The sequence below is a fragment of the Thamnophis elegans genome, chromosome 1 (assembly GCF_009769535.1).
Source record: "Thamnophis elegans isolate rThaEle1 chromosome 1, rThaEle1.pri, whole genome shotgun sequence".
Taxonomy (NCBI): domain Eukaryota; kingdom Metazoa; phylum Chordata; class Lepidosauria; order Squamata; family Colubridae; genus Thamnophis; species Thamnophis elegans.
Genome location: NC_045541.1, coordinates 172,907,682 through 173,038,755, shown reverse-complemented (window position 1 = coordinate 173,038,755; position 131,074 = coordinate 172,907,682). Strand labels below are relative to the sequence as shown.

Here is a 131,074-nt window from a genome sequence, read left to right as displayed (position 1 = left end):
TGCATTTAATTTTGTTGAACAGCTCATAGGACCACAGAGTTCTTAATCTTTAATTCAAGTCTTTATTGCAATTAGAAGCCATTAGTGTGGATTCTGTTTTCTAGAGCAGGAAAATGCAGGAACCCCCCCCCCCCCCTTGAGATTCTTCAACTATCTGAGGCCAACTTTAGCAAACTAAATATATTTAACTTACTATAACTTTGCTCACAGAATGTAATCACCACAATCTTTACCATCTTTTTAAACAGTGCTGTCCAGCCAGCTCAGGCACAGAACATTCAACAAGATGGGTGGTGAATAAATTTAATTAAATAAATACATTTACTCTAGCATCCTGACTGATTGGTGCTTCCAGGAAGCCAGAAAGAATAAGAACCCATCCATGCTGCTGATTTATAGATAATTTATTCAATACTAAGTTGCATCTGAAATATGGAAGAGGTACCTTTGCTAAGATAAAAAACACAAGCATTCTTCTGGATACTATCTCTACCCAACCATGGTAATTAAAGGGAAAAGACAAACCAGGACCAGACCAAGAAATGTTGCTGTTTGTTGTTTTACTGATTTCAGGTGTGGCTAGGTAGAAATAGTGTCCAGGTATTTGTCTCCACAAGCTTTACACATTTATTCAGCTGAATAAAGACGGCCCCTCAAAGCAAGAGGAAACCCTGAACACATTTTGATACTCATATTTACCATATTTTCAGACTATAAGATGCACTCCCCCCTCATGGTTGGAAATGTCTGTGCATCTTAAAGAGCAAATGTTGCTGAAGTCCCACCCACCTGCTGGCCCTACCCGCCGGCCTCTGCCTCCCAGCAATTTGCCTCCTTGCAGAAAACAGCAAACAGTCTAGTTAGCTTCAGCACAGTCTGAATTAGCACAAGCAGCTGATTGGCAGTTGGATCTGCCTCCCAGAATACCACTTATCAGCTGTTTTAGGCTGCGGGGATTGCCGCCGCCCATCGCCACTGCCATGTATTGCTGCCTCCACACACCCCATTTTTGGCCTTCACGCACTCCGTTTTCAGGCAGTGGGGATAGGTGGTGGCGGCTATCTTGTTTTCCTCCCCTAAAGATATGTGCGTCTTAGAGTCTAGAGTGTCTTAATAGTCCGAAAAATATGGTAAGTGTTTGCTACATTGTCCAGTTCTCCACCCAGAAGCACTGGCACACCCCACCCAGAAAAGCTGGCACACTCCAGATAAGATAAAGAAGTTCAGAAATAGTCATCCACCTCCCCTGGAGGTTTTCCAAGGACACTGAGTATCATCTCAGGGACATTGGGTGTTTCCATGACCTTGAAGGCCTGCAGAGGCAATGATGACATCGGATTTCTCCCTCAAGACTGTCAATAGAAACATTAGATTCCTGGTCAACATTGGTATGGCTATGGCTCACGCAGACATGCACATCTCTATAAACGAAAGCCAACTGGACTGGCAATTGCCTTTAAACAGGCACTAGGACATCATTCTCCAACTATCTGAGGGCAATTGTTAGGCCATTTGATCTGTTCTTTCAAAAACTTTTTTTTGCTTCTTATTCCACCTATTATGTCTGATGACTGAGGTGACCTGATTTTTCTTCATGATGATGTAGCCCTGGCCCAGCCATATTCAAAGGCAATATATCAAGCAACAGTTCGTGTTTTGTCTTGAACAAGAGTAACAGTTGCTTTTGTGGCTAGCTTGTAAGCTTTGCAGGATATCTGTTTATTGTTGGAAGATGTGTGAGATACCAGACAGATTGGGCAGTTTTTACAGGTGAAAATTAAATCAATGGCTATCATGATTATTTATAAAAAAGCTTGTCTATGGACAAGAGCAAGATAATGAGGATGCATAACACATATGGTAATTTCTTCCATAATTTGGTTAATGGCTTCACTACTAACTGGCTACTAAATGTTGGAGCACATCAGCTTTCCCCAATTTTTCTTAGGAAAGAATTAGGATGATGAAAGATCTTTCCTAGTGTGTAGGACAATTCCATTATTTTCAAACAGTCTTACTTAATTACTTAATTACTAGGCCTTATGGGAGCTAGTAATTTGGAGAGCACCAGATTGGGGAAGATTCTCTTTGTTTTCATTTCAGTGGATACACCACAATCTCAAGCAGGCTATCAGTGAGCTAAGCCTTGCCTTGCCTTCAAGGAACATGGATTACAGCAAGTCCTGAACCCAACCTTCTGTTCAAGTAACAACATCTCAAAGACTGTGAGTCACAAGTCTCAGTGAGAACTTCATGTGGAAACTTGTGAACAGCTGAGTAATTAGTGCTCCAAATAAACTGCCCCTTCACATTTCCAACTGCAAGTTTCAAGGATGCCCTTTAGATGAACAAGACATGATATCCAAAGTGATCCCACCAACATTCATCTCCTATTTCTGTTGACCTAATTAAAATAATCCGCCTTGCGCCAGATAATTAGTTTCTAAAAAAGGCTGTCAATATTAGATAGCCGATTGCTAGCAAGTTGAGGATGCTGTCTGCTCTACTTTTCCAAATGTCCTTTCAATACTTAAAACTTTAGCCTTCTATTACTAGTGATAATGAAACGACAGTGAAAGTGAAGGTAAAGCAAGGAAAGGTCGTGTCACTTTAGATCCAAGGTAAATCCAAGATGTCATGACACTCTCAGAATTTTTATCTGATCATACTTTTGAAAGCTGTAATACCTACAATTTCTCATTGTAGTTGCTAGAATGGCTAGTCTGCCAGAAGAACCAATGTTCAAAGATACTTTCTTCAAGAGATGCTCAGCAGCCTGCCTGCTGAATCTCTGCTTAAAGCATATCTTCTTTCCAATCTGCCTTTGCTTGGAGATGGTAGATGATTCTGCTCTATTTCTGCATTAGGTACCATTAGCTCCCTCAGTTATTCCCAAAACAGAATGTGCTTTCAGAGAAGAGTGCCTGATGCACTCCTGGAAAAATCACTGGTCTGAGTTACTCACTGCCAGTCACCAAATGGACAATTTTACTGCTTTTCAATATCTGGTTTAACTGGCTCAGTTCTTGGAACAAAATCACTACTTCAAAAAGAGATTATTTTTGCATATGTAAAGGCATCACTGTTTCTTCCATTTCAGAGGCTTGCTGCAAATCAGTGATTCATAAATAGCTATGAAAAGTGGCTTTTTCAAAGGGCGGATCATTCTTATACATTCTAAAATGAAATCTCAGTTGCAAGAACAGTTGCTAGTTTTAATTAGTCAAGAGTTCTAGAAAGCAATCATTACAATGGCAGAGTGTCCTGTGGACCAATGTAATTCTTGAAGTTTAGCAATAGAAATGGCTTATTTCTTTTCATTTATACAACAATGGAAAATACAGTCCCATCTTTAAAACAAATGGTTGGTCTAATGTGAACAGAAAATGTTGTTCACAAACATCCTGTAATCCATACGTAATACTTCTCAGTTTTGAATAGCTATACTAATTTTAAGAATTAGAAATGAGGTATTTATAATTTGCAAAATGGATGTGGCATTCTCCTACAGTGATATGAAAATATGGGAAACAATATGGAGGAAGAATGAGGCTTGATAAAAACTTTTTTTCAAAAGATTTATTTTTCAGAACATTCTGAAACTGGCAGGAAGAAAATGGTGATCCATGAAGAAATCGAACAACACTTAAAAGAAAAAAAGAGAGAGAAAAGGTATTTCTTTACCAACTAGTTTGTGGGATCAAAAAAGTGTTGAACTCCTTCTCTTGGAGCAATCTTGTATTTCATGGTCTTTATCAGGAATTTTGATTTCATCCATCACCAGACAATTTGAAGAATCACAGATTTTAGTGGAGTTAATGCTTGGCTTCATATTTATACTGCAATCTATTTTAGAGGAAGACATCAATGGGCTTGATTTGCCAGTGGAGATAGTAATTGTTTTTGAGGATGAGCTTGTCTGAGTAAGGTCTACTTGCTCCAGACTCATTTCTGGACTTGCTGATTCATCTGCTGATATTTTAGATATAGAGACCCAGGACAGAGAGATATGGCCTTTGTAAATATTCCAAGAAAGCAAAAGGAAGAAAAGAAGGGCAACGGTGGACCCCACAACTATTAGTATAAACAACAAACTTTGGATTCTTCTGGATGGCGGTTGCCTTGGGTTCTCTGTCTCTGGGCCTGCCAAAGGTTTGCTTTTTGGACCTGCTATTTCAGAACACATCAGGTTTGACAAGTCACACTTAGGGCCGTAGAAAGTTTTCTCTGGCTGGAGCTGAAGGAAATAGATATCTACTGTTACACGAAATGTTCGCCCATTGACTTTTTCAACAGACTGACATTCATAAAGCCCAGTATCAGCAACGGTTACATTAAAGACAACCAGTCCTTTTGTATGGATGAGATATTTAGCCTCTTCTTCCAGCAAGCGGCTCTTGTTAAACATCCAGAGGAGGTTGGCTGTGTTGGACAAAGGTTCACAGTTAAGATGAGGGCTGCTGCCAAGGGTGACAGGGTACCTTCTGATTTTCTTTTCTGAAAAGCAAGAAGGCTTGGTGGTCAGTTTATAGCTTCCTGCCTCATGCGAGGAACTATGTCAACCTTCTTCAATGTCTGTACTAAATGCTCATCATACAATCTGTATCGTCATTAATGAAGGGGACATAATATATTGATGTTTTAGATTAGATAATACAGTAAAAAGATACTGCTAAATTATGTTTATGATCCTGCAGAGAGGTATCCCATATGAAGCATCTCCTTACAAGTAAATGCATTTAATTTTATGTAGCACTTGTCAGAGAAAGAATAAAAGAAGTTCTAGCTACCATTTCCCTCTGTATTATGTGCTTTGAAAGCACTGTTTAAAATGTGTTGCATGGTGCTTTGGGTTTTTTAAAAAATTAATGTGTTTTCAGCTTTTTAATATTCGCAATCTGATACCAGCTTCTCTCGGTGACAACAGTACCAGGGATTTTGCTATAAGTCAATGTGCTGATTCTGCTGATGCTCACTCTCGTGTAGGAATTCCCTGGGTTCAGCCCAAGGTTAAAAATGAAGAAGCAGTACTTCAGAGAAAATGATTCCAAAAGGAAAAAGGAGCACGCTTGTCCCTATCTTCAATCGACCCCCCTTCCAAAGTAAATTTATATTCAAAAACAGTGTGCCTTTTTAATCAAATAATATTAAGCTTAGAGAAACAGCATTTTAAACCCACACACATACAAATTGCAAGACTTTCAGTGTGTATCTCTGGGAAAATTGCAGTCATCCTCTGCTGGATTCAAAAGGAGATGAAAGCACTTAGACATGCAGGCAACAACCCTCCCGAGCTTTTCAGTGAATTACTATCCTATATTCAGACCTACCATGGTTGTCTGTACTGCTGTTTTTAACAATGGATAAATGGTTTGATTAGAAGGACTTCCAGTTCCACTGTGTGCTATGAAATTATTGGGATAGGATGGCATAGTGCTCATGAGTGACAAGATAGAAAAATGTAGTTATGATCTTTAAGTTGGAAAGAATTCAGGTCCAATTAAACAGTTCCATGGGTCTGTAGAGAAACATTTATCCATATCTGCACAATAGGGAGAGGGCAAACAGGCCATTATTGTAGTTACTATGGAGAAATACCATATTTGGAGAAGAGAGATTTTGCTGTTACACACCCACCTCTGACATTACTGTTGCCAGGCAAAGTCAAATAGCAAGGTGATCCCAATGCATTAGCATAACTGCAGATCTGCTGTGGCTTGTGTGTGTGCCTGCACATATTCAAGTTATATGAGAATTGGAATGGATATAAACCTGTTGGTTGGGCCCAAAAACACCTTTGTGGATATCCACACTAGCAGCATATCGGCGAAGAGAAAAGGAGGCAAAGACATAGCAGGAATTATTGGGAAATCATCAAGAGAAATTTGAGATGAAATCAAGAGAGCAACTAATAGCAGAGGGATATAGTTTTGCCACTTATAGTTATCAGAAAGATTCACAATGAATAAAAAGGGTTAAGGTAGAGCAAAGTAACATGAAGTTTGAAGTACAATTGTGCACTTACATGATGCAATTACATGTGCATCATACACATGTAATTGCTAAAAAGTATAAATTTTTATTGGAATTTGAAACAGGAAGAACATATTAAAGACTGTATGATGAAGTTGGCTAAGAATTCTGGTTATAACATACAGATGGATCGATGGCAAAAGGGTTGAAATTTACATTATGCTATGACCTTAAAGAGAATATTTATAAATTAATATACTGTTGGTACATTACACTGACAAATTAACTAAGATGTATAAAGGTATTTCAAATGTATGTTGGAAATGTGAACAACAAAAAGAGACATTCTATCATTCTGGTGTTCATTTAAAAAACTAAAAAAATGATGCTTGTAATCATGGAAGATTATTTCAATATACGATTATTGCAGCGAGATTATTATATGAACAAAGATGAAAGATTCAACAATATTCACTATGGAGGAATGGTTTGTGAAATTGACAGATCTTGGATAAATGGATAAATTAACATCTTTAATTAGAGAAAAGACAATATCTACATTTATTGGTGACTGGACACACAATTATGGTGTAAAAATGAAAAAATGAATGTATGATTTTGAAGATTAGACGGGACATTAGAAAAAGAAGAGAATAATGATATAACTTTAGAAAGAGTTTAAAATACAATTATAACTGCTATGAAGAATATCAGAAGTTTGTATCCTTTTCTTTCTTTTTTCTTTTTATTTTATTTTAATGCATTTTTGGCTTTGGCTTTGATTTCTTCTTCTTTTCTTCCTTATTTTATATTGGTTTGCATTAATGTTTTTTTTAAATTTTTAATAAAAATTACAAATAAAAATATGCAAATGATTCCATCTCTTACGCCCTTAAATATATTCACAACACATTTGTTGCATCAGATCACAGTCTGAATACTTGCTTATATCAGAGGCTTTTTTTCTCTTTAAAGTCAGATAACTAGCTTTTCTGTTTCTCCTCTACATTTCATTATTTTAAATTTATATTATAAAAAATAATATAGGCTGTCCTCATTTATCAACCCCAATTGAGACTATCAACGTGGTTATTCAGCAAAGTGATTGCAAAGTGAAACCGCGACTATGCTTACGATCTTACAGCTTTTCATTTTTTTACAGAATTGAGAAGATTGTAGATGCAAGGATTGGACAAAATTACTTTACTCAGTTATTGTTATAACTGAAAGTTGCTAAATGAGGCAGTTGTTAAACAAGGACTACATGTAATTAAAAGTTTAATTCACCTAATGTTGTCTAAAGAACTTTTCTCTTGCCAATTAATGACATATGACAATCCTTTCTTTTAGTTGCACTCCCAATCTCTTTGTAAAATTTAGAATATTCTGTATTTTTTCTTCAAGCTCATTATATGGCATCCTGACAATGGTTGAATGTACACAGATATATTAAAAAATTGGATAGAGGGCATCTTGATAATATGCCATCTAATGCAAAAAGCATTAGATAGCTGAGTCTGAGAGTGATCAATTTAAATTTTTCACTGTATAATGATGTTACATTATAGACATCATTAAAAATTTAAATGGTAGCTTCCAGATCAGCATGGACTAGAGTACTAATAAAGTATTTTTTTAAGGGTAAGCAGGCATGGCATTTGTCAGCAGTGGATCCTATTTAGACACTAAAGGCCCAGAAACTGTCCAAGATTATGGAACTACTACCAATGTGTCCTTTAGCTTTGGGTAAAATTGGTTTAAAGAATGAAATTACCTATATTGCAAAAGAAAGAAATCTGCCTAAGCAATTGAATTTTGAGTAAATGAGGATGGATTATAGCACCTAAACTTGGAATACTAGTATAGTGCAATTTATCTTATTATATCAACAATTTTATAACTAAACAATAATTGCTGTTTAGAAAATATATGTTGCCTTATTTTTAAAAAAAATTCCCCTACCTACTTCAGGACACCTGTTGATATCACCATTCCTGATGCTCTGGATTAGATCTCTTGATAAAAGAAGAAAGAAAGACAACTACTTTATAAAGATATTCAAAAACATCCAAAGTAGACAGAAAACATCCCTTAAAAATCTACTTTCAGCCTTGAAATGCAGAGAAGGAAGTCTGAGAATAGCAGCAATCAGAAACTCTCCTACAAAGAGAAGCTAAGAAGAATTTGCTTCAATGGCATAAACTAGAAAAAAGATGCGATATACTACTTGCATCTGTGGACACTTCTCTGTTTCACCTTACACCTATCCTAGCTTTTCCGCTGAGCAACCAATGCCCATCCCATTTCCTTGGCATTTCCTTCTTTCTGCAACTGAAAAGCTACCTTACTGCCTCAAACTCACATACTGGGTTTCAATGTTGAAGCCTCATCATAAACACCAGGTAGGATAACGATTTTGATCCCTCCTCACTGGACAATTGGATAACGAGGGTGGTCACAGCTAGTGAATGCTTGCAATGGCTGCAACAGGGATAACCATGGATACCACCCATGCAACTTTGTCTAAAGGTGATTAATCACTCAACTCAATTATAATTGAGTGTTGATTTGGTGGTGACCAAGGCATAATTAACAGTGAATAAAACTTCCTGACTCAGGAAAACCTGTTCTATACCAGATGGATCTGTGCAAAGACTCTCCTAGCTAGAGCTTCTGTTTTTCTTAAGGATAAGCTGTGAATCTAGGAGAACTCAGATATTACAAACTAGCTCTACATAGGAAAGTATAAATTCAGATTTTTTTTGGGGGGGGGAGATGAAATATATCGGGTTTCCCTCTTCAGCATTCATTGTCATCTAAAAAAATAAACTTGTGGTTCTCCTATTCAACATTCTCTCCTACAATCAAACTTTAAAAGGCCTCTTCAGAGAAAAAAAATTGGGATTCAACAGAAACACTACTTCAACTGAAAAAGATGTTAGAATCCTCAGTAGTACAAAGGCTGGCTAAAGATTCATCTCCTCTCCATTGCAAGTAGCTCCTCAGTTATCAGCTAGGGAAAAATTACCTACAGGGAGCTATCTTCACTGCTTCCTGAAGGAACACGAACAAGTTCACCAAAAATAGAGGCAGCAAAAACAGACAATGCTGGGCAGTGTCTTTGATTTGTTTTATTCTGTTGCAAGCTGATTCAGACAAAGCTTCAAAGCAAACAAAAGATTAAAAATGTAGAGCAATAATGTACACACTTTAAAATCTGAATCAAGTCTCATTACTTGTTCCATTGATTATATTACTCACTGTGAATGTTCAAGGTGTTTAGCCAGGAGGATACAATTGTGAAGAGAGAGGGACCATGCACAGTAGGGATCCCTTGCCAAGATACAATCAAAGCATTGTTTATACCAGCTGCAAATTGCAACAGGGAGCTGTACTAGCTGGGAAGGAGAACTGGCATACAACAGGCCCTGGAAAGACAGCACTAAACAGTTAACTTTTTCCCTAAATGATATTAAAAACCATTCAAATAGATAAATCCAAAAGTAGACAATGGAATGAAACAGAAGGAAGGGGTGTCATGCTGAATAGACCAGGACAATGCTGTACCTTTAGAGAAGCTAGTTTGAGTATCTGCACAGGTTCTGCTGATGGGAACAGCTGTATTTCTTCCAAAATAATAATTTCTCCATGGTGATTGAGAGTTTTATGCAAATAACCCTTATCTATATAAAATAAAACATACAGTTAAACCTTACTTGTTTTATATTTTATAGATGTATTAGAAACACATAACCCAAATTGTATTTCTTTAATATCAGAGCTTAGTTATTTTGTCTGGCTAGTCAATAAATTGGGATAAATCAAACTGTGACAAACTTGTAATTACTGAAATAGCAAAATTCAAACATTCAGGTTTCTCAGATCCTCATAAGAGTATACATAGATGTTAACCCTGTAAGGTATAGTAGTCCAGACAACAAGCACAAAGGTCAGATTGACAAAATAATGTAAGACTGACATTTCCCCCATCCTTCCTTTTTTAGTCTCTGGAAAACTAGAGAGCAGCAGACTAGAACACCATCTCCATTTCCATGGGCTACCATTTACATGCTGGTTGTCTGTGGCTCTCCTTCCTGTCTCCCGAGGTCATTCCCACATACCATTACAAAAGAATCTACTGGAAAATATATTATGGGGAGCAAAAACTTGATCTATATTTTCTATAAGATATATGAGATCATACCCCTGTCGTGGTCAGACCACTGCCTACTGAGGCTTGACTTCCGGAGACGAAACCCCCACTGTAGGGAGGAGGAACCGACCAGGTGGTTCTGCCCCAGGCGACTTATGGACCCCTTGAGGTTCCAGACGGAGCTTGGGGTTATTCCTGACACTCTCGCCCACAGTCCGGTGGAGACTCTGGTTGCTGCCTGGCACTCGGCAGCATCGGAGTCCCTTGACCAGATTGCGCCACTACGGCCGCTCCGAGGTGGCGGATCCCGGAGGCCCCCTTGGTTTACCGAGGAGCTCTGGGAGAGGAAGCGCCGGAGGAGACGCCTAGAGCACCTATGGAGATCCGATAAATCTGAATCGAGCCGAGCACTCTTAACAACTTGCACCAAGGAGTACATCAGGGCACTTAGGACAGCAAAAAGATCGTATATTGCCACCTTGGTTGCGTCCGCTGAGTCTCGCCCAGCCGCCCTGTTTAGGATAACCCGTTCCCTCCTAAATAGGAGGGATACGGGGGACCCCTTACAGGGTAGGGCTGAAGACTATGTCCAGTTCTTGGCGGACAAAGTTGCTCGGTTTCGGTCGGATTTGGACTCCGATTTTGCAGATCCAGCCGAGGCACAAGGGGATAATCTGGTAGACCATCGCTGGGTTGAGTTTCAGGATGTTGCCCCCGGGGACGTGGACAAGGCCATGAGAGCTGTGAGTGCCTCCACTTGTGTACTGGACCCGTGTCCCTCCTGGCTGGTTGCCAACAGCAGGGAGGTGACATGGGGCTGGATCCAGGCGGTTGTTACCGCCTCCCTTCGGGAGGGGGTCTTCCCCCCCGCACTCAAAGCGGCGGTGGTGAGACCCCTCCTGAAGAAACCATCCTTGGATCCAGCCGTTCTTAACAATTACCGTCCAGTCTCCAACCTCCCCTTTGTGGGGAAGGTTGTTGAGAAGGTGGTGGCCTTTCAGCTCCAGCGGGCCTTGGAGGAAGCCAGCTATCTGGACCCATTCCAGTCCGGCTTCAGACCTGGTTACAGCACAGAAACCGCTTTGGTCGCATTGACCGATGATCTCTGGAGAGCCAGGGATGGAGGCCATACCTCCATCTTGGTTCTCCTTGACCTCTCGGCGGCTTTCGATACCATCGACCATGGTATCCTTCTGCGACGACTGCGGGAGGTGGGGGTGGGAGGCACTGTTTTGCAGTGGTTCTCCTACTACCTCTCGGACAGGTCGCAGTCGGTGTTGATTGGGGGGCAGAGATCGACCCCTAGGCCCCTAACATATGGGGTGCTGCAGGGGTCGGTCTTGTCCCCCCTACTATTTAACATCTACATGAAACCGCTGGGCGAGATCATTCGGAGGCACGGGATAAGATACCACCAATACGCGGACGATACCCAGTTGTATCTGTCCGCCCCGTGCCAACTCAATGAAGCAGTGGACGTGATGAACCGGGGTCTTGAAGCCGTTAGGGACTGGATGAGGGCTAACAAGCTTGTACTCAACCCGGAAAAGACCGAGTGGCTGTTGTGTTTCCCTCCCAATAATTTGGCTAGTGTTCCATCAATCAGGCTGGGGGGCCAAATATTATACCCCTCAGACAGGGTTCGCAACTTGGGAGTCCTCCTGGACCCACAGCTGACCTTTGATCCTCATCTGTCAGCTGTGACCAGGGGGGCATTTGCCCAGGTTCGCCTGGTGTGCCAGTTGCGACCCTACCTGAACCGGGAGGCTCTCACAACAGTCACTCGTGCCCTTGTGACCTCTAGGCTGGAATACTGCAACGTGCTCTACATGGGGCTGCCCTTAAAGAGCATCCGGCGACTTCAGCTAGTACAGAATGCGGCTGCGCGAGTGATTGTGGGTGCACCTCGGTTCGCCCACATAACACCTATCCTCCGCGAGCTGCGCTGGCTACCTGTTGATCTCCGGGTGCGCTTCAAGGTGCTACTTACCACCCACAAAGCCCTCCATGGTAGTGGATCTGGGTACTTGAGAGACTGCCTCCTGCCAATTACCTCCTCGCGACCTATCAGATCTCACAGATTGGGCCTCCTCCGAGTTCCATCTGCCAGTCAGTGTCGACTGGCAACTACGCGGAGGAGAGCCTTTTCAGTAGTAGCTCCGACCCTTTGGAACGATCTCCCCGTGGAGATTCGTACCCTCACCACCCTCCAGACCTTCCGCACAGCCCTCAAGATCTGGCTATCCCGTCAGGCCTGGGGTTAAAGATTATAATCCGTCCCCTCCCGAATGATGAATGAATGTTGCTTCTATTTTTAATTACGTATTGTCTTTATATGTCATTGTGTGTACTCCCTTCCCTATACTTTGTAAGCCGCCCTGAGTCCCCTCAGGGAAAAGGGCGGCCTATAAATAAATTTATCTACATCTACATATCACTAAAAAACCAAAAATATGTTATGAGTATGATGTGCTCGTATAGAGGTGGACTAGAGCTGTTATTTGCTTCTCCTTGCTTTAAAACACCCAAAAATGCACCTATCTTGAAAACTGACAAGACAGCATTTAAAACAAATATGTACTATGGAAGCAGCATAGTAAGTGCTTTACCTGTCCCTAGGAAAAAGATATCATATGTGACATTATCCAAGTCAGTGGCTTGGCTTATTATGAGTTGTGTGTACTTGGTACCCCTTTTCAGGAAGACAGGCTGAAGACCAACTGAGTTCACAATACTGTCCATCAAAGGGTGGTCTCGGGCAAACTGGAGGACTTTGTCTGGCAAGTCAAGTGAAGAGGTGTACCCCAAGTGTAGAGCAGAAACATCGGCACACTGTAAAATATTGAACAAGTGAGTTAATCAGCTATTACTATTTACCAAGAGGAGATATAGATAAGAAGTTATGTAAGAACTTGATAGCTTAACACATGGTACAGTCTGGGTTCATTTGAGTTAAATTCAATTATCCAATATAAATTGTAAATTCTTAAATATTTAAAACTGTTTTGTGCTATAATGTCATTCCTCTCAAAGAGTTTTACCCTATACATACTTTGTAAGATCTCTGCTATAGTTTTGATTAAGAAATGGCAGAGTCAAATAAAATGTACAATTAATCTTCTGACAGCAGCAGCTGTTACTTAAATATGTTAGCCTGCAGGGTGTGAAAAATATTTTGAATTTGAGTTCTAATTCAAAACTCCTTGTCTTGAGACCAAACCATATTCATACTCAACAAGGAAATGCCTATTCAACAGGAGAAATTGAGACTTACAGCCCCAGGGCGAGGAATTGGGACATCTCCCCTGTACATCACCCATTTCATATGAGAATTTTCCAAAGCAACAGGACCTTTGAAGCTTCCTTTCAGAAAATTATCTTGAATAGTCTCCATCTGGAATGCACAAACAGCTGAGATATCCAACTTTCCCCTTAAATAAAACACAAAATAGAATTCTGCAACGGACAGCTTTTTTGAAAGTGGGAAATAATATATTCTAATGCAAAAATGTGGCAAACATTTTCTGGCCCCAATGGAATAATGTGAACGTACTGAAGTTAAAACTGGCTTTTGGTTCCACTTGATATATATTGCCCCAAATGTATAAAAAATAACTGGTATTATCCTTACAGTTAGAAGTATTGCTGCATGTAGAAAAGTGTGGCTAAGCCTGATAACATAGATACTTCAATTTACCGAACTACGAGTAGCAGAGGTCAGTATCTATGGGCCTATCTGGTAAGAACTCATGAAAGATTGCCACTTGAATGTAAGAGGAATAAATGGTAAAGAACATAAAGGAATTGTGTGTTTTTGGTTTCTTAGCTTAAGAAAGCAAACAGTTTGCAAAATATTACCCAGATTGCTGTACATCTCTCCATTTTAAAAAATGGTAAATCACTTACTTGATGGCCATACTATTAATCAATCAAATGTTATGACAATATTTAATATGATCAAAGACCTATATCTGTGAACAGCCTGGTCCTTCAGATCTTCCAACCTATTGCTGTTGTAATTAAATCCATTATCTTGCTGCCTGGCCATTCTCCAGTCTGCAAGTATAAACTCAGTGTACACAGTGGTATATTTTGCTCATTCTCCCAGGACCATCCCATTCCTGCCATAGTAAGACAAATTAGCAGGATTTGTGGGAGAAATCATAGAGTGGTATGCTTATTTCTTGCTACTTTTGTAAGACCCACCCTCATTGAGGCTTAGTATAATGTATCAATCTGGGAACTATGACTTATTTAGTAAGCAAGAATTCAAAATATAACTTTGAACATGTATAACAATCTTGAGGTCACTAAAACTTGAATTAAATCATTTATCAATCAGTATTCCCTAACAATATTAGGAAATTAATGCCACAAAAATATTCTCAGCAGAACAATATGGTGGCCATAAGATGATAAAGCAGTTTTTTTTAAAGAAATTGGGACCATTGGACTGGTTTAGCTGCTGCAGTAAATTTCCCAGTTCAAGCCTCCTGAATGTTTTATAAGAGTTCAGAAGTCTGAGTAATTTTGACCTTTTATTCTTCATGCCAGAGTATAGTGCAAAAATAATTGAATCATTTACCATAACCTGAATCTGTATTTGCCAGTGATTATAGATCTCACCTTAAACTATGTGGTTACCAATATACTTTCAATATACCTGCCCTTTGTGGTTAATTTTAAGAGGAAGATTGATAATATATTGAGATATTATGGAGAAGAACTCTTACCATTGCTGGGTAAAAATCCCATAAATTATGGTTTTCCGCCAGTTTGAATTCTTGACTACGAAGACATCCTGAAGGATATTAAATTGAAATTGCAGTTCAGGAATAGAACAGAGAAGGGTAGATTTTAAAAATGAGGTCCATCTTTTTTTTAATGTTCGCTTTCCACCAAGATCACCCTAGAGAAGGGAAAAATCAAATCCTGTTACAAAACTACTTAGCAAAATGTTCCAAAATGCTATACTTGTATTATTTCATCACTTTATGAAAATAAATCAAGCAGCTTGATAAAAACCACTGAAAAATGTGTGTGTGATAGATCGAGAAGATGCACCAAAGGAACTATGGACAGAGAAAATAATAAACACAACAGAAAATATTCATAATTGATTTGGAACTGAAATGTCGATATTTAATTCACTAAATACTAAACCTGTACAAAGCTCACAAACCTCTACAAAGGACTTATTTAGTGGTGATACGGGCGGCAAAATCTGCTCATTTTTCCGCCCTTATTGCGTCCGCAGAATCTTGCCCGGCCGCTCTGTTTAGGATAACCCGCTCCCTCCTGAAGGAGAGGGATGCGAGTGAACCCTTACAGGGAAGAGCTGAGGAATTTGTTCAGTTTCTGTCGGACAAAGTCGCTCAGATTCGGACAAACATGGACTCCACTTGGACAGTGCCAGCAGAGATGCCGAGGTAGAGCCTTGATCAATCTTTGTGGAGTGAGTTCCAGCCTGCCACTCCTGAGGAAGTGGACAAGGCCATGGGAGTGATGAGTGCCACCACCTGTCTACTAGACCCGTGTCCCTCCTGGCTGGTTTCGACCAGCAGGGAGGTGACACAAGGCTGGATCCAGAGGATTGTAAACACCTCTCTTTGGGAGGGGTCTTTCCCGCAACCTTTGAAGGAAGCGGTGGTGAGACCCCTCCTCAAGAAGCCTGCTCTGGACCCAGCTGTTTTTAAAAACTACCGTCCAGTCTCCAACCTCCCATTTCTTGGGAAGGTTGTTGAGAAGGTGGTGGCCTCTCAACTCCAATGGACCTTGGATGAAGCGGATTATCTAGATCCCTTTCAGTCTGGTTTCAGGCCTGGTTACTGCACCGAAACCGCTTTGGTCGCACTGATCGATGATCTCTGGTGAGCCAGGGATAGAGGACATTCCTCTATCCTGGTGCTTCTTGACCTCTCAGCGGCCTTTGATACCATCGACCATGGTATCCTTCTGCGGCGGCTGGAAGAGGTGGGAGTGGGAGGCACCGTTTTACGGTGGTTCTCCTCTTACCTCTCTGGCAGGTTGCAGTCGGTGTTGGTTGGAGGACAGAGGTCGACCCCTAGGCCCCTTGAATATGGGGTGCCGCAGGTTCGGTCCTGTCCCCCCTCCTATTTAACATCTACATGAAGCCGCTGGGTGAGATCATTCGTCGGTACGGGGTTAAATACCATCAGTATGCGGACGATACCCAGTTGTATCTGTCTGCCCCGTACCAACTCAGTGAAGCGGTGGAAGTAATGTGCCAGTGCCTGGAAGCTGTCAGGGTCTGGATGGGAATGAACAAGCTGGCGCCTCAATGCTGACAAGACTGAGTGGCTTTGGATGTTGCCCCCCAAAGACAATCCAGATATTCCACCTTTAAACCTGGGGGGTGAAATCTTACACCCCTCAGAGAAGGACCGCAACTTGGGTGTTCTCCTGGATCCGCAGCTGACACTAGAACACCATTTGTCAGCTGTGACCAGGGGAGCTTTTGCCCAGGTTCGCCTGGTGCACCAGTTGCGGCTCTATCTGGACCGGGAGGCACTCCAAATGGTCACTCATGCCCTCGTCACCTCAAGACTCGACTACTGTAACGCGCTGTACATGGGGCTGCCCTTGAAAAATGTTCGGAGACTACAATTGGTCCAGAATGCAGCCGCGCAAGCAATACTGGGTGTACCTAGATACACCCATGTGACACCTATCCTCCGTGAGCTGCACTGGCTCCCTATTGGTCTCCGAACACACTTCAAGGTGCTGGTTATTACCTTTAAAGCCCTACATGGCCTAGGACCTGGATATCTCCGTGACCGCCTCCTGCAACATACCTCCCAGCGCCCAATAAGATCGCACAGGGTGGGCCTTCTCTGGATGCCGTCGACTACACAATGAAATCTGGTGGCTCCTCAGGGGAGAGCCTTCTCTGTAGCTGCCCCAGCCCTATGGAACGATCTACCCCCTGAGATCCGGACCCTCCCTACTCTCTCGGCCTTCTGAAAGTCTGTTAAGACCTGGCTGTTCCAGCAGGCCTAGGGCTGCTGATCTCTGATTGAGCTTCAGCCCCATTAACATCGAGTGTATGTTGTTTCCTTTTTTAATTCGCTGTTTTGTATTTTAACTTTTTTAGTATTTGTTTTTAAACTGTTTTTATGTAAGCCACCTGGAGTCCTCCGGGATTGGGCGGCATACAAATCTATTAAAACTAAACTAAACTAAACTAACTCACTTCACTTCAGAAAATGAAACTTCCCTTTCTTTAAACTCACTTCTAGGAGCTGGTACGCCATGTCAAAGTAGTAGCCTTCAGCAACCTTTTATGCATATCTGCATTTGCAGAGACAAATTGTTAGCCAAAGCAAAGAGGCTTCCCTGGTGCTTCATTTGGTGCAGGTTTTAGGAGTTTTCTCAATTCTGATCTCAATTCTGTATTGAGGCATTATTCCACCATTTTGAATTAAGCTTGGTGAAACAAAGGAACAACACTTCCACAGCCTTACTAAGCCTTTTTCAGGACTGGGACATCTTGAGTAGGGAAACATTATGCATATGTAAGATCTATAGAATTTTAAGTTCTCTTGATGGTTAACTATCTGAGAGCTAGCTGCCTGTCTTCCTTCTTCTTAATACAGTAGCAAAAAGGAAAAATTGTGTTCTCAAGACCAAGTCAAAATAAAGGTCTCTCTTCCTTAAAGAGATGAACTACAATTTCTTTCTCCTAATTCTGTTTTCTCAATGAAAATATGAACTATTTCCTATCATCCCAATAACTCCACTGATTCCATTTTTCACAGTCTAATAGAGAAGCAAATGAGGAATTCAAACACGCACTTTGCAGAGTTGAGCTACTCGTGATACCCGAAGTTTATCGTAGAACTCAAACTCAGTAGCAGTTTCCGTGAAGAACACATAAATTCTGTCAGTGTCAGAGACTGCTTCATTCTCCTGTATGAGTTCCATATGAATAAAAGTGGGTTCTGGAACACATAAAAATAAGCAAGACTGTAAAGAAAATCCAGCAGATTTTAGAATTTTTGTTGTTGTAATCTGTAGTTTTAGCTAAAGACGGAAGAATGCGAAGAAGCTGTTGCTGTTCCATTTTTCTCTTTAAAATAATCAAAATGTCCAGTAAAATATGGGTAGTAATGATTTTATGAATTCAAAAGTTGTAATTTAAGTCTTTAAAAAATATACCGTAATAGTCAAATACATCAAAGTTCAACAGCCTAACACCTAGCTCCTGCATTAGCCAAATATGGCTTTGATTTCCACTTTCCTAGAAATATTCTTTACATTTTTCCTTATAATGTATCAAATAGCACCCCATTTGGCCTGATTGCTTTTTCCTTCCCATCACTCACCTCTTTATGTACAGTTGGGTGTCTTTATTTAAATCAATACAGAATTTATCAGTAAAGTATAAATTTTCAGCAGATACTGAAACTTGCATGAGTTAAAATGAGGACATGAATTACCTCATGGTGATATTTTAAATCCTGTCCTTTGAGCATAGTTGCTTGAGTCTGTCCATTTTCCAATTTTACTTCTTAAAAATTAGGGCACAGCAAAAATTAACACAGATTAACATAAGGCATCCGGCTATAACATGAAAGATTAATCTTTTATAAGAAGGATAATGTGTTATTACCCAAATTAAATGAGAGCAATTTTGTCCTTTTTAAAATAAAAGAACTGTTTATAGAAACTAATTAAATCGCCTTGCATCTTGTTTCTGTTATTATGTCACAAAAAGAATATGGAATCCTGCTGGCAAGTAAAACTGGTGAAAAATAAGCCTGTCAGTGAATTAAAGAACTTTATTTATGGATTAATTATCTGATTTTGAAGCACTTAATTAAATGAAATAAGTTTACAAATTATAAACTATCAGTGATGGAATCCTTGGGAGAACCTTGATATCATGCTAGAAAGTTATAATTAAATTTAATAAACAAGTATGTCATTTTTCCTAAGAGTAAACGACAAAGACTTGGTGCTACTCTTTTGACAGTTTAGTTTAGGACAGTCAACAAAGCAATTTATATTTCAGATACTATGAAAGAAAATCAGATAGTTTTGATAGGATTTAAAATGCATTAGGGATAATTGAGAGGAGAACTGAGGAAGGAATTCGAGGCAAGGCAGAGAAGAAATGGTGTAAAGTCAGTCCTGGGCTAGAAAGAACTTGAAGGAAAGTCAGGTAGGAATTGAGAATTTAAGTACTATGGAACTAAGTTTAAAAAGGGCTAATAAGAAATGTCCCTGAAGAAATATTATTGTGCTAAAGATCTAGAGAACTATATGTTAGGGAAGATAATCAATATCAAAGATATAAGTAAAAGGTATATCTAAAGGAAACAGGCCAAACCTGGCAGTTTTCCAAAAAGCAAGAATCTAGCAAAGCAAAAAGTGATGGACAAATTATTTCACTAAACATGACAAGAATATTTATGGAAAAAGACTCAACAAAAAGAAACAGAATTACCTTGTAGGGGAGATGGGTGGCATAGAAATTTAATAAATAAATAATAAATTAAATAATAAATTAAATAAGTAAGTAAGTAAGTAAATAATAAAAACTTGCAAGCAGATAAGATCCCCATGTCTGGAAGTAACTCTTTCACTACTGAAGAAGAGCAAAAAACATCAACAAGTAGGTCTGAGCAGTAAAATGTAATTGTATTGAAGCCTTCCAGAGCAGAGGTGGCTTTCAGCAGATTCTGATCAGTTCTGGAGAACCGGTAGTGGGAATTTTGAGTAGTTCGGAGAATCATTAAATACCACCTCTGACTGGCCCCACTCCCATCTATTCTCTGCCTCCTGAGTCCCAGCTGATCTAGAGGAAATGGGGATTTGGCAGTAACTTTCCTCTGGAGTGGGGAGGGAATGGAGATTTTACAGTATCCCTCCCCTGCCAAACTCACAAAGTCACACCACAGCCACCAAGCCAGACACAGCTATTCTTTGAAGAGGAGCTGTTCAGATTTCCACTATATCTACTTCTGACCATTAGTCTTAATATTTCTACCTGCTCTCTCTCGACCTCCACGTTTTTCCCACCCAGTCCCTACCTTCTAGGCTGAGTCACTCAGACCTATACCCACATTTATTCACTTGTTCATCCATGGCACTCCGCAAGGTCCCAAAGTCTTTCTAGTCCCTCATGGGTCGCCATCACTCTGTCAGCTCCTTTTGCCTTAGAGCTCAGCAGCAACAGCTCATGACCTGAGGAAATCTTACAGTACTCAAGCCCCCCAACCTTCCCACAAGTGTGCAGAGGATTTAAAGTCCCAGAGCAGTACATCAATAGAAAATATCAGGCCGTAGTATAGATGAGGGACCTGTGAACTTGAAACTTGAACAAGAGTCAACAACATGGGCCACTCTCCCAGGCCCAAAAGCAATCAATTTTACTGCCCAAGCCACATGTCCAAGGAGGTGGCAAAGAGTACACACTGCCCCAGAATCTGAGACAGTATTGGGCCTTGCCTGATTACATTTTGTTACCTCGCCACCCCAGCACCTTGCTTTGCCAGTCTTGCTCATCTTGCCCCTGGTATTTGACCTATTTGAACATTACCCCTGGTATGTGACCCATGACAGCTTGTCTGTCAGCACTTCAAGCCTCAAACTTCTTTGCAGCCTTTCTGGTCCCTTGCAACCCTTTGCAATAGAATAGAATAGAATTATTTATTGGCCAAGTGTGATTGGACACACAAGGAATTTGTCTTTGGTGTCTAAGCTCTCAGTGTACATAAAAAGACAAGATACATTCATCAAGAATCATAGCTTCAAAACCTATGTCAAAACTCAGTTGGTTCTGTCCTACTCTGGACAACTGTATTTACAATATATATCCCATGGTACTACTGGCTCCACTGACTCCACTTGTGCTACCAATGTTGTTGAGTCCAGTGCACACAAGTCCAGAGATCCCAAATGCTCTTATAGCTCCTAATCAAAGTCTCAGATGCCTCCATCTCCAGTCTAGAGTTATAGGTATACTGGTTTCCGGCGAACTATTTTTTACTTTAAGAACCTCATATGGTTCCTGCAGCCCTGCCCATTAATTATTATTGTTGTTGTTGTTGTACAATTGTATCACAGCGGCCAGTTGTTTCGCCGGATTTGGCATTGGTTACTAGTCGGGCCCCACCCAGGGGCCTAGGACGTCGTAACGTATTTTCGTAATATGCGTGCAGATCCAAGCAGTGCGGCTTTTTGCATTTGACTGATGGTGATTTTGTCAATTTTTAACTGTTTTAAATGTAATTCCAGTGCTTTTGGAATAGCACCCAGTGTGCCAATTACCACTGGAATTACCACTGCTGGTTTGTGCCATAGTCATTGAATTTCGATTTTTAAGTCCTGGTATCTTGCGATTTTTTCATGTTCCTTCTCAGCTACCCTGCTATCACCTGGTATTGCGATGTCTATGATTGTGACCTTATTTTTCTCAACCAGTGTGATGTCTGGTGTATTATGCGCCAGTATTTTGTCGGTTTGTATACGGAAATCCCACAAGATCTTGACCATCTGATTTTCAGTGACTTTTTCAGGCTGATGTTCCCACCAGTTTGTTGCTGTTTTAATATAATAATTTTTGCACAAATTCCAATGGATCATTTGTGCTACTGAATTGTGCCGCAATTTATAATCAGTCTGCGCGATTATTTTACAGCAGCTGAGTATGTGATCAACAGTTTCATCAGCTTCTTTGCAAAGTCTGCATTTGGCATCATCAGAGGATTTTTCGATTTTGGCCTTAATGGCATTTGTGCGGATAGCTTGTTCTTGCGCAGCCAGGATTAGTGACTCTGTTTCTTTCTTTAATGTACCTGTTTTTAACCATAACCAAGTTTGTTCACTGTCCACTTTATCTTTTATTTTTTCCAGAAATTGACCATGCAGTGCTTTGTTCTGCCAACTCTCCATTCTTGATTTTATCACATCTTTTCTGTATTCTTGTTTTGTCTGTTGGGCCTTCAGTAGATTTTTGTTCTTTACTTCGATTAATAGATGTTCTTGAGGTCTTTTAAATAATCAGCCAGTGCATGTTTTTCTTCTTCAACTGTTTGCTTCACTTGTAATAATCCTCTGCCACCTGATTTTCGGGGCAGGTACAGTCTATCAGTATCACCACGTGGATGTAAACTGTAGTGCATTGTCATTAGTTTCCTGGTTTTTCGGTCCAAAAGGTCCAAATCAGCTTGTGTCCAGTTAACTATGCCAGCTGTGTATCTTATAACTGGTATTGCCCAGGTATTTATGGCCTTGATTGTATTTCCACCATTCAATTTAGATTTCAAAATTTTCCTAACTCTGTTGGTGTACTCTCGCCTGACAATAGTTTTTACTTCTCCATGCTTGATGTTATCCAACTGCAGAATGCCTAAGTATTTGTAGGCTTCATTTTCTTTGCATTTAATTAGTTGGCCATTGGGCATTTCAATTCCCTCAGATGCAGTGATTTTGCCCCTTTTTATGGATACAGTGGCGCATTTTTCCATGCCAAACTGCATTGAAATATCGGTGCTGAATACTCGGACTGTATTTGTCAATGATTGGATTTCTATTTCTGACTTTCCATAGAGTTTCAAATCATCCATATATAGTAAATGCGAAATTTTTTCAGCTTTTTTGGCTGTTTGGTAGCCTAATTTCATTTTTTTTAAGATTACTGATAGTGGGATCATTGCGATGATGAAGAGAAGAGGTGAAAGTGAATCACCCTGGAAAATTCCTCGCTTGATATTAACCATTCCGTAGCTCTCATTCCCTACTGCCAACTCAGTTCTCCATTGTTTCATTGCCTTTTCAGTAAAGGATGTAATATTTTTGCTAATGCCAGTTGTTTCTAAGCATTTTATGATCCAACTATGTGGCAGTGAGTCAAATGCCTTTTTGTAATCAATCCAGACCATATTCAAGTTCGTTTTTCTGTTCTTACAATTTTCTAATATCATTTTATCAATTAGAAGCTGATCTTTTGTGCCCCTGCTCCTTTGTTGCCTTTTTGCTCTACTGGCAAGATGTTGTTTGTTTCCAAATAATCCATCATGTTATCTGCAATAATGCCTGTGAGTAATTTGAAGGTTGTTGGTAAGCATGTTATTGGTCTATAGTTTTCAGGTGTTGTTCCTTTAGTTGGATCTTTCTGAATCAAGTATGTTTTTCCAGTTGTCAACCATTCATCAATTTGGCCCTTTTGTAAAATTTCATTCAGTTGCCTGGCCAATATTGCATGTAAACTGGTCAGATATTTGGGCCAGAAACCATGTAATTGGTCCTTTCCAGGTGATGTCCAATTCTTTACCTTTTTAACTCGATTTTTGATCATCTCAGTTGTTATTTCTAATACTTGCATTTGTTTGTTGCCAATGCTTTTCTCAAAGTCATGTATCCACTTTGCTTCCTTGTTGTAGTCCTTTGCATTTTCCCACAATTCTTTCCAGAATTCAACTGTGGCCTGCTTTTCTGGTTTTTCACTTTTGGTGTCACCATTCACATTAAGACTTTGATAAAAACGCCGTTGGTCTGATCGAAATTGCTGATTTTGTTTATATTGGATGATTCGTGCCTCATATCTTTCAATTTTTCTAGCTGTTGCTGTTATCTGCTGTTTTACAATCTCTACAGCTTCATTGATGTTTCTTGTATCCAATCTATATCTTCTGATTAGCCGATCTATGATTTTGTTGTTTTTAAGCCGTTGCTCATGCATGTTCTTTAAGTTACTAGCATCTGCCCTTAATTTTTTGATTTTTTGTTCTAGACGGATTTTCCACTTTGGCTTTGATGCTTTTTCTGTTGTGTGACTAGGTACTTTAATTTTAATGCCTAGTTCATTAGTGACTATTACAGCTGCGCTGTACATTAACTGGTTTGTTTCCAAGATGGATCCCGGTTCAATTGTTGAAAACACTGCATTAACCATTTTCATGATAGGGGCCAAAATTTTCTTAGGCACAGTTTTTAGTGATGGTAAACGTTGCCTTTCCTCATTAAGCAGAAAATGCTCCATGATCTTATCCTTCAATTCTTTTTGTTTTTGAGTTAGTTCATCAGTTGGTTCAGTGATAACTGGTTCTAGTGGTGGTGATATTATTTCCTCCCCGAGAGCTTCTTCTGGGAGTTCTACTATAGTGTCTTTAGTTGTGTCTTGAATATCAGTTATTTCCGCTTGTGATATTGTTTTTTGGGTTTTGCAATTTGCCTGAATTTCCTCATGTTCAACTTCACTAAACACTTTATTCCGTATAATAAATCGCCTTTGATCTGCTAGTCGTTGTTCACTAACAGTTGAATCTGGATATTGTTGTTTCCATAATTCATACATTCGCTTTAAATATCCTCTTTTTTCTGGCTCTGAGTTGTAGTAACAGGCCATTATGGCACGGTTTTCATCTGCACTATATTTTTGTCGTTTTGTTGGCTGGTCCACTTGTAGCCCACTTGTCGACGGATGTCCAGGGACCCCAACATCCGCCGCGGCCCTTGTTAACCCGCGCGACGACCGATGCGGTATGGAATTCTTATTCGTTTTTTTCACCATATTGTATGGGTTGGCGGGGTTTTTTTTACGGGACCAGATGCCAACCTGATCCCAACCTTCCTCCTTTCTCATCCGGGCTTGGGACCGGCAATGGCGGAGTTACCGGAGTTATTATTATTATTATTATTATTATGAGTCCCCTTAGGGAAAAGGGTGGCCTATAAATCCTAATAAATACAAATACAAATTATTATTATTATACAATTGTATCACAGCGGCCAGTTGTTTCGCCGGATTTGGCATTGGTTACTAGTCGGGCCCCACCCAGGGGCCTAGGACGTTGTAACGTATTTTCGTAATATGCGTGCAGATCCAAGCAGTGCGGCTTTTTGCATTTGACTGATGGTGATTTTGTCAATTTTTAACTGTTTTAAATGTAATTCCAGTGCTTTTGGAATAGCACCCAGTGTGCCAATTACCACTGGAATTACCACTGCTGGTTTGTGCCATAGTCGTTGAATTTCAATTTTTAAGTCCTGGTATTTTGCGATTTTTTCATGTTCCTTCTCAGCTAACCTGCTATCACCTGGTATTGCAATGTCTATGATTGTGACCTTATTTTTCTCAACCAATGTGATGTCTGGTGTATTATGCGCCAGTATTTTGTCTGTTTGTATGCAAAAATCCCACAAGATCTTGACCATCTGATTTTCGGTGACTTTTTCAGGCTGATGTTCCCACCAGTTTGTTGCTGTTTTAATATTATAATTTTTGCACAAATTCCAATGGATCATTTGTGCTACTGAATTGTGCCGCACTTTATAATCAGTCTGCGTGATTTTTTTTACAGCAGCTGAGGATGTGATCAACAGTTTCATCAGCTTCTTTGCAAAGTCTGTATTTGGCATCATCAGAGGATTTTTCGATTTTGGCCTTAATGGCATTTGTGCGGATAGCTTGTTCTTGCGCAGTCAGGATTAGTGACTCTGTTTCTTTCTTTAATGTACCTGTTGTTAACCATAACCAAGTTTGTTCACTGTCCACTTTATCTTTTATTTTTTCCAGAAATTGGCCATGCAGTGCTTTGCTCTGCCAACTCTCCATTCTTGATTTTATCACATCTTTTCTGTATTCTTGTTTTGTCTGTTGGGCCTTCAGTAGATTTTTGTTCTTTACTTCAATTAATAGATCTTCTTGACTTTCTTTTAAATAATCAGCCAGTGCATGTTTTTCTTCTTCAACTGTTTGCTTCACTTGTAATAATCCTCTGCCACCTGATTTTCGGGGCAGATATAGTCTATCAGTATCACCACGTGGATGTAAACTGTAGTGCATTGTCATTAGTTTCCTGGTTTTTCAGTCCAAAATGTCCAAATCAGCTTGTGTCCAGTTAACTATACTAGCTGTGTATCTTATAACTGGTATTGCCCAGGTATTTATGGCCTTGATTGTATTTCCACCATTCAATTTAGATTTCAAAATTTTCCTAACTCTGTTATTGTTGTTGTTGTTGTTGTTGTTGTTATTGCTGCTGCTGCTGCTGTTGTTGTTGTTGTTGTTGTTGTTGTTATTATTATTATTATTATTATTATTATTATTATTATTATTATGTTAATCTTTGGTGAGATTCACAGTCTTTGGGGCTGGTTGGTAGCTCAACAGCTCGAGTCCTAACCAAGGACCTAGGAACTGTTAAGGTAACGTCGGAGGATATAAGCTGCTCCAAGTAGGGTGGTTTTTTGAAGAGTCAGAATGTTCAAGTCAGGTAAATTTAGAATTTCCAAATAGCGAGGTAGCCCTTTAGGTATTGCTGCAAGGGCTCCAATTACAATTGGGACAATACATGATTATTTATTTTTATTTTTATTATTATTTTGAATAAATATTAAAAACATTGGACATAGAACGACCTTTCTGGTATTGTCATTTCCATGCATATTTTAACAGAACAACAAATACAGTTTCTACTTATTGTACATAGCTACATTAATCTTAACACATCCCTTATCCTCCTTTATATATTTATCTATGTATTATCCAGTTCCAATTTTACAATCCTCAAATATTCTGTTCTGACTCCTTTTCCTCATTTCCAACCATTGATACATTTAGTTCCAAATTTCATAATATTCTGTCTTGTCTCTATTTTTGATTTCCAGTGTCAGTCTGTCCATTTCTGCACAGATCAAAATTTTCTTTATTGTCTCTTTTTTGGTGGGGGCATCTCTGTTTTTCCAATTTTGTGCATATACCAATCTTGCTGCAGTTATCACAGCATTAAATATCTCACCCCTTTACTATATTTTTCTTTTAATATTCCTAATAGTTCTGGATTTAAATCAACCTTTTGATCTAATATCTCTTCCAACCATGTCCTTATCTGATGCCAAAAATTTTTGGCTTTTGTACATAACCTCCACATATGATAAAAAGATCCTAAACGCAAGTTACATTTCCAACACTGCGGAGATTGATTCTTATTCATTTTTGCTAACCTCGTGGGAGGAAGATGCCACCTATAAAACATTTTGTACAAATTTTCTTTATACAAAGTGGCTATTGTTAGTTTTCTATTTCTTTCCCATAGATCTTGCCATTTGTCCAGTTTGATGTTATAACCAAAGTTCTTGTCCCACGTTACCATAGTTTCCTTCACTTGTTCTTCTGCCCTTCTATATATATATAGAACAGGGACATGCAGTCAGGGGAGGCAAAGCCTCACCACTGTCATCATGAAAATAAAAAAAAATGTAAAAGGAAAAAGGCTGAGCTAGTTGCTGCCAGAGTCACAGTGGATGACTCTGCGTAGTGCTTAACTGTTTAAAAAAACGTCTAAAAAAAGTGCCCTCTATAGGAGGAGGCGGGAGAATGAGGTGCCTCTTCTAGTCTGACTTTATGATCACTGGAGCAGAGCTAAGCAAGGGTTAAAAGCTGAAAAATTCCTGATGTAATGAGGCACTGCCTCCTCCTGTAGAGGGCACTTTTTTAGAGGCTTTTTTAAACAGTTAAGCAGAGTCATTCACACGGTGACTCTGGCAGCAACTAGCTCAGCCTGATCTCAGCTCTTGCCTTTTTCCTTTTACATTTTTTTTCTTTTCATGATGGCAGGCAAGAGCAGAGTTGAAATCCTCTCTGAAACAGCTGGAAAAGGTATGTGTGTGGGTCAGAGGAAGGGGGAGAAATTCAAACTTCATCCTCAAGTGTAGATCCCTCCCCAAATGTAGTTTGATTGCATGCAGAGCTACGTTGCCTTTTCATACATGCACACACACACACACACAGACACACACACACCCCTGGATAAAAGTATATAAGCACAGCTTCACTGATTACAAGTTTGAAAAGGCAATGTGGCTCCACCTGCAATCAAAGGCTCGGATCGGAAGGCAGCAGGGGAATAGGGGGGGTGTATGGCAGAGGAGCTGCTTTCAAGCCATTGGAAAATATATCCAATCCAACTTCTGTGTTTGTTTGAGATTGAGTGAGTGAGAGAGGGATCCAACTTCTGTGTGTGTGTGTGTGTGTGTGTGTCTGTTTGAGAGAGGGGGAGGGTGGGATAGAGGGAGGAAGAAGGGGGAGGGAGAAGAAAAAGAATGAAAGAAAACTTTTTCGCAAAGGAGAAAAAAAATGTTGTCGCTTTAAATCGGAACTGAGCATGTGGAATTCTGGGAGTTAAAGTTCACAAGTCTAAAAAAATTTGAAACCCCTGTGTCAGTGCCTCACCAGCCATAAACCTCACCGCACGTCACTGATATAGAACTATATAGAGAACTACAAGATATTCTAGGGCAAACACTAATTGAGGTATTTAATGTAGTATTAAGAGAAGCAAAGACATCAGCTTCATGGGTGGAGGCAAACATCGCACCGATTCCAAATACTGATTTGACATTTATTAAAAATTACAGGCCCATATCATTGCTAAATTTGGACTATAAAATATTCATGGCAATAATGGCCAAAAGATTAAAGAGGTTTCTTAATGAATTTATTCACGTTGACCAAAATGGTTTCTTACCAAAAAGACAAATAAGAAATAATATGAGGACAATATTGGATGTATTGAATATTATGAAGTGCATAGTGAAGTACAAGTGGCATTGATATTTCTGAATGTGCAAAAGGCTTTTGATAATGTCAGTTGGGATTTTACATTAAATACCTCAATACCTCAATTAGTGTTTGTCCTAGAGTTTCTTGTAGTTCTCTGTATAGTTCTGATGGCCCATTGGGACCTGGCAATTTATTATTTTTCTGTTTTTACATTGCCTCTATTAATTCTGACATTCTTATTATCTTTGTTCAGCATGTATCTTTTGACACTTTGGATAATTCAGTTTTTATAAAACATTGTAGTACTTTTTCTTCAATATCACATTCATCATCCTTGAATAGTTTCTTGTAGAAATCATGAATTATATTTTTCTTCTCTACATTTTGAAAGAACACATTTCCCTCCTCATTTTGCAGTTCGTTACTCCACCTTCTTTCTTTCTGTTTTCTTAATTTGTATGATAGCCATCTCCCGTTTATTTGCGTTTTCGAAAAAGTTTTGGTTGCTTCATTTTATTTGTTGTGCTCAATCTTCCTTCTCGAGAATGTTCAATTTATGTTTAGTTAGGGCTGTTTGTTGGGATCCTTTTGTAATCCAACCTCTAATTTCTTGAGTCCTCTTCCAAACTGTTCTGTCATTGTTTCTTTTTTAAATTTTCTTTTGCCATGTAAGCAATCACGATGCCTCTCATATAGGTCTTTGCAGTGTCCCAAAGATTTTGTAAATCTGCGTCTTCTTTTTTATTTTCCTAGAAGAACAAGCACTTTTGTTCTTTTATCCTTGATATAAATTCTTCGTGTTTTATGATTGATCTTTTAAAAGTCCAACTCATCGCTTTCCTTTGTCCCCTTAATCTTATTTTAACTGGGTTATGGTCTGCTCAGAGGTTGGTATCTATTTCCACTTCTTCCACTTCTTTAGCTTTGTCGATATCCAAACCATATCAATTCTGGACCATAATTTGTGTCTGCTCGAATAATATGTGTACTGATTTTCCCCTTGGTTTCTCTCTCTCCAACTATCCTGAATATTCAACTCCTCTACCATTTTAAAAAACGTTTTAAGTAGTGTTCTTCTATTTCCTTTTCTTACTTTGCTACTTTTGTAATCTAACTCTCTATTGACTATTGCATTGAAGTCCTTCATAATACAAATATTACCTTCTATTTTCCCGATAATATTATGCAATTTCCTATAAAATTGTTCTTGTCTCTCATTTGGGATGTAAATTCCTACTAATACGACTCGCTTTTGATTTAATATTACTTCTACAATGAAGATTCTACCCTCATTATATTTATAGATTTGCTTAGCCGGGATCTTCTCATTGATATGTAACACTACCCCTCACTTTTTGTATTGTGTTAGCGATGCAAACATACTTCCCAATTTGGGGTAGGCTAATAATTGTTCATGTTTTTTTATGTGCATCTCCTGCACCACTATTATATCCAAATTCATTTTACTAAGTTTGTTGAATTTTTTTTTTCCTTTGGGGGGGGGAGTTCAATCTATTGATATTCAAGGATAGGATCTTAATTTCTTCCTGCATTTCTCTACCTGTATCTAGGTCTTATCGCCCTTGTAGATCTAGTTTCTCTTATTTCTTTTAAGTCTTCCCTCATCATTTCCCATTATTCCTCCTTTCCCACTTTCCATCTCTCTGGTTAGCAGTTCTTTCTCTTCTATGACCGATGGTCTTGGACCTCCTTCTTCTCTTGCTTCTCTCTCCTCTATTTCATCCTCACTGCCAAAGTTCTGTTTATAGAGTTCCTCCGCTTTGTCTATAGTGTCTACTCTGAAACTTTTTTCTTGCCATGAATGCCTCCATCTACAGTCTAGAGTTATAGCTATACTGGTTTCCGATCAACTGTTTTTGACTTTAAGAACCTCATATGGTTCTTGCAGCCCTGCCTTCTCCAAGTACAACTGATTTATCTGATACATTCATTTCAGAGGGAAACATTACGGATTCTCACTGCACAAGTTACATCAAGCAAACTTGAGAAAGATGAATTTTAGTGATAGTTCCTATTTTATAAGAAAGCCCTATCTCCCCACCCACAACATATTGATAACTACCTTCAGTCTATTTTAAGGAGGAGTTGAGATGTAATATTCTGAATGTATTTAAGATTTATTTATTTACAAGACTTACCTATAACCACCCATTTTAAAAAAATCTGGTAAGCTACATAAACAAACAAAAAAGCCAATAAAACCAAAATATGGTGCCTGAACTATCCTTCTCTAATGCACCCAATGAAACCATGGCCACGTTCTAACCTCACCCTATCCCAAAGCTTGATAACTTAATGTAAATTGGCACAATTTAATAATCACGGACCATCATTTGATATTTTACTTTGTTTTTATGTATTGTATATAAATTTGTGTTGTTATTGGCTGTAAAATACCATGCCTCTGGATTCTGGTGATATATCAATATCAGAAATCAATAAATAAAATACTCTGGGTATATTCTAGGGTGTTCTGAGTAAGATTTATAGAGCAATTAGCCAACTTGTGGACCAAGAATGAATGGGGATGGAAGCAGCTCCATTATTTTAATATTTTCTAAAATAGCCCTTACTTCAAAGCTCTCCAACTAAAATCTGCAACAATTCTATTATACAGCTGTTTTTGTCTAAAGACTAGGTTATAATTTTGTAATATTGTCTTGGGATACATTTATCCCTGATAAAATCAGAAAAAAGACTTGTTTCAATAAAAAAATTACTTATTAAGCTACTACTGTAACTCCAGAATGTTCCTTATAATGTTATTTTCTCATCAAGCAATTTTGTCCTATGCTGACAAGTTTAATTGTATGTTAAAAATCTGGTTTGAATCAATTGGTTTCAAAATTTATTTGGCAGGGAAGAAAACCAAGAATAAAACTCAAGGCTATGCAAGACACTAAGGAAAAAGGAGGATTTGGCGTACCAGATTGGGAACTTTATTATACTGCGGCCACTCTAACATGGTTAAAAGAATAGATAATGTTGAGAAATAAAAGATTACTCAAATTGGAAGGTCATGACCTCCAAGCAGGATGGCATGCCTTTGCTATGAAAAAGGATCTGCACACAAATATTTCAATAGACACTACATCAGACAGTCCCTGTTATTAATATGGAACAAAATTAAACACAACCACTATACCAAAACACCCATTTGGCTATCTACGATGGAAGCATACATGCAGCCAAATTTAATTAATATGCAAAATATAGTTACATATAAAGAGTTATTGAAAAGACAGGGGGAGATCAAAACTAGATTAGAATTGGCATCACAAGGGGGGCAAGTAGAATGGTGGTCCTACTTACAAATACAATCAAGGTTTGCACAGGATAGGAAGAAGAAAGGTATTGCCAAAGATTACACAATATTAGAGAAACTTTTGATACAGACAGAAAACAGGCTGATCAAAGTGTTGTATAGATTTTTGTTGGAATATAAACTAGAGGAGGAACATGTCAAAGAAACTATGGTCGCCTGGGTGAAAAATTTCAGTTATAATGTGGAATTGGCTAAGTGGGAAAAACTTTGGATACTTAATCAGAAACCAACAATGGCTATGGCATATAAAGAAAATCTTTATAAGATGTTCTACAGATGGCATCTCCCCCTAGCACGGCTCTCCAAAATGTTTAAAAATCTGGCCCCAAATTGTTGGAAGTGTAAAAAAACATCATGCACTTTTTATCATATGTGGTAGACGTGCAATGAGGCAAAAATTATTGGAAAATGATTCAATCATGGTTAGAACAAATCTTGTTTAAACCAGAAATTTTTCTCCTAGGTATAATACCGGAGGGGTTTAAGAAAGATACACTTTATCTAATTATACATATACTATCTGTGGCATGCATAACTTATGCATAATAATGGAAAAAAGAAAATACACCATCAGAGCTAGATATGATCAGAAAAGTGTTGGCCTGTGCGGAAGCAGATAGGCACATCCTTGAACTTAAAAATAAAGGGGAATCAGAATATTTTGAAGTCTGGAACAGATTTTATGATTGGTATAAAACAAGGTGACAAGTCTGGAACAAATGTATATATTGTGATTGGACAGAAGGATAGACAATATATTAAATAGGCTAATAGTTAATGGTTGAGACTAGCTGTATATAATGTGAATGTATAGTCACTTCGACTTCATGGTACTGCATTGTTTTAAATGTAAAAATAATAAAAATATATTTTAAAAAATTGGTTTGTGACAATCTGTGACACAGGCAGTTGAGATCACAGACTAACTTGCAAAAAAAGCCCCATTGTACACCATTTTCTTCATTAATTTTGTACAAAATGTCTTACCATTAAGCCATGATGCTTTATATTCTGTCCTTAAAGGATTCCTGAAACTCCGCAGTATAATTGGCTCTGTACCCAAGAAGTTATTTGAAGTGGCTGTATAAAGTGCACCATCTGAGACAAAGCAAATAAAAAGATGTATCTTTTTAGCCCTGCCACAATTTGCAGGAGGAGATGAGTATATTGTGTATGCTATAGCTCAAGGATAAATATAGAAGCAAAAGCATAAAAGACACAAGTTTGAGCCATGTCAAATCTCATATCTGGGTCACTACTACAAATGACACCTTCAGAATTTAATAACATGCATGCAGGTTATGGAAAGGTCCATGATCATCATCAACAATATGATGTTGGACTGGCACTGGGGTCTCACAACTGCTTTTCCTTTAAAATAAAAATAGAAATAGATTAAATATGGTTGTTTAGTATGTAAGTAGCCTAACATTAGTTTGAGTTACAACAATTCTCCACAGAATGATGAACCATGCACAACAATTAAATCTGCTTAATCTTATTTTAATTTAGCAAGTTGAATAAATGTTGCTATAATTCATGGCAAGACATAAAGGAAGTAGAAAAGGAAAACCATGGATAAAGGTTGATATGTGGTATCAAAAACAGAATAGGAATATCATTATAAAATCTACATATCATTAGAAAAACTACACTTTTGTAAGGCAGATCAGGATTATGAGTATTCAATTGCCAGGAACTGAATCTGACTCAATGGTATATAAGCAACCAATACATAATAAATAATATGAACACAAAAAGACATCCTTGCATTAAAAAAGCCATTATTGCAAGTCCAACAGCATAACTTTCATCATCTTAATATGAAAATGTCAACATTGAGGTCTGGCAAAGTCAGTCCCTCCTATTCTATACCAACATCTGTTCCGCCTCACTCGAGCTTACTATTTCTCCTTCTTGCTACTGCTATCTGTTCAACTGTGCTTGAAGGTGACTTGTCACTGACAGGAGCAAGAAAAATGGACTGAAGTCAGAGAATGGAGACAGCTACAATAATGAAGACTATATGGAATTACAATGGAGGTGGGAGGATAGAGTTGAGGGCATTTTGCTTAAAAGCTATGTATAGCCCTTAGCTGAGACTGACACTTTGACTGTTGTCAGCAATTTAGCTTCCATTGCAAACATATGGCTGACAGAATGAAGCAGTGGTCAAACATATCAGCAAATTCCAAAAATAGAAGCAAACAAGCAGCTAAGTTTAAAAGGCTACATTGATTGTCCAATGACAAAAGAACATGGTTTGAAAAGAGTCTTTGTGTAAAATATCAGCTTCTTCTTTTTTTAAAAAAATTACTTTTTAACCAAAAAGCTGTTGCTTGCAGAATAGGGTAACATTCTTCCCCCCCACTATGACCTTGTACTTAGTTTGAAATCTACAGTATACAGAAAAGAACAAAGGATGTAAGGAGACAAAGTTGAAAAAGAATAAATATGTCATTAGAGTCTTTCAAAAAAATAATAATCCTACATCAGCCAACTATTGAGGAAGAGCTGATATACTGTAAAGGCAGATTGCATATGCAATTAGTTTCCTGATAGCTTTTTCAAACCAGTCTTTTATTCAAAGACTGATAAGCAACATCACATCTGAAATATATTCACTCTAATTTGAGTAATCCTGCTTGACAACCATGACTAAATGAAAAAGATATCAAGACATTTTGCAGGGCAAGGAGAAAACTTACCAACCATTAAAGAGGCATAACTCAGAGTTGGTTCATATGGACATCTTCCTCTGCTTTCTGTAGCTCTTGTATACAACTTTAATTTCATATTGTCAATTACCTATTTTAAATAATTTCCAGAGAGAAGATGTATTAGTGACAATGTTCATACTTCTTGCTAAATCACAGTTTCCTTATCCATTAAAAGGTAAAGATCCCTTGACTCCATTCAGCTTCCCAGCAGAGCATGAATCTGGATGACTGAAACAGTGCTTTATATGAAACAAAAACTAAGAAGGTTCTATTGAGAAAAAATCTCAAGACTGGAAACCAAAGTCTAGGATGTTCTCCATATTCTGATACTATAAAAATTCTGGTTATCAAAGGGTTGGGTGGAAAAATATAAGTGTCCTAAAGATCAACTGACAGTAGTCCATTTGCCATTTCCGCTAGCTGTCTATTCTAATTTTGCTGCTGATTGGAGTTGTGAAAAAAATCAATTCCTTTGAATCCATGTCCACCCACCTGAGTCAGATTTCTGTTAAATGTCGAGACCCAATATGCTCTATACTAGAACAGAAAGTGAGAATCTGATAATAAAAAAAAGAATAGAAGCCTTACTCATCAGACAATATAACTTAAAGTCTCCTTTGTAAGATTCAGGAGCTAGCTTTGATTATCCTAACATATAATGGCCTGAACAGAGACTGGAAACTAGACAACAATGCTTCATTGTCTAGTTTCTTATCTCAGACAACTAGATTGTATGGGATTCAAAAAAAAATGTTACTATAGGATTCCAAAGCATTCCCAAGGCTATGTCATTTTTCATGTGCAATGTACTTCCTATCTTCATATACCAGAGGTTACAATAATGCATTGGAAAACCTATAAAGGTGTTCATATGAAAAGCAAAGGTTAGCCACCCCTGAAGGGAAGTATTTATCAGTATGAAACCAGAATAAGCTTTTGGAAGTATTCTCACTTCTCAAAATTATCTCACTATATACCATCATGAGTCCCTATTGGGTGGCCGGAGATTATAAGGTCATGACTCTTGGCATGCAGAACCTAATAATCCTTTCCAATGTTCGTTTTCTGTTTATCTGATGAAATATGTAGGCAAATGTATACAAATATTTCAAATGTATGATGAAAACATAATTGTAAAGAATGAACATGTCATCTTTGGTGGACTTGTAATAAAACAAAGTAATATTTGGGCCAGATTTATATTTTAATGCAGGGATTTCTTAAAATAAATATAATATTGAAGCTAGAGAGTTTCCTTTTAGGATTACTGGTCAAAGAACTTGTGGTTGTAAATGGAGAGCTACCTGTACTTGCTTTTACAAACTATTGAGATGTGTATTCTACATTACTTATTTCTAGAATTTGTACACTATTTTGTAGCTCCCCCTGTGACTCAGAAAGTAGCTTAAGAAAAATACTGTGAGTAAACAAGAAATTTATTTGTTTCCGTAAGTAAAAGACATAGTGCAATAATTCAAAAAAATATGCCATGAACATACCATGTAACGACAAGCTGGATGAAATGCATTTGTGCCACATATATATAAATTTGTTGCATTTATTTTATGCATAATAAGTATATAATTGTTGCATTCTGCCTGAAAAATATACACAAATGATTAACTTCAGAAGAATTACAGTTATATTCTCAACCTTATAAAACTATTCTGATGTTGAATGTAAGCAGAGACCGGCATTGTAAGATCCCTGGGCAGAAGAACAATGCTTGTCTTCTAGAGAGAACACAGGGTACACTTTTCCAACAAATGCACTGATAAATGGTGCAGTTACAGTAAGTAATTTTGGGACACTGGATGAGCAGGAAAATTCTTTACATGATAATGTGTTTTAATTTCTCTCTTCAAAATATATTAAATCACTTCTAATGTAATTTAGACCCTTTTACTAATTCTAGGGAGCAATAAATGTATTTTCTCCAAAGTCTGCCTTGATAAATACTTCCCCTTCAAAGCATATATTAAGCCCTTGCTATTTTACTATTTATAAATTGATTTGGCTTGATTCCAATTCTGGACATGCTGGCCTTTCCCTGAAAAAGCAGGTCCATGACTTAAAGGTTCTGCTAGAATTGCAGCTACTGCTGAAGCAGCAGATGGAGATAATAGCCATAACTATCTTATTCTGGCACTCCCTTCAGGTGCAAGGTGGTCTAGGTTTCTATCAAGTAGTGAGAAGTTAGAATGATGTAGAAATGTTGTAATAAATCAATAACATATAACCATCCTTCTTCCTATACAAGACAATTCAGAGTTTTCCCAATGTTTCCTATATTTCTGTTCAAAAATGTGTTTTTGGAAGAGTTCACAAAGCAGTTTGCAGTGAAGCACAAATAGATGCGTACAGGTAGTCAACTTATGACCAAAATTTATGATAATAAGTGAGAAATTTGTTAAGTGAGATTTGTTACAACTTTTCTTGCCACATTTGTTAAGTGAATCACTGCAGTTGTTAAATTAGTAACCTGGTTGTTAAGTGAATGTGACTTCCCCATTCACTTTACTTGTCAGAAGGTTGCAAAATATTGTCATGTGATCCTGGGATACTACAGTCACCATAAATATGAACCAATTGTCAAGCATTGGAATGTAAATCATGTAACCATGGGGATACTGCAAAGGTCATAAGTGTGGAAAATGGTCATAAGTCACTTTTTTCAGTGCTGTTGTAACTTGGAGCAGTCACTAAACTAACTATTGTAAATCAAGGACTACTTGTACTTAAAGGGGATCTAAAAATGTGATGATATTCTATTTAATAGTTAATGGTCAGGATAATCTCCAGACCATGCATATTACTACTTGGATTTGGAGATGGATGGAAAGAAAAAGTTCATAATTCAGTGTATTTGCATTAACAGCCTTAGCTGTTAAAGAGAGTAGTTGAGGGAAAGAAATCCTAACTAAAAAAAAAAAAAGCCAACCCAGTTCTAGGCTGCATAAACAGAGGGATAGAATCAAGATCATGTGAAGTGTTAATACCACTTTATAATGCCTTGGTAAGGCCACACTTGGAATACTGCATTCAGTTATGGTCACCACGATGTAGAAAAGATGTGGAGACTCTAGAAAGAGTGCAGAGAAGAGCAACATAGAGGATTAGGGGACTGGAGACTAAAACATATGAAGAACGGTTGCAGGAACCGGGTATGTCTAGTTTAATAGAAAGAAGGACTAGGGGAGACATGATAGCAGTGTTCCAATATCTCAGAGGCTGCCACAAAGAAGAGGGAGTCAAACTATTTTCCAAAGCACCTGAGGGTAGAACAAGAAGCAATGGGTGGAAACTAATCAAGGAGAGAAGCAACTTAGAACTGAGGAGAATTTTCCTGACAGTTAGAACAATTAATCAGTGGAACAGCTTGCCTCCAGAAGTTGTGAATAGCAATAGCAGTTAGACTTATATACTGCTTCATAGGGCTTTCAGCCCTCTCTAAGCAGTTTACAGAGTCAGCATATGCCCCAACACTGGAAGTCTTTAAGATGTTGGATATCCATTTGTCTGAAACAGTATAGGGGTTCCTGCTAGGCAGGGGGTTGGACTAGAAGACCTCCAAGGTCCCTTCCAACTCTACTATTGTATTGTATTATATTTCTCCTAATGAAACAAGGGGATGCGTTTGGAAAAGGTAGTTTGAAGAACAGAACCCCAGCTCAGTAATAGAGCAAAGGGTATACATCAGGGGTGTCAAACTCATGACGACATGTTTTCATCACATGATGTATCGTAAATTTTCCCCTTTGCTAAAAGGGGGTGGGGGTGGCCAGAGCATGACGTATCTGGCCTGTGGGCTATGAGTTTGACATCCCTGGTATACATGAATCAAGTTCTGTTTCTAGCTGTAGTATTCTCATTCAAAGGACTATATGAAAGAAGCCTAAAGAAGAGAAACTTTAGAGAGTTCCCATTGCTAGAACAGAGTTCAGAAATACCATTTAGACTGTCAAGTCCAAAATGTGGCTCTGTGATAATTAAATTAAAACATCTTAGACCAATGACAGTTAAGTTTCTACTGTAACATTTCCAGTGAAAGAGAACCACTGCTTCTGTCGGTAATTGGTCTCACTGCTGAAAGCTTTTGCTCTTAGGAAGTATTTAATTAACTTATTATAAGACTTATGCAGCCTCCTATCTATCATAACCCTTGGCAGCTCACAAAATAACAAAAAACACAACAACTGTCAAACCACAAGAAAAGCTCCCTGCACCCATTTCCCCTCCACACAAATACCATACTCACATTCAGCTGTATTCAGCTGCAATTTCACACTATCCCAATGCTTATGGGAAGAACCAGCTTTTCAAGGCCTTATGAAAGGCTTAGAAGACTTACATTTTCTTATGACTACACATTCTTGATTCCTTTGTTTTCTTTCACAAAACATAGCTTCTGGTGCTATGATAATCCCTGTTAGAATTCTAGAGGTTGACGCAACATTTAAGTTAATGCCATTTTCAATGCAGGAATCCAAATTTCAAACACTATTTAATCTAGTGTTGTAGGAAACTGATGAATTTATTACAATTACATCTTGTCGTTTTCAGCAAATCTTGGCAGGATCACTTAATATGTTTAAAACCATATGTTTAATTAGTTAAAAAAGGAAGTTTGACGGTCAAGCTTCCAATGTTTATATGGGTCTAGTCAGAAGTGAAACATTTTGGTGATGTGATGCGTTAGAAAGTCATTTATCCCCAAATTAACAATGTTGAAGCTATTCTTCAATTGACTCCAAAAAGGAAATCTAGAAATGGTTGGGAACAGTTGATTTAGACCAGTTTTTTTAATCACAATTTGTGTGAAGTTCAAATCCCAGATTTTTTTCAGCCATTTTAAAATAGCTGAGGTTGAAAAACACTGGTTTAGACTGTCCATTCCTATCTTCTCAAATGGTCCCACGTTACTGAAGACATTCAAAAATACTAGTAATAGTCAAATACTACTTCAGTAATTGAAGAGCATGTTTTATCAAGCCCCAATGTTTTAAAAAATCCTATTTTTATAGCGCTTTGTAAAGAAATGATAACTAGTGATAGTATTTGACCAAGAATAAAGAAGATTGGATGCTACCATAAGAAACCAACCTCAGCCATGGAGCATAAATGTTTAGTTACCAGTAAAGGAGAAGTAAACCCCAATCAAGAAACTGCCAGAGAGCAAACAGTAAACAGCCCAAGCAAAAAAATCGCTAAGACCACCCCCACCAATGCTCACAGGGTAAGTCACCAGAATATAAACTGACAGCACACAATACTCCTTACTAGCGCTGATGATGTCACCTAGTTTGGATAACGAAACGTCTGCAAGAAAACAAGCAAGCTCAAAGAGCACCAAGGACCCTACATTTTTAGATACAGTACTAAGTGGACAATACAATCTCTTCATTATTAGCTGTTAGTCAAGCCCATCTATTAACCACTACTGAAATGGCACACTAACCCCCACACAACCAAACACTGTTCTTTAACACTGCAATCCAATCAGTTCACTGTTGTTGAAGACAGATTATTTGTCTTGAATTCAAAGAGCATGTATATCAGACAAAACTAATAGAATATACAAGACTATCAGTCTTATACATTCACTTTCAAAAAAAAGGAGGAACTCCAAACTTCCTCTAACCTAATCCAATCTAATGAAAAAATTGCTCCAAGACTTCAGACACCAACTTCAGCTCATATCTCTTTCTCCTGAGATAACTAGTCTCCAGTAGTCCATAACACAAGAGTATCTGAGAACTAAGAAGAGGGTAATGATGTACAGAGGGAGCACTTGTTTTCTTTTCAGAACTGTAAAATAAGTTTTGAAAGAAACATTCAGCCTTTCCCCCAATGAGGACTATTTAGGGAAGAGAACTATTGGTCTGCAGAAATTAGTCTTTATCTTAAGGCCCAACTTATCAGTCAGGGATAGAAGGGTCGATAACTACCATGTTTCCCCTGAAATAAGCACTTGGCCTTATTCTCAGGAGGTCTCATTATTTTTGAGGTGCAGGAGGCAGCTAGAGTGGTCACCTCATGGCTGCTGCTGTGTTGCAATATTTTTGGGGAGGGCTTATTTTCAGGGGAGGGCTTATTTTAGCGCATGCGTTCAAAAGCCCAATTAAACTTATTATTTGAAGATTCTAAGAAGCCTTGTGTTTTGGGAGGACAACTGTCAAATTTCAAGATTAACAGCTGACTGCAGAAAATTACATCTCAAATAGGAGCCAGAGTTTTCAAAAATTATAGAAAACTTTTAGTTAGATGGGCTCATTGGAAATTCCAGAAACTGAAGATTAGAAATTTCCTGTCAAAGACCACCAGGGATGAGGAAATTGTCTTCAATATGGATATTTTCTTTTATTTAAAGCTATAGATTTAAAGTAGTACTGAAGTGTCAAATAGACAGTTATGTCTTCTAAGGAGATGGAGGTTAAAATAAAATGTACCCCAAGCAGGACATACTATTTGATGTATGGTCTGACCAAGAAAGAATAAAGTAAAATTTTTAATTTTCATGATTTGGAAGCTACATTTTTATTGATGAAATCCAAAGATTTGTCTGCCTTCTTTGCAACTCTGATTTATTATCTGACCTACAATTTGGGGGGGGGGGGGGTCACATTCCTTTTGGATTTTCTTTGTTATTAAACATTATCAGATCAGATCTTCATGGGGTCCTACTGACTTATACATGGAGTCTGAGTGAACTAATGACACCAATATTTGGTACCCGTTTCATTGACCTTTCTTAATTGATTGAATTTAAATAATTATTTAGTAATTCTATTCCCACTCTGCTGCCTATTTCCAATAGATGTTTTGGGATAATTATTCTGGTTCTTTTTCCTTGTGTTACACATTTAGAATCATAGGGCTGGAAAGGACCTTGGAGATCTTCTATCGTAGTCCAACCCCCTGTCCAAGGCAGGAGTCCCTATACCATCGTGTTCAAATTGTTGGCCAATATTTTCTTGGAAACCTCCAATAATTGAGCACCACAACTGCAGAAGGCAAGCTGTTCCATTGATTCTTTAAATTCAGTTTTATTTTATTCCCTGGGTTATACTGAATCTGCAAGAAACCATTGGGGAAAATTGGCAGGGAAAATAGCTTAACCTGTTATCAATACACATGAGATCCATCTCTCCTTTTTAGTTATCCAGATGACAGACACAGTAGACCATTTAATGAATTGTCACCTGAATAAGGAATAAGTTAAGGACTATCGAGCCACTGTCAACTCTTAGTGACCACACAGATGGATTTTTCCCAAGATGATGTGTCTTTCATGTTTTCCAACAGTGTATCCTTTACCATTATAACTGTATCTATCCAGCTTACTGCTTTCCTTCTACCTTTCCCAATGTTAAAGTCTTTTTCAGAGAGATAGATCTTTGCATAATGTGTTTGAAGTAGGATAATTTGAGTGGACAATTCTAGGTTGATTTGTTCAATTAATCTTTGTTTGTTTTCTTGAAAATTCTAAGGAATCTTCTTCAACATCAAATCTCAAAGGAATCAATCTTTTTTTCCACTTCTTTAAAGTATAACTTTCATTTGCATAATATTTTACAGTGAATACCACTGCTTTCACTATTTTGAGTCTATGTATTCTAGAGATGGTTGTGACTCACATCAATTAAGTGGTTCTTGGTTTCACTATTGTCAATATAAACATAGATAATGAACTGGAGTGTCTTTTATCAGTTTAAAATGACATATTAGCACTGAATCTGTCTAGATAGGGATAGCCTTACATCAATTATAATTTATCTAATAAATGGATGGATAATAACAGGTATTAGTCGATATGATCATGGCATGCCAATGCTTCATTGGTCTTAATATAGCATATCCTCTTCAGAAAAATATAGTATGTCTAGTACATTCATTGCTGTATGTATATCCAATGCCAGACTAAGACATTTCTATTCTTCTAAGAAAGCTAGAGTTTAATAATTTGATTTTGAAAGATAATTTCTTCAATATTTTGAATTCCAGATTTGTAATTTTTTTCTTATGCTTTTATTTTTTACTATTTTAGTCATTTAAGTAAAATTAAAAAACACAACTGATTTGCCTGTTTTGGAACTACATTAACAAAATAAAAAAAAGAAAGGGGTGATGAAAAGAAAATTAAAAGTAAAATAAATTAGCAAAGCTGGACATGTATTGATCAGACAGAAAAGTTAATAATATAAGGAAGACGAACAGATCTACTTATGTTATTTGTATTTAACAAATTTGTCCTGCATTCTGAAATTAACCTTTCCTTCTTTTTCATGCAAAGTATTAGTTCATGAGCTGCAAACAATAAGACATCTCAATTAGTGACACACATAAAGAGATGTTGTGTCTTTTCATTTTCACATTATATATTTGGTAATGAATTTTCTTCGGACATGTTCTATTTCAAGATGCAGCATAAAATAGGATTTAAAATAAATAAAATAGGAGTTAAAATCATATTGATTCTTATTATGACTTCATTATAAAAAAGTGATATTTTATTTATATATTACATTTATATATAGCAATACAATTAGAGAAATGCACCAAAGATTAGCCAATGATGCTTTACATTTGCTGGATGAAGTTGGGTATGCAATGCAAAAAGTCGTACAATTTGTGGTTCTGATCTGTTCCCACATAAAGTTTCTAAATAAACAATTTTTCTAAAACTTACAAGACTGCTGAAGGCAGGTTCCTTTATATATTGGCCAATCACAGATACTAGTTTGACAGGTTGGACTGTCAAACACAGGAAATCAGGAGTCCAGACAGTTTAAATTAACACAGGTTTGTTGCAAGCTTAAACTTTCTACAAGAATCTGAATTACTAACAGTTGAAGCAAATTGGCGAGAGATGAGAATCAATGGAATTCAAGGTGGGCTGGACTTGGATCTCTTGTGGGTGCAAAGGGATTTGAAGCTGATGATGCATTTGACCCCTCCCTTGGGCTCAAATCTGGTCATCACTTACAAGGACTATTCCCATCAAATCCCCCACTATTTTATTAGCGTTCCCAAATAATTTCTGTTTGAGGTTTCAGGTTTCTTCTCAGTAAATGAAATTGTTAAAATCAATTTAACCCTAGAGTATCCAAAATAAATTGAAATGAAACCATTTTTTAAAATTCTATGCACAATACTTTGAAATATATTGTACATAGAATTTTTAAAAATACTTTTACTTCAATTTATTCTGTGTGGAATAGTTTGAAATGTTTTACTTCAATTCATTCTGTGTGGATTCTTTTTTTAAATTGTCTTAGACTATTTAAAAAAAGATTCTATCCAAATACAAAATACCAGCTGCAGTTATTCACTTAAGAACTGTGGCAAGAAAGGTGGTATAGTGACCAAAGTTACAATGGCATTGAAAAAAGTGACTGATGACCATTTTTCACACTTAGCGACCATTTTCACACTTAGCGACCGTTGCAGCATCCTCATGGTCATGTGATCAACATTTTGATGTTTGGCAACGGATTCGTATTTATGATGGTTTCAGTGTTCTTGGGTCATATAATCACCTTTTGACAAAGTCAAATGGGGAAACCAGATTCACTTATGTTACTAATTTATCAGCTGCAGTTATTCACTTAAGAACTGTGGCAAGAAAGTTGGTATAGTGACCAAAGTTACAATGGCATTGAAAAAAGTGACTGATTACCATTTTTCACACTTAGCGACCATTTTCACACTTAGCAACCGTTGCAGAATCCTCATGGTCACGTGATCAAAATTTTGATGTTTGGCAACAGTTACAATTTATATTTGTAAATTGTAGTTATGTTGAAATAAAAAATATATTACAATACTATTTTTGCGTTGTATGAAAAATTTTGTTGCTCCGTATAAAATTTTTAATCAAGCCCCGACCCCCCGGTCAAAGGTGTCCCTCTTTACCAATCTGAAAATCTGGTCACCTTAACCACACTCTATCCCAGAATCAATTTAATATTTACACCAAAGCACACCTTGCTTTTTCCTTTGCGAAGACATTGAAGCTTACTATCCTCTGAAGCAAACCAGGATACCTAGGAATCAAAACAGGCAAATGAACATATTAAAATCTTCTATAAATGTGCTGAGCCAATGCTATTGCTTCTAGCCAGTTCCTTCAGTTAGGCATACCCTATGGTATATAGGATGATTAATACATAAAATCCAAGTATTAAGATTTTAGGGCCAGGATATCAGGCCCAATGATCTTAGACTAGAAATGGCTGGGATGAGTATTTTTCTGAGGCAAACAATTTTTTTAATCTATGGTAGTTTTATCTCTCAGCTGTGCCTCTCTGCTCCAATTTCTGTATCAGCCTCTAGTTCTCTTTCTGACAATTGCCAAGAGATGGGAAAGGGGAAAAACAATATCCTATAAACCCAGGAGGGGTGGAGTCTCATGTGGCCATGCTTTCCCCCCCAGTAGTAGTACTGTAGGAGTTCCAAGAGCTCGGGAGATGCATATTGGCAATTGGCAAGAACAAATAGGTAAGATTATCTTTTTCTGCCTGCTCCTTCATTCCCCCTCAATGAGAGACGGTAGGAGATTTTTGCCAGAAGCCTGAGATAGTAATTTGCAAATAATGAAGGGCCTTAGGTCGAAACCATTTAAAATCAAAACTAAGGAACCAAGCCAAAATCAATAGAAATATAATGCCCAACAAAACAGTTCACCTCTAATTTCCTGTTTGGGCAGAGACAGCTTCATTTTCTGGTATTTTAGCAATAAATGACCAAATAGCAAATGAAACCTTGACAATTACTGCCAGTAAGAGCAGTCATTAGGCTAGATAATCTAGTTAAAAAATAACTTCTCTGTCAGTTACTGAGATGAGCTACATGGTGCCAATTGCATTTTAGAACAGAAATTATAGTGGCAGGGATCAGCCAATGGAAGCTAAAAGAAATGCAAAAAATAGTTTTGATTTTTTTGGGTGGTTCGCCAGCATTGAATCAGGCTGTGATTATTATAATATAGTCTGCTTGCCAGTCTCTATACTTTCCATGAGTGAGAGATGGCTCTCGTTCACATTGTCTCAGAACCAGATTACTCCTGTCCTTCCCTCTACTAATAAAGATTTTTGGCCTTCTCAAAATGAAGAGAACTTCCTTTCAGAAGTCGATGAAGAGAAACTAAGAAAGAGTAAGGTTTTTAATCTCCCCAAAAACCTCTGAATAATGTGTGAAAGCCCAAAGAATTGGAACTCAAAGTAACTGAAGCAGAGAAACATATGCTTCAGGTAGAAACACTTAGCCGGGAATAGAATGGATATTCTAAATTCCTGTTTGAAGTGTTGTGCTTAAAGAAAAGTCCTTTGTATCTCTATACAAATTTGAATATTATGTCATTCTTTGTTGGTGAAATGGCAAATCTCTTGTACTTTGCAATACTATTTAGAACTCTCTTCCTTACAAAAAAAATTTTTGGGGGGGGAGTTCCTGCTATAGTAGGGGTGTCAAACTCAAGGCCCAGGGGGTCGGATCCGGCCCACAGGGTGCTTAGATCTGGCCCGCGGGGCCACTGGAAACAGTGAAGGTTTAGCTCATGGGGCCTGGCTCACGGGCAGCCCTCCCAAGCTCTGTTTTCAGAGGGTTGCAGAAGGCCGTCACAGCTGAAAATGGAGCTTGGGAGCCTCTTTTCGTTGGAAGAACATTCAGGCCCCCATAGGGCCCACTGACACGAGTGATGTTGTATTGGCTATGGCAACCCTGGCCACACACACACACATCAGCCCTCCCCCCACTGTATCAAACACAATCCTGATATGGCCCTCAATGAAACAGAGTTTGAAATCCCTGCTCTACAGCAATTTATCTTCATCAGCAACAATGCTTATATTTTAATATCTGAAATAACTTTTAGACATTTTTAAAAGTTTTGATTTCCAGTGAGATTGAAGTATTTCCCAGCGATATTAAAAAATCTCCCATCAATCTTGCATGTCCCATCTCTTTGCTTCTTGAATAGAAGTGGTATTATCGTAATTACTTCCAAAAACTTTTAATTACACAAAGTTCAGCACAGGATATGACAGCTCGTTGGCTCTCTCACAAACAGCAGGTTTAGTGGAAAGATGCCAGGAAACTGTTCAATAGAACATAGGTGATAATAGGAACTATCAAAGCAGGAAGTATGACCAGGTATGAATGTTCAGGTTGTGGATCTCCAGTCAGTAACCTAATGTCATCAGCTTGGTGCACTTGTGTTGCATCAAGAAGTATGAAATACAGATTGGGAGGAGCCAACGTTGCGCCAACACATCGCACGGACCCGACAGTCCGGGTCCGTCGATGAAACTTTTGTCCTTGGATGGTCCGGTAGGACCTAAACCGTCCCAAAGAGACAGTGACAGGGAAGCCAAAGCCTTGCTGGTCACAGGGACATCGCAAAGTCCCTGTTTGACCCAAGGGTAGTGCTTCCAACTGAAGACAAACAGGCAGCCCCTGGGCTGGCATAGTCGGAGGCGGCTCCTGAAGGAAGAGACGAAGCGAAAGCGTTCCATCTGGTAAGGTTTTTTTTTTCTTTTCTTACTTTAAGATCCATGTTAAGAAACTTTTTTTCTTAAAAAAAATAAAAACTAGTCCTCAAAGTAAGAATAAAGCGGCGAATTTGACACTTATTGGACTGCTACTAGAAGATTTCCTGCTCTAGTTAGTAACAATGTTTTGTGGATTGAAGTAATTGCAACATTTCCTGTCTCCCTGCTTGTAGTCTATGGACTGATCTTTTTTTTTCTATTTTTACCTTTTTACTACCCTAGTTAACTATAATAATAATAGATATGTTAGAGAGAGGAAATGTTAGATGTCCTACTAATTGACTTTTTTTTTCTTAGAATATGTTATAAAGTTATAAAGATATGGCTGATTGACTGGAACTGTGGGAAGAAAAAATATATGCCAGCAGGTGGCTGTGTTTTTGAAATCTTAACTAAATCCCGACTAGAATGAATATATGAGTGTGTTTGTTGTTTTTAAATTGTTTTCTTTATCGTTATGTGTTTTTTCTTATATTTTTTGTAAGCCGCCCGGAGTCCTTCGGGATTGGGCGGCATATAAATATGTTTAATAAATAATAAATAAATAAATGAAAATTGTGGTATGGTGATAGTAAAATATATAAATTTTTAACATATACAATTTAAACTGAATGGAATATATGTGATTGTGGATAGAATGCACGAAATGTACTTGTGACCAATGGATACGCTTTCTACAAGATGTAATGAAAGATGATGTTTTTCTTTTTGTGTTTCTTTGTAATAAAACTAATAAAATTTTTAAAAAAGAAGTATGAAATACTGAGTTTTCAACCCAACAATATCAGACTAAATGTCTCATTTGGCTTAAATATTTAGTGGGAAGGCTGGTGTGGAGTGACAGGTGCCAGTCAAGTCCCTTATCCTACTCCCCCACCCTGGAATAGGCCGGGCCCCTTTCAGTCAATATTCCTTTTCGGGATAAAAACCATGGGAGGCACATTTATCTTCTTCTTCTTCTTGCCCCATGATGCACTGTTTCATCAGGCAAGAGTTTTATAGTATACTAGATTCATATTTTCAAGAGGTTCCACTTCTCAGTGACTGAGGATATGCTTTGCACTTTTTAAAATTACACTTTGCTAAAGCTTTCCTACCAATGGGATTAGGAAAGAAAGGTCTCTGCTATTACAGGGAATTTCTGTTGGTTAGAGTAGGCACTACCAAATTACAGGGATAAATAGTGTCAGGTAAAATAAAGAACTTTATTGAAAGTAAACAAAAGTTTTCAGGAGAAAGATACATGAGAATTTTAGAATACTTACTCTGGATATTTCTTTAGAAATGTCATTTAAGTCAAAAACAAGGATATAATCTTTGACTCCAGCATATAAAATATTTGTTTCTTCACTCAGTAAAAGAGTAGAAAAATTGGACAGTCCTTGCTTTTCAAATACCTTTATATTTTCAGCTTTAAAAAAAAAGAAAGGAATGCTTTAAATCTTTGGTGTTGTTAAATATGATCCTGAATACAATCAAATCTTTACATGGCTTAAAAAAAAACTGGTTTCTAGTTTCAGTTTCCACATACAGTGGAACCTCTGGTCATAACCGTATTCCGTTCCAGGACTTCGGTTGCAATCTGATTTGGTCATGTCTGGAAATGAGACTGCGCATGCACGTACAAAAAAAATGGAATGGAAGGGGAAATTTCCATGGCTGTGTTTAATCATCACCCGAGGATGTGTTTGCGACCAGAGTTGAATATTTTGTGGATTTTTTGGTCGGCACCTGATTTGGTCGTAATCAGAAGCTTTTGTGACCCAAGGTTCCACTGTATGGACTTCCTTCCACAGGCACTTTTAAATGGAAAACTGGCTTATAAATGTACAAAAAGAAAATTGATACCACATACTTTAATTACTGGTATTTTATTGGCTAAACCTCAAAGTTTTGCATAAAAATATAATCTTGAAAGAAGTTCAGCCTTCCTCTTGAGGAAAGTTGGATAAGTCTTTTTATAAAGTTTCAGGAGCTCTTGATATATGCATTATATTATAGTTGGCTCAAAAATCAGTCTAGCCCAGATTTTGATAGGGATAAACCAGATATTTTTGAAAATTCACAAACTATACATTAATGCAAGATAACTATTCAATTTTTATTTATCGTAAAGAGGCTGCCCTATATGGTTATATTTGGACAAAGCAATTCCATTGAATTTCAATAGCTAATACATAGGAGATGAGAGCCATATTTAATAAGAAATTGTCCTGTTGGACACATATTTCTGTACAGTTTTTAATAATAGATTCAACAAGATGCTTACACTGGTATTTCATTGTTTTTCTTGGTATGATGTTTAGAAGATTGCTTGCATCCTGCTGAATTATTCCACAAAGCATTAGTAGACAAAAAGCAGCTGTAGCGCCCATGGATTTCAACTAGATTGTTGCATTCTATGCACTGAGTTCATGGAATTTCACAGTCCAAAACAGAAACAAACACAGGAACAGTCACTAGTTTGCTCTACAATATTAATTTAAATGTTAAAGTTTTATCTGCTGATCAACTCCTTTATTGGGAGGGAGGGAGGGAGGGAGGGAGGAATCTACTATTTCTAAATTCTAGTTCCCAATTCCAACTCATTATCTTTCAGGATTTTACTTTCTCCACCTGAAAATGAATAAATACCCATTTTCTACAGTAAACCACTCCAAATTCTCTGCCAGTAAACTCTTCCTCCTTCTACTGGTATCTCCAGGCAATTCTACTCTCCTCTCAATTTTTCATATCAGAAAATAAACTTCAAATTGGAGGCACTGTGATACCATAAATATTTTCCTCCACTCTGGGCACTTCGCAGATATATGGTATAGGACTACCACTAAAATCATCCTCAGCCAGTATTCAATTACTAACATATATATATATAGCTTTCAATTTTTTAACTTTTATATTTATCTTTTTAGTGTCTGTAAACCCACCCACCCACCACCCACCTTATAAGTGAGAGAAGCAGCATATAAATTCAATTTAAACATTCCTGTGATATCATGTTCTTAGAGGGATAGTAACACTCCCTGAATTGGCACTTGTATTCTTATTTTCTCTTCTTCCTCCACCCTTCCTCTCACTGAATGTCTATGGAGATTCTCACTCCTCCAGGTCATGGTTGTCCCAAAGATGCTTTTTTAAGAGGCCACTGGACGTTCTGTTTTTTGTTTTGTTTTTAAGAAGTTTGGCTTCTCATCCAAGAAGCTTCTTCAGCTCTGACTGGATCCTTCCATTCCCCACCATCCAGTCGCCTCTTGAAAAAACACCTTTGGGATTTCCTCTCACCCTTTTCTCTATACTGACCTTAAGTCCTCTCAGACTTCACCCTCCACCTAACTCTCTTCTTTTCCCCTTGTAAGGTCCCCCCACCAGTGATTCCTAAATTCACAGACATTTTACCTACCAAGACTGTATTACTATTATTCTTCTCTTCCTTCCTAGTTATGACTATAAATAACCATGTTGCTTGTATCCTTAAAATTTATATTGTTTTGTTTCCTAGTATAATTTGATTGCTTATTAGTAACCTATGACTATCACTAAGTGTTGTATCTTATGATTCTTGATGAATGTATTCTATTTTATTTTTCTTTATGTTCAGAGAGCATATACACCAAAGAGATATTCCTTGTGTGTCCAATCACACTTGGCCAATTCTATTCTATATCCTATCCTATCCTCTCAGACTTCACCCTCTACCTAACTCTTCTTTTCCCCTGCTAAGGTTCCCCACCAGCCATTCCTTAATTCACCCACCCTCCTATTCCACTTTCCCCGTTTTTCTCCTCTCAGCTTCCTTCCCAAATAGTCTTTTATGACAGGCTTCTCAGGTCAAAAAGCAGCCACGCCTCACAACGTGGATCCCGCCATAATGAACCAAGTCAACGCTCCCTCATACCCTCTAAATGCTTAATGAAATGGGGGACGATTTTTTTGTTATCCCGCCGTTATTACTTTTTAAGTAACCCAAGACGGCAAACGTTCCTCATACTCCTTTCTCCTATTTCCCTCACTGTGGGGCTAGTTGGGCTGACAAGAGAGCGACTGGGCGAAAGTCACCCACCAAGTTTTCATGCTTTTAAGACATCTCCTCTTCATATCCATATGCATCTCAGAGGACACGCACACACAGGCACTTATGTCTTCCCTCTGTCAGAAGCCAATCTCTCAGCCTTCCTCTCCCCGGTTACAGCACCCCAGAGAACCCGCGCATTTATTTCGCCCCGTCAGGCGCTAACTTTCCCTCAGCTTTCTTCCGCCCGCTCGCTCGCGCAGCCCCCCCACCTCGAAAGAGACCGTTGAGTTTAAATACCTCCGCACGCCCCTCCCCTTTATCTTAGCCACGCCCAGCCAGCGTCCTGTCGGCGCAGGGGAGAAAGGGGGGGTCTCCCGAAGAACACGTGACCTTCATTCTCTGGGCAATCGAGCCTTTGGCTTTATTTTCTTCACGAAGTGGGAATGAGAGTTTTGTTCACACAGTCACAGAGCTGGAAGGGACCTTGGAGGTCTTCTAGTCCAGTGGTTCCCAAACTTGGCAACTTTAAGACTTGTGGACTTCAACTCCCAGAATTCTCCAGCCAGAGTTGAAGTCCACAAGTCTTAAAGTTGCCAAGTTTGGGAACCACTGCATTACATCTCTGGGCTACGGACAGGATGTTCACCTGTTGGAAAAGGTGAAAGAGGAAGGCGGAGAATTTGGCCAGCTCTGTCCTCCTTTGGCCAGGTTCACTTCTCTCACACCTAATTTGAATTCTGGGAGTTGAAGTCCACAAGTCTTAAAGTTGCCAAGTTTGGGAACCACTGTTCTAGTCCAACCTCCTGCTCAAACAGGAGACTTTCTACTATTTCAAACAAGCGGCTGTCCAATCCTCTCTCTGTTGCTGTTTAATGACCGCCAGGAGTTTTGAAACCCAGGTCAGGTCAGGTGGCCCTAACCCATAAAATAATCTAGTTGGCGACTACGAGGAAGTAATAAGTAATTATTTTTTAAAATAATAATCATAATAATAATAATAACTGGGTTATTTTATTTGAGTGTCCCATTGATGGAGGCTTTTAAAAAGAGGCTGGACGGCCACCTGTCCGAATAGAATAGAATTCTTTATTAGCCAAGTGTGATTGGGCACACAAGGAATTTGTCTTTGGTGCATATGCTCTCAGTGTACATAAAGAAAAAATAAAATAGAATATATGCATTAAGAATCATAAGATACAACACTTAGTGATAGTCATAGGTTACTAATAAGCGATCAAATTATACTGGGAAACAAAACAATATAAATTTTAAAGATACAAGCAGCATGGTTATAACTAGGAAGGATGAGAAGAATAGTAGTAATACAGCCTTAGTACGTAATGACAAATTATTTATTAAGCAGAGTGATGGCATTCGGGGAAAAACTGTCCTTGTGTCTAGTTGTTCTGGTGTGCAGTGGTGTGGTGTGTGTGTAGTGCAGTGAAATGGTAGAGAGTCTCCTGCTTGAGCAGGGAGTTGGACTTGAAGACCTCCAAGGTCCCATCTGTGATTTTGTTCACATTCAATAATTGTCAACAGTTCAAAGGCATCCTGCGAGAGATGCTGCAACCAAATGGAAGAAAACCCCTACTGTCCTTTGGGTTCAGTTGTTTTGAAATGTAAAATGCAGGTAGTAAAGAATGTGTAGGAATCAATTTATTATTATTTTAAAAAAGAATCATGATTATTTTGGCATAACTCTTGAAATTATATTGTAGAGTACCCAAATGTATTTTCCAGTGCTTCTGAATTAATGGGTAAGATCTGTAAACGCTTGCCTGAAATTTTCCTCTTTTCATTGTTCAGAATGGCATAAATACTGCAGGGTCTTTATTGTTTATATAAATTATATCAAAAAGGGAAAAATTATGGAGGGGAAAGAATTCCCTGAGCAAATATTTAAGGAATGTAGGGTTGATAATATTTGCAAAAGGAAATGATGGTGACAATAAGTAAATACACAACTGCAAGTTTGGCATTGCCTCTCTTCAGTTATTTTGGAAAAAGAAACCCTTTGCTGAAACAGGCTAAAACTAGATTAAATATCATAGTGTCTTTAGCTTCTAGGTCTTATGTAAAAGACAGTTGTACCATGGGAAGTACTTTGTTGTTGTGGGCTTCTCTCCAGCAATGTTGCTTCTCAGAGACCAGGTGGCACATAATCTGTCTGTCTGTCTGTGTGTAACAGTATTAACTCTGGAACGCCTCGAGGAATTTCAACCCAACCTGGTACACAGGTGACTTACTCTCTGGAAAAAAAAATACTGTGGGAGTAGACACCTCTAATAACCCTTGGGGGGGGGGGTGTTATGTTAAGATACACTCTGTTGTGCCTTAAAATGGCTTCTACTGTACTGCTGTAAAATGGCTTTACAGTGGTGGAGTTGCCATGGTAATGGCTTCACAGTACTCCAGAAGGGGTACTAATAAGGGGGAAAATCCAACATTAGAAATTATGTGTGGTCTGGACATTTTTCCCCCTAAATACCCACCAACACCAGGTTATCAGCTAGTCACTAATATATTTTGAGACCTTGGGGCAAATATGCTATTAATGGGGAAAAGCCTTTGGTATTTGTATATTCTTCAATTTTGAACTGAGGTAAAACAATGTTCTGTAAAGTTCCTTGATGAAGGATATCCAGTTCTCTTGCTTCCCCAAGGTTGAACAAAAGGCCTGTGGGATGATTGAACTATTAAGCTCAAGGAATATTAAAAACATGTGTGGTTGTCAGGTTGAGAGCCTTTCCTCGACACACTTTGGGTTCACTCAGTTCAGTGGTGGGTTGCAGACGGTATGCCCCAGTACTGGCGTACCGGAGCCTGCCTGGAGCACTGGATACTGTTCCGTTATGGTGCTCTGGAGGGCCCACCTGCCCGCCCGAACTCCTTACCGGTCTTTTAAGTCTTCAGTGCTTCTGCCCATGTGGCGCTAAGACACATGCACACGTGCGCGTGCTGCATGTGTCCATGTGGACGCTGCCGGGTTCGTTCCAACCGTACCGGGTGGAACGGAATTCGGAACCCACCACTGACTCAGTTGCACCCACAAATGTACTGGTTGGCCCACAAACTTTGGCAACAAGATTGTCATAATTTAGATATTTCAAAATAGAATCAGTGAAATCACAGCAATGATAGACTAGTTGAACAGTATCTCATCTCTGAATTTCATTTGTTGGGGAACATGAATGGGATGCTGTGCTTATTTGTCCGACTTATATCTTAGCTTTATTTCGATTAACACAAAATCCGGCATATACAGTAGTGCTTCTTGTATTTTCCCTACAACCACTGCCCTGTGAGATGAGTTGGGCTAGAAGAGTGATGGTTCTCAGGGAAAGTATAGAACTAAATGGACCTTTATTATATAGCAATAGCACTTAAGACTTATATACTACTCCATAAGAGCTTTACAGCACTCTATAGACAGCTTACAATGTTATCATATCGCCCCCAACATCTGGAATTTCATTTTATTGACCTTGGAAGGATGTAAGGTTGAATTAACCTCAAGCCCATCGTGATCAAACTCCAGGCTGTGGGCAGAGTTAGCTTGCAATACTGCATTCTAACCACTGCACCACGAGAGCTCATTACATTTCAACTGCGTTTGGAGGAATTCAGATTCATGTCTCGTTGGACTGCATAGATTGGGCTTTTTGAGGTGAACAACCAAGGCCAGAGTGATGGTTCATCCACATATAATACCTTCTTCTGAGTGTATACAAGTCAAGCAATTATTGATTTTCAACTGTCTGGATATTTGGGAAAGCATCAGCTCTTTGGATTTGAAATGTTTGTTACTTGTCTTTGGTCAAAATATGGTAATATTTATGAGTCCATCTTGCTCCTATTGATTGAACCCACACAGGTATCTGCCCCTTACGCAAAAGAACCCATTGACAGGAAACATTCATTTATTCATTCACTCATTCCCCGCTTTTATTATTTTTACAAATAACTCCAGGCTGTGAACATATCCAATACTTCTTCCTCTTCTTCCCCCCCCACCCAAACATGTTCCGAGTTTCCATAGCAGAAGTAACTGAAAGATGTAGAAAGTGAAATCAGTTTTGCAAAATTGTCCACTGACCTGGAAGCGGTTCTGAGGCAGATGAGGAAGATATGCAGGGTGGTCCTTAGAACCCACAATTCTAAGACTCACTGTTGTATGTGATAAGCAAGTTCCAGTATTAATCCAGGCAACTCTTAAGGTCCAATATATATATATTAGCCTAGCTGATAAAGTAGGAGAGCCTGTGGCTTAGTGGCTAACATAACTGCCTAATATGTAATACAACACAGGTTCAAATCCCAGTAAGGGTATGGCTAGCTGATGAGAGCTAAATAGCTTGAAATAGATCTATACTAGTCTCCCTTTATTTATTTACCAGCACAAATGCAACACACACACACACACACACACACACCCCTCTCTCTTGGAAAGGTAATTTTGTTCAGAAGATCAAGAAACTAAAGTCAATAATTAAGGGATTTGTTCCACTTTAAAAAATCAGAAAAAGGCAGTTGGGTAAAAGAAGGTGGCAATTTCTGTCTTATTTCCTTGATTGGAAGCGCGTTGGTTCTAAAACATTGTGTATCTGTACCTCTAGCAACATGCTGCAGTCAGTTCTCATGTATATCAGATGGCACATATAATGCAGTAGAAGTGCTGGATATTCTGAATTTAAAACACACAAGTGAACACTCTGTTCCAAGGTGACTCCGATTAAGCACATAAATCTTACCTTGTCTCAGCAGGCCTTTCTTAATCTAGGAGAGCAGTATTTCACAGAAAGGCCCAAAACAAGAACATAAAGGCAGTGGTCAGGATAGGAATGTATAACATTTCCATGCTTCTGCTATACGTGCTTGTTTTTACTCTTACAACCCTATTAATCTATACAGGGCGGGGCATAACCTTTTCCTAGGGGGTCACAGCAACACTTGTAATAACAACACAAATAATTCATACACCATTCGAAAGCCCATCAAAAACTGAGTTTATTGACACGATTTAATAGTCAGTATGACCACCATTAGCCCTTCGAACAGCATTCAAACGAGGTGGATAAGAACACAACAAATCTTCAAACAGTTCCGTTCGATTTTCCAGATTTTTCAACACAGTTTCCAAATTCATTCTCAAAGTTTCAACCGAATATCGATTTTGACCTTGCTCCTGAATCATCAGAGCTTCCACTTCATCCTTAATTATGGCCCCAATGTTCTCTGCCGGATTGAGATCTGGCGAATTGAGATCTGGCTCCAGCATCGCGAGCCTCTCGAAAGGCAATGCATTTTATTCTGTCAATGATCCTTTGTTCTTCCGAATCGAATTTTCCAGCCATTCTTAAAGCAAATTTAACATTTAATAGCTCATTCAATTCAGTTTTTTATGGGCTTTAAAATGAGGTGTCGCGGAAGTTGTAAACTGCTGTCGATCTTGCTGTGACCCCCTAGGAAAAGGTTATGCCCCACCCTGTATATAGAATAACAGAGTTGGAAGGGATCTTGGAGGTCTTCTAGTCCAACCCCCTGCTTACGCAGGAAACCCTACACCACTTCAGACAAATGGTTATCCAACATCTTCTTAAAAACTTCCAGTGTTGGGGCATTCACAACTTCTGGAGGCAAGTGGTTCCATTGGTTAATTTTTGTAACTGTCAGGAAATTTCTCCTTAGTTCTAAGTTGCTTCTCTCCTTGATTAGTTTCCACCCATTGCTTCTTGTCCTGCCCTCAGGTCCTTTGGAGAATAGATTGACTCCCTCTTCTTTGTGGCAGCCCCTGAGATATTGGAAGACTGCTATCATGTCTCCCCTGGTCCTTCTTTTCATTAAACTAGACATGCCCAGTTCCTGCAACAGTTCTTCATATGTTTCAGCCTCCAGTCCCCTAATCATCTTTGTTGCTCTTCTCTGCACTCTTTCTAGAGTCTCAACATTTTTTTTTATATCGTGGCCACCAAAACTGGATGCAGTATTCCAAGTGTGGCCTTATTAAGGCCTTATAAAGTAGTATTAACATTTCACATGATCTTGATTCTATCCCTGTTTATGCAGCCGAGGATTGTGTTGGCTTTTTTGGCAGCCACTGGGTCACATTTAAATGGTTGTCCACTAAGACTCGAAGATCCCTCTCACAGTTAATACTAGTGAGCGAAGTACCACATATACTTTACCTGTGCATATATGGTCATCATGTTGCAAGAGAAACAAACCAAGCTCCAAGTTCAGATGATCCCCTAAGTCAGCTTGAGCCACTTAACATGCTAGTTGTATGAGAGATGAATATGCTTAACCACGGTTAGGATTAACCCAGTTGACACCGAGTCACAAATTAACCACCCAGATAACGTAGCGCGTTACTGAGTTTAAGGACCGAGCTGTTCAGGTTATTCACTGCACCCCCAGCCCACTAGACACAATTAGAGCGGCCTCTGGCAGCAGCAGTGATATACGGGTGTACCATGTATGTTTACAAATCTAGTCCTCCAGTGTCATTAATTACTGCACTTAATCATCTGCCTCCTATGCATGGCATTTCTAAGATTGGTTGTGCAAACCGGTTCTCTGAGAAACTTTATGAACTAATCCATCAAAGTAATAAATGTGAGTTTTTTTGAGGAAAGCCACACAAGTGTGAACTACTCAATCTATTTGTTTAGCTACTGTCAATATTAATAGAGCACGTGCTAAGTCTGAAATAGATATCCAGAAAGAAAGAAAAACTGCAGGATTATATTCCTTCTCTGGTAGAAGGATCTGAGGCATGCTCTTCAAAGACATCCTTAGTACCACACAAGGTCAGATTGGCTTCGTCTAAGAAAACCCAACGGATTCATTTCTTTGCTGCTCTGTCTTCTTAAACAGTAAATGCAACCCACTTTCCACCCCAAACATACTTTCCCTTCATAAGAAAAGCACTTATTTGCAGTAGGTGTCCCACATTTGTAGAATAAATCAAGAGGCAATCAAGCTGGTTTTTTCTACTGTATTTATTTTTTATTGTAGACCTTGATAAAAAGATTACATGCCATTAAGATAGTTTGAAAAGAAATGTTAAGATCAATCGTTGGCTAACAATTTGCTATTCATTACTGGTCAATACTGATAAGTTTCACAAGAAGAAAGGGAAAAAAAAATATCTGACTGAGGACTTCAAAAACGCAACATTCCAAACCAAAATTGACACAGAAGAGAGATACACCCTAGTGACGGGAGTGAAAAAGGTTCTTGGATGCTTCTGATCTTCGTATCAGAGAGCCTGGAAAACTAGAATAATAGAAAAGGTAGTGAACTGACACAGATCGAAACTGGATTTTTTTTTTAAACCGTTTTTATTTTTTGCAAATGCATTCAAGTGTTTTGCTGGCGGATGTTGCCTGCTAAAAAGCAGGTTTGAAAACAAAACAAACAAACAAAAAAACAACAACCACGAAGCTTTGCAAGAAACCCAAATATCCAACATAGGATCGATTGAAAAGCAACACTTTAAAAGCACCAGTGTTGCTGTTGCATCATTTTGGTCCCATATCAAATCTTCATACCAAGGAAGACTGATTAGAAGTGCAATAATCTGGGAGGGTTGGAGGTAAATGCTATCCTCCTTGTTGTCACCCCAAGTAAGAGAGTTCATATTTTAAGATGTTCAAGCGTTCATTATATACTCAGGCAGCTCTGAAGCGAGCTGAAATCAGCAGGGTCAACCTCCATCAAAACTGAGTTCAAAGAAACCATCACTTCCTCTGTCTGGAGATTTATAAAGCCTTCAGTTGATGCCTCCACCCCCCCACCCCCCAAGAAATGACAGCTCAGTTTTGGCCCACAAAGGGCACAGAAAAACTGGATTGAGAAAGTGCCCTCCCCCCCGAGTGTAAATTCATCTCAATGGTGTCAAATTCTGAAGTTGAGAGAGAAAATGCTTCTAAGCAACTTGGAAGAATAGGAAAGTTGACCATTAAACAAAACATTGATGGTTTAACCCAATAGAAGTTGCACATCTATAGAGTATTTCAAGCTTCCAGATCAAACTGGTTGTTTTGATAGCAGGCAAACATAGGCAATGATCTGCTAGGTACAGGGAAGAAAAACCAACAGCCCTAAAAATAAAGAGCTAGAACAGAAAAAAGATATCAGGATGGTGTCTAGGCTTCAAGGCAGTGTCCATTTGCTAGGATTGGATCCCAAATGCCTGAAGGATGGGAATTACTTAGAATTCTTCAAGAATTCAAATGTACTTGCAAATCTTTTGATTCAAGCAATGAAGCATCTGGTTTGTATCAATGGCTTCTGAACATCTTAGAAAGTGATGGAACAGGTCATTAGTTGCTGGCTAGCATGATCTTCAAAGCTTTTATTCTGCGCCATGATTTTATTTGGCATTTCCTGGAGCTCTAAAGTTTGTCTCAAGAAACAGCTAGGAGAATACCAAACAAGGTGCTGCAATATATGCTATCACAAGTTTTTTTTTTTTTTAATGAAAACAAGTGTGGGGAATCATGCATATTTCAAACCCCACCCCAAAATGGAATGTGGTGGGAAAAGAAACTCCATGGCTGTGAGAATTGAAATACGAGGGAAAAAAAAGGTAATACCAACAAGATGAAGACATCTTCTGGAGACAATCATAGAAAAACTGAAAGACTGGACAAATTTGATGGCAAACATGCTACCTGGAACTTCAGATAATATGAATTAAGAGGTATGATTAATCTGCAAGAATTCTAAATTCAAATAAGGATGCTGTGGATAATCAGTTTTTAAGTTGGATTTTACACATAAAGAGTCTTTACGGTACAAGATGTTATTTGATTAACGTAAGTCTTTGTCATATTTATGGCTGCTTTGGTAGACTTAAGGAAAAAAGAGATGTTATCTTGAGGAGGTACAATTGCACCTTCAACAAACTGTAATCATATTTATTTAACAGGATATAAAATAGGCATGCAAATTCCAAACAGCTTTATCTCCTACAAAGAAAGCTTCCTGAGAATATCCAGGCACCATCATGGAAATTAAAAAAAGACAATCTAAGCATGTGAACAAAAGACATTCAGGCTGGCTTAAATACTGCACATATTTGGGGAGGAGGCCTGAGAGACATTGTTGGTAAAAGTTCCCAAAACAAGTTCACGAAATTTATGCTAAGATAAATGGTTTGGTCTGCTGCAGAATTTTTCATTAGCAACTTCCCGGACCCCAGAATTGATGAAAATAGGCAGAATTTGCCAAATGTAATATATACTCCCAGAGGCGATGCATGCCAGGAGTTCATATTAAAAATGGTAAAATTGTCATGCTGATCTTAAAGAAAAAAAATTGAGGAATTTCACCTATTCAGACCAGGTTTAATCCAGTCTACCTTGTTCAAAATACATATTGTGGGCTTCTCCTATTACCGTATTTTTCGGAGTATAAGATGCACCAAGATTTTGAAGAGGCTATTTTTTGCAAAGGTTTTTGCACTCTGCAGACCTCCCCAAAACAGCCCATTTTTTGCAAAAACAGGCCTTTTTTGTCAAAAAAGGGCATGCATAGCCTTTAGGCAGCTTGTAGAGTGCTGCTGGGGACTGGAGGGGGGGGGAGGGCAAACATGAGCAAAAAAATGGCCCATTTTTCGCTCATTTTTGCCTTCCCCAGTCCCCAGGAGCACTCTGGAAGCCTCCTAAAGGCTATGCCCAGCCATTTTTGCAAAGGGGGCGGGGTTTTGGGAGACCAAAGATGGGGTATTCAGTATATAAGACACCCCCAGATTTTCACCCTCTTTTTTGAGGGAAAAAGGTGCATCTTATACTCCGAAAAATATGGTAGGTCCCAACAAGAAGTATTGGCCAAAACTCCTGACCATAACTTACCCCACATGGACATTAGCTAGGTTGATTGAGGTTGCTAGGAATTACAGCTTCAAACATTGGAAGGGGATTTGACTGTGGAGATTGTTATAAATGGCTGCTAAGGCATAGATGACTTTTGATTAAAAGGAGGACTGCTCCTGTTTCTGAAGACCAGGTATCTTCTCTTAGGATACTAAAGGTGAAGATACAGGTTCCTCTCGCACATATGTGCTTGTTGTTCCCGACTCTAGGGGGCGCTGCTCATCTCTGTTTCAAAGCTGAAGAGCCAGCACTGTCGAAAGATGTCTCCGTGGTCATGTGACCGACATGACTAAACACCGAAGGCGCACGGAATGCTGTTACCTTCCCATGGAATGCTGTTACCTTCCCACCAAAGGTGGTTCCTATTTGCATTTTTACATGCTTTCGAACTACTAGGTTGGCAGAAGCTGGGGCAAGTAACGGGATCTCACTCCATTACACGGCACTAGGGATTCGAACCGCCGAACTTTCTGATCGACAAGCTCAGCATCTTAGCCACTGAGCCACCGCGCCCCTCTTAGGATACTGGAGATGTTTAATTTGACAGCTTTTTTGCATGCTGGGAGGGAACCGGGAAAGATCCAAAATTGAAATCAATTTCTGGCAAGACCGAACAGCAATAAAGGCATCCTAGCTATCAGAATATAATATCAGTAATGCCACTCTGGATTTTCAATAAAGAACCAACAATGTGAACAATAGAGAATCTCTGTAGATTCTTTTTTTTTTTTCTTTTTACTCTTGCAACAATTTAAAATGAAAACGACTGGCTCCATTTTGCACACCTACCTATTTATTGGCTCTTTTCATATAGTACATCTGGATCATTCTCTGACGGAACGTAGCAAAGGTATCCTCTTTGTTCTTCCCTGCAACACCCAAGCCCTCCCCTGCCGAGGTAGAGCCCCTATAGGAGGAAAAAAAAAAAAAATTAAAGTAAATATGGAGATATCTCCATTTCTTACTGTCAGCTCCAATGACAATGTGCAGGATGAACTGGAGGTGGGGAGGGGGGGGGGAAGGAATTTAGTTGCAAAGCTTTCAAAAAGCTTGAGAGACCGCCTACTGCCGATCACCTCCATACGACCCATTAGATCTCATCGTTTAGGCCTCCTCCGAGTTCCATCTGCTGGCCAATGCCGACTGGCCACCACGCGGAGGAGAGCCTTCTCGGTGGTAGCCCCGACCCAATGGAACGATCTCCCCGTGGAGCTTCGTACCCTCACCACCCTCCAGACCTTCCGCACAGCCCTTAGAATCTGGCTATCCCGTCAGGCCTGGGGCTAAAGATTGTAACCCGCCTGAATGGTATGAATGTTGCGTTTTAATCATGTACTGTCTTATATGTAAAAGTCTGTCCCCCCCCCCTTCCTTTTGATTGTGAGCCGCCCTGAGTCCCCCCAGGGAAAAGGGCGGCATACAAATAAATAAACTAAACTAAACTAAACTAAACTAAAAAGATAATCAAATTTGACGACGTTGATCTGTGAGTTATTGGGTGCCTTAAATCAGCTGCGGTGTAAATTTCAGAGGCTTGCAAAAAGTACCTGATCGCCTTCCCAAAGGAACTAAACTTGCTATGGTTATTCAGAAGACCTGTTGGGGGGGCATGAACTTTCACTAGTTAAGCAGTATCCCAGATTGCTAATGTGGAATACTTTGGTTCTCAGAAAAATAATCTCCTGTCCTGCTCTTTCACCCAAGGAGCGGAGTGACGTGAATTAAGATTCTTAAGGAAGGTTTAGCAAAAAGAAGCTAGAGAATCCTCCAGTAAACTTCATGATCAAACAGGGATTAGAAGCTCTTCCTGAGGTCTAAACCAACCGCGTATCTGCTACCAAGCAAACAGAAGAGATCCGTTCTTACAAAAATAGGAGGAGATGCCACGAAAGCCGGGAAAAGTAATGGCTTTCCCAGCTTGTTTCTATGGGTGTCACTCAGTGGAATCAAAGGTCTTCTACCATTGAAAATAAAATAACTCAAAAGATGTAGTCATCTCTAACAATGATTAGCAGTATGCTCTCTTCATTTGCCTTTTATTCTTCCGGCTTCTCCAAAAAGAGCAGCAAATGCTCTGTTATTTCTCTGGTGCAAAGTGATTTGCTGAATGCCTGTTTTTATGAAGCAGTATGAACCTCAGAAATATCCACAGCCTCAGATATGCAGATGATACCACTCTCATGACAGAAAGTGAAGAGGAACTAAAGAGCTTCTTGATGCGGGTGAAGGACGAGAGTGCAAAAGTTGGCTTGAAACTCAACATAAAGAAAACTAAGATCGTAGCATCCAGCTCTCTCAATTTCTGGCAAATAGTTGGGGAAGAAATGGGGGTAGTGATAGATTTTATTTTCCTGGGCTCCAAGATCACCGCAGATGAGGACTGCAGCCAAGAAATTAGAAGATGCTTGCTCCTGGGGAGGAAAGCTATAACAAATCTAGACAGCATACTAAAAACCCTGCCAACAAAAGTGCGTATAGTCAAGGCTATGATTTTCCCAGTTGCAATGTATGGCTGTGAAGGTTGGACCATAAGAAAGGCTGAGTGCCAAAGAATGGAGGCCTTTGAACTATGGTGCTGGAGAAGACTCCTGCAAATCCCTAGGACTGCAAGGGGATCAAACTGGTCAGTCCTAGAGGAGATCAACCCTGCCTGCTCTTTAGAAGGCCAGATCCTGAAGAGGAAACTCAAATACTTTGGCCCCTAATGAGAAGGAAGGATTCACTGGATAAGAGCTTGATGCTGGGAAAGATTGAGGGCAAAAGAAGAAAGGGACGACAGAGAATGAGGTAGCTGGATGGAGTGACCGAAGCAGTCGGCATGAGCTTAAATGGACTCCAAAGGATGATGGAGGACAGGAAGGCCTGGAGAAATGTTATCCCTGAGGTCATGATGGGTTGAACACAACTTCGCAACTAACAAATGAGTAAAATCAATTTGGAATAGAAGCAGAGAGTGATGCCTTTTAAAAAAAACCTGCCCTGTATAAACTATAAAGAAGGAGAAGAGAAGACCAAAGTAAAATTGGTTGAGATATAAATGTTATATAAAAGGGTTTCCTGAATATCCTTGAGATTAACTTTTTTCTTAGAACAATATTTCCAAATGTGTAGTTCATGGTGAAAGAAACAGTGAACTTGTAAAAGATTCGAGTGTTTTATATCAATTATCCTGATATGGAAAAATCATTTGGCTCTGTCATCAAATATAAATCAACCATGTATCTAATAAGGCACCTTCCAACAGGGGGAGCCTATTATAATTGACAGGAAGTGGGCAGAAAGATGTAGGCGTTGTATTTTCATTAAGAATTCCCAGTGGCATCTTCTGCACCAAATGTAGAGACTTTAGCAATCCAGAGATATTGTTTAATTATACACTGCCCAGTTCCCTCTGTTCCAAAATATGATAAATATAGGTATTCCTCGACTTACAACAGTTCATTTAGTGACTGTTCGAAGTTACGACTGCACTGAAAAAAGTGACTTATGACCCTTTTTCACACTTAGGACCACTGCAGCATCCCCAAGGTCCTGTGATTTACATTCAGATATTTGACAATTGCTTCACATTTACGACGGTTGTGTGTCCTGGAGCCATGTGATCCCCTTTTGTGACCTTCTGACAAGCGGAGTCAATGGGGAAGCCAGATTCACTTCACCACCGTGCTACTAATTTAAGAACTGCAGTGATTCACTTAACAAATGTGGTGAGTGCTATAAAGCTCTGGGATTCTGACCTGTGTCTTACGCATGGTTGGCGGTTGTATAAAGGATCAGTTCACATGGAAGCTGCCTTGATATTTAAGGGACTCGCAGAGTAGGACGACGAAATAGAAAAGCTCAGGCACATGATCTGCCCTTCAGAACGATGGAACAATCATAGCCCACTTTTTGAGAAACAACTGTGTCAAATTTCATATGGGAAGAGGTAAGCACTGCACAAATCAAAGTGTTGTGGCCGCCATCGAGCTGGCAGCGGACTCGGGCGATGTGGAGGTTGGGGAGGAATGTGGGCCAGTCCTGGAGTCTGTGGAAGGCTCGGATGGATGCTCTGCGTGGGAAGCAGAGATAGAGCCAGGGCCATCCAACAGCTGGGGCCTATTACAGATGCACGTATACGCAGAGCTGTCAGGAGAGGAGAACAACTGAGGAACAGGGGCTGACTGGGGATGAAAGGCACACGTGGACACTGAATGGTCCCTCCCTGGCTGGGGAATAAATAGAAGCAAAAAGGAAGTCGTGATTGCAGGAGACAACAATTCGGAAGATTTGTTATCGTGGTTCCTGCCTCAGAGACGGCTTGCCAGGAATTAATGTACAGCTTTGAGACTGGAAGTTCTCAGCGTGGCAATTATCCAAGGAACCGATAAGGTCTGCTACTGCAATTAACCCTTGGAAGGATTATTGCCTGGACTTTTCTGTGTGTGAATGCCATGAATTCACAGTAGCTAAATAAAGAAGGGTTTTTTGGTTCTGCTAAGGGTGGATCAGAACACAAAGAGAGATTTCAGATGAACTAATTCTTATCATTATGAGCCTTCTGGTGAGATAGAAGGTCTGCTGCCTATAGACTGTTCTTCCACTCAGCTCTATCTCCATCCTTGATTCAGTCCAAGGAGATGGGAAATGAACACTTGGAAGCCCCTGATTGATTAGGGCCAAATTCATAACCACCGATAAAGAGAGCGCGAGAATAAGAAATGGCTCGATCTGCTTTGAATGGGAAAAAAAAAAGCCAGAGCAGCATAGGAAGATCTGGAATACTTCCAAACCATGTTGAGCAAAGCTGCTCGAAAAAGATGCACTGAAGTAGGTCAGCATCCTAAGGAACAAAAAACGTGCAGTTGATTCCTTGTGCCATCCTGAGACCACAGCTGCAATGCTGTCCATTTTTTCCTAGACCCCCCCCAATGACGAAGAACATGAAAACTGACGTCATTTAACTAGTGGCTGAGGATCTCTGCTCTAACTTACAATATCGAGATTAATAAAAAGTTTGCCAATATTTGGGTGGTGGTAATTAATGCGTTGTGGGATCAAATGTCCCAAAGGTGCTTTTTTCAAGAGGCAGCTGGGCTTTTGGGTTTTTCTTTGAAGATGTTTCGCGTTTCATTCAAGAAGCTTCTTCCATTCTAACGAATCCCTCCTTCCATTTTCTCCTTCCAAATCCTTCCGTTCCCCACCATCCAGTCAGAGCTTAAGAAGCTTCTTGGATGAGAAGCGAAACGTCTTCAAAGAAAAACAAAGAAAGTCCAGTTGCCTCCTGAAAAAGCACCTTTGGGACAACGGTGACCTGGGATGACTGAGTATCTCCTTAGACTTGGGATCAAATGGCAGCTCAGATGAAAGCAAAGGTATCCAGACTTAAAGCTATTGTGTTCTGTGCCTTGGGGATAATGGTAAATTGGAAAAGGTTCAGCCAGCAGCTATTACTCCTCCTGACTCTTATGTGCTGGAAGATTGCGAAGGTAGGAGACAAAAGGGAAATACAAATAAATGGGAAAATTTTGCCATGGAACAAAACAGCCCAGCTCCTCTGTCTAGTGCTCAATTATCGCATCATATCATACAACAGCAATACTTTCTTTTACAGAGATTATTCTAGAAGGCACTGAACCCTCTTCCGCTGTTAGCACAAAAAGAAAGACTGTAGGGAAGAGTCAGACATGGTTCAGAAAGTTTTGTCAGTGATCTTGGTGCTGAGGGATCTTGGGGTTACTGTAATCTGAAGGACAGAGTTTGTAAACAACTAGTTTCTGACAAAACGCACTGCCTCTTCTGTAGAATATGAGAAAACAGGGAAGGAGATGAATTAAATCTAGCAACGTTGTGCATTCAGAATAGATTACTGCAGTATGGGTGGCTGGGGAATTCTGGGAGTTGAAGTCAACAAGACTTAAAGTTGTTAAGATTGGAGATGCCCTACTCTACTGTACAGCTGCGGATGCCCTGTTGAACCTACTCAAGTACCACATACCATTACAGGTAGTCCTCAAATTACAACAATTCGTTTAGTGACCATTCAAGTATTTCACAGTTAAGACTGTTACTGCACCCCCAAAGACAGTGATCAACATTCAGACGCTGGGCAACTGACTCATATTTGTGACGGTTGCAGCATGATTCCTCTTTTGCAAACTTCTGACAAGGAAAGTCAGCGAGGAAGGCTGATTCATTTAACAACAGTGTTCCTAACTTAACAATTGCAGCGATTCACGTAAATGTGGCAAGAAGGGTTGTAAAATTCACTTAACAAATGTCTCGCTTAACAGCAGCAATTGTGGACCTCAATCGAGGACTACCTGTACATCCAGCCCAATAATGTCCTGACAGACTGACAGCAGTTTTTTGGATATCTTTTCAACCACTCTGATATTTTTTAAACTGGAATATAAGAATTCAAACCTGTGTGTGGAAAGCAGAGGCAATCTATGAATGCTCTGATGAGCTTGTGGTCACCTACTTTGTATGGAAAGTCCCTATCTCAATCCTTAGCATTTCCAGAAATGAACTGTAAAGGCCCTGATTAGGAAAAAGCAAGATTTACAGATGTTTAATCACTAGTTGTCGCTGGGTTCTAAATTCAGGCCAAGATTACACCAGAAATTACAGAAATCAAGAGTCCATCATCATCGGGAGGGATACAGGACCTCTCATCTTTCCAATAAACAACTAGGTTAGCTGACCCAATGCTCTAATGTGCCATAAGGCAATTATTTATATTTCAGTTACAAATTCTTGCTATAAAACGGGAAGCTACTGTGGGCTGATATTAAGACTTTGTATGTTGTGAGCAGAAACTACACGGCTCAGGATTAAATTACTATTTTCAAAAGAATTGAAGGAAGAAAGGAGTCAGATACTTCTTTCTCATTTATTCGGAAGACAGATTAAAAATGCTTGTAAGGTAATGGAAGATTAAAGAAAAACTCAAGAACATGTTGGCATCAGGTAAAGACAAGGGAAAAGATGGCAGAAATCTGATACCTTATGAAGGGAGACTGGACAACTTTCAAAGACTCTCTTTTAAGAGTTGAAGAACTGTAGTCCTTCAGCTACTAAATACGATATCCTTTACCATGAAGATACTGTACTTGGCTGGGGCTAATAATATTCAACCCAAAGACATTGGATTGGCTTCAGAGAGAGAACATGGAGAATTACAAAAATACATGGTCACAAAAAGGCCAGCACTGAGACCCTAAATGCCACCTCGCCTCAAGCACATCTCCAAAGGAACTAAACCTTTAAGTTAGCTCAAGTACATTACCAGGAACTCAAGAGTTCATGCTGATATAAGAAGAATCACATTCTTATAATAGACCAGAAAGCCTATAATCTAATCTCCTATTCAAATAACATTTATTTGACAATGCAAAGAGAACAAGAGTACAGAGAGGACCTTGGATTTCTGGGAAATGGTCCTCAGAAAAAAAGAGCTACCTTCAATAGTTCCCAAGTCAAGGGTGTTCTTTTGGTTTTCTCAGTTTGTTTTAAAGACTCAGAGGCAGAAACCAATAACCCAGAAAAAGCTATCTTGCTACTTGCTAATCTCAACACACGCTCACGAAGTTAAGTACGCTCATGTGTGCTCATATAGGGATGTGCACTTGGGTCTATATATAATATATATGATTCAATAACAGAATGCTTGAAAATGGTTTCTGGGATAGATAATTTAGCCTGGCCACTGTTAAGTGGGAAAATCCAAGAAGAAAAAGACTGTTGTTTAGTTATGTGCCTGAGGATTTTGCTTTAGGGTAAGGTAAAGGTTAAGGTTCCTCTTACACATATCATATTTTTCGGAGTATAAGACACACCAAGGTTTTGAAGAGGCAAATTTAAAAAAAAAAGGTTTTTGCCCTTTTGCAAAAATGGGCCCATTTTTTTTTAAAAAAGGGCATGAATAGCCCTTAAGAGGCTTGTAGAATGTTCGGGGGGGGGGGGGGGGGGGGGGCGGGCGGCAAAAAAACCGGATCATTTTTCGTCGCAAAAAGGGCATCGAGAAGCTTATAGAGTGCTCCGGGGGCTGGGGGGGGGGGCAAAATTGAGCAAAAAAACCCCAATTTTTGCTCATTTCTGCCCTCCTCAGCCGCCAGGAGCTCTCTGAAACCCTCCTACAAGCTATGCACGGCCATTTTGGTGAAGAGGCGGGGTTTCAGGAGGCAAAAAATGCTGTATTCAGTGTATAAGACGCACCCAGATTTTCAGCCTCTTTTTTTGAAGGAAAAAGGTGCACCTTATACTCTGAAAAATATGGTATATGCTAGTCGTTCCCGCCTCTAGGGGGCGGTGCTCATCTCCATTCCAAAGCCAAAGCACTGTCCGAAGACATCTCCGTGGTCATGTGGCCGGAACGCTGTTACCTTCCCACCAAAGGTGGTTCCTATTTTTCTACTTGCATTTTTACGTGCTTTCGAACTGTTAGGTTGGCAGAAGTTGGGACAAGTAATGGGAGTTCACTCCGTTATGCGGCGCTAGGGATTTGACCCACTGAGCTGCCAACCTTTCTGATCAACAAGCTCAGCATCTTAGCCATTGTGTCCCGTTGCTTTGGGCTAGTGGATTGTTAGAGCAAGAGGGAAAACTGGGAAGACTTGCAAGGATGAAAGTGCTAAGTGGTGATGTTTGTGCTGGAAAAACATCTGGGGGTAGGGGCTGGACGTTGAAGTAAATGGGGGCTCAGATTAGTAGGAACAGACCAAGGCATGGTTAGCTGGGGAATTCTGGGAGTTGAAGTACATGCATCCTAAAATTGCCAAGGTTGGGAAACCCTGCAATAGACAATGATAGAGATCTGCCAAAGAGCTGAGACTGAATTGCTGGAATCCTGGTTTGTGGTGGTTTTTTTAGGCAGATAGCTGCAAAAGATCGGTAACAAACACGATGGCCAAAGCATGGAAGCAAGTGAGGCAACGAGCTATAGCCGTGATGGCGAACCTGTGGCACGCGTGGCCTTGCCTGTTTGCCTTCCGGGTTTCTGGCTCACATGTGCACATGATAATTAGCTGTCCTTCGTGCATGCAGCAGTGCTGAAAAGTGATGTGCATAGGCGCGTCAGCCAACTGATTGTCGGGTGTGCATGAGCGCCCAAACCTGGAAGTTCGGCTTTTCCGGAACGCAATACCTTTGCCCGTACGACATTGCCGAAAACCGGCCTGTACATGCACGCTGGCCAGCTGGGTGTCAGGCACACATGCGTGCTAGAACCCAGAAGTTTGGCTTTTCCGGAGCGTAGTACCGACGAGCGCACATGCGACCCTTCTGTGTAACCTTTTTGGCACTCGGTGCCGAAAAGATTCGCCATCACTGATCTATAAATTAAAAGTTCAGGTCTGTGCTTATAAACTCATGGTCTATGTCCAGGTATGTGAGAGAAATGGCAATAGAACCAGATATCTGAGTAGGGAGGGAGGGAGTGGCTTGCCCAGGCTAATGACTGAGAAAATGATAAAAACCATCCTGGCACACAAGCAAAATCTCTGGAGAATAGATCAAGGTGGATAGAAGCCACTGTGGAGCTGAAGGGTCCGGAAGAATCAGAGTCAGATTGCCAAGGATTTATGGATCTTGTTCACAAGGTTAGAAATATATGAGAGCCCTCAGCAGTTAGCATTCATTAGAAGTACATAGATAGCTTGGGAAGGGGGCTCTGGGAGATGGTGGATGTGGTAGATAGGTAAGAATAGGAGTCCTGAATATACTTAGAAAGTGGGAGGCCTTCAGTGCTCTTCGAGCTTCCTTGTTTTCTTACATACATTACATTACCCAGCTAAGCGACATCATCAGTGATAGAAACGAGCGGGGTTTGCTTCCATGATACATACTAGTGGCTTGCCCTGTCAGTGTGGGTGGGAGTGGTCTTAAGTGTTTCCTTATTAGGAAATAGATTTCATATATACTAATTTATGTGTCAAAGGTGAGATTGACTGGACAGCAGGAGTGTTTGATGTCCAGCTAGACCTGCAGGAATGCCCCATACATAGGGGTGGACACTGGCAAGAGGTGCATATGGCAAGGATAGGTAGTAAAATGGGTTCATATTTGCTCTCTGGAAGTGAAATAAATGGGAATCAGGTTGAAGCAGAGAAGGGGGAAGGGGCAGCCCTTGAAGAGCATTCGGAGACTTCAGCTCGTCCAGAATGCAGCCGCGCGAGCGATTGTGGGTGCACCTCGGTACACTCACGTTGCACCTGTCCTCCGCGAGCTGCACTGGTTACCGATTGGTCTCCGGATGCGCTTCAAGGTGCTAGTCGTCACTTATAAAGCCCTTCATGGTATTGGACCTGGGTACTTGAGAGACCGCCTGCTGCCAATTACCTCCCAAAGACCCATTAGATCACACAGAGTAGGCCTCCTCCGGGTTCCGTCTACCAGCCAATGTCATCTGGCTACTACCCGGGGGAGGGCCTTCTCTGTGGCGGCTCCGGCCCTTTGGAACGAGCTCCCCACAGAGATTCGAACCCTCACTTCTCTCCAGGCTTTCCGAAAAGCCGTTAAAACCTGGCTGTGTCGGCAGGCCTGGGGTTGATGAGTTCCCCTCCCCTCTCGAATCGTGTGACTGTTGGCTGTTTTTTAAATTCCCCTGTACCTTTTCTGTTGTAGTTTCTTTGTGTTTACTTTCCCCCTCCCTTTGGGTTTGTGAGCCGCCCTGAGTCCCTCAGGGAATAGGGCAGCATATAAATAAAATGAACCTAAGAACCTAACCTAAGAACCTAAGGTACAGCAGTGGCACTGAGTAAGTTAATGCAGAAGAAGGAGAACCTCCACACCAGTGCAGGTCCTTCTAGGCCAGCTGCTTCAATCCTGGGTGGCTGAATAGTCAATAGTTCCTTGTCTCAAGCTGCTGCCAATAATCATCAGGCCTGTGTGGAATAAGACTTGACATGGAGTTAGATGAATGCACAAATCTGGCACATATTATTGAGATTTAGTTTGGGCACTGTGGGAGCCCTGTTGGACATCGATCCTTTTGGGTTTCAGTAGCGCAGCAGCCGTGATATACAGCTTGGGAAGGAAGGGTGGACATTACTGTACGCAAAACCATTGCAGTTACTGGGAAACGCAGCCCTGGAGGCAGGCTGTTGCAGATGCCTGTGCATAAAATTAAAAATATCAGCTGGGATACGGAATCACCACAGGCTCGTCTGAAGTACGGTGGCCCTGACATACATAAGTGGGCACACGCTGGACCCGGTGACTTTGCCGATGTTGACTGACATCCTGGTCACTACTATTGTAGAGTACTGCATGCTCAGGGTGTGGCTTCCTTTGAAGACAAAGTGCTGATCGTTATCTATAAAGCCCTCTCTGATGCAACATGGGGATGTGTCAGGAGCTACCTTATCAAACATGATTCTGCCCATCCAACTTAATCATCCAGGACAGTGATGCCGAAAAGGGAGCGCACATGCATGCTCATCTGGGATGCGACCCGGAAGAGGAGCTGCCCAGGGGGCATGCGTGTGCCGGAAAATGCACTTCCAGTTTCTGGCGGGGGCATGTGTGCTGGCCAGCTAGACTTCCGGTTACTGGCTGGGGCAAATGCTCGTGCCAGAAAACGGAAGACCAGTTCTTCCAGTTTTCGGCACTGCTGCAAGCATGTGGGCCAGCTGATCATCGTGCGCGCATGCGGCCCAGAAACACGGAAGAGGAACGGGCGACGCCACACATGACAGGTGACTGGGCTCCGCATGCCACTTTGGGCACTCGTGCCATCGGTTCACCACCACGGATCTAGGAGAAATCTGCTGAGGGCGCTACCCCAAGTGTGGTATGAGGCTACATGAATAAGAACCTGAATATTTAACAGGTCTAGCTTTTCTATGTAAACTCTGTTCATTCAGCAAGACCAACCTGGAGGGCTTGCTGCAAAGTCCCCCCCCCCCAGGTAATCTTGAGAGCAGGGATCCTGAGAGCATCTCTTCCCAGGATCTTATCCCCTCTGAAGTAGATTACTTGAGGAGAGAAAAGTAGTACCTTCCCCTGCTAGCATTTTGGAGGTCTACTAAAACTAGATTTTCTGGAGGTCCTTTAGGGTGTGGATGGTCTTCTGAGGATAGAGATAATAAATATAGCTCCAAGGTTTGGTGGGGATACGTTGTGAAGTTGGTTGGGATGCATTTACTTTTATTATTGTTGTATTTGTGGCCTTGCTTTTTTTTAAACTGAACAGTTGGATGTTCATTTCTCAGAGTCTTAAAGATTGGCGCAATAGGCACACAGAAATAAATAGGATGGTCTGATGGCAGATATTTTCAGCAATAGCTTCCATACTGCGCAACACACCACTGGTAAGACATATTTGTCCTAAACCCTCATTCCAGAAGGCCATAAGGACTTATTCCATCTGCCAGCCAGTGCTCCGAGTTCCATCTGCCAGCCAGTGCCGGCTGGCAATTACAAGGAGAGCCTTCTCAGTAGTAGCTCCGACCCTTTGGAACGATCTCCCCGTGGAGATTCGTACCCTCACCACCGTCCAGGCCTTCCGCACAGCCCTTAAGACCTGGCTAGCCCGTCAGGCCTGGGGACAAAGATAATTGCCCCCTCCCGAATGATGAATGAATGTTGCTCATTATTTTATTCTATGTTTGTCTGCGTTACTGTTTGTATATCCCCCCCCTTGATTTTATGTAAGCCGCCCTGAGTCCCCTCAGGGAAAAGGGCGGCCTATAAATGTTAATAAAACCTCTAAACCTCTAATTCCAATATATAATTATTGGCCTTTAATAAAATTGAAGATGGCCACTGGTTTAGGAGAATAAGTGTTTTACTAGAAGCAGGATTTTTATTTTCTCCTGTGATTGGGGCGATGTGCAAATATATAAAATAAAGAAACAAGTAAATAAATAATCTTATTTTACATTCAAAGAGCTGTGATTCAGGCAAAACAGACTCTGGCCTATTCTTCTACAGGCACACAAAACAAGCATTTTTGCCGTTGTTGTTTTGTGTTGGGTTTTATAGTTTAAAATGCTGTTAGAGCCACCCAGAGTAGATCAGAAGATGGGAAGTGATATAAATATTGTAAGTAAGTAAGTAAGTAAGTAAGTAAGTAAGTAAGTAAGTAAGTAAGTAGTAAGTAAATATTTTCTGAGCTGAAATAAATCAATCCTTTTGGAACATTCTGGATGTTACACTGTATAGAACAGGGGTCGGCAACCTTAAACACTCAAAGACCCACAAAGATCCTAACCGAAAGCCCTATCAAATATGGAGGCAATTGGTGACAGGGAGCTGCAGCAGAGGGCTCCAGAGCTGCAAGTTGCTGATCCCTGGTATAGAACAAGGATGCAAAATAAATCTTTGTTTTCTCCTTTTTTTGAACTAGGCTACACAAATAGATCCCTGAATTAAGACAATCAAAATTCCCTTTATCCTGAGCTTGGGAGAGAAACTCCAAAGAAGCTTGGAATTTGCTGCATCTTGAGTTTACAAAAGCTATTTAAGAAGCAACGAATGTAAAAGCTTAGAATTAATACTAGGGAATAAGTGGAAACTGTACACTTGGAAAACAGTCTAATCCAAATGTGTGAGTGCTTAAATGCGTCTCTTGCCCCCTTTATACATACACGTCGACAGGTTCCTGGATGCCTTTGCCATGTAACCCAAGGCCACGCCCTTCTTGCCAACCCATTCTTTGAAGTATTTGGAAGCCAATGTTCTTCTCATTTAGTTTCTTATTATAGAATTCCAAATCCTTTGTTTTCTGTTGCTGACAAATAAAAATAAGATTCAACAAAAGGGAACATAAAAGGAGATGTTAAACACAACCATAAGCAGAGATCTCCCATCTTTGGGAAAGGGGGAAATTGGGACATTTTAAAACCATATGACAGATGGCGAGACAAAATGGCTGATATGATCTTTACATAATCATCAAATGGGCCACCAATGGATGTGGTCCACCCTAAAACATAAACTTACCTAAAGATAAATCTGGAATGATGCTGTCTTTACATCGTTTTCCTTTAGCCTCCCTAGAAACTCACTGTAAAGGTACTCCTCAACTTACGACCAGTCACTTAGCGACCATTCAAATTTACAACTGATCTCTCCAGGGCTACTTATGACCTGGATTCAAAGTTTTGATGGCCCGTCCCTTATGATCATGTGATCACATTTTTGGCGCTCAGCAACAGGCCTGAATTTACAGCCACATGCAAAAGACTTGTGGTCCTCTTACCATGATTGACAATGGGTGGTTTTTTTTTTGTTTTTTTTTGCTGCAAACCAGTGTTTACTTTTGATGTCCGGCTGATAGGTGGACTTCTGGGAGTTGGAAGTCCACCTATCTGAAAGTTGCTAAGATTGAGAAAAGCTAAGGGTCCCAGAAATCCTATCCCAAAGAATTGTGTAGAAATGTTTTCCTCCCTTGCGCATTTAAATAGCTCGTATTTCCTTTGTAAGGAATTTAAACCCAGACATTAGTGCTTTATTTTGCTGATGTTGAAATGTATACTTTTCTTGACCAGGAACTGGCAAAGTGCTGTTTCTGTGCCTCATTTATCAAGGCAAATTGATCAATGTAGTGATCAATGAAAGATCACTAAGAAACTACCTCCCAGGGCTTATGTATCCTGTTTTGCTGAAAATAAGCCCTCCCCGAAAATATTGCAACACAGCAGCAGCCATGAGGTGACCACGCTCGCCGCCTCCTGCACCTCAAAAATAATAAGACTCAAAATAAGGCCGTGCTTATTTCGGGGGGGGGGGGGGGGAAGAAAACAAGGCCCTGTCTTATTTTCGGGGAAACACGGTAACTAGGAAGAAGGACATTGTGAACTGAAGCTAAACTGGCTCCTTCCATCTCAAGGGATTTTGCTTCACCCACCATCCCTTGTCAGGCAGAAGACATAGCTGCTAGTACTAATGCTGACGTGGGGCTGGGAAGTTGATCTGTGATTACAGGAAGCTTTAACTATTCCATGCCAACTAACTTGAGTGCAGGGAAACTGTGCAGGGACACACAAGTACAGGCAGTCCTTGACTTGCGACCGCAATTGAGCCCAAAAGGCTTGTTGTAAGCGAGGACATTTGTTAAATGGGTTTTGCCCCATTTTATGACCTTTCTTGCCACAGTTGTCAAGGGAATCACCGCAGTTGATAAGTTAGTTACCCGGCTGTTAAGTGAATCTGGCTTCTCCACTGATTTTGCTGGTCAGAAGGTCGCAAAAGGGGGACGCAGCAACGGTCGTAAGTATGTATGAACCAGTTGGCAAGCATCTGAATTTTGATCACAGGATCAGAGGGACGCTGCAAAAGTCATAACTGTGAAAAACGGGGGTGCTGTGTGATAAGTTGTAAGTGCAAGGACTGGTTGCAAGTCATTTTTTTCATTGCCATTGTAACAGCATTGTGATACAAATAAATGGATTCGCTTACGTTAATGGATTCTTAAGTGATGAGTTGGCGTGTCTCATTTAACGGCTGTTCTGATTAGCCAAAGAAATTCTGGTTCCAACTGCAGTCATAAGTCAAGGACTACTTGTATACGAACACATTCCAGCATGCAAATTCTAGTTTGTGATCCAATACGGCACTGTGTAGACCAGGGGTGTCCAAACTTGGGAACTTTAAGACTTGTGGACTTCAACTCCCAGAATTCTGTTGCCAGTTGGCTGGGGAATTCTGGGAGTTGAAGTCCACAAGTCTTAAAGTTCCCAAGTTTGGACACCCCTGGTGTAGACAGTTGGACTTAAATAAAAGCACAGGTAACAGAGTAGAAACGAAAGTTAAAAAGAAGAATTCTCACCCAATCTTTACGGCATATTCTGTTTTGCATTACTTGGGAGAAAAGTTGTGACATAAAAATCCCAGTCTTAAAAGAGAATCATTTTTGCCTCACCTTCTTATTTTTATACGCAGGATAGCCACGAGGTCGGTCATAAGAGATACGCACCGGATCATGTACTAAAAAGCAAAATTAGAGACCAAATCAATTCTAGGTCAAATAATTATTGTCACGTAATTGCACTTTGGGGTTTTACAGCAGGAATCCATATAGATCAGTACTACTGTGTCCAGAGATTGTTCTGACCGGGGCTTCCCAAGAGCATGAAGCAAACTCCTTGTCCTGACGAAAACCCCTTTTTATTAATTTGCTGTGAATTCTGCTCATTCACATCCAGCAAAGTCTTTCAAGGGAGGATTTAAACTCACAGACCTTATCTGGCTTGGAGAGTTGCCAGGCCGATATCTGCAAAACTTGGCCAGGAGTCTCAGAGTCACGATCAATTAAACAAACTAATTGCCTCCTGAAAACTTCCCTCCCCTTTCGCTCCTCTTTTATTTCCTCTGGGAGGGGCCATTCATCGTCCACCTGTGGCCTTACTCCCAAGTCGACGCCTGTTCTTTGGTTGTTCCCTTCCTCTGGCAACTCTGTGCATGCGCACACTGGGAACAGGCTCCAGCCGTTCATCTGCCTCACTGATGTCTGACTCTGAAGGCAGCTGATAACTAGCATACAGCCCTGGCCCCCTCTCTGCCTCCAACACAGAGCCCTCATTCTCTAGACTCCAGAACTGGCCCATGTTCCTCCCCAACCTTCTCACTGTCCGAATCTACTGCCAGCTCTGTTGGTCGCTGGCGGGCCACAACAGCAGGAAACAGTTCTCCCTTGTCTCCAGCATCAGAGGCGGATGGCCTCCAAAGAAGGTATATTAGATTAGCCATAGGAAGTGCTGAAGCACTGGATGTCTCAATTTACAATGTAATTCAGTTTTTCATAACTGAAATATAATTCTGCTTTCAGGAACCCTAGGAAGAGGATGGAAGGGGGAGGAAGGGGAAGTTCCCGTCTCAGAAATCTGCTCACTCAGGTTTCGTATTTGATACCAGCTGCATTCCTTGGACAGGGAAGGGGAGGTTACTGTGGTTATCTGCAAGACTCTGTTGGCCTTAAGCTGTGCTACCCTGCGGAAGAGGCAGCAGAGTGGGCAGCAGAGTGGCATCCCTGCCAGGACTCCTCAATCCAATGGCTGAGATGGCGGAGAATTTCAAACAACCCAGAAAAATGACTGCCACAGCCATCAGAAATTTAACTCAGCCGAGAGTAACACATCTGAGAGATCACTTACTATAAGGGTGTCGAACTTGATTTCATTGAGAGCCACATCAAGATTGTGTTTGACTTCGGGGAAGGGGTGGGTGGGCGTGGTGTGGCTGGGGCCGGCGTGGCCATCTCAAGGTCATTCATGTCACAGGCACTTGTGGTGGCCAAGTGCTAAGGCAGGACTTCCCTCAGACCCTCCCTCACTCTCATTATAATTTCCCTTCCTTCCTTCTTTTTCCTTCCCTCTTCCTTCCTTTCCCTTTACTTATTTTTCCTTCCTTGTGCTCTTCCCATCTTCCCTTCTTTTTCTCTGTCTTTCCTTTTTCCTTTCCTGTCCCTTCTTGCATGCTTAAATGCAAAAGGGGAAACATTTCTCCTTTTTTGTTTTGAGTTTGTTTTGATAGCCCTCTGTCACACACACAACCCTCCCGAGTTCCATTTTCACTGGCGGAGGCACCGTGGGCCGGTCCTTTGCCGTTTCCAGGGCCAGACCTAAGCACCCTGCTTTGAGTTTGACACCCCCGACTTACTGGATCTATTTTTCTTCTTGGGGCAGAGGCCACATGATCTGAAAGGGTAGCACGTACTTAGTCTGAGGTGGCTATATGCAATGTGGACTCCAATAAAGGAGAAAACAGCTAGTCCTCGACTTACGACCACAGCTGAGCCCAACCTTTCTCTTGCTAACCAAGACATTTGTTAAGTGGGTTTTGCCCCATTTTATGACTTTTCTTGCCACAGTTGTTAAAGGGATTGCTGCAGTTGTTAGCATAGGAACAGAATGGTTACATGGCTCTGACTTCCCCACTGACTTTGCTTGTCAGAAGGTCACAAAAGGGGATCAGATGACCCCCTGGGACATTGCAACCATCATAAATATGAGTCAGCTGCCAAGTGTCTTGAATTTCGATCACGTGACCATGGAGATGCTGCAACAGTTGTTAAGTGTGAAAAGCAGTCATGAGTTTTTTTTAAATGCCGCTGTAACTTTGAACGGTCATTAAAGGAACTGTTGTAAGTCGAGGACTACCTGTATTTGTAGTTCAGGGTTGGAACGAGGGACCCTTGGTGCTCTCAGAGCTTGGTTATTTTCTTGCAGACGTTTCATTACCCAAACTAGTGTCCAGTACCAGGGAAATCAGGAAATCTGAAAGAATCTGAACTACTACTAACGGTCAAGGAAAATTAGAGGGAGAACAGGAAGGAATTCAAGGTGGGCTGAATTTGGCTCTCTCGTGGGTGCAAAGGGACTCATGACTGATGACACTTTTGACCCGTCCCTTGGGCTCAGCCCGGTCATCTCCTATAATCAGGATGGCGAACCTGTGGCACACGTGCAACAGGTGGCACGCAGAGCGCTCTCTGTGGGCACTCCAGCCGTCGCCCCAGCCCAGCTCCACCATGCATGCCTCCCACCGGCCTGCTAATGTTGAGATCACTGCCGTGCATGTGCGGGGCTGGGGTAGTGCAAGCAGGGGATGCGTGTGCGCATACATGGGGAGGGGCACATGTACAGGGGCACTCGGATTGCATTTTGGGACCTTGCACTGTGCCTCCATGTCCTGTTTTGGCTTCCAGGTTGGTGCAGCCTGGCACGCCCCATTTTGGGCCTGGAAAGTGTCCTGCACCAACCTGGAAGCCAAAAATGGGCGGGGGGGGGGCAGGGCACATGCGTGGGATGGAGAGCATGGGGGGGAGGGTCGTGAACACATTGCATTATGGGTGGAGGCGCACTTTCAGCACTTGACGACAAAAAGGTTAGCCCTCACTGTCCTATAACCAGGTTACAGCATTAGCACTGATGATGCTACCTAGTTTGGGTAGTGAAATGTCTGCAAGGAAACAACCAGGCTCAGAGAGCAACTGAGAGCAGCCCTTCAACGTGGGCTTCGTGGTGCTAAGTCAGCTAAGGTTTTGCAATCATCACAAAATCAATATAATCAACACATACCCTCAAGTAAGGCTGGATCCACATATTACCAGATTGGCTTAATGGCTACATTTACATGACATGTTGATGATTTTTTAAATGTAGCATTTAAACATATTTTTTTCCGTTCGCTACTTTTGCAAATCCAGCCTGTTTGGACCGTTGGGTGAATTTAACTGATTGTGTTGACCCAGAGCATGAGTTTGTTCAATTAACTGTGTTGTGCAAAACCTGTCTGAACATAGCACAAAATCACTCAGAACTGCCAACTGCAATTAACTGCACCATTTGCTAGCTGTTTTCCAATGCTTCTGACACCTGTCTGATCTTCAACAAGAGAGATGGAGGCTACGTGCAGCTCTGCAAGACATACATGGAAAATATGTTTTATCAGCTCTGAGGGTTAAAGAGAAGGGCACATTTTAGTGCAGAACCAAACAAATGAATCAACAAGTAATACGCTGTTAGAAATCTCACTGTGCAAATTACCTGCCTATCGCACCCATGTCGTAATTAGGAATTCAGTAAGAATTTTCCTCATTCTTCGGCCTGACACCAGCACAGATTGGTACGTTCGCAATGAAATTAGAAAACACGTAGCTTATGATTTAAAAGAAACTGGGTTTACACACTGAGTAAGCCACAAAACTGGTACCTAAGGCCCAAGTCATTCACAAGCCACCCGTATAAGAGAATATTTGTAGCCCAGGGTTGAATGGTGGCATCCTGGATGATTGCTGAGCTTGACTGTTTTGTTTCAGACGTTTCATTACCCAACTAGGCAACATTGTTGGTGCTAGCAAACTACCCCCACAACTTCCTAGTGTTGCAGCCCGCCAGTAGAGCTGGTAGCAGAGTCAGACAATAAGGAGGTTGGGGAGGAATATGGACCAGTCCTGGAGGCTGGGGAAGGCTCGGATGAGGGCTCTGCATCGGAGGCAGAGATGAGGCCAAGGCTGTCTGACAGTTCCCAGCTACCTTCGGAGCTAGGCAGCAGTGAGGCAGTGGAACAGCTGGAGCCAGTGTGTGCATGTGCAGAGCTGCCAGAAAAAAAGAACAGCTAAGAAATCAGGGTGGACTTGGGAGTAAAGCCACAGGTAGACGGTGAATGGCCCCTCCCATAGGAAATAAAAGAGGAGTGAACCTTTGCAGTATATAATTTGTTCGTTCGTTCGTTTCAGGAGTGTGAGGATCTGTCCGTGAATCTCAGAGACTCTGTGCCAAGTCTTTCCCTGCACAGCACCTCATTTGGAAAATATTTACATGGTAGCTTTCCAAGATAGATTAGGTCTGCAGTCATAAATTCACCTTTGAAAGACTATTGACCACGCCTTTGCTGAATGTGAATGAGAGGAAATCACATTCTTCTAATAAAAGGGGTTTTGTCGGGACCAGGAATCTGCTTCATGCCTTTTGGGGAAGCCTAGATCAGAACACCTAGCACTGATCATTTTGTCTAGCTAATGTCAGGGTTCCGAGTAATAACCCCACTGGATAATGACACGTCTGTATGAACCGAGCTCAGAAACCCCACCAAGGACCTCACATGTTTTGCACAATATAGGAGCAAGGTCGAAGACACATAGCCTACACAAAACACTTCCCCAGCTCACCTGTTGGTTCATCTATGAGACACACTCTCTTTGATGCTGGGATCAAGCCCACTTTCAGGGATTTGCTACTCATTCTCTTGCGGCCAAAGTGCGCGGGTGCCTGTGCCAGTGGCTCTGAAAGGCCACTCGCGGCTGTGCTGCTGGTCTGTCCTTCTTCTTCAGCCGTCTTTGAATGCTCCCCTTGCATAAGCTCCTCTTCCAACATGGCTTCTTCTGGCTCCTCGGTTGGCCCTCTATCTTCCTCCTCTTCATCTCCTTCTTCAGCTTCCATTTCAGCTTGGGGAGCTTCTTCCTCCTCGTCCTCTTCCTCGTCTTCCTCGTCCTCCTCCAGGTTTCCCCATTCGCTTTCCTTTGGTTCAGACCTTTCATGGAAACCATCACCAGATTCCTTCTCGTCACCAAAGCTGATAGAGGGGCATAATTCACGGACTTTCATGCGATAAAACTTGAAGGCAGAACTCTCTGGATCCTGCAGAAATCTGTTGGGTGGTGGTGGTGTTAGAACAGTGTTATTTATTATTACTAGTTCATTTCACTTTTCCTCCAAGAAAAACTGAATGACCTGGGGGGGATGGGTTAGACAAAGCAACCTTCTTCCTCATAGAATTTTCTTCTTAAAAGAACTCTAAGTTAGGCTAGATAAAGCATGTGCTAAATCTGGACTTTGCAGGTATATGAGGCCCTCAATTCCAATCTGCAACACCCAGATGGGGTGAAAACCATGCACCCAAATGGCCTACTGCAAGCTCTTGTCGTGTCTACACTAAACTATACAATACAATAGCAAAGTTGGAAGAGACCTTGGAGGTCTTCTAGTTCAACCCCCTGCCTAGGCAGGAAACCCTATACCGTTTCAGATAAATGGCTGTCCAACATCATCTTAAAGACTTCCAGTGTTTATGATCAGCTTATGATCAGTTTACTGATCAGCTTGGCTAAGAATTGTCGTGACCCGTCAAAACCGCGCTCGACTAAACCGCGCCCAATTAAACCACATCGCTGATGTCATCAACAGGGCGACAACAGCCAGCGCGGAGAAAGAAGGGCGCTTTAAATAGCGCTTTGAAAGCAAGCTGATTCAACTTAAGGTAAGGGTTAGGTTTAGGGTTAGGTTAAGGGTTAGGGTTAGGTTTAGGGTTAGGATTAGGTTTAGGGTTAGGTTACGGGTTAGGTTTAGGTTTAGGTTAAGGGTTAGGTTAAGGTGTTAATTTTAGGTTTAGGGTTTACAGCGTGCTTCTGTCTCCGCGCTGTTGTCGCCCTGTTGATGACGTCAGCGACGCGGTTTAGTCGAGCGCGGTTTTGTGGTGGAACCAAGAATTGTTACAGCCTCCTCCCTTGAGTAACTTATGACTTGACAGTTTAAAATTGGATGCCCTCACATCAAAGAGAATTGTATTTAGCATTAGCAACAGCAATAGCACTTAAGACTTATATACATCGCTTCGTAGTGCATTTACAACTTTCTCTAAGTGGTTTACAGAGTCAGCCTATTGCCCCCAACAATCTGGGTCCTCATTTTACCCACCTCAGAAGGATGGAAGGCTGAGTCAATCTTGAGCCGGTGAGATTTGACTTGCAGCTAGCAGTCAGCTGAAATACCCTGCAGTACTGCACTCTAACCCCTGTGCCATCTCGGCTCTAACTTATTACTTTTGTCTGACAGATAGGGAGCAGAGGTGGCACAGGGGTTAGAATGCAGGATTGCAGACTAACTCTGCCCACTGCCAGCAGTTCCATTCTCACCAGCTCAAGCTCGACTCAGCCTTCTATCATCCTTTTGAGGTTGGTAAAAAGGGGACCCAGATTGGTGGGGCCAATATGCTGACTCTGTAAACCGCTTAGAGGGCTGTGAAGCACTGTGAAGTGGTATGTAAGCCTAAGTGCTATTGCTATAGTGTGGCGGCAATACAACTGATCAGCAAATTAAACCCCACCTGTACGTTGATCAAATAAGAAATGATCCTAATCAAAGGACTTGCTTTCCACCTCAGTTCCCCCCTCCCAGTCTGAAAAAAATGAGACAGCTGTCAATCGTTTTGCAAGTGCCTTGCAAGGATTTCCACAATATAGCAAGTACCTCAGGATTCTCTAAACCAGGGGTCTCCAACCTTGGCAACTTGAAGACTTGTGGACTTCAATTCCCAGAATTCCTGGGAGTTGAAGTCCACAAGTCTTTAAGTTGCCAAGGTTGGAGACCCCTGCTCTAAACTATTATTGAATCATTTCAAAATATTTCTCTTATCAATTTGCATTTTTCATTGACAAGCAAAACTGGGAGGGAGGGGGGAGAGAAGAGAAGGAATAAACAACAAAGCACTCACAACAGGTCTGGATTATCGGCACTGTTATCAATGCTGAACTGCTCGATTTCCGGCCCAACTTCAGCAACAAATTCAGCCAGCTTCTGAGCGGTTACCATGACTTTAGGGTCCACTGAAAGGCAAGAGAAAGAAACCATTCAGGAAAGGGTTGTTGTTTTTTTGCAAGGAAACAGTACATGTAGAGGCACTGTCAATACAGTCTTATTTTGAATGCCAGCGAAAGGCAACATGAATAAATCCCATTCAAATGTTTTTAATCATTACTCCCCGATATAAAAAATGCCAAAGAATGAGCTTGGGAAAATCTGCATGTAGAACCTTTGCTGTATAAGGATCATATATGCTAAATACAAGAAGCTGGATACCTGTGCTTCGCTATGAAGCCATGTGATCGGGCCAGCCTGCAGGCCAGATGAGTCACAGCTTGTGACAGCAAGCTGGCCATGCCCATATAAGGCAACTGGCAGTTGGAACAGAGTTCCTTTCAGGTGGGGAGCGGGAGTAGAATGTCTAACTTCTTAGCATCGGAGCATGTTAATTACTGTATAAGAAATGCTAATGATCTGGTGATTATTTCAAAAAATCCTTTCTTAGTGAGCACCTAGAAGCCAAGAGGAACATATGTGATAACTTTCAAGTTTGTAGGCTTTATGGTTCTGGAGATTTCTTGATGTAGCGTGAGTAACATTACATACATATACATACATACACACAAACACACACAGGAAAAATTGGAACACCCCACCAGAGGAGGTTGTAATTTGAAAAATTTTAGACTGTGCCAAAATGGTTAGATTAACCTTCAAAATTAAATATGAAAAAGACACATGAATGGGCAGAAGCGAGAGATAGGAATTAGAGAAAAGTAAGATCATAAATATTAGCTCTGAAAATAGGAATGTATATAAACATAATTAAAATAATCAACCACACTGTAAATATTTTAATGTAAGAAGAAACTTAGGTAAAAGCTTTTTGGTTATATTATTACTACTGTTACTATATCATTATTATTGTTATTAGCTTGTATCTCAATGTGTAACACTTTTCATTTTCAGTCTTCTTTATTTATAAATGGTATATACCCTGACAATAAACTGTTTTTCAAAAAAGTGTTTTTGAATAAAATTTATTTTTTAAAAAAGAACCTTTGCTGTACTACTCAGCCGTGACTCTTCCTTCATCAGGAGATTGTCCTCTATTATGCACTAGGTGCAAGGTATTATGGGAGGGGAAAAATCTTTCTTGGAGGCTCAGTGGCTTCCCATATCCACAACATGTGGAGAAATAGCATTCAAATGGTGCAAGAATTATGTAAATGTAAATTTCTAAAGAACAGATTAACAATTATGTTGAAATGATTGAGAATGGGAGCCAATTAGAATCTAATGGTTCTAAAAAAAATGTTATGCTAAGTGCACAGCTGCACCAGAAAACGTGGACTGCATTTCTAACAGACACCAAGCTGTGAAGGGGGTTGGTATGCAGTAGCACTGTAGTCTATTTATCACCCAATCAGTCAAACCGTAATCTTAACTACAATCTATTACTATGGCTACCATACCTTCAGCATGTTTTAGCACATCACTCAAACCCTGGTCTAACGTCTGATTGCTTACTGCAGCCAGATGTGTTTGGGACAAAAAAAAGGCAAAAAGCTGAGCTGGTTGAACAGTAACAGAGCAAAAGCTCATCTGCAATTGCGATCTCCACTCCTGCTCTATTTTGCATCTTCTGTGGGCATGCAGTGGGTTAATTGCAATTATGAAAGTGGAGGAGATTCATCTGTCACTCACTCTATGCCTGGCAACTTCAGCCTGACTGGTTTTGTCTCAATTTCTTCAAATTGGAAGGAAAAAATATATGGAGGTACATAACACAATTGTCCTCGACTTATGACTGTAAGTGAGCCTGGAATTATAGTTGTAAATCATTGCAGTTGTTAAGCATTTCACCATGTGACCAGACCTGGTTTTACAACATCGTTTGTGGCAGTCATTAAGGGAATCCATCTTACCCAATGGATTTTTGTGCTGGAAGCTGCAAGTAAACCAGCAAAAAATAGGGGGGGGGGGGAAAGTCAGGTGATCACGGGATGCTGCAAAGGTGAGCCAGTTGCCAAGCCCTCAAAATGTGATCACATGACTGCGACATGTGTGCATGTGTGGGATATCCTAACATGAAATCAGGTTGTTAATAGCTTTTGGGGGGCGGGGGAATGACCATTTTCACTTTGAATAGTCACTAATTGACCGGTCACAAGTGAAGGACTATCTGACAGTTCCTGACAGTTAGAACAATTAATCAGTGGAATGACTTGCCTCCAGAAGTTGTGAATGCCCCAACACTGGAAGTTTTTAAGCAGATGTTGGATAGCCATTTGTCTGAAGTGGTGTAAGGTTTCCTGCCTAAGCAGGGGGTTGGACTAGAAGACCTCCAAGGTCCCTTCCAACTCTGTTTATTTTATTCTATCTGTTTACTAGAAGAAAATGTGGGCATAACAGGATCATCTGAAGCAGAGGCAGCTATTCTCTTGAGCACATTTAATCCTGAAAGAAGCTCCGTGACATGGAACAAGTGAGCAAAGTCACTGCAAAGTGGCTCAACTGACAGCAGCAGAAAGTGTGAAAATTAATTAGATAATATGACATTAACATTCCTACTTCAGATGAAGGGTGGAGTAACGAATTAAGACATGTTCTGTATAATTGGTTTTGAAGATATAATACTGTGTTTCCCTGAAAATAAGACAGGGTCTTATTTTCATTTGACCCCCCCGAAATAAGCGCTAGGCCTTATTTTCAGGGAGGTTTTATTATTTTTGAAGTGCAGGGGACAATGAGCGTGGTCACCTCATGGCTGTTGCTGTGTTGCAATATTTTCAGGGAGGGCTTATTTTAGCGAATGCGCTCAAAAGCCCATTTGGGCTTTTATCCGGGGAGGCCTTATTTCCGGGGAGACAGGGTATTATTTGTGGATGATCAGTTGACAGGAAAAAAAGGTACAGAATGCTGGCGGGTCTTTAGCCACTGCCTTCACTGGTATTTGGCCAGGTAGGCCAGGTTCAGACCTGGCCTACCTGGTGATCTGAAAGCATTCTTAGTAACTTAAGAACACTGGCAGTTTCACTCTTACATTTAGTACTGCTGGATACTCAACCTTGCTCTTGTGGGTCCCTATTGATTTAAAACACCCTTCTCCCCGCTCCCCCCAAATGAGAAACATTTGGGGTAGTATAATGGCGCATTAATGGGTTTTGAACATTGTGGATTTTTAATATTGGAGTCACCTATGTGGGAATTGGGTGGCCATATGAAATTGTTTAATAAATAATAAATAAATCTTGGCTGGCTGGGGGAAGTCTGGGATTTGAAGGCCACATATCTACAAGTGGCCAACGGTTGAGATACGCCAGCTGAAATGGTTTGTGGAGTTTCCTAAGAGCATTGCTCCACTTTGGCTTCACTTACCGTCAGGGAACTGGCTCATCAAAGACGGGGAATTGTCGGAAAGCTTCAGCGAGTCCGTGTTTCTTGAGGCTTCCTCTAGGGACAGCGTCTCTGCCTGGTCACCGTTGGATTGGTCACTCTTGGGACTGGACATGGGTGTGCCGGTTGCCGGCTGCTTCAGCACTGACCCAGCAGATAAGAGCGTCTGGGTCCCAGTGGTGGATCTCTTGGCTCTTCTGGCCCTCGCAGCCCTTTGCAGGATCCCTGGCCTTCTCCTCTGAAAGAGCCTCTTCTTGATCCTTGCTACTTTCCTCCTGTACAAAAGAATCCTCACAGCTTCGGAGATTGGCTCCTCGGAGGTCTTCTTGTCTTTGGTTTCTTCCTTGGCGGTGGACATCAGCCTCTCCGTCTCATCCAGCTTCAGCTTATAATATTTGTATTCAAGGCTTTCCTCCTCCAGGAGAAACCTGGATTATGAAGGGATGGGAAAATAAACAAATAAAGCTGCAAGCTCTTTTCCACCCCCCACCCTCCATTCTTTGGCCTCTCCTTTCTGCCCCCTTCCCCTTCTGCCCCTCCTATTGCAAACCCTTTCCCTCCTTGCTCTCTGCTGTTCCTGCTTCCCCCACTTGTATACAAAAAGAACACTCTTGCCTGTCCTCCAAAGGCTCATCTAGCAATAGCCCTTAGACTTATATACTGCTTTATGCTGCTTTACACCCCCCTCTAAGCGGTTTATAGAGTCAGCCTATTGCCCCCAACAATCTGGGTCCTCATTTCACCCACCTCGGAAGGATGGAAGGCTGAGTCAACCTCGAGCCTGGTGAGATTCAAACTGCTGACAGTGAACAGTGAGTTAACTTGCAATACTGCATTCTAACCACTGCGCCACCATGGCTTTTTCATCTAAGCCAGGGGTGTCAAACTCAAGGCCTGTGGGCTGGATCCATGGGGCCGGACTGAAAACAGCAAAGGACCGGCTTGCAGCCCTCTGCCAGCGAAAATGGGGTGCAGGGGAGGAAGGAAGGAAGGAAGGAGGGAAGGAAGATTATAATAAGAGTGAAGGAGGGTTCCCCAGTCATGCCCACTCCCCAGCCCTCTGAGATCCAACACAACCCTGATGCAGCCCTCAATGAAATTGAGTTTGACACCCCTGATCTAAGGGGAGAGCCCTCATAATCAAACATGGATTTCTGGCTATCTCAAAACTGTGGAGTCCTTGGTGCTCTCTGAGCTGGATTGTTTTCTTACAGATGTTTTATAACTAGCTAGGTAACACCAACAGCTGCCTAGCACAAAAGTAGCTGAGATACCATGAAAACAAATCGGTTCTATCTAAAGCCTACAGAGTGTGTCCCATTCTTTGCAAGGCACATGGGTATGAATAAAACCTATTTTGCGGTAGCCCCTATTTTATGGAGCTCCCTCTCCTTGGAGAGATCAGTGGCTCCAATTCTTCTTATGTTTCACAAACAAAGGAAAACAGTATAATTCACAATTCCAGTCAGAATTTGTAACTTCTCCAAGGAGAAATTTGCCACTTGAGACAGAGAACTACTAGGATCTGTAGATACATCAACTAACCTTCCCCAAGATGACACTTTGTTTTAGAAATCACCCTTGGTGAGCAGGGACTTCATTTCCCTGAAGCCTGTTTCCTTAACAGTGCAGGCAGCACCCAGAGTAAGACTACTAGACTTAAGAAGAGAAACAACCTATGCGCAACATGCTAACCCATACTGTGTAAAAAGCCACCAGTTGTGGCTTAGCATTTGGCTGAATTCAGGTGACTAGTTAGCAGCCATTAATCCTCCAAAAAATGCTCTCAGATGCAGAGAGGGCCACAAAGCAGTGTTCATTCTTCAACAATGACTTCATTGTTCCCAAACTACAGCATTTTCATTGGACGACTACAAAAATTACTGTTTCTCAACCCTTGGCCAACTCTAAGATTTATGTACTTCACATTCTATAATTCCCCAGTCAACAAGTTGAAAACCATGGTTCTAGCCAATTACCTCCACCCGACTGATCAGATCCCACAGATTAGGCCTCCTCCGAATTTCATCCGCCGGCCAGTGTCGACTGGCGACTACCCGGAGGAGAGCCTTCTCTGTGGCTGCTCCGACCCTCTGGAACGAACTCCCCGTGGAGATTCGAACCCTCACCACCCTCCAGGCCTTCCTCCAAGCCCTTAAAACCTGGCTGTTCCGACAGGCCTGGGGCTAAAGAACCGTTGCCCCCATCTCGAATGGTATGACTGTTGTGTGTTTTAAACCATGTATTGTTTTGTGTCGTTTTTAATTTTGTCTGTATCCCCCCCTTCCCTGGTTGAGTTGTGAGCCGCCCTGAGTCCCCTTCGGGGGAAAAGGGCGGCATATAAATAAAATCAACATTCAACATATTTATTTGTTTATTTAAGCCTACGGACATATCAGCGGGTTCCTGAATAGAACAGGATACCTTAAACCAGCCATTTATTTTCTAACTTACCTTGTAGAACAGTATTTCTCAACCATGTCAACTTGGAGATGTGTGGACTTCAACTCCCAGAATTCCCCAGCCAGCAAATGCACAGCCACACATCTTCAAGTTGACACGGTTGAGAAACACTGTTGTAGAATATCACATAGACATGATAAAACAGGAGCTAGACATTGCCTCCAAGCACTTTGAAGGGTACACACATAAGAAACAAGCAAGATAAATACCAATACTCCGGGTTGTGTTTCAGTTCGGCCTTCTCTTTCCCTGTTAACATGCCAGAGGCCATCGTGTTCACTAGCTTTTCAATCGTCTCAACAACTTTCCTATCAGCACGTTGTGGAGCTATGCAAACAAAAAACAAGTTCCAAACAAAGGGGGGGGGAAGAGAAAGAAGTAGTCACAATAACGATTTAAAATGGCAATTTGACGTCTTCCTGCTAATAAAATGTACTCATTGCGATTATCATAGGTAAGTGAGCAAGACTGTTTTTATGTATTCCATTTAATTCTGTATCATAAGAATGTGTGGGTTATGAGTGCGCAGAAGAGTTTGACTTTGTGTCACAGGTCATAGCTTCAATATATATAATGCTTACCATTTGTACTTAAAGGTAAAGGTTCCCCTCACACATGCCTGCTAGTCATTCCGGACTCTAGGGGGCGGTGCTCATCTCTGTTTCAAAGCCAAAGAGCCAGCGCTGTACGAAGACATCTCCGTGGTCATGTGGCCAGCATGACTAAATGCCGAAGGCGCAAGGAACGCTATTTTACCTTTCCACCAAAGGTGGGCCCTATTTTTCTACTTGCATTTTTTACATCCTTTCGAACTACTAGGTTGGCAGAAGCTGGGACAAGTAATGGGAGCTCCGTTACACGGCACTAGGGATTCGAACTGCCGACCTTTACGATCGACAAGCTCAGCATCTTAGTCGTGGAGCCACTGTCCTCACTTACTCACAGAGCCTCAAAAAACCTTACTTAGAATGTTCCCTGACTAATCTTTTTAGTCTTAAAAAAAGAAGAAGCTATTTATACATTCTTCAGTACAGACTCCTGGATAGCAAAGTAGAGAAATCTCCATGTAATTGTATTTTGAACTGCCCCCCTCTTGGGGGGGGGGAATATTCCTTAACAATACGCTCATTTTGTCACATCATTTTCTAGATCTCCCCTCATGTTTACTCAGCTGACCTATTTCCCAGTACACAGTGGTAGTATATTTCTGAGGTTTCCTGAGATGATCTGAGTTTTAATTTCCACTCATTCCGAGATAGGCTTTGTTCCTCAACCTAGTGTATTTCACAGAGATAAAATGAAAAGCAGAACATCGTTCCTAATTGCTCATATACTAAAAAGATCTCCATACGCTTAATTTTAAGTGTGATTTACGTGACATTCCACTCACCCTGAGCTGGAGGACTGGCAGCTGGTCTCTTTAACTGCATCTTGCAGCCACTTTTCTCCAACCAACTTTGCAAGGTTTCTATATATTCTTTCCCAAACAAGGCAGAGGTATCGAAATTGGGAAATAAGGTAGGAGGAGGGGCCGAATCCTGGACGCTGAGGGCCTCCAGGATTTTTTCCTGCCTGAAAGCAGAGGCCAGAGCGAAGGTTTGCCCCAGGAGGGCCAAGGATTTTCGGCACAGGGACATCGTCGTCTGAAAAGCGGTGGCCATCTTCCCTGAGTTACTGAAGCTGTTAGTTTTGATTCTGAGCTCATAGGCATTGCAGGCCATCAGCAGAGGCGTAGTACTCCTGAGCAGGTAGTCCTGGAGCCGCATCATATACCGGTCGAAAGGCTTAATGACCTCAAAGAAACAATTCTTTGTCACCATCACCCTTTTCTCCAACAGCAGATTCAGAAACTGGCTGTCCACTTTAGGGGTTCTCAGAGCCGGGTGCTGCAGCATCTTGACGCTGTTCATACAGAAATCTTGGTGCTCGGTTTTCAGCAAGCACTTAAATGACGCCAGCATTTTGGCGCAGGTCTCCGTCTCCAATGTGAAGAGCAAACGGAAAAGTTCAGAATACTCCGGGTCTCTCTTAATTTCATTGAACCCAGCCCATTTGATGATTTCAACCCCAAAATTTGCAAAAATATCTGAAGAATCTAGAAGTTCCAAGTCTGGCTCTTTGATCCGGGCGTACCCTGTAGGTTTCAGAGTTGCCTCTGGCAGTAGTAGTCCCTTTGGAGAGGCCAGGGCCGGCCTTTGGCTTTGTTGGAGGTAAGGGGAAGGTATCATTCTCAGCTTGCTGAGACCCAGAGGATTTAACAGAAGATCATCTGCTGGGGACAAAGCTTTAGTGGCCCATTTCTTGAGATGAGCAGCCAACTCTTCCTTACTTCTGACCAGGCCTCCAGTGGCCATCCCACGTTTCCCTTGGAGACCTCTTCCCCTCCCAGCATTCAAAGCGGAGCTGAATTCTCCGGCAGTCTCGAGACTCTGCTCCAGATCATAACTCTGACTATATGCAGTCCTGTAATTCTCTTCCAGAAGCCGTGCTGATCTGAAGTCGCCCAACAGCTCTGACGAATCATAGTCCGTCTCGCGGCGCCTGGAAGGATCTTGAATAGCAGTGTGGCTATACTTCCGTTCCCGTGAGGCAGCATTGTCATAGTCCCGATCTCGGGAAGATGGGCCAGCAAAATCTCTTTCCACGGCAGAGGAATTTCCATAGTCTTGTTCGTATGAAGATAGCTGGCTGAAGTCCTGATTCCCTGAAGAGAGTTTGGTGCTGCTTTTGGAAAAGTAATCCTTCTCCTCTGGGACATGGCTGCTGGACCTATAGGAAGGCAGCGAATATTCGTTTCTAGTGTCTTTCCTCCAGTCACTCCGTATGAACTTCCCACCGTCTTCAAATTTTTCCTCCACCTCGTCGTACTGGGTACGTGTGACTGGCCGCGAGTGAACTGCATGAAGAAACAAAAGACAGCCGCTGTTCAGAGAGGGACTTAATACAACCACCCTATTTGGAAGGGTTGAAAAAGGATGAGCCACCACATCATTCAACTCTGCATTCTACTGGAACATTAAATATTACCCAAAGAAAGTAAAACCACCTGTTTAGTAAATCAGGATAAGGTAAAGGTTCCCCTCGCACATACGTGCTAGTCATTCCCAACTCTAGGGGGCAGTGCTCATCTCCGTTTCAAAGCCAAAGAGCCAGCGCTATCCGACATGACTAAACACCAAAGGTGCATGGAACGCTATTACCTTCGCACCAAAGGTGGTTCCTATTTTTATGCTTGCATTTTTTACGTGATTTTGAACTGCTAGGTTGGCAGAAGCTGAGACAAGTAATGGGAGCTCACTCCGTTACGCGGCGCTAGAGATTCGAACCGCCAAATTGCCAACCTTTCTGATTGACAAGCTCAGCGTCTTAGCCACTGCATCGCTTAAATCAGGATACTTTATGACTAAGCATAAATGTCTGCTCAGATCTATGTCATCCATAACAGCTGTGGGTGGCTGAAATTGAACATCATTTGTTGTTTTCACTTTCACACATTTCACCAATGAGCCTTTCTGACAAATGGAAAGAGTTATTACATCAAAGTCTCACTGAATTCCATACAGTTACCTGGAGTCACATTCAATTCCTGGGAACCTCAGGGACTATTCCATATAAATTTACTGGCAAAAATATGTGATTTTGTTTGTCACTACTTAAGCTGCCACCTGCTGAAGTCACTGCCTAAATTATCCTTAATTGGTTCCTTGTCTGCTTCTAAATTCTGTGCAAATGTTGGTTTTCTCTCAATGCCTTTCATCACCTCTTCCTCTTTCATACCGTCTAAGAGCAGTGTTTCTCAACCATGGCAACTTTAAGATGCATGGACTTCAACTCCCAAAATTCCCCAGCCAGCATACTGGACCATTCTAGGAGTTGAAATCCACATCGTAAAAGGTTACATTGGTCTAGACTGATTCCCAGTTGTCTAGTTTCATCATCTCATGTTCCCCAAAGTTCTTATATATTAATTTTTTATGCTACCCATTTCCACTACAAAATGACTCTTGGGAGGCTTACAAGTGATAAAACAAGTAAAAATATAATTAAAGTATTAAAACATTAGCAACTACACAGATTAAAATATTATTAAAAACTATACTAAAACTGAAACTAAGGAGCTAAGAGACTGACGGGAACGGGGAAGAGGTCTTCTTACCCACCTTCTTATCCACCTCGGTGCTGTGCGACCCTTCCAGGTCCCAGTCTAACCAACAAAGCTGGTTTTAATAGCCTTCTGGAAAGGGACCGGGAGGCACTCGCAACAGTCACTCACGCCCTCGTGACCTCAAGACTGGACTACTGCAATGCGCTCTACATGGGGCAGCCCTTGAAGAGTATTCGGAGACTTCAACTTGTCCAGAACGCAGCCGCGCGAGCGATCGTGGGTGCACCTCGGTACACCCACGTTACACCTATCCTCCGCGAGCTGCACTGGTTACTGATCAGTCTCCAGATACGCTTCAAGGTGCTAGTCGTAACTTATAAAGCCCTTCATGGTATTGGATCTGGGTACTTGAGAGACCGCCTCCTGCCAATTACCTCCCACAGACCCATTAGATCTCACAGGGTCGGCCTCCTCCGGGTTCCGTCTACCAGCCAATGCCACCTGGCTATTACCCGGGGGAGGGCCTTCTCTGTGGCAGCTCCGGCCCTCTGGAATGAACTCCCCGCAGGGATTCGGACCCTCACCTCTCTCCAGGCCTTCCGAAAAGCCGTCAAAACCTGGCTTTGCCGGCAGGCCTGGGGGTGATGAGTTCCCTCCCCTCTCAACATGTATGGTGGTGCGATTGTTGTCGACTTTTATTATTTGTATTTTGTCTTTTATGTTCCCCCTTTTTTTCCCCTTTGAATTGTTCGCCGTCCTGAGTCCTCCCGGAGAAGGGCGGCATACAAATAATAAAATACAAATACAAAATACAAATACAAAGCAAAAAGGAAGGGGGCAGTTGTCACCTCCACTAGTAGGCTGCTCTGCAGGGATGGGGTTCTTATAGGGGTGGTTTGTCAATGCTTTTTTCCTTGAGTGATTTTTTAAAAAAATTCCTATCGAGCCCCATTCTAGCGCTAACCAAGCCCAAGTGCCTTCTCTGATATCTTTTGCATCTGAAATTGCCTCCAAAATACCTCCATGCAATACTTCCCTTACTTCTCAAAATGCATGCTTTCTAAAGAAAAATGTGGGCATGTTTCCCAAATACAAAATAAACCCCAAAACACAACAGATTAGGCCCGTGATGGCGAACCTGTGGCACGCGTGCCAGAGGTGGCACGCAGAGCTCTCTCCATGGGCACCCGCGCCATTGCCAGCTACTCTTCTGGTTTCCAGTGCGCTGGTCTTCGTGTGTGCTGGAGCACCAGAAACCCGAAGATCAGCATGCACGCTGGTCAGCTGGTCTTTGCACATGCTGGAGCGCTGGAAACCCAAAGACCAACTGACCAGTGCTCATGTGCGCCCCGGAAACCTGAAGACTGGTGTATGCGCAGCGGCCACCTGGTTTTCGGGTTCCCGGCGCTCCAGCCTGCACACGCATGTGCGTTCCTGTTTGGCCACTCCGTTCCGAAAAGGTTCGCCATCAATGGATTAGGCGATTGCACACATGCTTCCATCTCCCCCTTCTTGTTGTTTCCATGAATGTCTATAAACAGTCTATAAGCCTCTTGAGGTAAGTATCTTTGGAATTTATATTTTCTTGGAGGGGGGGGGGATTACTTAAAATTAATTAAAATAGAAAACACACTGAGGAAGAGGGTTTTTTAAAATTATTTTACAGTAGGCTATGTGGAATGGCTTCAAAGGGAGATAACAGATGAAAAGACAGTTCCTTCTTCACAATCCTGATTCAACTTTGAAAACTGACAGCTGGTTTGAAGTTATTTTGTACATATACAACAGCTAAGCAGAGTTTCAGGAACTTTTTTTTTTTAAAGGGCAAAAGAACAGCAAGGAAAAGCCAAAGGAAAAGCCACAATCTGAATTGAGATTGAGTTACATCTCCAAGACCAATGTAAGTAAGCATCACTATCGCATGACAGTGAAACAGTGCTATGTAAAAAATGTAAAAGCAGCAACACTTCATAAGTTTAAAAAAACACTGATTTCCGTTGCTACTGGGGAATAATCATTTCACAAAGCCTTGAAGACATGGTTTTGTCAACAAGGGACATGGGAGTGCGGTGGAGCCAGTGCAGCGGCTGTGCTGATTGTCTTGGTGAATGAGATTATGGCTGTATTATGTAGTTACTATCTTGAATACATTTATAGTTCTTAAATTGTTGACTTTTTTGTTTTTACATTTAGAATACAATACAATACAATAGCAGAGTTGAAAGGGACATTGGAGGTCTTCTAGTCCAACCCCCTGCTTAGGTAGGAAACCATATACCGTTCCAGACAAATGGCTATCCAACATCTTCTTAAAGACTTCCAGTGTTGGGGCATTCAGAACTTCTGGAGGCAAGCTGTTCCACTGATTAATTGTTCTAACTGTCAGGAAATTTCTCCTCAGTTCTAAGTTGCTTCTCTCCTTGATTAGTTTCCACCCATTGCTTCTTGTTCTACCCTCAGATGCCTTGGAAAATAATTTGACTCCCTCTTCTTTGTGGCAACCCCTGAAATATTGGAACACTGCTATCATGTCTCCCCTAGTCCTTCTTTTCATTAAACTAGACGTACCTGCAACCGTTCTTCATATGTTTTAGTCTCCAGTCCCCTAATCATCTTTGTTGCTCTTCTCTGCACTCTTTCTGGAGTCTCCACATCTTTTCTACATTGTGGCGACCAAAACTGAATGCAGTATTCCAAGTGTGGCCTTACCAAGGCATTATAAAGTGGTATTAACACTTCACGTGATCTGGATTCTATCTCTCTGTTTATGCAGCCTAGAACTGTGTTGGCTTTTTTGGCAGCTGCTGCACACGGCTGGCTCATATTTAAATGGTTGCCACTAGGACTCCAAGATCCCTTTCACAGTTACTACTGTTGAACAAGGTGCCACCTATACTGTACCTGTGCATTTCGTTTTTGTTGCCTAAATGTAGAACCTTACTCTTTTCATCATTGAATTTCATTTTATTAGATAGTGCCCAATGTTCAAGTTTGTCAAGATCCTTCTGTATCTTTAGCCTATCTTCTGGAGTGTTGGCTATTCCTGCCAGCTTGGTGTCATCTGCAAATTTGATGAGTTCTCCATTTATTCCCTCATCCAAATCATTGATGAAGATGTTGAAGAGTACTGGGCCTAAAACTGAGCCTTGGGGTACTCCTGATTCAACTTTGGAAACTTACAGCTGGCTTGAAGCTATTTTGTACATATACAACATCTAAGCAGAGTTTCAGGAAGTTTTTTTTTAAAAGGAGCAAAAGAACAGTAAGGAAAAGCCAAAGGAAAAGCCACAATCTGAGTTTGTTTTATCTTTCTCTCATACATACAATTCTCTCTCTCCCTCTCTTTCTGTTTCTGTTTGTGTGTGTGTAAGATGGACAGTTTGAAGAAATAATGTGCCTATGAAAATGCACAACCAGGAGAAGAACATGATCACACTTTTACTCAAAGTCTCAAATACGCGGCAATAGTTGATTCTATAAAGATTGGAAAGGTCTACTTCCAATCCCATAAGTCAAAGAACTCTATCAAAGAACTCCAACTATCAGGACTCAGAAGAAGAGCCTTCTCTGCTGCAATGCTCACCCCTTGGAATATCTTACATCTAAGGCAGGGGTGTCAAACTCAAGGCCACGGGGGGTGGATCCGGCCCATGGGGTGCTTAGATCTGGCCTGCGGAGCCTCCCTGGAAACAGCGAAGGACCGACCTGTGGTGCTTCTGACAGCGAAACCACATGCGGCCCTCCCGAGCTCTGTTTTCGCTGGCAGAGGGTTGCAGGAGGCCAAGGCAGTCAAAAACGGAGCTCGGCTGGCCTGTGCGGAAGCAGATAGGCTCACTGTTGAACTTAAAAATAAAGGGGAATCAGAATATTTTAAAGTCTGGAACAGATTTTATGATTGGTATAAGACAAGGTGACAAGACTGGAACAAACTGTATATATTATGATTGGGCAGACGGATAGACAATGTCTTAAGTAGGCTAATAGTTAATGGTTGAGACTAGCTGTATATAATGCGAATGTATGGTCACTTCGACTTCACGGTACTGCATTGTTTTAAATGTAAAAACAATAAAAATATATATTTTTTAAAAACGGAGCTTGGGAGCCCCCTTTCACTGACAAGCGCTCAGGCTGCCCCAGGTGGTGATGTCAAGCTGGCTACACCCACCCTGGCCACATCCACCCTGACCACACCCACACCAGCTCTCTGAGGTCAAATACAACCCTGATGCGGCTCTCAATAAAATCGAGTTTGATACCCCTGCTCTAAGGTAAAACCTGCCTCCCACCCTCCAATCCTTCCACAAGAGCCTAAAAGACCTGGCTCTGCCAGTTGGCCTGGAGACCAGATGAAGAAATTCTATACTAGAGGTGGCTGATAAACTGATGGCAGACTCCCCCTCCCTCCCCCTTGTGCTCTGCTCGCCACCTGCCCATCTTTTTTGGCTATCGTATCGATGTATCCTAATTGTGTTCCTTTTTCATTATTTATTTTATGGTTCTATTATATTACTTCGGTTCTGTTTCTAACTCCTTTTATTTTCTTCCTTTTTATTATAGTAAGCCGCCTAGAGCAGTCCCACAAGGAGTTAAGCGGTAAATAAATTTAGCAAATAAATAATTTGTACAATCATTGCTACCTCTAAGTTGGTGAAGCGCCTCATCGATTGGATCACTTCGGTCCAGATATCGTTTTGCCTTGGCCTGCATGATTGCATCGAAAGACTCCCGTGTCAACCGCTGGGAGGCCATCTTGACTCTGGAACTAAAAGTGAGGAAACTTAAGAATATGCATTCGCCAGTGACATCTCTTTATCTTATAGCTTTCACAAAAGACAGCTCTAAGTAAGATTTCTAAATCATCAATCATTCAAGGCCAGCATCAGGCTTGGAAGCCATTTTTTACAGTGGGCCTCAAGCTGCCACATATTCTACTACTGTGGACTGGGAGAGGGGATTGTCTGTGGCATGAGAGCTGTGTAGTCAAAATGAGATTCTTTCTCAGAAAGTCAAAGTCATCTGGCCTCGGGATCTGGAGGGGCCATACGCTGGGAGGAATCTCTCTGTGGGACAGTGACTTATTGGACCATGTGAGGACATGTGGGTGCTGGTGCTTTCAACTGTGTGCAGAAAACCTGGAAGCTCTCAAGATTCGGGTTTTCCCAGATGTGTCCAGTTGAAAGTTCAAGACCCTGCCCCAGCACCCACATGTCTTCACATGGTCCAATCAGTCACTGCCCCACAAAGAGATTTCTCCCAGCAGACGGCCCTTCCAGATACCCTTGACTGTCTGAGAAAGAATGCCATTTTGACTACACAGCTCTCATACCTCATACAATCCCCCCTCCCAGTTTTCCACAGTAGTAAAATATGTGACAGGCTTGAGGCCAGCTGTAAAAGATGGCTTCCAAGCGTGACATCCAGACTTGCTTAAATTCAGCAGAGCTGTTCTTTTATGTGGGACGAATCAACCACCTGGAATAAAAAGTAAGAGTTGTAGGAACTCGGGTTTACACTGAATAAACTAGTTTGCTTAGAGCACTATCGAAATTCAGTAATATTGCTCTTGACTGCATCAAGATCATTAGAGGAAGAAAACATGTAGAAAGGCATTTAATTTCCCCCAAAAATCCCAATGCAACCAAATTATTTATTTTCTGACAAGAATGGTGAATGAATGAATGAATGTGTATGTGTGTGTGTGTGTGTGTGTGTGTGTGTGTGTGTGTTTTCTGAGGTTTTCACCGGTGTTAGTATGTAGGTCTTTAGTTATTCGGGTTTTCTCCCGTGTAAAATTGGAGATGTCTTGGTGACGTTTCGACGAAGTCTCATTCGTCATCTTCAGGCGTGGTGCTTCCAGGAGCAATGTAAGATCTCGGCTGTTTCTTCCTTTTAACTGCCAGTGGGGGTTTGAACTGATTGGGTGGGAGCTTGGCTGTGTCCTGATTGGGTGGAGGTGTGTCCTGATTGGGTGGAGGTGTGTTCTGATTGGTTGGGGGTTTGTGTTTCATGTAAGGATAGGAGGGGTTTAAAGAGGCTAATTGGTCCTTGGTCGTGCCTCATCAGTGTGGGCTTTTGTCTGCTTTCTTTGTGGATGTTTGGTGGTGATATCCTGTGTGTCTCTTGTGAGTGTGGGCCTGGTGTCATTCATCATGTTAGGGACTCGTTTATCAATAAGGGCAGGCTTCCAAATGGCTGGCAGGCGGGAGGTATCGTCCCGCCTGTTCATGCTGTGTGGGCATTTTTCTATCTCAAATATATAATTGTTTTCTGAGGTTTTCGCGGGTGTTAGTATGTAGGTCTTTGGTTGTTCGGGTTTTCTCCCGCGTAAAATTGGAAGTGATACTTCCAATTTTACGCGGGAGAAAACCCGAACAACCAAAGACATACACACACACACACACACATTTACATATACATATATTTGGGCATACCGCGGGTTGTAACTCTAAATAGATACCTATCACCCTGGCTTAGCTGATAAGGAGTCGAACTCTGTGGCTTAATGGTTAACACATCTGCCTAAGATGCAATACAGCACAGGTTCCAATCCCAGTAAGGGTATGGCTAGCTGATGAGAGCTAAATAGCTTGAAATAGATCTATACTAGTCTCCCTTTATTTATTTATTTATCAGCACAAATACAACATATATATATTTTGTTTTTGTTTTTATTTGTGCTGATAAATAAATAAAGGGAGACTAGTATAGATCTATTTCAAGCTATTTAGCTCTCATCAGCTAGCCATATCCTTACTGGGATTTGAACCTGGGCTATATTACATACTAGGCAGACATCTTAGCCATTAGGCCACAGGCTCTTATCCGTTATCAGCAAAGCCAGGGTGAAAGGTATCTATTAGATTTTTACAAATTAGATCTATACTAGTCTCCCTTTATTTATTTATCAGCACAAATTAAAAAAACCACAAATATAACAAAGGCAACAGTAAAAATATTGGGTTTCTGTCGTGATGGACTCTTGTGATGAGCCGATTGACAGATGATGGAAGCAGTTAGCTTCCTCCCATAATTGGGGCTTACCAGGGGTTGTAAAAATCTAATACATACATACATGCATACATACATACATACATACATGTATATGTATACGTATATATATATGTGTGTATATATATATGTGTGTATATATATATGTGTGTGTGTGTGTGTGTGTGTGTATATATGTATGTATGTATGTATGTATGTATGTATGTTCATATTCCTGACAGAATTGGTTCTGTGTGAAGCCTCAGTTTGTAACCTATCTCGATCATGCTAAATATAATGTCACTGTCCATGATCGATGATGCCATTATATTTAGCATGATCAAGGTGGGTTACAAACTGAGGCTTCTCACAAAACCAATTCTGTCAGGACCATAGCACTACAGGATATTAAACAAGCGTATAAATTCCAGAAATCCAAAATAAAATAATAAGCAAGTGATGAAGGTTATATACGGGTACATCCAAACGATGCTCGGTTGGAGGGGAGAAGTATCTGCAATGTAATAGAAAGCTTTCTTTAAAAAGCCATATCCTTAAACATTTCCCACTCAAATAGTGAGGGGGAAAGCATTGGCGGGCACTGAGAAGAACCACAAAGCCAGACAAATGTTAAATATAGGTAGTCCTCAGCTTACAACCACAATTGAGGCCAAAATTTCTGTTGTTAAGTAGACATTTGTTAAGTGAGAGTTCTGCCCGATTTTACAACCTTTCTCGCTACTGTTAAGTGAATCACTGCAATTGATAGTTAGCAAACCGGTTGTTAAGTGACTCCGGCTTCCCCACTGACTTTGCTTGTGAGAAGATCGCAAAAGGGGAATCACATGGCCACAGCAACGGTCATAAATATGAACCAGTTGCCAAGCATCACATTTTGATCTCTCGATCCCTGAGGATGCTGCAAAGCTGCTATTTTCCAGTGCCCTTGTAGCTTCAAACATTCACTAAACGAACAGCTGCAAGACGAGGATTCCCTGTGTATGCTAATTTTCTGCAACCTTTAAGAACAATCAAATTTCCTACAAATAGACCCTAACTTATACACACACACACACACACACACGTGTGTATATGTATGTATGTGTGTGTGTGTATACACACACACACACACACACACCCCACACACACATGCTGGTCTTGTTGTATTCGGGTCTTTTCCCGTGTAAGATTGAGATTGTCTTGGCAACGTTTTGGCAAGGTCTCACTCGCCATCTTCAGGCTGGGTTTTGGGCTTAAACCTTTACGTACATACATACATATCCTTCCAAACTAGGCAATGAGTGAAGGACTTGTAAAAGAGCATTTTCTGAAAAAATCCTCCCAAAAGCAGAGAGAGAAGCAGAAGGCCAGGCTGAGTTTTTGTTTTTAATTTTTCTTGGTTGGTTAGATCATCCTTTAGAAGAAGATATCTATATTTCCTCATCCTTCCAATAATAAGAAGAAACAAACAACATCTTGCCAGTAGAGCAAAAAGGCAACAAAAGAAGGAGCAGGGGCACAAAAGATCAGCTCCTAATTGATAAAATGATATTAGAAAATTGTAAGAACAGAAAAACGAACTTGAATATGGTCTGGATTGATTACAAAAAGGCATTTGACTCACTGCCACATAGTTGGATCATAAAATGCTTAGAAACAACTGGCATTAGCAAAAATATTACATCCTTTACTGAAAAGGCGATGAAACAATGGAGAACTGAGTTGGCAGAATGAGATCTACGGAATGGTTAATATCAAGCGAGGAATTTTCCAGGGTGATCATTTCACCTCTTCTCTTCAACATCGCAATGATCCCACTATCAGTAATCTTTAAAAAAAATGAAATTAGGCTACCAAACAGCCAAAGAAGCTGAAAAAATTTCGCATTTACTATATATGGATGATTTGAAACTCTATGGAAAGTCAGAAATAGAAATCCAATCATTGACAAACACAGTCCGAGTATTCAGCACCGATATTTCAATGCAGTTTGGCATGGAAAAATGCGCCAATGTATCCATAAAAAGGGGCAAAATCACTGCATGTGAGGGAATTGAAATGCCCAATGGCCAACTAATTAAATGCAATGAAAATAAAGCATACAAATACTTAGACATTCTGCAGTTGGATAACATCAAGCATGGAGAAGTAAAAACTATTGTCAGGCGAGAGTACAACAGAGTTAGGAAAATTTTGAAATCTAAATTGAATGGTGGAAATACAATCAAGGCCATAAATACCTGGGCAACACCAGTTACATTTACATTTAAAACAGTTAAAAATTGACAAAATCACCATCAGTCAAATGCAAAAAGCCGCACTGCTTGGATCTGCACGCATATTACGAAAGTACGTTACGACGTCCTAGGCCCCTGGGTGGGGCCCGACTAATAACCAATGCCAAATCGGGCGAAACAACTGGCCGCTGTGATACAATTGTGATTTTGTCAATTTTTAACTGTTTTAAATGTAATTCCAGTGCTTTGGGAATAGCACCCAGTGTGCCAATTACCACTGGAATTACCACTGCTGGTTTGTGCCATAGTCGTTGAACTTCGATTTTTAAGTCCTGGTATTTTGCGATTTTTTCATGTTCCTTCTCGGCGACCCTGCTATTACCTGGTATTGCGATGTCTATGATTGTGACCTATATAATTATAATTATAATTATAAAGTGACCTTTATAATCAGTCTGCGTGATTTTTTTACAGCAGCTGAGTATGTGATCAACAGTTTCATCAGCTTCTTTGCAAAGTCTGCATTTGGCATCATCAGAGGATTTTTCGATTTTGGCCTTAATGGCATTGGTGCGGATAGCTTATTCTTTCGCAGCCAGGATTAGTGACTGTTTCTTTCTTTAATGTACCTGTTGTTAACCATAACCAAGTTTGTTCACTGTCCACTTTATCTTTTATTTTTTCCAGAAATTGGCCATGCAATGCTTTGTTCTGCCAACTCTCCATTCTTGATTTTATCACTTCTTTTCTGTATTCTTGTTTCGTCTGTTGGACCTTCAGTAGATTTTTGTTCTTTACTTCGATTAATAGATGTTCTTGACTTTCTTTTAAATAATCAGCCAGTGCATGTTTTTCTTCTTCAACTGTTTGCTTCACTTGTAATAATCCTCTGCCACCTGATTTTCGGGGCAGGTACAGTCTATCAGTATCACCACGTGGATGTAAACTGTAGTGTATTGTCATTAGTTTCCTGGTTTTTCGGTCCAAAATGTCCAAATCAGCTTGTTTATTATTATTATTATTATTCTGCAAAAAAACCACCCTACTTGGAACAGCTTATATCCTCCGACCTTACCTTAACAGTTCCTAGGACCTTGGTTAGGACTGGAGCTGTTGAGGTACCAACCAGCCCCAAAGTCTGTGAACCTCACCAAAGATTAGCCACATAATAATAATAAAATTATTTTAAGAAGATACTTGGTTGATATCTAAGATGCTGGTAGCAACCCGTATCAACCATTAGCACCAGTCAATGGTATTTGTGACACATCTTTAAATGTTTAGTTGATCGAGTTTCATGAATAAAAGAAATAATAATTATTATTATTCCTTATTGCCAATGCACAACCTACGCACAATGAAATTGGTTGAGCTCCCTCAGTGTAATCCCCCAATACAACTCACAGTGAAGACAAAAAAGGAGGGGGGGGGATATCCCTAATCCAATATAAAAATAACCCTAATGAAATATAAATGCCTCGGCTTTTTACAATTTACAATAGCAGAGTTGGAAGGGACCTTGGAGGTCTTCTAGTCAAACCCCCTGCCTAGGCAGGAAACCCTATACCATTTCAGATAATGACTATCCAAAGACTTCCAGTGTTGGGGCATTCACAACTTCTGGAGGCAAGCTGATTAATTGTTCTAACTTTCAGGAAATTTTTCCTTAGTTCTAGGTTGCTTCTCTCCTTGATTAGTTTCCACCCATTGCTTCTTGTTCTACCCTCAAGTGCCTTGGAGAATAGTTTGACTCCCTCTTCTTTGTGGCAACCCCTGAGATATTGGAAGACTGCTATCATGTCTCCCCTAGTCCACCTTTTCATTAAACTAGACGTACCCAGTTCCTGCAACCGTTCTTCTTCAAGGCTTCTTGGAAAGGGGGAGGGAGAAAAATAAGGCCTTTTATCCCATTTCCTCCCCGCTCTTCCCCAAATGCTTCGATTTCGGCTGCTGCTTTACCGCCCCCCCCCCCCCGGCTTACCAAGCGGCGGGGAAGAAGAGAAGCCGCCTCGTCAATCTCTAAAGCATAAAGCAACCTCCATTAACCAGCGGCTGGTTTTTTTTGCGCACGCGCCGAGCGCTTCTCTACCCTCTCGGCGGCCAGGCCGCACGCACCGGAGCTTCTTCCCTGCGGCGTCCGATTTGCACTTTCTCTTTTGCACGCGAAGAAAGCATCGATCAAGGTTTGGTCTAACTCGCCCGGCCCTTTTTCTTTCTGTCTTTAAATAAAAATCCCGTCTTCAATTCAGACGTGACTTGGTGCGCACGCGCGACAAGACAAACTCGTTAAGGGATATGACGTCACGCTATCCAATAACGCTTGCGCAAAAGGCGTCTCGAGCGAGTCACCGCTTTGCGCATGCGCCAAGCACCCACCGGAGGGAAATTTTGCTCCGAGAAATTTCGTGGGTGGGAGAAATAAGATAATCTTTCAAAATAATATCAACTCATCTTCCTCAACCCGTTTTAAAAAAAATGGAGCCGATGTTTTTCAGCGAACAAACAATTATTTCGTCAGTTTAACAACATATCCCATCATATCTGATTTGCAAAAATTCGGACAAACACTAGATGGCAGCAAAGAGATAAGAGATGCTCGCTGCCACTTAAAGTTTCGCCGGGTTTTTTTTTTCTTTTTCTTTTTGCACTTCAGCTCTGAGAGGCTTCCATTAACGTCCGTCCTACCTTCCTTTAAAACCCCTGTGGTGGTGGTGGTGGGAAACGTGCTGGCGTACGTACGCATGCGTGGTTCAAATTCCCCTTTCCCTGCGCTGCCATTGGCGAAGTCGCTTTTTTTCCCCCTTGCATCACGTGGCCTTCATTGTACGGTGGCGAGCTGCGGCCAAAAAAGAACGCGGCGCCGCAGTTGCTGCTCTTTTTTTGTCTTTTCTTTTTTTTTTTTTTTGCGCACAGCCGGCTTTTGGGTTTTCTGGCAGCAGCGCCGGACTTGCGGCGAGCGAGCGAGGACGAGGGTCGGAGCAGGTAAGCGAGGGTGGAGGGAGGAGGATCCCCCTTTTTTGGGCGGGGGCTCCCTTTGCTATTCCTCCGCCCGACCCTAAAGAGAAGGAATACCGTACGTTTGCAGGCGTGCTTGGGCAGGGTTCTTTATTCCAGTAGGGATGGTTAGAAAGCCACAGGATTAACGTCCAAGGGGAGGAAAGGGTGGGGTGATGCTGTTTTTGCATGCCCTGGGAGGCGATTTTTCATTCTCTGTGTTATTTCACTTCTTCTTCTTCTTTCCTACCAGCTTCCAGGGCTGCTGACCTTGAGGTACCGTATCACACATATACAGTACAGGTAGTCCTCGACTTACGACCACAATGGAGCACACCCACCCACACCCCAAATTCATGTTGCTTGTTGTTGTTAGTTGCGAAGTTGTGTTTGATTCATTGCGACTCCATGGATAACCAGGCCTTCCTGTCCTCTGCCATCCTCTGGAGTCCATTTAAGCTCATGCCTGCTGCTTCAGTGACTCCATCCAGCCACCTCATTCTCTGTCCTCTCCTTCTTCTTCTGCCCTCAATCTTTCCCAGCATGAGGCTCTTCTCCAGGGAGTCCTTCTTTCTTCATTAGGTGGCCAAAGTATTTGAGTTTCATCTTCAGGATCTGGCCTTCTAAAGAGCAGTCAGGGTTGATCTCCTCTAGGACTGACCAGGTGGATGGCCTTGCAGTCCAAGGGACTCGCAGGCGTCTTCTCCAGCACCAGAGTTTAAAGGCCTCCATTCTTTGGCGCTCAGCCTTCCTTATGGTCCAACCTTCACAGCCATCCATTGCAACTGGGAAAACAATAGCCTTGACTATGCACACTTTTGTTGTCAGGGTGATGTCTCTGCTTTTTAGTATGCTGTCTAGATTTGCCATAGCTTTCCTGCCCAAGAGCAAGCGTCTTTTAATTTCCTGGCTACAGTCCCCATCTGTGGTGATCTTGGAGCCCAGGAAAATGAAATCTGCATTAGATAAATGGAGGTAGATAAAATCTACCTCCATTTCTTCCCCATCTATTTGCCAGGAATTGAAAGGGCCGGATGCTATGATCTTAATTTTCTTAATGTTGAGTTTCAAGCCACCTTTTGCACTCTCCTCCTCCACCCACATCAAGAGGCTCTTTAGTTCCTCTTCGGTTCATGTTGCTTAAAAGTGAGAAATTGATTTAGTTTTGCCTCATTTTGCGACATTTCTTGTCCTGCTTGTTACGTGAATCACTGCAGTTGTTGAGTTAGAAATGTGGTTGTTAAGTGAATCTGGCTTCCCCATTGACTAGGTCGCAAAAAGGGATCATGTGACACCTCCCTCCCCAGGTCATTGCAACCATCATTAACCATTGTCAAGCATCCAAATGCTAAATCACGTCACTGCGGGGATGTTGCAACAGTTGTAAGTGTGAAAAATGGTCATGAGTCACTTTTTTCAATGCTGTTGTAACTTTGAATGGTCACTAAATGAACTGTAAGTCGAGGGTTACCTGTACATCCCTTTTTATATTTGAAATCCTAATTCTGCTCCTTCCCATTCCTCCTTATCTTCCCTAACAACCTCAGAGTCTTCTCTGTTTTGAACCCTCAGCTGAGTCTTAAAGGGGGGGTGGGGATTGTAGTATATGTAAACTTCATCATTTGATTCATTCTTGTAAGTCTGTATGGTCAAGGATTAATCAGCCTTGTATGTGAGATTCCTGACAGCTAGCAGTACAATGAAAATAAAGCATGGTTCGTTCACCAATGCAAAGTTGGATTAGAAAAAAAAACCACTACAGCTATTTAGAAAAATCATGGAGAGAACCTGTGTTGTTAACTAAAAGACCATACCAACTTGATGGCCCATGATTAGTTTAGGTTTAAAATTTCTTTGGAGGCGATAAAAATCTAAATTCTAACAAACAGGAGATCACAAACTTTTATTGCGTAATTATCTTTGGAATCAAATCTTTACTCAGATATGTCTTATTTGATAGGAAGGGTCTCCCTAGCAATATTAGAAGATGTGATGCTTGCTTTCTGCTAGCAGTGCATTACAGAAAAACATTTGCCTGAAAAAGATTACAGAAAAAGATGAACAGCTGGGATGTGTATTTTTGCAGTTTCCCCAGCCATTCCTACATTTTGTTGTATTTTAAATATTGCAAGGAGCCACATTGGTTTCATTTAATAAACAGAGGGTAATATTTCAAATATGTTGCCCCCATTATTGCAAAGTAGGTATTTTTATGACATTATGACATTCCATAGCATATCTCCAGTTCTAAAGACTCCCTTTCCCCAACACTCTGCAACAGTCTTTTCTGGAGCTGCAGTCAGGGAGAAGTAAGGTGAACCTGGGCTGATTTGCAAAGCCACGAGATCCAACGTAATACTTATTTTTTAGAATATGTGCTTTTTCATGTTACATTTACTTAATAGCAGAATAACAGAGTTGGAAGGGATCTTGAAGGTATTCTAGCCTAACTTCCTGCTCAGGTAGGAAACCGTATTCCATTTCAGAGAAAGGGTTATATAATCTCTTCTTAAAAACTGTATAAAATAAATATCCAATACACAATGAAGGAGAACTGAGTGCGAACACAACAAGAGCAGTTTAAAAAGTACTGTCAAGGTGGTATATTGATAGTTTATCATTTAGCTACTATATTCTAATGGATGACCGTGTCTTTCTGAGCCTGTCAGTTGAGCACAGTGAATTTCAGAAGCATTTAATTCCGTTCAGGAAGGTGGTTCCCAAATATTTATAAGCAGCTTAATTTACCTGGGTCATCTTTGCAAATAGATAAATGTGGATTGCTATGATCTGTAAAAAAAAATAAGCATATATCTTTGGGGCAAATGTCTTATGAGGATTACAGTCTAGCTTATCAGATGCCTGAAATGTCTTGCTATAGGTGTGTGTGTGTGAATGGAAAGTAGAATCATAAAAAGTGAAGTCAGAGAAATGAAATGCGGTAAGGCAGATGATAATAGCTACATTATTAATAGTGGCTATTTGCAAAGGCAGGCGATGGTGGTAATGCTTACATCCTTGTGGGGGGAGACTGTTGTCTATAGTATTTCCCATCGCTGATAGCAAGAATGCTTCCAAAGAATAAAATATGTAATATTGGTTTCTGCGGTATGTGACTGCTCTTCCTTAAAGCACGTATATACAACAAGATCAGGACAGAAGTCCTTAATTCACAGTATCCATAAATGAAATGCAAATCCAGAAAATGCATGGGGGGGCAGCAAAATTGGAAGCTATTTCTGCAAACCATAAAGGACTCGTTTGGTATTTCTTCAGCATCACAGCAAGCAGTATACATTTGAACATCATCCTATTGGATGGATTACAATTTTTCATTGTAATCCGTAGTATAAACGAATGCCTTTCCTTGATTGCGTTTAAATCAGGGTTTGTACTGGAATACAGATCATTTAGCCATGCTAGCATGGTCAAGGTTAAGCTATTATTGGGGAGGAAATTTCCAAGATGGTTGTTTTCGCAGGGATAGCCTCCTTGGGCATTCTGCCAAACCACCTTTGGCACAGCTTAGCCTGTTTCTTGCATCTTCTTCTTTTGGGGAGAGAGGGAGAGGGGAGGCAATTCTGGAGAAAAGCATCTGTGTTTCCGCAAAAGAAAATCCATTCCCTGTTGCCAGAGGTCAGCCTTGAAATTACAGAGGTGCTTTGCTTCTCCTTGCAACAGCTGAGATCAGTGTTCTCTCAAGCATGAGCCTCTGTTCAAACGAAAGATCGGCTGCTCTGGGCTTTCTCTTTCTCAGCCTTTTTTCCCCAGCTGGCAGCTATTAAAGTGCAGCAAAAAGAGAAGGTGAGGAACTGGGACTATCTATTCTCAAACTGTTTACTTTCTAGCTTTTCATTCTATTATTTAACTTTCAGAAGTGTTTACTTTATATTTCTCTGTCTCCGGCCCCTTTTTACTGCTCTCTTATCTCCTTCCCCACATTGAAAACCAGTGAATAGAGCCTTATTTTTTTTATTGATCATATGCTGGGCCTTCGCTGATTCCGGAACTGTCTTCTTCAAGTAGAATCGGACTATCCCCGTGATGGTAAACCAATAGCACGCTTGCCCGAAGTGGCACACGAGCCATGTCGCCTGGCACGAACGATGTTTTCCGTGTTTCTGGCGTGCATGCACAAGCAACGGTCAGTTGGCCCTCGTGCGTGCGGCAGTGCCGGAAACCGGAAGAGCTGGTCTCCTTTTTCTGGCGTGAGCATGTGTTCCGGCCAGCTAATTGGTGCGTGCGCATGCGCAGCAGTAACTGGAAGGTTTGATGGCCACACACATGTGCGCTCTGGAAACCGGAAGTTCATTTTCCGGTGTGCACATGCCCCCTGGGCAGCTCCTCTGCCTATTTCCGTGATGATGAACCTATGGCTGGGATGGCGAACCTATGGCACATGTGCCACAGGTGGCACACGGAGCCATTTGTCAGAGCACGTGAGGCATTGCCCTGTCAGCTGGCCAGCGCGCATGTGCTGAGTTTATCCTTTTTTAAAGCTATTTTTTGCCCTCCCCAGGCTCCAGAAGCTTTATAGGAGCCTGGGGAAGGCGAAAATAGCTCCCTCCCAGGGGCCCTCCAGAGGCTTCAGGAGCTTCCCTGAAGCCTCCGGAGCGCAAAAAAACGGCGCTACCGGCAAACCGGAAGTTTAGGGACGTGCCAGTTTAAGCCCTCCAGAGCCTTCAGGGGCCTTCCGGGGCCTTCCGGAGGCTTTCCTGAAGGCTCTGGAGGACTAAAAGCGGCCCTATAAGCAAACCGGAAGTACTTCCAGTTTGCTCGTAAGGTCGTTTTTTGCCCTCCGGAGGCTTCAGGGAAGTTTTTGAAGCCTCCGGAGGGCCTCGGCGGTGGGGGGGGCTGGGGAGGGCGAAAAAAGCATGCAAAAAATGGAGGGTCATGCATGCATGTGCGCTGGGGGGTTGCGCATTGCATTATGGGTACAGCACGTCGGCGCATGACCACCTACACTCCCCCCCGCTTATGGTACGCAAGCCAAAAAAGGTTCGCCATCACTGATCTATGGCACGTGTGCCCGAAGTGGCACATGAGCCATGTTGCAAGCTTAGAGTGTATCAAGGACCTCTGCTATGTTCCCTTCTGTTGCTCCCAACAGCTGAGCTATGAACCTGTATCTGGAATTTCTGTTACTCTAGAGTTGCTAATACCTGCAATAAATATGTTCTGACTTCTAAAAGGTCTGCAAAATAGGGTCATTGCCTTAACTTGTGAGGAATTCCACTTTTTCATTATGATTTGTATGAAAATAAAGTTTGTTTTCTTCCTGCAGCATTGCATGGCCTTGGATTTTTGGCTTTTGGGAGAGAGGGGAGTAACTTTATCCATACTTCTCTTCTCATACTTTCCTGGCTTTATATATATAAAAACGGTGCAGTGTGGGTGTGTTCCAGCATAACTCTGGAATGCCTCGAGCAATTTCAACCAAACTTGGTACACAGATGACTTAATCTCTGGAAACAAATACTGTGGGGGTAAGACACCCCTAATGCCCCGCGGTGTGTGTGTTCTGATAAGATACATCTTGTTATGCCTCTAAATGGATTCTACCGTACTGCCGGAAAATGACTTCTACTGTACAGCGCAGTGAGTTGCCATGGTAACGGCTTCACTGTACTCCACAAGAGGGCGCCCTCTGGTAAGGGAGAAAATCCAACATTAGAAATTACATTTGGTCCAGGGTTATTTTTGAGGACAAATGTATGCATTAGGTTAAATAAATGCCCAGACGATGCCGGGTTATCAGCTAGTTTACTTTATTATGCCAGGTTTCCTTTTCCTTTTTTTAAAATTCCTTTTCCTTCTATATAAAATACCTAGCTAAATTTCTTGTCTGCAGGCCAACATGGCAGCCAAGTGGATTTCCCAAGAGACATTTGATGATGTGGTACAGGAAAATATCGTTGAGTTTGGAATGGATCCAGAAGAGGCAGTGAATGAAGCCATCCAGCAGTTTGAATCTCAAGGTATGGTATGAAGGGATGGGAATATTCACCTACATGAAATGTCATCTTTTTTAGACATCGGCACCTGTGCCAGCAGTCACTTGGCTTCCCAAGAAAATTGGCAATCAGGGAAAAAAATTCCCCAATATGAAAATGATCTGAATTTTCTTCTAAAAATAAGTATTGTTAAAACAGTCTCAGTATATCAAAATGCTACTGTGTGAATACAGTACAGCCATTCCCCAAAATGCTGGAATAATTTGAGCACCATCTTATAAAAGTCATTTGCCTTGCCCATATAGTCACCCCAAAGAGAAAATAAGTTACTACCGTATTTATCGGCGTATAACACGCAGTTTTAAAACTAAAATTGCACGCTTAAACCCTGCCTGCGTGTTATACGCCGATACTCCGGGTGGCAGAAGCCCGGGACCCAGTCAAATTCGCTGCGCAAGGTGAAACGGCCGGCAGCAGCCCTGCTCTCCTGCTGCGGCTTCTGTTTCAATAGGGAAGAAAACTTCCTTTCGCTTCCCGGGCTTCTGCCACCCGGCAGAAGCCCCGGGACCCAGTCAAATTCGGGAAGCGAAAGGAAGTTTTCTTCCCTACTGAAACAGAAGCCGCAGCAGGAGAGCGAGGCCAGCGTCCGTTTCAGTCGCTTCCCTTCTCCGTCTTGATTGCTGGAAGCAGTAACAAACGGCGCGTCCGCTCCGCATCGCCCTGACAACCACCCCAGCCGGCGGCTGCCAGGCCTCGCTGGAGTCAATTGCAAAGCTGCGTTCAGCGCTTTGAGGACCTGAGGCATCTTGGGAAATGTAGTTCCCTATCAGAAAGAATGGAGTAGCTGCGAATTTGTAACAACATAATATAACTTGGTGCTTCACAGGTTACGAAAATCTCGTTTGATTTGCACACTGTTTTTTAAAAGTTAGATAAAGAAATTATGCTGTGAAAGCGACTAGATAGCCCCCCTCCCCTTCCTGTGTGTGAGAAAGGGAAGGAGAGGAAGGAAGGAGGGAGGGGGGAGGAAAAGAAGAAGGGAGGGGGGGAGAAGATGGAAGGAGAAAAGATGGATGGAAGGAGAAAGAATGGAAGGAGAAGGAGGAAGATGGAAGAAGAAAGGAAGAAAAAGAAGAAGGGAGGGAGAAGGAAGGAGGTAGGAAGAAAAGGGGAAGAGAGGGAAAGAGCAGAAAGACAAAGAGGATGAAGTTGATAGGCAAGAGGAAGGGGGAAGGAAGGGAAAAAAGAGGGAGAGAGTGAAGATGAGGAAGAGGTTTTTGGTTTTCCAAAAAGCAGTGATTCTGATTAAGTTTTTTTGCTCAAAGAGGTGTTTTTTCATTTCATATTTGCCTTTTAAGAGGAGTTAATGTTATAATTCATGTTCTAATGTTATAAATTTTAATCCAACATTAAGTTCCGAGCTTCCAAGTCATTTATTTTTAATGAAAAAAATTTTTACTCAAATTTTTGTGTTAAAATGGGGGGTGCGTGTTATACGCCGGTGCGTGTTATACGCCGATAAATACGGTAATTGATAATACCAAATATCTTAATTGTCAAGAAGTTCCTCAGTAAACTTTTTTTTGGTGGACAGGTTTTCCTAATTTTTTGCAAAAAAAAGGGCTTTTGCCCATCATGGTCAGTCTTCAGTACAGCTTTTATCAGATTGGCATGTTGGCTGGCCCTAAAGGACCTAAAATCCGATGCATTTAGAGGGGAATGGCTCTGTAAATACTCAGACTGATTCTGATTCATCATTTTTATCTCTCCTTTAGGCGTAGATTTAAGTAATATAGTAAAGGCGGTACCCAGTCCCGCTTCAGAGAATGGTCAAGAGCAGAAGCACATGATTTTACAGGTGAGTGAGATGATGCTCTTCAGGAAAGGGCTAGGGATTGCCCATCAGATCCCACACATAGATGTCATTAGCTCACCTTCCTATTTTCACATAGATCAGGTAGCTCTAGAGCAGTGACCTTGTCGTTGCATGCTGAAAGTGTGTGTGTGTGCGTGCATGTGACAGCACCCATAAAGGAATGCGTGTGCGACACCCCCCGTGCACCCCACCCTCCCACCTTCCCTGTGCATGCATACCGCACACACACACTTCACACCCTGTTTTGGGCCTAGGAGGCCTCCCTGAAGCCTCCTGGGACCAAAAACGGGCTGTGGGGAAAGGCGCACCACCTACGCCCTGTTTTGGGCCTAGCAGGCTTCCATAAAGCTTCCTGGGACCAAAAACAGGCCGTGGAGGAAGGCGCACCACCTAGGCCTGTTTTGGGCCTAGCAGGCCTCCCTGAAGCCTCCTGGGGCCAAAAACAGGCCATGGGGCAAGGCGCACCACCTACGCCCTGTTTTGGGCCTAGCAGGCCTCCCTGAAGCCTCTTGGGACCAAACATGCCCACAGGGGGGCATGCTGTACCACCACCCCGCGCTCCCCCAACATGCGCTCATGAACCCCCCCTGCATGTGCACGCGTCTTTCGCATGCTCCCCGCGCATATTTGCATCTCCCGCAACCCCCCCCCTCCCCGCAAATGCACAGCAGAGATCCGAAAATCAGCTGGCTTGTGGGAGACGTGTGCATGCACGGTGGAGCAGAGCTGGGATGATAGCTCATGTGCCCACAGAGAGGGCTCTGTGTGCCACCCGTGGCACGCCTGCCATAGGTTCACCATCATGGCGCTAGGGACTATAAACATAGCACTGTGGATACAGGTTTCCCTTCATTTATTGCTTGCTCATTGGAAGCTAAATGCCTGTAGAGATTCTCAGTCATCCAGATCATGGTTGTCCCAAAGGTGCTTTTTTCAAGAGGAGAACTGGACTTTCTGGGAAAGAAACCAGAGAGTCCACTTGCCTCTTGAAAAAAGCATCTTTGGGACTCATTAGAAGCTGGATCTTGGTGTATAAATTGCCTTAAAATGTAGTAGCTCCCTGAGTTAGCTGCCTTTAACCTGATATTGTATTATGTTGCTTATATATTTATTAAAAGTCACAAGTACCTTTTTTTCAGAGAGACCTCATAAGGTTGTTTGCATAAGATTTAAGCAATAATACCTAAGAGGTTTTTTTTAAAAAATGGCAAATAATGGAATATTTTAAAAGCTGCTTTAGAAATCCTAGGGTGTAAAGAAGAACAGAGGAGCATGGTAGTTAGAAAGCATGCAAAACATGGAGAGAAAAGATGCAAATGAACAGAAGGGACTGAAGCCATCTGTGCATCCTCTAATTCTGGAAAGGACTTTCGATGGGTGTTCCCCCCCCCCCCCCCGAATGACTGCAGAATCAAAGAGGAGGAGGATGCAGTGCAGAGAATAAGATAAGATTCCACTCTCTCTCCCCCCCTCCCCCCTTTGTGCTTCTATAGATATTGGACTGTCTCCAGAAAGCCGTCATCGATGCGGATTCGAGCAAGGTGGATGAATCTTTGGTGAACTTTGCCAGGCAGTGCAGGCAGGAGCTGTCGGTCCGTTACCTGGCTGCCCAGAAAGGTGCCTACCCTGCAGTCCTTGCTGCTTGTCGGCTGGCATCGGAAGAGCGCTGCTCTCTTTTAAAAGCCCTCCAAGCCCTCTCCGCCCTCCTGGATGGCCAGCCTGACCTCCTCGATGTGCCTGGGCAGGAGCTGTTGCTGCGAGTGCTGCAGGAGAGCCGAGATGACGCTGACCTCACTTTGGCTGGCGTCCGTTGCGTCCGATATGCTTGCCTGAAACATGAGCAGAACCGCCAGGATCTTGTGAAAGGGGGCATCCTTGCCCTACTGTCCGAAGCTATAGTCCGGCACGGGGACCGGGCAGACGTGGTCCGGGAGGCCTGTTCAGGGCTCCGCATCATGACCTTTGATGATGACATCCGGGTGCCCTTTGGCCATGCCCATGACCATGCCAAGATGATTGTGGTTGAGCATAACGGCTTGGGAATCCTGATAGAGGCAGCCAAAGGTAAAAACATCTCCCTGTTCACATGTTCTCTCTCTCCTCCCTCCCCCCTCCCTCTCTCTCTCTCTCTTTCTTTCTTTATGCTCCAGGACAAGGACGTCAATTGCATGATACAGGCCCACTATTTCTCTTTCTGTATGACTTAATTTCCCCCACCCTTAATGTTCTGACTGAGGCTTCCCAAGAGCATGAAGCAAACTCCTGGTCCCGACAAAAACCCCTTTTATTAACTGACTGTGAATTCTGCTCATTCACATCCAGCAAAGTCTTTCAAGGGAGGATTTACAGTCATAGACCTTATCTGACTTGGAGAGCTGCAGAACGTGGCAAGGAGCTTCAGAGAGTCATTAACCAATTAAATGAATGAATTGTCTCCTGCAAGCTCCACTCCTCTTTCGCTCCTCTTTTATTTCCTCTGGGAGGGGCCATTCATCGTCCACCTGTGGCCTTACTCCCAAGTCGACCCCTGTTCTTTAGCTCTTCCCTTCATCTGGCAACTCTGCGCATGCGCACACTGGGAACAGGCTCCAGCTGTTCGTCTGCCTCACTGATGTCTGAATTTGAAGGCAGCTGATAACTGTCAGGCGGCCCTGGCCCCCTCATCAGAGCCTTCCCCAGACTCCAGGACTGGCCCAGGTTCCTCCCCAACCTCCTCACTGTCCGAATCTGCTGCCAGCTCTTCACTTAAATTGCTATAATCTCCAGTTGTTGTGGGAGGAGAAATGAGGAGGCTGGAAAGTTAAGAGCCCTTGCGGAGATGCAGACCTGAACCCCACCCCACCCCAAACTCCTGAAGCCTTTATCTGGCTGCCCCCAAGAGAAGGCAGTCAGTCCAGCTAGATTCTTGTTCAATTGTTAAAATAGGTTAGCACCTAAAATAGGTGATCATCCTATATCATTAAGACATTAAACTGCTTTTTGCAAGTTGCTGAGGGGAGAAAGACACTCCCCCACTGTTTCCCCAAAAATAAGGCACCTCTGGATAATAAGTCCATAGGGCTTTGGAGTGTATGTGTGAATATAAGCCCTCCCCTGAAAATATTGCAACACAGCAGCAGCCATGAGGTGACCACGCTCTCCGCCTCCTGCGCCTCAAAAATAATAAGACCTCCAAGGTGGCGCAGTGGTTAAATGCAGCACTGCAGGCTACTGCTAGATCAGCAGGTCAGCGGTTCAAATCTCACCGGCTCAGGGTTGACTCAGCCTTCCATCCTTCCGAGGTGGGTAAAATGAGGACCCAGATTGTTGGGGGCAATATGCTGACTCTCTGTAAACCGCTTAGAGAGGCCTGAAAGGCCTATGAAGCGGTATATAAGTCTACTGCTATTGCTATAATAAGGCCAAGCGCTTATTTGGGGGGTTAAAAGAAAATAAGACCCTGTCTTATTTTTGGAGAAACACGGTATTATATTAATTTATTTGATTCTTTTTATTAGTTTTATTGCCTTGAGTCTGAATAAGTAGCAATATAAATTCAATAAATAAATACCACTTCCCATTGCTTTATAGCCCTTTCTAAGCGGTTTACAGAGTCAGCCTATTGCCCCCAAAAATCTGGGTCCCCATTTGACCCACCTCGGAAGGATGGGAGGCTGAGTCGAGAGTCGAATTGCCAGCAGCCGGCAGTCAGCAGAAGTAGCCTGCAGTACTGCATTCAGATCACTGTATCACCCTGGTTCTAGCTTTAGCTTCTGTCTCCATATTGTTTGACCCCCACCGTTTATTCATATCATTTCTTTTTAATGATACCACTTGGTTTCATGCAGCAAACACCATGGATGCTAAAAAAGCAGGGTTTTTATTTGTATTTGTTAATGAGCCCTTCGGGGACCCGGATTCTGAAGCCCTTCTCATGCACTGTGCTTTATTGTCACTTCTGTGGTATTGGGACAGCTAAGTCCTCAACATATGACTGCTCACTCAGTGACTGTGCAGCATTCTGGGCTATTTAGCGACCTGGATTTGAAGTTCGGATGGTCATGACTTTCTCCCCTTTGCAGTCCGTGACTGACCATTGTGCCCTTGGCAACACAACCGCATTTATGGCTGTTGGCAACATCCCCTGCGATCCTGTGAGCATACGTGACAACAGTTTTGCCAATAACTAGCATTTACTTGTGTTTTTTGGCAAAACCTTCCCCAGGGTAAAAACTGTTGGTTTGCTTAACAACTGCAGGATTTGCTTAATGGCCACCACTTTGCAACCGTCCACATTTGCTTAAGAACAACTGCAAGAAACATTCTAAACCTGACTGGTCACTTGTCCAGCTCTTTTTATAAAACAGCCACAACTTAAACCACGATGGACATGCTCCATTATTATCATAAGTTAAGGGCCTCCCTGTATTACAACAGGCAACCGTACTGATGCTTTGTCTTTTTCTCTCTCTCCTGCTCAGCCTTCACTGATGACTGCAGTGTTTTGAGTGAAATCTGTGCCACTCTGGCACGCTTGTCTGTTCGGAATGAATTTTGCCAGGAGATCATGGACCTCGGAGGCTTAAACTTCATAGTGGCACTGTTGGCAGACTGCATTGACCACCAGGTACTCAGATAGCAATAGCAATAGCAGTTCGACTTATATACCGCTTCATAGGGCTTTCAGCCCTCTCTAAGCAGTTTACAGAGTCAGCATATCGCCCCCAACAATAATCCGGGTCCTCATTTTACCCACCTCCGAAGGATGGAAGGCTGAGTCAACCCTGAGCCGGTGAGATTTGAACAGCCGAACTGCAGTCAGCTGAAGTAGCCTGCAGTGCTGCATTTAACCACTGTGTCACCTCGGCTCTCTTAAATGGCAATAAATACCATGACTGCAACAGATTATTTCATTTCTTTAGCTTAGTATAGTGAACACTATTGGTCAGTGTTGTGGCCCAGCAGGAGCCGTTGGAGCTGCCACCAGACTCCGACAGCGAGGGGCCCGATGAGTTGGTTCTGGAGGAGGTGGAGGACCCTGGACAGGGTTCCGATTCTGAGCAGGGCACAGAGAGGCTGGTTGGCCACCAGGAGGCGCCTGAGCCTTGGACCAGTGGGGAGGAGACAAGGGAGAGTGAGCCAGTAGAGAGTTGTTCCTGGATGCCCGGCATCGAAGAGCTAATAGGCGTCAGGAAAAGTTGCGCAGTTACAGGAGGTAATTGCACTCAGCTGGTGGTCATTAGGCTCCTCTCCAGACTATAAAAAGACTACTTGTGCACACTCCCCTCTTGTAGAAGTCAACGCAGGAATGAATGTCGAACATTGTTATGAGCTTGGCAGGCTGGATTGCTGCCAAGCCTTATCCGTGTTTATTGCTGCCCAATCTTGTCTGTGCCGGTTTGCTGCCAAGGACCTGTCTATCTGTTAATTAAATGCCATAACTTATCTTTGGCTCGGAGTGTATGTTGGTGTGGGACTAGGGGGGTCAGAACAGGTCAGTATAGTAGTTATTCATGTCTTCAAACAGAGGAGGATCCTTCATACCCCGTGTTGCTTAATAAACTCTGCTTACGGTTCAGGAACAAGCAATGTCGTATTTCTCAGGGCTCTTTAACTGTCAGCTATCACCCCCTTCAGCAAGGCTGAAGCTACTTAGATCAGTGGCCACCAACCGGTGGTCTGTGGATCTCTGGTGGTCCGTGAGAAAATGTTGGTGGTCTGCAAAAAAAATTGTTTGCATTTTTTATATTGCACTAAATTAGGAGTCCTCAAACTACGGCCCCTGGGCCGGATACGTTCAATGGACGTTTGTGTTGCTGCAGAACTTTGGGGTCTTTTTGTGTGGGTCGAAAGGGGGCAGAAATTCCCACTTGGGTCTGCTTCAGCCTCCTGGTGCGGGGCTTTGGGCAAAGGCTGGAGGGAAGTGCCGTTGGTGGCGAAGAGTCGGAGGGCCTTGTTCCAGTGGGACTGCATTATGGTCTGGAACTGACTGACCATCTCAGCCTGCTGAGTCTCCAGGCGCCAGTACTTGGCCTTGCACTCCCACAGGTCTTCCCTCTGCTTGGAAAGCCTATGCTCGTAGTCCTCAGTGAGATGCTTCTGCTGAGCTTCCTTCTTGGTTAAATCCAATTTGAACTGAGCCATTTGTTTTGCCAACTCTTTCTTGTGGTGGCTGCTTAGCTCCAGCAACTGCTTCCTACTGGGGCCCTAAGGAGCCCAGGCAGGCAGGCAGGCGAGGAGTGGCTGGGAGGGGAGGGGTGGGTAGAGGCTGTCGAGGTGCCCCTCGATGAGTGACATCGAGTTGGCCACACCCACCCAGTGACATGACCAACTAGCCACGCCCGCTCAGCTGGTCATTAGGCAGATCATATTAATGGTCTGCAGGATTTAAAGTTATGAATTTAGTTGTCCTTGAGGTCCAAAAGGTTGGTGACCCCTGACTTAGATAAGTTCACGAGAAAAGCCATGAATCAAGAATGAATAATGCATACTGAACAAAATTTTGCCATAACCAAAAGGATATTAGCAACTGTAGTTAATCCCAAAGGTGCTTTTTCAAAAGGCAACTGGACTTTCTTGTTTTTCATTGAAAATGTTTCATTCAAGAAGCTTGTTCACTTCTGAAGAACAGAACTAAAGAAGCGTTTTACCTTTTCATTTTGCCCTACCTACAGGGCAATTTGACTAGCTGGCTAGTTTCCATCCAGGGGTGGGTTCCTGCCAGTTCTAACCTAACCTTTTATAGAAGAGGTTCCACAAATCTACCATGCCGTTTAGAACCGGTTCCAGCTCCCTCCCCCGCCAGTTCGCACCACGCTTGCCCTGCCCACCGCCCACTGATTGGCTGGCTCACCAATTGCCCCGCCTGCCTCTAAGAGTCCTATCTAAACCTTAAAGTCTTAAAGCTGTCAAGTTTGAACACCCCTGGGGTTTTTTTTTCCTAAAGGGTTAGGGGTGCGAGGGTCTTGTAACTTGACAGCTTTAAGACTTGCACACTTCAATGCCAGAGTTCCTGAGCCAACATGACTGGAGGAAGAATTCTGGGAGTTGAAGTCCACAAATCTTAAAGCTGTCACGTTTGATCACCCCTGGGGTTTTTTTCCCTAAAGGGTTAGGGGTGCAAGGGTCTTGTAACTTTACAGCTTTAAGACTTGCATACTTCAATGCCAGAGTTCCTGAGCCAACATTTTGGTTGCTAAGCAAGTGCGTTGTTAAGTGAGTTTCACCACATTTTACAAGTTGGCCATGCCCACCCAGTCACATGACTGACAAGCCACTCCCACTCAGTCACATAGCTGGCAAGCCACTCCCACCTGGTCACATGGCTGGCAAGCCACTCCCACAAAGCAGGCCACACCTACAGAAGAAGTTCTAAAAAATTTTGAAACCCACCACTGTTTCCATCCCTTCATTTTTTAAATGATCCAACTTGTCTTAATTGGTCAATTGGCTCTGCCTTGCTTTCTGTCTGTTTTGGAAGTGTCAAGGGTGCTGTTAATAAGGTTTTGATTGTGGGAAAGAAGGTATCTTAAAATAGTTACAGCCTGTTTCAAGGCTTGCATCCGTGATGGTGGCACGCAAAGCCCTCTCTGTGGGCACACGAGCCATCGTCCCAGGTCAGCTCCACCCCACATGCAAGCACACGCTTCCTGCCGGCCAGCTGATTTTCAGGTCTCTGCCACACATGCGGGAGATGTGGGCGCATGCGTGGGTGGGTGGGAGGTCACATGCACATGTGCGGGGGCGTGGGAGCAGTGCATTCCCCCTGCACCCTGTTTTTGGTCACAGAAGGCTTCAGGGAGGCCTGCTAGGCCCAAAATGGGCCGTGGGATTGGGGGGGGGGGGGCATGCGCAGATATGCGGAGGGGGGGTCGCGCTTTTGGCACACAAGGACAAAAAGGTTAGCCATCACTGGCTTACATTATACTTTCAGTGTGTCTCCCACCGCAGAATACCAAGACAAGGGTCACCCATTTGGAAGTGTCTGCAACAAGAGAATTTGTAAGCCCATGAAAGGAGCCCAGTGGAAACTGATATCTTTTGACATTCAGAGTCAAGCGATTGGATTCCTAGAACACTTGAATCCCGCAGTAGCAATCCTGGTCTCATGTGTCTTAAGAACATGGAGGCCCACCGTGTATTGATTTCAAAATGGTCTCTCTGCGCATGAAAAATAAGCTGAGCATGCATCCCTCGTTGTAACGAGACCCTCCTTTTTTTCATTGTCACTGGAAGGCTGGAGGCCAAATTTTCCGCTCCGTTATTTGGGACGGGTGGGGTGAAAAAGTACAAAATGGAGGCTTTAGGTCTTGAAGAAAGATGTCAACCATATCCAAGGGTGGTACTGAAAAATGTTAGCAACCTGTTCTCTGCCCGGTTGCTGGGTGGGCGTGGCCTACTCTGCCTCTGCACCATGACGGGAGGGGGGCGTTTTCACCCTCTCCAGGCTTTGGAAGCTCTCCTGGAGCCTCCGGGAGAGCAAAAACGGCCTTCCCCGGGCTCCGTTTTCGGATTTCCGGTACTTCCGTGAGGCTCGTTTTTCACCCTCCCCAGGGTCCAGAGCAGGGGTGGGTTTCAACCGGTTCGCGGCGGTCCCTGCAAACCAGTTGGTCGGCGAACCCGGAAGTAAGTAACTTCCGGGAACGGCGAAGGGCCCACGTGCCCGCCCGCGCTCTTTACCTGGTTTTGACGAGTTCTGTGCTTCCACGCTTGCGCAGGACGCATACAGCGCCTGCGCGATCCTCCAGGAGCAGCTGGAGCATCACACAGACGCTAGTATGCGTGCGCTGCGCGCATGCGTGTGCTGCACGCATGCACACACACGCTATGCGCGTGCACAAGGACACCCCCGGCCCCGTTCAAACCGAACCGGTTGGAACGGGGCGAGAAACCCACCCCTGCTCCAGAGGCCTTCCTCAAACCTCCCTGAGGTGAAAATGGCCACCCCTCATCTCTGGAGGCCAGAAACGGGCCTGTTTTCAGACTTCGGGGAGGCCTTCCCAGAGCCTCTGGGCGGGCCCTGCACTTAACTGGCATGATGAATGGGCCGCATTGAGACTCCTGGGAGGGGAGGAGTGGGGTTGGAGGGGCCAGCCAATCCTTGCAACTACCGGTTCGGTGAACCAGATGTCAAATTAACACCCAGTTCGCCCAAACTGGTGCAAACCAGCTGAATCCCATCCCTGCCCATATCGCTATATAAAATATGCCAGGAATGGGGGACAGACATTGATCAACCCCATCTGGAAAAGTTTTTTGGACCATTTAACGGTACCATTTTTACTCCTAATTTTGTCAAAGGGGAACAATGAATATTGGCCGAGGTTACCTCTGCTATAAAAGTCTTTTAAGGGCAGGGAGTTCTCAGGTGTATCCCACAAATTGCACATCTCTCTTTGCATGAACAGAAATAATTTATAGATAGCTTTTTCAGTGGTACTAATAAAAGACTATCCATATTCTTGATTGCTCTACTGAGTTTTCACTTTTATCAGAGACTGAAGGTGGAGAGAAGGATATTGCTATGGCTTTTCAGAGTCCCTAGGGAGTGGGCGGCATACAAATTTTATTAAAGTTACAAAGTTACAATTTACTTTTATCTGTTCCAAATCTCTAACTCTTTCGGTTCATTTTCTTTTTTAAAGTCCCATGCGTATGCTGGGTTCCTTAAGGACTCTTTCTCATTCTGTTTACAAATTGTAGGAACTGGTGAAACAGGTGCTCAGTGCTATCCGGGCCATTGCAGGCAATGATGATGTAAAAGATGCCATTGTCAATGCAGGAGGGACTGATCTCATTATTTTGGCCATGAGTCGCCATCTTGGCAACCCACAGGTAGGTTGAGAACATGGGAGTGTTTATACCCAGAGAAAGTAGCTCTGTTTCAGGTGGTCTAATTAGCTACTCCTAGATCTGTTCCCTTGGCATCTCTGCTATTGTTGGTAGGAGACTTTGCTTGCATACATCCAAACTAGACTGTGTTAGTTCTCTGTGTCATATAATATATGTGGGTATATATCATATTTTTCGGAGTATAAGACGCACCTTTTTCCATCAAAAAAGAGGCTGAAAATCTGGGTGCGTGTTATACACTGAATACAGCATTTTTGGCCTCCTGACACCCCACCCCCTTCACCAAAATGGCCGTGCATAGCCTTTAGGAAGCTTCCAGAGTGTTCCTAGGGACTGGGGAGGGCAAAAGTGAGCAAAAAACAGACTGATTTTTGCCTCCAGGAGCACTCTACAAGCCTCCTAAAGGCTACGCATGCCCTTTTTTTCTAAACCAAAAAAGGGGCCATTTTTGGGAGGTCTGCAGATTGCAAAACCTTTTTTTTAAATTTGCCTCTTCAAAATCTTGGTGCATCTTATTATAGTCCGAAAAATACAGTACATAAGTTTGTATTTATTTTGTCATGTTTATATAGTGTATATTGGAGGTGGAGACCCTTTGAGAGCGGTATGCAATGAAATTTCATTTTAATGTATGCCGATTATTTCTTTCAAAGTGACAATCATTCATTCATTCAAAATTCAGTCTCATCCAAAGTGACAATAAAGTTATTATTCTATTCTATTCCATCCCATTCCATATTCTACTCTACTCTCTACACTCTACTCTACTCTACTCTATTGCCATCAAGTCCATCTGTTGAACAACTTAACAGGAACAACTCAGAAGTTCTGGGAGTTAAAAGTCAACAAATCATAAAAGGGCCGTAGTGGTTAGACCGTCCCAGCTTGGTTCTGTCCATGGTTTAAAAGGTCCTGGCTTAACACGTGTGTGAGCTCAGACATTGAATGTTTCAGCATTTGAAAGCTACGTAGGATTTTGCTAACAGCTCTTACTGCTCCTTGCCGCCAGGTGTGTGAACAGAGTTGCGCAGCATTGTGTATGCTAGCGTTGCGCAAGCCAGAGAACTGTCGAGTCATCATGGAAGGAGGGGGAGCCTTGGCAGCTCTGCAGGCCATGAAGACGCACCCCGGGGAAGTTGCCGTGCAGGTGATGTCATTATTCTCGTACCACAGCTGCTGTCATGCTTTTCAGCTAGTCCCTTTAGATAGATGATAGATAGATAGATAGATAGATAGATAGATAGATAGATAGATAGATAGATAGATAGATAGGGGGGACCACAACCACGGGTGAGGGTCGGAGCATTGCGGTCATGACAGGGAGAGGCAGATATGGCGGGGACTTTAGGGCAGGCCATCATCGGGGAAGGAGGGCTCGCTGTGTCATAGAGATCCCTCCTTCCGGCCCTAGGAGTCCCACTCCAAGGTCAGATGGCGCGGGTGTTCAGGACCCTGGTCTCAGGCTGCTGTCGCTAAATGCCAGGTCTGTTGTTCATAAGGCCCCCCTCATCCGGGACTTGATAACTGATGAGGGCGCAGACCTGGCATGTATTACTGAAACATGGCTGGGCCCTGAGGGTGGAGTCCCCCTCGTCGAGATGTGCCCAGCCGGATTTCAGGTGCTACACCAGCCGAGAGCCCAGGGAAGGGGTGGCGGTGTGGCTATTGTAGTCCGGGAGTCTTTAGTACCTCGTAGGATCCCTGCTCCGGAGCTTGTCGGGTGTGAGTCCCTGCTAGTGAAGCTGGACCTCAAGGGTCAAGTGGGTTTGCTGCTTACGTACCTGCCTCCCAACTACGTTGCAGCAGCCCTCCCCTCGCTCCTCGAGTCAGTAGCCGAGCTAGCGGTTGAGTTCCCTAGACTTATAGTTCTGGGGGACTTTAACTTGCCTTCGCTCGGTGAACACTCTGATGGAGCGCAGGAGTTCATGGCTTCCATGACAGCCATGGGCTTGACTCAAGTAATTCGAGGCCCAACTCACTCAGCGGGTCACACGCTTGACCTCGTATTCCTCTCGGAGCAGTGGAGTTACGATCTTGGTCTGAGGGGTAATGAGATCATACCCCTGTCGTGGTCAGACCACTACCTACTGAGGCTAGACTTCCGGAGGCCAAACCCCCACCGTAGGGAGGAGGAACCGACCAGCTGGTTCCGCCCCAAGCGACTGATGGATCCTGTTAGGTTCCAGACGGAGCTTGGGGTTATTCCTGATACCCTCGCCCACAGTTCGGCGGAGACCCTCGTCGCTGCCTGGCACTCGGCAGCTTCGGAGTCTCTAGACCGGATTGCGCCGCTACGGCCCCTCCGGGTCAGCGGCCCCCGGAGGCCTCCTTGGTTTACTGAGGAGCTCCGGGAGGTAAAGCGCCGGAGGAGACGCCTAGAGCACTCGTGGGGGTCCGATAGGTCCGAGTCGAAACGGGCACTTTTGACAGCATGCACCAAGGAGTATATTCGGACCTTAAGAACAACAAAAAGAACATACATTGCCTCCTTGGTAGCGTCCGCCGAGTCCCGCCCAGCCGCCCTGTTTAGGATAACCCGCTCCCTCCTAAATAGGAGGGAGACGGGGGACTCCTTACAGGGTAAGGCTGAGGAGTATGTCCAGTTCTTGGCGGACAAAGTTGCCCAGTTTCGAGCAGACCTGGACTCCACCCCAGTAGATCCAGCCGAGACACAAGGAGAAAACTTGGCAAACCATCTCTGGGTTGAGTTTCAGGAAGTTGCCTCTGGGGATGTGGACAAGGCTATGCGAGCTGTGAGTGCCTCCACCTGCATACTGGACCCGTGTCCCTCCTGGCTGGTTGCCAACAGCAGTGAGGTGACACGAGGCTGGATCCAGGCGGTTGTTACCGCTTCTCTTCGGGAGGGGTACTTTCCCACCGCGCTTAAGACAGCGGTGGTGAGACCCCTCCTGAAGAAGCCGTCTCTGGATCCAGCTGTCCTTAATAACTATCGTCCAGTCTCCAACCTCCCCTTTGTAGGGAAGGTTGTTGAGAAGGTGGTGGCTCTCCAGCTTCAGCGTACCTTGGAGGAAGCTAACTATCTTGACCCCTTCCAGTCTGGCTTCAGACCCGGTTACAGCACAGAAACCGCTTTGGTCGCATTGACTGATGATCTCTGGAGAGCTAGGGATGGAGGCCATGCTTCCATCCTAGTTCTCCTGGACCTCTCAGCGGCTTTCGATACCATCGATCATGGTATCCTTCTGCGACGACTGCGGGAGATAGGGGTGGGCGGCACTGTCTTGCAGTGGTTCTCCTCCTATCTCTCGGACAGGTCGCAGTCGGTGTTAGTGGGGGGGCAGAGATCGTCCCTGAGGCCCCTAACATATGGGGTGCCGCAGGGGTCGGTCCTATCCCCCCTACTATTTAACATTTACATGAAACCGCTGGGCGAGATCATCCGAAGGCACGGGATAAGATATCACCAATATGCGGACGATACACAGTTGTATCTGTCCGCCCCGTGCCAACTCAATGAAGCGGTGGACGTGATGAACCGGGGACTGGAAGCCGTTAAAGACTGGATGAGAGCAAACAAGCTGATACTCAACCCAGACAAGACCGAGTGGCTGTTGTGTTTCCCTCCCAAAAATTTGACCACCATACCATCACTCAGGCTGGGGGGACAAAATTTAAACCCCTCAGAAAGGGCCCGCAACTTGGGAGTCCTCCTGGATTCACAGCTAACTTTTGACCACCATCTCTCAGCTGTGACCAGGGGGGCATTTGCCCAGGTTCGCCTGGTGCGCCAGTTGCGGCCCTACCTGAATCGGGAGGCCCTCACAACAGTCACTCGAGCCCTTGTGATCTCTAGGCTGGAATACTGTAATGTGCTCTACATGGGGCTGCCCTTGAAGAGCATCCGAAGACTTCAGCTAGTCCAGAATGCGGCCGCGCGAGTGATTGTGGGCGCACCACGGTTCGCCCACATAACACCGATCCTCCGTGAGCTGCACTGGCTACCTGTTGGTCTCCGGGTGCACTTCAAGGTCCTACTCACCACCTATAAAGCGCTCCATGGTAGTGGATCTGGCTATTTGAGAGACCGCCTTCTGCCAATTACCTCCCTGCGTCCCATCAGATCGCATAGAGCTGGCCTCCTCCGTATTCCATCCGCCAGTCAGTGCCGACTGGCGACTACTCGGAGGAGAGCCTTCTCTGTTGCGGCTCCGACGCTATGGAACAATCTCCCCGTGGAGATTCGTACCCTCACCACCGTCCAGGCCTTCCGCACAGCCCTCAAGAACTGGCTAACCCGTCAGGCCTGGGGATAATCTTATTTCGCCCCTCCCGAATGCTGAGTGAATGTTGAGTTTTATTGTCTAATTTACTTTGTGCACATTTCTTTTTTCGTATTGTCCTACACTCCCCTTCCTTTTTGATTGTAAGCCGCCCTGAGTCCCCTCAGGGAAAAGGGCGGCCTATAAATAAATAAATAAATTTAAAAAAAAAAGATAGATAGATAGATAGATAGATAGGTAGGTAGGTAGGTAGGTAGGTAGGTAGGTAGGTAGGTAGGTAGGTAGGTAGGTAGGTAGGTAGATAGGCAGGCAGGCAGGCAGGCAGGCAGGCAGGCAGGCAGGCAGGCAGGCAGGCAGGCAGGCAGGCGTTTTTATTTTCTTTTGTCTCTTTATTTCCCCCCCCCCCTTTCTCCCTTTGAAAACTGGGAGGTCACAAGTTCCAGTCCCACCTTAAACATGAAAATCAGCTAAGTGAGTTTCCCCCAATGCCTTTCATGGGGGAAAACAGGAAGGCAGCTTCCACCAAAAATATCTACGAGGAAAAAGTCAGAGACGGTTGCCATAGCTACAGATCGGTTCTGTAACATGATTTTTCTGTTTTGCAAAAGGAACCCTCCCTGTGGGTGCGTGCGGAGAGGTCTCTCTGTCTATCATTCATTTATTAGAAATTAAGAATCCGTCTATCCGTCGTAGGTCATCCCTGGAAATCAAAAAGAAAAAATAACTCCTTTGACTTTATAGTTTTAACAGGGAAATCTTTATTCTATCCTGGTGCCTTAGCCAGGAGACCAAACTGGCTTTCTAAAAATAAAGTTTGTTATAGACCCATGATGGCGAATCTATGACATGTGTGCCAAAGGTGGCACATGGAGCCATATTTGCCAGCCCGGCAGCCCTCAGTTCCAGCGCATACTGATTTTCGGCTTTCTGAAGGGCTGAGGGAGGCCGTTTTCACCTTCCCTAAGCTTCAGGAAAGCCTCCGGAGCCTAGAGAGGGCAAAAAACAGTCCCAACGGGCCAACTGGAAGTTAGGAAACGAACTTCCGGTTGTGCCGTTTTTTTGCCCTCCTCAGGCTCCGGAGGCTTTCCTGAAGCTTAGGGAGAGCGAAAAACGGCCCAATGGGAAAACTGGAAGTTTGCGACGTTTCCCTGGTGGGGGGGGGGGGGGGAGGTTAGCCATCACTGTTGTTAGACATGGATGACTGACTGTCTTATCCGTGTATGACTTGGACTGTTTGATGGACTCTGATACCTCTATTTCCACGAAAGTAAAAGCCTATTTAAACTGCAGTGTCTCTGTATGCTGGTTTGTGTGTTCTCCAACACAACTCTCACAACGCTTCTCTGAATGTACTCGCTCTCCCAACGGGGAGCTTACCTAACAACGGTTATAGACTCTATTAGTCCTGAATGATCACATCTGTCTTCCTCCTCCTTCCTTTTCTCTCCAGAAGCAAGCGTGCATGCTGATTCGCAACTTGGTCTCCCATACTCAGGACTTCTCCCAGCCCATCCTGGAGATGGGAGCCGAGGACTTGATCATCGAAGCCCGAACAGCCCATCGGGACTGTGATGACGTGGCCAAAGCTGCCTTGAGGGACCTGGGCTGCAAGGTGGAGCTGCGGGAACTCTGGACCGGCCAAAAAGGAAGCCTGGCACGTTGAAGTCTCATCCCACCCACCCACCCACCCTCCATTGGGCAGCACCTGTGGATGCGGAGTAAGAGAGGGAAGCAAAGCTTGGAATAAATCCAGACTGAGCAGTTGAGAGGGAGAAGAGTGTCTTGATACCTCTGGAGTTGGATAGGACTTAGTTGCTGCAGCAGGAGGCCCCTTGCTCCACACTCTCTTGCGTTCAGCTTCTTGGCCCAGGCTCCCTTTCCGCTGTGCTTTGTTGGCAGTGCCTATGAAGCGGCCCTCCTCTCAAAAACAAACAGGGCGGCAGTGCTGTGCCAACGATGCCGCCACGCAACCAGGCTTGCCGCGCTCTAAAGGAAGGGAGACGCCTGCGGTGCGTGTCCAAATCTGTACAAATTGCCTCAAAAAGATTTTAGCAACAAAAGAGAGGGTGGAAGAGCAGGTGGTGGGACCCACGTTTTCTCGATGTCTCTGAATACTTCCCTCTCCTGCCTGGCAGGTTTCTCTTACTCAACTAGGCCTTTGTTACTATGACAACCGTTAAGCTTAACAGCTTCCTGCTGTAATGCTTCCATTGGTTTGAATGTGTGCTGCCTGAAGTCCTGATCTACTCTTTGTCCTCAGCCATTCCAGTTGTTTCCGTGTGCCGTCATGGTATTCAACCAATGCATGCTGCCTGTTTTATTTTTCTCTTTTAATTCAGGGGTGTCCAAACGTGGGAACTTTGAAGACTTGTGGACTTCAACTCCCAGAATTCTGGGAGTTGAAGTCCACAAGTCTTCAAAGTTCCCACGTTTGGACACCCCTGCTTTAATTGTTCCCTCCCTAGCCTCAATGTTTGTTTGTTTTTAATAATAGTAAAAGTGTCACCTGATTAGGGGCAAAAGAGAGGTTTGAATAGTGTGGGATCTTAGCATTGTATGCTTCATAAATATCTGTAAGAGTAAGAGCCAAGGTGGCGCAGTGGTTAAATGCAGCACTGCAGGCTACTGCTAGATCAGCAGTTCAGCGGTTCAAATCTCACCGGCTCAGGGTTGACTCAGCCTTCCATCCTTCCGAGGTGGGTAAAATGAGGACCCAGATTGTTGTTGGGGGCAATATGCTGACTCTCTGTAAACCACTTAGAGAGGGCTGAAAGCCCTATGAAGCGGTATATAAGTCTACTGCTATTGCT

The 131,074-nt window shown here is 42.3% G+C and overlaps 3 protein-coding genes across 7 annotated transcripts; 1 reads left to right on the top strand and 2 right to left on the bottom strand.

The window, feature by feature from the left end:
- Positions 1-3,700: 3,700 nt before the first annotated feature.
- LOC116506551 (semaphorin-4E-like) lies at positions 3,701-48,870 on the bottom strand. Its single transcript, XM_032214350.1, has 14 exons — positions 48,807-48,870; positions 48,541-48,686; positions 44,711-44,770; positions 36,224-36,322; positions 34,713-34,812; positions 32,992-33,102; positions 17,942-18,087; positions 14,860-15,035; positions 13,401-13,557; positions 12,736-12,958; positions 9,541-9,656; positions 9,235-9,401; positions 7,936-7,988; positions 3,701-4,497 (listed from the first exon to the last, which is right to left on the bottom strand). Exons 1-14 carry the CDS (start codon positions 48,868-48,870, stop codon positions 3,701-3,703), a joined length of 2,415 nt encoding a protein of 804 aa, XP_032070241.1.
- Positions 48,871-58,539: 9,669 nt separating this feature from the next.
- On the bottom strand, positions 58,540-106,139 carry SUGP2 (SURP and G-patch domain containing 2). Of its 4 annotated transcripts, none has more exons than XM_032216327.1 (11): positions 106,054-106,139; positions 98,782-98,906; positions 91,427-92,932; positions 90,246-90,363; positions 87,556-88,001; positions 84,086-84,197; positions 81,765-82,243; positions 77,016-77,080; positions 74,740-74,882; positions 61,958-62,075; positions 58,540-58,565 (listed from the first exon to the last, which is right to left on the bottom strand). In XM_032216327.1, the coding sequence occupies exons 2-10, from the start codon at positions 98,891-98,893 to the stop codon at positions 61,958-61,960; spliced, it is 3,099 nt and encodes a 1,032-aa protein (XP_032072218.1). In that variant the 5' UTR covers positions 98,894-98,906; positions 106,054-106,139; the 3' UTR covers positions 58,540-58,565. The 4 variants fall into 4 exon arrangements, with proteins under 4 accessions (XP_032072218.1, XP_032072130.1, XP_032072370.1 ...); XM_032216239.1 differs by lacking the exon at positions 106,054-106,139 and adding an exon at positions 105,350-106,047; XM_032216479.1 differs by lacking the exon at positions 106,054-106,139 and adding an exon at positions 105,350-106,047 and having other exon boundaries at positions 74,740-74,876.
- A 120-nt stretch (positions 106,140-106,259) lies between these two features.
- Positions 106,260-130,650, top strand: ARMC6 (armadillo repeat containing 6). Of its 2 annotated transcripts, XM_032216045.1 has the most exons (9): positions 106,260-106,350; positions 106,616-106,638; positions 112,214-112,340; positions 114,092-114,174; positions 115,686-116,256; positions 118,653-118,798; positions 123,874-124,005; positions 125,033-125,170; positions 129,715-130,650. In XM_032216045.1, exons 3-9 carry the CDS (start codon positions 112,220-112,222, stop codon positions 129,925-129,927), a joined length of 1,404 nt encoding a protein of 467 aa, XP_032071936.1. In that variant the 5' UTR covers positions 106,260-106,350; positions 106,616-106,638; positions 112,214-112,219; the 3' UTR covers positions 129,928-130,650. The 2 variants fall into 2 exon arrangements, with proteins under 2 accessions (XP_032071936.1, XP_032072010.1); XM_032216119.1 differs by lacking the exon at positions 106,616-106,638.
- The last annotated feature ends 424 nt before the right edge of the window (positions 130,651-131,074 follow it).

Excerpts from the sequence above, each read along its gene's own strand:
- LOC116506551 (XM_032214350.1), bottom strand. The coding sequence starts at position 48,870 with ATGACCAAATCAGATTGCAACCGAAGTCCTGGAACGGAATACGGTTAT. Across the intron at positions 13,558-14,859 it reads GGGATTTTTACCCAGCAATG|GGGAAAGTTGGATATCTCAG; the intron begins GTAAGAGTTCTT and ends GTTTTATTTAAG. Across the intron at positions 7,989-9,234 it reads AAACACCTTGAACATTCACA|AGATCTAATCCAGAGCATCA; the intron begins GTGAGTAATATA and ends TCTTTTATCAAG.
- SUGP2 (XM_032216327.1), bottom strand. The coding sequence starts at position 98,893 with ATGGCCTCCCAGCGGTTGACACGGGAGTCTTTCGATGCAATCATGCAG. Across the intron at positions 90,364-91,426 it reads TGCCAGTCCTCCAGCTCAGG|CTCCACAACGTGCTGATAGG; the intron begins GTGAGTGGAATG and ends TTGTTTGCATAG. Across the intron at positions 74,883-77,015 it reads CTGCGTATAAAAATAAGAAG|CAACAGAAAACAAAGGATTT; the intron begins GTGAGGCAAAAA and ends TTTATTTGTCAG.
- ARMC6 (XM_032216119.1), top strand. The coding sequence starts at position 112,220 with ATGGCAGCCAAGTGGATTTCCCAAGAGACATTTGATGATGTGGTACAG. Across the intron at positions 114,175-115,685 it reads AGAAGCACATGATTTTACAG|ATATTGGACTGTCTCCAGAA; the intron begins GTGAGTGAGATG and ends GTGCTTCTATAG. Across the intron at positions 116,257-118,652 it reads CCTGATAGAGGCAGCCAAAG|CCTTCACTGATGACTGCAGT; the intron begins GTAAAAACATCT and ends TCTCCTGCTCAG.